The sequence below is a fragment of the Artemia sp. Qi Xiang Cuo genome, chromosome 1 (genome assembly GCF_049724085.1).
Source record: "Artemia sp. Qi Xiang Cuo chromosome 1, ASM4972408v1, whole genome shotgun sequence".
Taxonomy (NCBI): Eukaryota; Metazoa; Arthropoda; class Branchiopoda; order Anostraca; family Artemiidae; genus Artemia; species Artemia sp. Qi Xiang Cuo.
The window spans coordinates 13,386,655-13,526,866 of NC_142794.1; the positions used below are offsets into that span (position 1 = coordinate 13,386,655).

The window sequence follows — 140,212 nt, forward strand, 5'->3', positions numbered from 1 at the left end:
GTTGTTGTTTTTTTTTAGACCAGGGCACTTTCTTATAGAAAGAAATGTCATAGGAACTTCAAAAAGAGCTCATGGAGGGCAACCAGCTCCCCCCTCCCCCATGTCAATCACTTCCCCAAACACACCCGATCAAAATTTTTGCCATTTTGTTCAGCGTAGTTAATAGTCCAGAAATTATAACTTCGAGAATGACAATCCCTCCCCCCCCCACAACCCTCAGAGCAAGGGTTTTAAGTTTTGCCCTGGAGGATATAAGTTATTTACATAAAGGATGGTAATATAAACCTCAGAGGGGGCTCATTTGATTGGTAATTAGAAGTTTTACTGGCCTTTTTAACACTCAAAAGTGATTGGAGTTCAACCAGACCCCCCCCCTCGTACACCAAATATCATTGAAACATTTAAAGAAGCTAACTAGATTCAAAATTAAAAGTTCTAGGGTCCTTTCTAGGAGTAAAAAGAGATTGGAGGGCAATCAGCCCGTCTCTCAAGTCGATTTATTTCCCAAACACATATAGTCACATTTTTGAGACAACTACTTTGTTCAGCATAGTAGAACGGTCCAGCAACTATGTCTTTAGGGATATTACCCATAAGACACTTCAGCAATGTATCGAGAATGACTAGGGATATTAAGTTGAAGCTTTTGGGGCAACTACTATTACTACTTCTGATCTTCATTTTAAGTAAATAAATATACTGTAAGTGTAGGCTATATAGGTTGTCAAAGAGCATAGATAGAATCTTTTGGGAATGATATTAAGTTTAATTTTTTTCAAGTCTACTCGAGGAGGTATAAAATAAAATTAAAATAATACTATCCTATTTGTGTCAGGATTAAAAATTATTGAAAAAGTTTCTCCCAACATACAAATAGCAAGGTAGACTATAGATTCTTATAGAAAAAAAAAAACCGAAAAGATATAAAAAAAATTTTTTTTCATGAAAATGACTGTCAATATCATCCCTATTAATGCTAATTTTTACTCGTTTTGACTTTGACTCGGCCATTCATTATAATTTATGTATGTTTTGAGTTTCATTTAATTGTTGATAGTGATTTGAGGTAGTTTTACGCTTGGAAGATTATTTGACTTTATTTTTGCCTTAATAGAGCTCTTAAGTTTTCTTTGAAAACTTATTCTATGGACGAAGTTTAATTAATACAAATATATGACACTGTCATTCAGCCAGGGGGGCAGGCGCCCCCCCCCGTATGGGCACCCATGGATGTGTTTGGGGAAATGGTGGGTGTGGAAGGGCTGTTAGTTGCTTTCCAATCACTTTCGACAATTAAAAAAGGCACTAGCCATTCCAATCGAATGAGCCCTCTTCGAAGTTTCTACGACAACTCCTTCGATACGAAGTGCCATGGTCTAAAACCAAAAAAAAATTATAATAATAATAATACTTAGCGCCATCATCGTTCTTTATTTAGGTAGCGCGATTGCGCTGCCTATGATATTAAGCGGGTTTTTATTATTTACTGTTCTGGAGTTATGGCTCGATATGTCAGCTTTCTAGCCAAAAATTTGAATCTTTTTGAACTTTGAGCGACGAGCGGCACGGGTTAACATCATTTAATCGGACTCAAATTTCGACTATCTCAATATCTGGAAAGGGGAATCGTTTTGTGGGATTAAGACAAACAAAATTCCGAAATTTTCTTCCCCCTTCTATGAGATCCGGTCACCCTAATGTGCCTTTGACAGGTCAAAGACTTTTAAAAAGTCTTTGACCTATCAAATTTCACTTCAATTTTTTAAAATTATTTTCTGAATATTTCTAATTTCTGATTATGTAAATGAACGAAACTGATTTATTTACAAATAAACAAAAACTTTTTCGCATGCAGACAATAATCTACACAATATAGGTAGCCTAATGATCTCCGAATCGGTATCTAATTCTCCTTTGATCTCCTAAGTCTTCCATCTCCTAATTCTCTGCCTTTAGCCGGAAGTGCTATGCGTGGTTTGGGGCTACTCACCTATTACACCCAACGCTTCCCGTTAATTTATGAGCTACGTATAAAGTAAAAACAACAGGCAACAAACAGCAAGCGAGGCCCTAAGTATCTGATAAAAGAGGGGTTCATCCTTTTCACTGTAAATCAATTATTCCTTAAATTTGAAAAACATTTTGGGATATAACAGCCCCTCTCATATCTTTGATGACTTCTGATATGATATCTAGAATTGACAGAAAATAAATAAAAACAACTAATTATTTATTTTGATTTTAAAAACAATCTTTAGAATAAAAAACTAGCTGAGCCCTAGAGCTCTAAATACCGTTGTTTAAGAAGCCCCCACCCCCCACGGAAAGGGCTTCAAGAAAAGTGTGTTAAACATTCTATCAATTTAAAAATTTACAGTTTTTCTAGTCGGGGTCCTAAATCAAAATCATGAACAGAACCTGAACAGCTTTCGTAAAAGGGGTCCTAAATTTAAACGATGTTAAACAGTTCCAGACCTTAAGCCAATAATATGTATACTTAATCTTTAGTTTTAGTTAACAGTCTTCTGTTGAATTCCTAAAAGCATGAATTCCATATTCCTGAACAGTTTTCTTAGTCAGAATCCTGAACAGCTTTCACAAAACGGAAATAAAAGAAGAACGCTGTTTATTTATAAATTATTTGAAAAAACTACGTTTTCTAAAGAGTTAAAGAGGCTGAGTCAAAAGTTCGAACCTTAAAACATACAGGGATTAGGAGGTACAGTTGGGGAGGGGGGGCTGCCGCCCCCCAAACCCCCCGCTTTTGCAGCCTTTAAATAAAAAATTTTTTTTAACTGAAAGTAAGGAGTGACATTAAAACTTAAAACGAACAGAAATTATTCCGTATATGAAAGGGGCTGTGCCCTCCTCAACGCCTCGCTCTTTACGCTAAAGTTTTTATTGTTAAAAAAAAGAGTTGTAAGAAAGTCAAACTTTAGCGTAAAGAGCGAGGGGTTGAGGAGGGCGCAGCCCCTTTCATATACGGAATAATTTCTGTTCGTTTTAAGTTTTAATGTCGCTCCTTACTTTCAGTTTAAAATTTTCTTTTTTTATTTAAAGGCTGCGAAAGCGGGGGGTTTGGGGGCGGCCGCCCCCCCCAACTGTACCTCCTAATCCCTGTACGTTTTAAGGTTCGAACTTTTGACTCAGCCTCTTTAAATCTTTAGAAGACGTAGTTTTTTTCAAATAATTTTTGCACATTTTTGTACAGTTTATTACTTATTATTGCTAGACTAACTGTTAGCTGATCGTGTCAGGAGTTAAAGTTGGGGGGTGTCGCCCCCAAACCCCCTGCTCTTTAAGATTAACGAGGCACACTTGTGCCTCTTTAAAGAGTTCTTCTGGAGACGCCTGTTGAAACTGAGTTTCTTTTTAAAGCTTTAAATTCAATATGTAAAAAAATCTCTCTGACGGGGAATCGAACCCGGGCCTTCCGCCTGACAGTCAAGAGTAGTGACCAATGTACCAAAGAGACGTTAAATTACTTTTATTCTGTGCGATGTATTTTGGACGCAAGCTAATACCCATAAAACCTGATATTTGGTTTTTTGAAAAAAGGAAAGGAGTAATGGGATTGAGCGGAAATTTCGAGGATAAGTTTTCAGGTCCCAGGGAAACTCATCCTCTAAATTTCAGCCCGATCGGACAACCTTAAAGGGAGGCTGTGGTGGGAAAATTTAACATGGGCTCTTATAGGAAAACGATGTTTTTCGTAAATGTAAATTCGGGGGATAATTTTTTCCGTCTGAAAATATCAAAAGGCCCTAACAGGTCAAATTCCTCTTCGAATGAGTTCTCATTCACCCGGATCCGTTGCCAACTGTGGCCTGTAGGCGTGGCTGATAAAAAAATGAACTTTAAGTGGCTATATCTGGTTTTTGGAAAACAGGGAAGGAGTGATCAGATTGAGCTGAAATTTCGAGGATAAGCTCCCAGGTCCTAGGAAAGCTTAACCTCTAAATTTCAGCCCAATCGGACAACCTTAAAGGGGGGCTTTGGTCGGAGGGTCGAAACTTCCGGCCCACTTTTACCGCTGAAGATAAAGTCGGAGGGGGGGTTGAAATTTTGCACGTTTCTTAGTTGGAGCTTGGGCTACAAAATGCGATCACCGCTGTCTCTCTACGACCGCTAGGAACGAAAATCACTTAACATTGTAGTGGGTCGCCTCTTTATAGAGGCACAAGTGTGCCTCTATGATGTCTGTTCAGCAAAGTCACAAACTGCTTTGACATACTAGAGCATACTGAACCGTTCCAAAGGCAAATATTGAAACTATACGCACTACCTTACATTACACACAGGGGTGTCGTTTGGGGAGGCCGATGCCCCCCAATAATTTGGAGAAAAATTATTACATAGCCCATACTCTTTGAACATCCGGGTATGGACCCGTCTTGCCCCCCTCCAAATAAAAACGCTGGATAATCACCCCTGATTACGCATATACACTTTTGAAAAAATTGGGACTTCGCAAAATGAGAATGAAACTAAAAATTCCATGGGATAATGAATGCTAATGATTAACAAAGCAATGAAATAATACGGGATGATAAGACAAATATAAATGAATGCTGAAATGGGTACATTTATAGCACAGTCCCATTTCCCAGAGGTGTCTTACCTACACGGTTGTTTATTTTTATAGTCTCTACTCATTTCGAGTTAAGACGTTACTCTTCTTGTATTTTGTTGCAAATTTATTCAAATCTTTTGCTTTTTTCTTTTTTTTGCGAATGTCATTGTTATTACTATTTGCAACTGTTGTTTTTTTTTTCTTAATAATTCTACTAATTTCAATTTTAGAAATCACTCTTTGTATTTGGAGGTTGAAATTGTTGAAATTTTGGGTTGGAGGGTAGGGGTTGCAAAGATAGAAACATTAACGACACGCAATCAAGTAGACGAAGTAATATTTTACCTGATTTCAATGAGAAGCAGTGGACAGCTGTATGAGCGTTATACTAGTAAAACGATAAATTTCACAAATAAGCTAACAAAGAAAAATACTTTAATTTATGCAATATACCAGCAGATAGTGCACAAGCCTTATCTATAATAGGACAAAAATTTGGTTTAGCGAAATGAACACGGGGTTAGCGTTTTTGGCAAAAGTTGCAATGGTAGACGTAATATAGAAACAAAATAAGATTTATAAATAATAATTCTTTTTCCCTCGAGCTCAATAGCATAGCAAAGAATATATAGAAGAAAATAACGTATGCAATATGTATTTTATGAGGGGGGGGGGGTCATAAAAATAGAATTTACTTGTTAAATTGAATAAGAAATGCCTAACAATTTTAGGATTTCAGGCAACCTGGGCCCAAGCCAAGCTTTACGTAAGCCCCTTACATGAGGATTAGAGCCCTTGTAGAACCGACAGACGGAAATCCAACTGAACCGACTGACCTGACTCAGATGAATTTTAATTACAGCTACATGAACAAACAGACGGTATGGTGTTTTTATTTGGAGATTGTAACACCCTGGTCGGTAGAAATTTCTGATATTTTTCTGTCGTGATGTATAGCTTTTAATGCACAACAATCAAGAATCCTTGATTGATCAGGATTGATCAGGATTGAAAGCTTGATCAGAATTGAATCAAGATCAGGATTGATCTTGATTGATCAGGATTGAAAGCTCAGGGGTTTCAACCTTCAGCAGTTTCTGATTTTAGTCCACCGACGATTTATGAAAAATATTAAGAAGACTGGGGGGGGGGGGAATGAGTTTTTTTAAATTCAGGACTCCTCTAGATCAAATTTTTCACACCGAGAGCTCTTAACCAGTAGATACAGTGAATCTCATTAAGCAAACAAAGGAGAAAAGCGAAAAGGATTCAATTTTGGTTTAAGTTACGATGTTTGGGAAACTTCTACCAACTTTTAGGTTCGTTTTGCTTATATATTTTGGTGTTTGTTTGTATTTTTAAGATATAAAGGGTTGTATAAATTCCCACTTATCCAGTTCAAACAATCACACCAAACCAAGGGTCTTAGAAGATCCCTAAGAACCTGACAGTCTAATGGGAGAGCTCATTCGACCGAAAATTTAAAGTTGAAGAGCCTTTTTAAGTGATCACTACTAGGACATTACTACCCACTCCTCCCCCCCCCACCGTCCAAGGATCTATAATAAAGGCGTAAACTGAAAGTGTACGTGGAAACTAAGAAGAATTAGACAAGAAGTCCGAAAACTCGTTTAGCTTTCATTTGAGGCATAAGAAATTAGCCCACTGAAAGTTAATCCTTTTGGTATCTTAATCTTCTCCCTACCCAACAATCTACAACCCCCAATTAATAATAGACCACTGCATCGTTAAGTAAATTATTTTAAACCTATAAAGGATTCAAATAAACGCCAAAAACATTTTTCAAACAGTTCGTGGTAACGAACTGTTTGAAGCGACCTGGCTCAATGGTAACCGAAACTCTAGAAAACGGCATTTTGATACAAATAGATACATCAAAAGAATTACATTTTAATGCTGATTTCAAATATATAAGTTTCATCAAGTTTAATCCTTCCCATCAAAAGTTAGGTGCCTGAGAAAATTTGGCTAATTTTCGAAAAAAGGGGGAAAGACCCCCTAAAAGTTATAGAACCTTAATGAAAATCACACCATCATATTCCGCGTATCAGAAAACCCTACTGTAGAGGTTTCAAGCTCCCATCTACAAAAATGTGAAATTTTGCATTTTTTGCCAGAAGAAAGATCACGGGTGCGTGTTTATTTGTTTATTTTTTTTTTCCCAGGGGTGATCGTATCGAACCAGTTGTCCTAGAATATCGTAGGAGGGCTCATTAGAATGGAAATTGAAAGTTCTAGTTCCCTTTTTAAGTGACCAAAAAAATGGGGGGCAACTAGGCCCCCTCCCACGCTCATTTTTTTCCCAAAGTCACCTGATCAAAATTTTGAGATAGCCATTTTGTTAAGCATATTCGAAAATATTATAAGTATGCCTTTTCGGATGACTTAATCCCCCTAGGTTCCCGGGGGGAGGGCTGAAAGTTATGAACTTTGTCCAATGTTAACATATAGTATTGGTTATTTGGAAGTATACAGACGTTTTCAGGGGAGATTTTTCCTGGTAGTGGGGGGGGGGGGTCAGGGGTTATGTGGGACGATCTTTCCATGCAGGAAGTTTTCAAGGGGGAAGGGACATTGCTATGAAGGGGTCGCCGGACTTCCCAGCATTATTTAAAAAAAGATCATAAATTTAATATAAAAAAAACAAGTATTTCAACTGCAACAGCAACAGCATCGAAACTTTAAACGAACAGAAAATATTACATATATAATTGGGTTCACCCCGTAGTCAATGCCTCGCTCTTTAAGCCAAAGATTTTTTAGTACTTTCATAAGAGCTATTTATTCTAATTAACGGCCTTTGTGATTAAGGCCTTTGTCATTTCTAAAGAATTGGAACAAAATTTGAACTTTCACTTAAAGAGCAAGGTATTGACTAGAGGGTGAACCCGCTAATAAACGTATTAAAAATATATGAATATAGAAGTTCGTTACGTAAGTTAATTCGTAAGTTACGTATATTTATTACTAATAAAAACGTTCGTTAATAAAATTACACAACTTTCGAGAAAGCCATTTAACCAAATAAAAGTAAATTAATATGAAAATTTTGTTTTAATTATCCATGTACGGTGAGCCAATATCAAAACCTGCATTTATTCAAAAATGTTCAAAAATTAAATAAAAAAAAACAAGTTTTTTAAACTGAAAGTAAGGAGCGACATTAATACTTAAAATGAAGAGAAATTATTCTGTATATGAAAGAGACTGTCCCCTCCTCAACGCCGCGCTCTTTACGCTAAAGTTTTACTCTGTCTCACAATTTTATTTTTTAAAAAAATAAAAAACTTTAGCGTAAAGAGCGAGGCGTTGAGGAGGGGACAGTCTCTTTCATATACAGAATAATTTCTGTTCGTTTTAAGTTTTAATGTTGCTCCTTACTTTCAGTTTAAAAAACTTGTTTTTTTTATTTAATTTGCAATAAGAACGGAGGTGTTACCTTGCAGTACCCTTGTGGACGTTACCCATATTTTTCCACGGAAAAATCTTGCCGGACAATCACCACAGACAGGAAGTTCTTCCCAAAAACTTTCTCTCCATCGAAAATTCCCCCAGACAATCTCCCCCCCCCCCTGCAGCAAACTCCCCTGCCAAAACTGTAACAAATAATATCAGTAAGCAGTGGACATACTACAAAAATTTAAAAGCCATTTAAATTTCTTCTATGGGTTTTTCTGATTGTTTTATAGCTAAGGAGGGAGTGAGATACCTCAAAGGGCGTATTTTAATGCCGAAAAATCTCAGTTCTCATTGAGCCTTCAGATAAATTAAATTTTCAAAACAAGATTTTTCAACTGAAAGTAAGGAGCAGCATTAAAACTCCAAATGAGCAGAAATTATTCTTTTTATGAAGGGGTTTTTTCCTCTCCGCAATGTCTTGCTCTTTACACTTAAGTTCTTAACATTTTTTAAAAAGGCTTCTTATTCTAATGGAAAGATTAAAGTCTCTTTCAAATGAAATTTTAGGAGACGTTCTTAAAAATGGGAACAAACAGTTAAACTTTAGGGTAAATAACAAGAGTAGAGGAGCAACCCCTTCATATACGGAATAATATGTGTTCGTTTTGAGTTTTAATGTTGCTCCTTACTTTCAGTTGAAAAAAAATCGTTAAAAAATAATTCTGATTGTTTTTCAAATAATGCAGATAAATCTGGCTCACTTTCCATGAAAAATTCCGTCCCTTCACCAGAAACTCCTCTGTGGAAATTTACTCCCATGTAAAATACAGCCCCTTCCCCCTCGTAAAATTTCTTGTGGACAATTCAGCATGAGAAATTCTCCTAACCATACTTTCATTTGAAAGAGACTTTGATTTCTAATCGTTTTTCGGACCGCTCCAGAAATCCCCCTTCCGTGGAAATTTTTCCCTGGAAATCCAAATACGCTGAAAATAGCCCCACAGCCCCCATACCCCCTACCACCATTCATCACCATTTAAATCTTTCAATTGAAGTTATTACTCGAAAAGTGTTATTTTCATATGTATTTAAAACCATCAAAATAGAATCGGCTCTCTTTGCAGATATAGACAAAGTTGTGTGTGAATATATCTCAACAGGGGTGATTCCGTAAACAACCGTCGCGCGTGTCAGGTTAGGAAATTAGTAAAAACAAGGGTAGCTTAATCAACTCAGTAAACATGTTAAAACTTTTAACCTGTCGAATTTCTTCATTAGAAAGATTCAGGTCAAGTCCATATACCACATATTTGTGGAGGGTCTTTTTTATTACAATTTTACTTTCTACTATGGTACCTGCAAAAGATAACATGTTAGACTTTTGAATCAAAATGTTTGCCAGATTTTCATTTTTAAAATAAATTTCAGCCATACCTGATTTAAGAAGACACACATCAAACTTAGCTTTTGCAGCCGAAAATTTTAATTTCCTTAAATTTAGGATCTCTTCTTGTTTAATCGGATCTCCATTGGTTTTCCTTATCAAAACTGAGATAGGATCTGTTTTAATTATGTTTTCTTCAATATTTGGCTGTGTCTTTGGTGAACATCTTGATCTTTTTCTTGGTGGTGTAGGTTGAGATGCTATCTGAAAATTTTCGTTCTTAGTAGCTTGGATTGTTTTTTCTTTTTCAGCTGTTTGGTTTTTACGAATACTAGCATGCTTCACAGAAGTTGATGACTTGGAGGGGCTCTAAGAAGCACTCATCTTGTTTTTCCCTTTCGGACTGCCCGTGAAATCCTTCTCGGATCCGCCCGAAAATAATTTCTTAAATTGTGGTGTGGCAATGCTTATATGGTAATCGGCAAATAATTCAATTCCTTAGAGAATTGAAAAGAATATTCTTTAAACACAGAAACCAGATTTTTAATTTGAGGTAAATCACAATTTAATGAACACTCTAGGTCTATGCAATATGGGAAAAATACCAGAATATAGGATATCTATGTCTCACAAATTTGGTTCAATTTCCAATTTTAACTTTTTCACAGTGCACATGGTTTTGTTTGTAAAAAATCCTACTGATTTTGATCTGCCACCAGTTTGAAGAGATTTGAGCTCTTTCCAGAATTTTTGGAAATTTTTTTCTGCAATGAACTTTTACTGTTTGAGTGAACATGTATAATACTTTACATTCCTTATAACTTTAAACCCAACAAATTCTTATTTAACAGTTAGCCTATTTTAAAGACTACAATTTTGAACTTTTGGCTTTATGAAAAGTAGTTCGCTCTTTACAGATTGCAGCCATTACTGCAACTATGATTTAGCAATTTATAAGGCATGCAAAGCCAGAACATTAAGGGCTCATTTTACGATTATTAGAACAGTCTTAGATGGCTTTCAAAGTGAGAAAATGTTATTATTGCTCTAAGCTAGTTAAACTTGGCCATCCTGTGTAATATCATTTAAATTTTTGACATTTTTATTTTTATGCAGATTAATGTTGATATGTGAATTCAACATTCAAGGATGTCCGGCAATACTGAGATATGAAAGACTGGAAGCCCATACCAGAGCATGCCCTTTCAACCCCAGGAATATAGAAGTTTGTTACGTAAGTTAATTTGTAAGTTACGTATATTTATTACTAATAAAAAGGTTCGGAAATAAAATAAACAACTTTCGAGAAAGCCATTTAACCAAATAAAAGTAAAATTAATATGAAAGTTTGGTTTTGATTATTCTGGTACGGTGAGCCAAAATCAAAACCGGCATTAATTCAAAAACGTTCAAAAATTGAATAAAAAAAACAAGTTTTTCTTAACCGTAAGTAAAGAACGACATTAAAACTTAAAACGAACAGAAATTATTCTGTATGTGAAAGGGCCTGTCCCCTCCTCAACGCCTCGCTCTTTGCGCTAAAGTTGAACTTTCTCACAACTCTATTTTTTTTAAATAAAAAACTTTAGCGTATATGTTTTTGTACGCTAAATGTACAAACTTGTTTGTACATGTATTGGCTGTAATTTTTTTGAAGTCGGTGTGCTATTAAGGGATTTAACCGACTGCGCCTACTTGTGCCATTAATGTTTTAAGCTGTATTATTAAGGATCGCGCCAACTGCGCCGTTATGGAATTGCTCCACTTGTACCGCTTAGGTTTTACCTTGAGCCGCTAAGTTGACATAAACTTGTGCCGCCAAGGGCTGCACCATTTGTAATGGGGGGAAAATGGTAAATGCGTATATAACAGAGGTAGAAAATGACTGCGCCACTCTCTATGATAGAAAATAAAATAGTTTTATAGTAGGTTAGAAGTTCTCCAACCATCAATCCAGGAGTGTAACCACGCTTCCTTGGGTCGTCTCCTTATGGATTACCTCTAGTGTAATCTGATTCCTTAGGGAACGTTTCCAATGGGCACATTTGAACTAGTCATCTACTATGCAGCGAGATACAGGCATATAATAAGAACAAACACAAATAGAAAAGTAATGGATTTATTGAAACTTACATTTCAGGTATGCAACAATGTATGTATATGAGCAAGGCTTCACTTCAAATTGACGACAATAGAGGCAAAGTTAATCATAATAGTAATAATCATAATAATGACAAATTGACACGAAAAACACTTCATCACTATATATTTCCAGTTCTTTTGGTGCCTTAATTATTCTCTTTCCCCCTAGTAATAATCATTAATTTTCCCTTAATTTTGGCTGTGCCATTTTTTCTTTCCTTCTTTAATTGTGTAGTTTATTAAACAAACCACTAGGCTTTAATTGTGCAGTTAGGGATGATTCACCATAGCTAAAAAGCTACTTTCAGAGAAGAGGTTTGGTCCGAATTGTCGGGGGGGGGGTTAAAAGAAGGGGCATAAAGCCGATTCATTTGTCGTCGGGCCGGAATTGGTAAGCATTTGTATTGGCTGGAAAAATCCACTACCACCCACCGCAGGCACGCGGTTGAGCGACCTGGGGGAAAATTAGAAGTGTGATTTTAGTTCCGTTTGAGTTCTGTTATATGCGTGATTGAATACAGTAAAAATTTTTTTATACTATATAATCTTTGACTTTTTAGTCACGGTAACCCAGGTGTTCTTGTAGGAACAAGTACCTGTGTTCTTAAAATAGCCCCTTTGACCGTTTGATCACGTTATCGTACCCTAGGGCAGGGTATATTGTTAATTGTGTACTGACAAACCCGATAGAGACAGAACCGTTGGGGTAAGTGCGGGCTTATTTTACCCAGTAGTGTCCCGGTGTCCCTCAGGGTGAAAAAGTGTCCAAAAGACACTAAAAGTGTCCATTTGGCATCCCAGATGACCATCCCTGTTTTTTCACTTTTTTTTATAAATTACTTGGAGGAATAGGCAACATTTGCCTAGTAGTGACTGGATTTAGTCAGCAACTCAGTGTTTATGATTAAATTTCACAGTAATGGTAATAGGAAAGGAAAATCATAAAAATGTGGATTAAAAGTTTAACAAAATGGATTATGTCAATTGCGGTCAATGTGTGCGTCAGAGTTTTTTCTCTTCGATGTTATGAAAGTGCTTTCTTATTTTTATTTCTTATATTTTGTTACGCTTCTTACGATTGGTTTTCCATATAGATAACTGTCGTATTTTGAAGTAAGTTTGTTTTTATTCAGTGCAAGGAATTTGATTGGGGTTTTCCTAATACATGAGTCATGCATTGTTATTCTTCTACCCCCTCCTCAACCTTTGAAACAGGAAGACAATAAAAATCTAAACAAATAAGAAATACTAAAATTTCATTTTCGGTATAAACACGTTCATTGTAGTACTTGCCATCAGTGGAAAACTTTCTGGTAGCGCTTATGATATTTCTTAGATATGATTAGTTTATGCTAAAAGTATGGTGTATCCAACACTGTTCAAATAACATAATAAGATTTAAACAAGGTCTCTCCGGGAGTCAAATTAAAGGGACAGTTATAATTTATAATAGATGTGTTGGAATCATCTATTCACATAAACCTTTCAAAATTCATTTAGCACAACTCAACTAAAATCCGATACTGCTTGGTCTTTCCCGAGCTAATTTATTTTGATTATCATACTTAAACCTTTGCCACATCTTAAGTAATGGTGTCAATTGGGAGGGGATAGAATCGTCCCCCCTTTTTGTGTTATTAAGGCATAATGTGTCTTATTATGTTTATTTGTTATTGTTGTGTTATTATGTTATGGTATTTTTATTGTCATGTATGTTTTTACTAATGTTTATTTCTGTACTGGCTTAAGAGGCTTTTGTAGCAATAAATCAATCCATTTTGACTATTTTATTTTTACAGTTATTTCCATTTTGGCATCCAGACTTAATGGTGTTTTTATTGTTGCTGTTCCTGTATATGCTCTGTTACTTACCACAATGGGTTGGCGTGCTACCGCTAGGTATTTAACATCACCCAGCAGATGGAGGCTTATATCAGCCCTCGGATCAGTGTTTTTCCTTTTCTCAGACACCGTTTTGGGAGTTAACAAATTTTTAACGTCGATTCCCTATGGAGGGTTCGTATTTTTCTTTTTTGACAAATATAACAAAATACTGACGTTGAATTCAGAAAAAAAGTCAAATTCTGGTTTTGATGTGAATTGGTTTATTTCGGCTTTTCTTAATGAACTATAATGCTTAGAAATTGAAGAAATAGAAGAAATGATTACATGTAAAACTTATAAAGATCTCACTTGATAAAGAACAAACTTGAAAATGATAAAGATTAACCGATCATTTTGGTTCGCTAAAAATTAATAGAATTTTAAAAATTTCTGATGAAATTTTTGATTAGTTGAGATAGAAAAGAACAAAAATGGTTTTATGGTAATATTTTTTAAAATGAGTTAAAATAATGTATGTTCGATTCCGAATTATAAAAAAAGCAAGTCACAGGTGTTAATGGAAATTAATTCGAGAATTTTTTTTTCAATTAATTATATTGCTAACTAGTTGAATGAATTTATAAAAATGATTACAAACAAAACTTGACAAAAAGTAGTTTCAAAATGATCATTTTGACTCGCTGAAAAAAATTGGAATTTTGAAAATTTTTTAACAAAAAAAAACTATTTCAATTGAAAAAAAAATGAGTTAGAATTATATTTATTTGAATTGTATACGTAAAATTTTGCAATATGCTGACACTGAATTAGAACAAAACACATGTTTTAATCCAAATTAACTTTTTTCTCAATTAAGTATATTGCTAACTAATTGAAGGAATTTGTAAGAATGATCAAAGAGTATGGGTCACGAATATGAGATAGTTAATATGTCAGGAACTGAGATCAGATACTTATTATTACCCTAGTTTTACCAATTACACTAATTAAATTAATTATTCTTATATTAATTATGACCAGATTTAGCCAAAAGTGAAATTGAGATCTGTTCTGAAGCTATTAGTTTCTAAAACAAAATAAAAAGCATGAAGTAAAAAAGTATTGCTGATGTCAGTCTTGCATTTGTCTTACTTTTCTTTTTTTTTAAAGAAAAATTTTCCGTTGATTTTGAATTGAAGTTATGAAGTATTTTGCAGTAGGTTGCATCAAGACATGGCTAATTGTAGACAGAGAAAAGCCAAGACAGATAGTCCAAGTAATTGAGAGGCAAATGTTTAAATGGCTGGGGCATGGGTAAATGGGGGGAATATGCATCAATCTCTTATTGGACACATACTTGTTTGTTAGTTTTTGGAAAGGCATGCCTGCCTAGAGTCTCAGACATGTTGACCAAGAATTTTAAATTGACATAAGACCGTTAGATTGCCTGTAATGAGAGGCAAACAAGGCACCCCCGCCTATGGTCTTAAGAAGGTTGACCAAGAATATAGAATTGAAATAGGACCATTAATTTGCTTGAAACAACAGGCAAACTATCGTTTAAGCCATCTTTATCTTTCAAATAGTACCTATTCGTTGCCTAAATTCAGCCCCACATTCTGAGAAAATTTCAATTTTTCACAAATTTTCCCAATTTTTGGGTCACTTGCCAGAGACTCTCGGCGGTTGGTCATCTTTATTTCAACTCTTATATGTTACCAATACTCTTTTAGAATGATTACAAATAGAACTTGACAAACAGTGTTTTTGAAATGATTATTTTAGCTCGCTGAAAAATACCGGAATTTTAAGTAATTTTTTTTTCAAGCAATTTCCTTGAAAGACATGGTCACTTTTAATCAGACATACAAGCCAAGCTTCACATAGTGACCTTGCTTCGCTGTTTTGGCTTCGTAGAATTGCCGTCTTCTATCGTTATAGATTATATATACAGACGTCTTCTATCATTGTCAATCACCAGAAAAATTACCGTCTTCTATCAAAGATTGGCTTCACCATATAATTCCAAAGTATATTATTTATTTCGCATTTAAGGGGTTAGTTATATCTTTACCACGGAAAATTTTTTTTGTTCTGTTTTTTTTTTTTTTTGTCTTTCTTTCTTTTGTCTTTCTGTTCTTTTTCTTTTTTTTCGGGATTCGTTGGCATGTTATTTCAGGTCCAGTAGATCCGAAAAAAGGGGGAAAGCACCTCCGAAAGTGCCATTGAACTCGATGAAAATTGCACCATCAGAGAACCTTTTTTCTGAGTTTTCAAGCCCCTATCTACAAAATCACGAAATTTTGTATTTTATTTTTATTTTTCTTTTGAAGAATGATCATGGAAATGGAAAGGTCTAGTACACTTTTGGAGTAGCAAAAAAATTGTATCATAACAGGGTGGTGTTTTCTGGCATTTAGTGGCACAAAACAACAGTTTTGCCACAACGAGGAAGAAAAAGGTATCGACTAAAAATTCTGACATAGCAAATAGGTTTAAACTTTTTAAAATTATATTCTGGGCTTCCCAACTTCAGAAGCAGTATACGGTTGAGAGGAGGAATGTGCCTGAAGGGTAAAAAAGAATAATCTTATTGCTCAAATTCTTTCTTTCCTTGAACCTTCAAATGAATACAGAAAATTTTCTAGGGGGGGGGGTTGAAATGAATCTAAAGGGTAAAAAAGTGTAACCTTATTCTCAATTTTTTTTCTTTCTTTGAACCTTCAAATAAATAACGAATTTTTTCTGAGGGGGGGGGTCGAAGTGAATCTATAATCTCTCTTCATTCGCTTGAATAGTTTGGGATTAAGCCTGTAATTTGGGGACTAGCTTTCTCTAGTTGCAGATTTTTTTTCTGTTCTTCATGAGACACTATATTCTTATACATAGCTGTACAAATTTTGGAGTGCTGGGGGAGGGGCAATATGAGTGCTGCTAGGAAATTTCTCAGAAGAAGGTTACGAGTACTAGCAGGACCTTTGTTTTAATCGAAATTTAAAGGGGAATATTTCTCTCTTTCTTTATCATAAACACTTTTATAATGCCATCTTAGTTTCAAGGGGGTATTGAAAACTCCCTACCCCCTTCTTATGTCCTTTGGAGACATCCTTATTAAAACATATATCTTAGAAGAATTCATCTTGAAAATTATGGAATTTGCTGTCCTAAACTCATTTTTGATATTTTAGACCCCTCCCCCTCCAAATTCTATAACGAACTTGAGCTATTCCATTTCTTAAGAAGGCTGTCTCCTCCTCATCTCCTAATTTATACGCTAAAGGTTGACCTTATGTCCTTATTGTTTTAAGAACAATTGGTCAAGCAGTATTATACTCATAAAAGATTTTAGCTTAGCACTATAAAACTTTAAACTAAAGAGCGGGACTGTGGTGGAGACAGCCTCCTCATATATGGAATAAATTCTGTTCATTTTAACTTTTAGTGTTGCTCTTTCTTTTTATTTAGAAATAACGGTTTTTTAAATCAATTTGACAATCTCCTAAATTGACCGTTTTTTTCTTGAATCATCGTTACATAAGAGTCAAATTAAAAAAGAACATTAATTATCTTGTAAATGAGAGGGAGCTACTGTCCCCTCAGCTGCCTACTTTTTGGGAAAGTTCCCCCTCCCCTTCTTACTAGCTATGCTTTTTATTCTAAAATGCTGTTAATTAAGCATTTGTTAACTTTAGAATGGTTTTAAAGCTTGGATTTTACTTCTAGATTTTGATTTACAATACCATTTTAAAATTTCAGTTTTGGTTGCACTGCTTGAAATTCTGAAAATAGCTTAATTTCTTCTGTAGTGCTTGAGAAACTGGCACAAATACGTATTTAAGTGACGAAAGACTATTTTTTACTGCATTTGGACTGGTTTAAGAAGTGTGTATTTCGTTTGATCAATCAGTAGCCCTTTTATGTTAGGATGTTCAGTTCAGATGAGACTTTAAATCAGCGGTAAATACGGTTCCAACAATTACCACTGGATCTCCGTGGTTCGATCTCCGGGTTTGATCTGTGGATATCCAAAGTTCGACCTCTGTGTTCGATCTCTGGATTACCAAGCTAAGCTCAAACCCACAGCGTCATGTAAGGACTAGTTTGCATATTATGGGTAATCTAGAGGTCATAACAAAAGTTCAAGTTTTCCTTTTTTGTGTAAAGCCCGTTATAGAAAGAGCTGTGGGAGTTCTCACGAGAGTTGAAGATCAACAAAGTTTTAGCTGCTATTTTGTCAGACTCAAAGTTTATGTCAGAGAAGATTTTCTAAAGTCGTTCCATCAAGCATTTTTTTTTTTTTCAGACTGAGTTTATGCTTTCGAGTGGAAAGATCTGTCCAGGTAATCGCCGAGCGGTTTCAATTAAAGCCCGAAAGTGATTAACATCGGTGGCGGTTCCTTGGCCGGTTTGCAAAATATTTTTCTACAATAATTAATATGAAAATATAGAAAAGCTATAGAAAATATAGAAAATATTCGAAAAGGAGGATTTTCCCATGGATTGGAAAGTGCTACCATCTACCTCTCCAAGCCAATTCAGCTTCTGATTCTGTTCACTTTGCGATTCAATTTTTTTTCTTTTTGTCTTTGGAGATGAAGTAGAGGAGCGGTGTCAGGCAGGCACTAGCCCTTTGAATTTCCAGTCAAATGAGCCTTTTTTTTGAAGTTTCTTCGACAACGCTTTCTATAAAAAAATCTTATATGCTCCCAGGGCATAACTTACAACCCTTGCCCTGAGGGCTGTAGGGGAGTGTCCTCCTCAAAAACATAATTTCTATCTGGAAATCAACTATGCTGAACAAAATGCCTATCTCAAAATTTTGATTGGATGTATTCATGGGTGCCCATAGACTGAATTTTAGGGGGGGGGGGCGTACTGAGTCTAATCGACCCTTCCTGTGCTGTATAAGTTAAATCTCAAGACAAAACATAATAGGCAGCGCGATAGGGCTGCCTATTTAAAGAGCAATGTGGGCACAATATATTGTTTTGTTTATTAGACCAGGGCACTTCTTATAGAAAGAAATGTCATAGGAACTTCAAAAAGAGCTCATAAAGGGGAGCCAGCTCCCCCCCTCCCCCATGGCCATCCCTTCCCCCAACAGACCCGAGCACAATTTTAGTCAGTTTGTTCTGCGTAGTTTGTCGTTCAGAAATTATAACTTCGAGAATGACAATCCCCCCCCCCAACAACCTTCAGAGCAAGGGTTGTAAGTTTTGCCCTGGAGGATATAAGTCATTTACGTAAAGGGTGGTAATATACACCTCAGAGGGGGCTCGTTTGATTGGTCATTAGACGTTTTACTGGCCTTTTTAACACTCAAAAGTGATTAGAGTTCACCCAGACCCCCCCCCCCTCATACACCCAATATCATTGAAACATTTAAAGAAGCTCATTCGATTCAAAATTAAAAGTTCTAGGGTCCTTTCTAAGAGTAAAAAGAGATAGGAGGGCAATCAGCCCGTCTCTCAAGTCGATTTATTTTCCAAACACATCTAGTCACATTTTTAAGACAACTACTTTGTTCAGCATGGTAGAACGGTCCAGCAACTATGTCTTTAGAGATATTACCCATAAGACACTTCAGCAATGTATCGAGAATGACTAGGGATATTAAGTTGAAGCTTTTGGGGCAACTACTATTACTACTTCTGATCTTCATTTTAAGTAAATAAATATACTGTAAGTGTAGGCTATATAGGTTGTCAAAGAGCATAGATAGAATCTTTTGGGAATGATATTAAGTTTAATTTTTTTCAGGTCAACTTGAGGGGGTATAAAATAAAATTATAAAATATTATTTGTGTCAGGATTAAAAATTGTTGAAAAAGTTTCTCCCAACATACAAATATCAAGGTAAACTATGGATTCTTATAAAAGAATAACCGAAAAGATATAAAATATTTTTTTTTTCATGAAAATGACTGTCAATAAAAAAAGAACAGAAATTAATCAAAAAAACTCACAAAAAAAGTTTTTAAAAGAAAAGTAAAGAGTTCAATTAAGCCAAAAATGGGCAGAAATGAAGTCAAGCAATCACCTAAGCGTAAAACTACCATAAATCACTATCAATAAATAAATGCGACTCAAAACGAACAGAAATAAGAATAAATAGCTGAGGCAAACTCAAAACACGCAAAAATTGACATTAGCAGGGCTGATAGCCCCCAAGCTTCTCAAGATCAGAACATAATTTGCGCTTTGCTGAAAACAAAATGTGTATATATGTTTTCACTTTTTTTACTTAAATAAGAAAAAAACTTTTTTACTCACTTTTTTTACCCTTTTTTTTAATTTAAGGAATACATATCAGTATAGGTATATTAAACTGACAATCCACGGTCATTTGTTTTCTTTTTTTAATTAAAGCCTAAGTTATACTATGGTCTTGAGAAGGCCGGGGGGGTATTGGGTATCAACCCAAGTAATGCTAATTTTTAATCGTTTTGACTTTGACTCGGCCATTTATTATAATTTCTGTATGTTTTGAGTTTCATTTAATTGTTGATAGTGATTTGGGGTAGTTTTAAGCTTGGAAGATTATTTGACTTTATTTTTGCCTTAATAGAGCTCTTAAGTTTTCTTTGAAAGCTTATTCTATGGACGAAGTTTTTAATTAATACAAATATATGACACCGTCATTCAGCCAGGGGGGCAGGTGCCCCTCCCCCCTTATGGGTGCCCATGGATGTGTTTGGGGAAATGGTGGGTGTGGAAGGGGTGTTAGTTGCTTTCCAATCACTTTCGACTATTAAAAAAGGCACTAGCCATTCCAATCGAATGAGCCCTCTTCAAAGTTTCTACTACAACTCCTTCGATACGAAGTGCCATGGTCTAAAACCAAAAAAAATAAATAATAATAATACATAGTGCCATCATCGTTCTTTACTTAGGCAGCGCGATTGCGCTGCCTATGATATTAAGCGGGTTTTATTATTTACTGTTCTGGAGTTATGGCTCGATATGTCAGCTTTCTAGCCAAAAATTTGAATCTTTTTAAACTTTGAGCGACGAGCGGCACGGGTTAACATCATTTAATCGGACTCAAATTTCGACTATCTCAATATCTGGGAAGGGGAATCGTTTTGTGGGGTTAAGACAAACAAAATTCCGAAATTTTCTTCCCCCTTCTATGAGATCCGGTCACCCTAATGTGCCTTTGACAGGTCAAAGACTTTTAAAAAGTCTTTGACCTATCAAATTTCCCTTCAATTTTTTTAAATTATTTTCTGAATATTTCTAATTTCTGATTATGTAAATGAACGAAACTGATTTATTTACAAATAAACAAAAACTTTTTCGCATGAAGACAATAATCTACACAATATAGGTAACCTAATGATCTCCGAATCGGTATCTAATTCTCCTTTGATCTCCTAAGTCTTCCATCTCCTAATTCTCTGCCTTTAGCCGGGAGTGCTATGCGTGGTTTGGGGCTACTCACCTATTACACCCAACGCTTCCCGTTAATTTATGAGCTACGTATAAAGTAAAAACAACAGGCAACAAACACCAAGCGAGGCCCTAAGTATCTGATAAAAGAGGGGTTCAACCTTTTGACTGTAAATCAATTATTCCTTAAATTTAAAAAACATTTTGGGATATAACAGCCCCTCTCTTATCTTTGATGACTTCTGATATGATATCTAGAATTGACAGAAAATAAATAAAAAAAACTAATTATTTATTTTGATTTTAAAAACAATCTTTAGAATAAAAAACTAGCTAAGCCCTAGAGTTCTAAGTACCGTTGTTTAAGAAGCCCCCACCTCCCCAAGGAAAGGGGTTCAAGAAAAGTGTGTTAACCATTCTAGCAATTTAAAAAATTAGAGTTTTTGTAGGCGGGGTCCTAAATCAAAATCATGAACAGAACCTGAACAGCTTTCGTAAAAGGGGTCCTAAATTTAAACGATGTTAAACAGTTCCAGACCTTAAGCCAATAATATGTATACTTAATCTTTAGTTTTAGTTAACAGTCTTCTGTTGAATTACTGAAAGCATGAACTCCAGATTCCTGAACAGTTTTCTTAGTCAGAATCCTGAACAGCTTTCACAAAACGGAAATAAAAGAAGAACGCTGTTTATTAATAAATATCTGTTCAGCAAAGTCACAAACTGCTTTGACATACTAGAGCATACTGAACCGTTCTAAAGGCAAATATTGAAACTATACGCACTACCTTACATTACACACAGGGGTGTCGTTTGGGGAGGCCGATGCCCCCCAAAAAATTGGAAAAAAAATTATTATATGTCCCAAAATCTTTTAATATACGGGTATGGACCCGTCTTCCCCCCACCAAATAAAAAAGCTGGATATTAACCCCTGATTACGCATATACACTTTTGAAAAAATTGGGACTTCGCAAAATGAGAATGAAACTAAAAATTCCATGGGATAATGAATGCTAATGATTAACAAAGCAATGAAATAATACGGGATGATAAGACAAATATAAATGAATGCTGAAATGGGTACATTTATAGCTTAGTCCCATTTCCCAGAGGTGTCTTACCTACACGGTTGTTTATTTTTGTAGTCTCTACTCCTTTCGAGTTAAGACGTTACTCTTCTTGTATTTTGTTGCAAATTTCTTCAAATCTTTTGCTTTTTTCTTTTTCTTGCAAATGTCATTGTTATTACTATTTGCAACTGTTATTTTTTTTTTTTTAATAATTCTACTAATTTCAATTTTAGACATCACTCTTTGTATTTGGAGGTTGAAATTGTTGAAGTTTTGGGTTGGAGGGTAGGGGTTGTAAAGATAGAAACATTAACGACACGCACTTAAGTAGACGAAGTAATGTTTTACCTGATTTCAATGAGAAGCAGTGGACAGCTGTATGAGCATTTTACTAGTAAAACGATAAATTTCACAAATAAGCTAACAAACAAAAATACTTTAATTTATGCAATATACCAGCAGATAGTACACAAGCCTTATCTATAATAGGACAAAAATTTGGTTTAGCGAAATGAACACGGGGTTAGCGTTTTTGGCAAAAGTTGCAATGGTAGACGTAATATAGAAACGAAATAAGATTTATAAATAATAATTCTTTTTCCCTCGAGCTCAATAGCATAGCAAAGAAAATATAGAAGAAAATAGCGCATGCAATATGTATTTTATGAGGGGGGGGGGTCATAAAAAGAGAATTTACTTGTTAAATTGAATAAGAAATGCCTAACAATTTTAGGATTTCAGGCCAACCCGGGCCCAAGCCAAGCTTTACGTTAGCCCCTTACATGAGGATTAGAGCCTTTGTAGAACCGACTGACGGGAATCCAACTGAACCGACTGACCTGACTCAGATGAATTTTAATTACAGCTACATGAACAAACAGACGGTATGGTGTTTTTATTTGGAGATTGTAACACCCTGGTCGGTAGAAATTTCTGATATTTTTCTGTCGTGATGTATAGCTTTTAATGCACGAAAATCACGAATCCTTGATTCGTGCTCAGGGGTTTCAACCCCTGATTAAGCTCAGGGGTTTCAACCTTCAGCAGTTTCTGATTTTAGTCCACCGACGATTTATGAAAAATATTAAGAAGACTGGGGGGGGGGGGAAATGAGTTTTTTTAAAGTCATGACTCCTCTAGATCAAATTTTTCACACCGGGAGCTCTTAACCAGTAGATACAGTGAATCTCATTAAGCAAACAAAGGAGAAAAGCGAAAAGGATTCAATTTTGGTTTAAGTTACGATGTTTGGGAAACTTCTACCAACTTTTAGGTTCGTTTTGCTTATATATTTTGGTGTTTGTTTGTATTTTTAAGGTATAAAGGGTTGTATATATTCCCACTTATCCAGTTCAAACAATCACACCCAACCAAGGGTCTTAGAAGATCCCTAAGAACCTGAGAGTCTAATGGGAGGGCTCATTCGACCGAAAATTTAAAGTTGAAGAGCCTTTTTAAATGATCACTACTAGGACATTACTACCCACTCCTCCCCCCCCCCCCCACCGTCCCAGGATCTATAATAAAGGCGTAAACTGAAAGTGTACGTGGAAACTAAGAAGAATTAGACAAGAAGTCCGAAAACTCGTTTAGCTTTCATTTGAGGCATAGGAAATTAGCCCACTGAAAGTTAATCCTTTTGGTATCTTAATCTTCTCCCTACCCAACAATCTACAACCCCCAATTAATAATAGACCACTGCATCGTTAAGTAAATTATTTTAAACCGATAAAGGATTCAAATAAACGCCAAAAACATTTTTTTGCAATAAGAACGGAGGTGTCACCTTCCAGTAGCCTTGTGGACGTTACCCATATTTTTCCACGGACAAATCTTGCCGTAAAATCACCACATATAGTAAATTATTCCCAAAAGTTTTCTCTCCATCGAAAATTCCCCCAGACAATCTCCCCCCCCCCTTGCAGCAAACACCCCTGTCGAAACTGTAACAAATACAATCTGTAAGCAGTGGACATTTTACAAAACTTTAAAAGCCATATAAATTTCTTCTATGGGTTTTTCTGATTGTTTTATAGCTAAGGAGGGAGTGAGATACCTGAAAGGGCGTATTTTAATGCCGAAAAATCTCAGCTCTCATTGAGCCTTCAGATAAATTAAATTTTCAAAACAAGATTTTTCAACTGAAAGTAAGGAGCAGCATTAAAACTCCAAATGAGCAGAAATTATTCTTTTTATGAAGGGGTTTTTCCTCTCCGCAATGTCTTGCTCTTTACACTTAAGTTCTTAGTATTTTTTAAAAAGGCTTCTTATTCTACTGGAAAGATTAAAGTCTCTTTCAAATGAAATTTCAGGAGACGTTCTTAAAAATGGGAACAAACAGTTAAACTTTAGGGTAAATAACAAGAGGAGAGGAGCAACCCCTTCATATACAGAATAATATGTGTTCGTTTTGAGTTTTAATGTTGCTCTTTACTTTCAGTTGAAAAAAACTCGTTAAAAAAATAATTCTGATCGTTTTTCAAATAATGCAGATAAATCTGGCTCACTTTCCATGAAAAATTCTGTCTCTTCACCAGAAACTCCTCTGTGGAAATTTACTCCCATGTAAAATACAGCCCCTTCCCCCTCGTAAAATTTCTTGTGGACAATTCAGCATGAGAAATTCTCCTAACCATACTTTCATTTGAAAGAGACTTTGATTTCTAATCGTTTTTCGGACCGCTCCAGAAATCCCCCTTCCGTGGAAATTTTTCCCTGGAAATCCAAATACGCTGAAAATAGCCCCCGGACACTTCCTTCGGAAAAATTGTCACGTGCGAAATTGAGTTGACAAAGAGAAAGCAAGACAAATAAAAAGAATTCCCTATAGAAAATCGGTCAAATCTCCCCACTGTTAAATTTATCCTTGAAAGCCTCCATAAATTTACCTCCCCATGGAAACTCTCTCCATGGAAATCCGTCCCAAGCACAAAATTCTCCCTCCAAAAAAGTCTGTCGACGTCCCTATAAAAATACTATATGTAAACAAGAGGTAAATTTCATAACTTACAGGCTTCTCCCCACTGGCTGTGAGGAGGGGGAGGTCATTTCACCCCTAAGGGTATAGTTCAACTATGCTGAAAAAAAATGACTATCTCAAAATTTTGATTGGACGACTTTGGGGAAAAACGGGCGTGGTAGTGGTCCCCTCCCATGGCCATTTTTCAAGCAACTATCCCTCTGAGGGGGGCTAGTTGCCCTCCAATCTTTTTGGTCACTTAAGAATGGCACTTTAACTTTTAATTTAATTTTTAATTCACTCTCTACAAATCTTATAATACTATTTTTTCGATACTATTGTCTATGAAAAAAATAAAGAAAAACATGAATATGTTATCTTTTTTCTGGCAAAAAAAAAATAAAAGATTATAAAAAACGCTATATAGGAGCTTGAAATTTCTACAGCCGGGTCCCTTCTATTAATTCCTGCGCCCTTCTATTAATTACATCTTTTTATTCCTTTTTAGCCGTCCAGGGGTGCTAGCCCTGGTAATTTATCACTTTTTCTAGTGATTTTTTATATTGCCTAAATAAAAAATCACTAAATTAGCGCATAAATCAATAGGTTATTGAAGAAAATCACTAAATAAACCAAAAAATCACTAAAATTTAGTGATTTTTCACTCTCGCCGGGTTGCAACCCTGTAGCCGTCAGTAGAAAGCTATCTTATACTCCGAGGGGGGCTCCAAATATGGGCATAGAGTCATTAGGGAGAACACGTGGTTAATCAAAGCGATTGGGAATTTGGAACACCTGTGCTGTCAGTCATTAATCAAATTGTTTCCGGGCAAAGTTTAATAATATCTGACAGATACTGTCAACAATTCTCCAGGAATAGATCCAAGTCATTAATGTTCCTTGCCCTGGAAACAATTCTACTGGTCGAACTCCAAAAGATATTAATAACCAAACGCCAAGGAAACAATTGTCCAAGTAACATCTTATATATATATATTTATATATATTATATATTTATATATATATATATATATATATATATATATATATATATATATATATATATATATATATATATATATATATATATATATATATATATATATATATATATATATATATATATATATATATGTATATATATATATTATATATATATATATATATATATATATATATATATATATATATATGTATATATATATATATATATATATATATATATATATATATATATATATATTATATATGTATATGTATATTTATATATATATATATATATATATATATATATATATATATATATATATATATATATATATATATATATATATATATATATATATATATATGGTGGAAGGTTATATATATATATATGGTGCAAGGTTCAGGCCATGGAAGGCCAGTGGTTAGGTTCCATAAGCTCCTATAAGTTGAAATTGTTAAGAAAAAACTCGGGGGGGGGGGAGGTCTCAGTGCATGGAAAACAAGGGGTCACCTTTCATAATAAAACAATGTTAATAATTTTTTTATGAGGGGAAGAGGAGTCAGACCAAGGAAGGCCAGGGGTTGGCTCCCATAAGTTTTAAAATAAAATATTATTAATTTTTTTTTTGGCGGGGGGGGGAGGGGGCAAGCAGGGCCAGAGGTCAGCCCCCATAAGTTTTAGAAAAAAAATACTAGTACTAGCAACTCACCACAGCACCAAGGGGCCTGAGGCAAATACAGCTATGCACACTCTACCTCCATCCCAATCTATTCAAAAGACCCCTCTTTACACTCTCGCAGGAAGTTCCCATTTTGTTTAAATCTTTTGTATGATATCCTACCATCCCAACTACAGATAACATGATTTCTGTTTAGCCCTATACTATTGGCTAGAAATGACAATGTTTGGCAATTTGCCATCTTTCATCTGCAGAACTTGTCCTAGCCACATCAACCTTTCTCTCATTATGCCTCTTGAAAATGCTCACCCAGCTATCTTGAACAATCCTTTTGCAATTTCTCTGGAAAACATCTAGCAAATCTTCATTCACTTATTGTAATGCCCATACTTCAGAACCAAAGATAATGGGGAAGATGGTTGGAATAATTTTAGAAAAATAATTTGTGAAGTTGCTGAAGTGCCTTAGGGAAGAAAGCTAGGACTGCTGCTAAAAAAATTAGTGAAAAAGCTTTATGTTTAATAGAAAAGAGGAAAGGACTTGTACAAGAATTATCTGAGTGATAGATCATACGAAAACAAAAGGAATGCAAAGAAAGTGGGAAAACATTAAAATATGAACTAAGGAGTTATGAAGTGGAGGCCATGGATAAAATTGCTGATGATCTGGAAGATGAAGCTAGATGGCATAATAGTAAAATAATGTACTGGCATGTTAATAAATTGAGAGGGAGTAGTCAATCTCGACTTGGCCCAGTTAAAGATAGGAATGGGGCCACAATTAGCAATGAGGAATAACCAAGATAGAGTTGCAAGAAAAGATATAGAGGGAAATGAACAAGTTTGTGATACCTTGGATGTGAAGGAAGATTTGTTTTGTGAGGAAGAATTAGCAACAGTACTAAAAGGATTAAAAAATAATAAGGCTCCAGTTACTGATAGGGTGGCAAATGAGTTTCTTAAATATGGTGTATTTGTGGTTAGAAATAAGTTACTGAAGATTATGAATATGATTTTTGAAAAAGGGGAAGTATCTAGAAATTTTAGAAAAACCTTAATTAAGCCACTTAATAAGAAAGGTGATAAAAGTGAGTGTGGTAATTATTGAGGTTTTAGTCTGGTCTCTGTGGGTAGCAAATTACGTAGTAATATGATACTTTTTAGACTGAGAGATGCTGATGAAGAGATGAACAGTGCAGTTTTAGAAAAGGTAGAAGATGTGTTGACCAAATTTTCACTGTTAGGTTCATAATTGAGAAGTCCCTGAGTTTTCAAGTACATTTGGTCCTAAGTTTTATAGATTATGAGCAAGCTGTCAAAAAAGCTTTATTATAGGTTTTATCCTTGTATGGTATACCAGACAAATACATTAAAGTGATTAGTGCTATGTACAAGAGTAATACTGCTTTGGTTAAGGTAGAAAATGAGGTTAGCAGCTGATTTTGTATTAAATCAGGAGTTAAACAGGGTTGTGTTCTATCACCTTACCTTACCTTAATCACCTTAATCCATTTGAGAGCTTTAAGATCCTGTGGACCTGTATTGCTCTTGATGTGATGGTTACCAATTGAACCTCCACTGCTTCTTCTCCCACTCCTTGTCAAGGTGGCATTTAAATGACTGGATGGAAGGAGCGCTGACAGTTGAGTCCTTCAATTGATTCCAATGGTTTATGACTCTTCTTGAGAAGTACATTTGACGGATTCTCGATTGGGATCATCTATCAATGTTAAGAATTTAAGCAGGGTTGGTTGTATTAATGTTAGGAAGACTAAGTCACTAAGGCTAGGAATAAGTGAAGATGAAAAGGTGATATTGGGTAACAAAAAGATTAATCAGGTGGGCAGCTTCACTTACCTTGGTAGTATTATTAGTAAAGATGGTGGGAGCAGTGAATGTGTTAAAAGTAGAATAGGCAAGACTCAGGGTGTTTTTTCACTGTTAAAAAAAGTTTGGAAGAATAGGAAGATAAGTCTGCAAACCAAGATTAGAATATCCTGAGAAAGGATAGATCTTCAGAGAGAAAAGGAGGTGGTGTAGCTTTATTAGTTAATAATAATATAAAATTTTGTGGCATCAATTTTCCAGATTTTGAAAATGATGTTGATGTAATTGGTATAAGTGTTTGGCTGAATAATTTAAAAACCTACATAATAAGCTTTTATAACCCTAATGGCCAAACTTCAGATGCCAAGGATTTCTTTAATTATATAAATAATTCTAATATGATAAAAAAACATCATTATTTGTGGTGATTTCAATGCCCACAGCCTTTTGTGGGGGAATAAACCAGCAAATAAAGCTGGTAAATTTATTGAGCATATGATTTCAAATAATAATGAATTAGCTGTTGCTACCCCTCCAAACCTTAATACATATTTTAACCCCAAAAGTGCCCAATTCTCCACAATTGACCTACAAATTGTGTCTTTAAATTTTTTGAACAAAATTTACATAAATAAAATTGATAGTCTGTGTACAGACCACTTTGCTATAGTTTGCTCCCTAAATGAACCTGCTGAAACTTCTTCTCATACCTCCAAATATATCAACACTAAAGCAAATTGGTCTATTTTCCAAAATAAGCTAAATGATGAAATTACAAGTTTCACCCAAAGTTCATGCATTTCTAACACAACAGTTGACACACATGCTGAAGCCTTGACATCTTTACTAATAAATACAGCTAATCATGCTATCCCCAGGACAACACCTAAGAAAACATTCCCTAAACAAATTCCTAAAGCATGGTGGACAAATGAGTGCCTAAATAAATGGAAGATAAAAAAGGCAGCTAGGACAGAATTCATAAAAAAACCAACACCTACTACATATTTAAAAAAATTACAAGCAGAATCTAATCTAAAAAGGACTATAATAGATGCTAAATATAAATACTGGAATAATTTTGCAAATAATCTCTCCAGAGAAATGCATGAGCCAATTATACATAAAGTCATAAGCCACATATATGGGAAAAAGACTTCTCCCAACCCACTCCTGTATGAGCTTATACATAATAATACCCATTATGATAATGATATTGAAAAGGCTAACCTATTTGCAACTCTTTTTGTTAATAAGCTAACGTCAAACAATCAAAGCAATCTGTCCACAATTCCTATGAACCCTAGTTACCAACCACGCCCAGGATCCGAGTACATAACTAATCCATTTTCAATCCAGGAATTGAATAATGCAATACATCATATTAGGTCCAAAACTAGCAGCAGCTATGACAATATACACCCTACATGGATAAAGAATCTCACACCTTCATACAAACAAGAACTGCTAAATTGTTATAATCACGCTTGGGCATCCTCTAGGTTCCCCAATATATGGAAATGTTCGTCCCTCCTACCAATCCTAAAGAAAAATAAACCAAAAGATAACCCTGAGTCTTATAGGCCCATAATGATTACACCTGTGATGGGGAAAATAATGGAGAAAATGATTTATCACAGACTCCTCTGAATGGTTGAGAAAAATAAAATGATCCCACACACTCAAACTGGATTCAGGAAATACCACTCCTCAACAGATGCTTTCATTTTGCTAACAAATGCAATAAATGAATCTTTCTCAAAAAATAATATCCTAGTGGCAGCTTTCCTTGATTTTGAAGGAGCATATGACAATGTGAACCACCAAATCCTTTTAAATAAACTTGCAAGCCTTGGAGTACCTCCCAAGCTAGTATCCTTTATTAAATCCTTCATAGAAGTGCGAAATTTCATTGTTTGTGTTGGTTCAGCCTCTTCACCCCAAAAGACAATGTCCAAAGGCCTACCTCAGGGAGCAGTCCTCAGTTGCCTCCTATTTGCCCTATATCTCTGGGACATGAACCTACCCCACACGAATCTACAATATGCTGATGATCTGGTGCTATGGTCATCTGGCAACACCTTTCAGATAGCACAGTCAAATCTGCAAAAGTCACTTTTCCAGTTTGAAAAATTCTCTCAACATTCAGATTTACCCATTGCACCCACCAAGTCAAAAATAATCCAATTTCACAGGAAGCGAAACCATGTTAATGCAAAACTAACTCTAAATAAAACAACTATTCCAGAAGATAATAATATTAATTACCTTGGTCTCATGCTTGACCAAAAACTTAATTTCCACCTCCACATTTCAAACACAATAAAAAAATGTTATAGAAAAGCAAATATACTAAAAAGACTTCTTTCCACACCCTGGGGTTGTAAGGAGAAAACCTTACTCCAGTTTTATAAATCACATATAAGACCCCATATTGACTATGGGCTCATTGTCTATGGTGCATGTGCAAAGACCCAGATGCAAAAAATTGAAACAACACAAAATGATATAATACGTCTCATATTTGGTCTTAGGAAACCCACAAGCACCAAGTCTCTGCTTATGGAGAGTGGATTAACAACAATAAGGGAGAGACGTAGCTTTCTCTTGATAAAACATCTTACAAAAATTGAATCAAATAGCTCACACACATTACATAATTGGTTAAGAAATCCAGCCATGTATAGAGGTATTGCAGATGAGTATGCCAATATTCAAAAGAAGTTCCCTGTACCAGCAAAGTCTATTGCACCTACTTTCCCCCAATCCCCTCCATGGAATGGGTCATTTCCCATAATAAATACTGAATTTTCAAAATGGAATAAAGATTTAACCCCCATTGCTTTTGTCCAGAAAAAATTTGCAGAACTTAATACAATTACCTATAAAAATCACTTCCAAATATTTGTTGATGGGTCAAAAATTAATGAGAAGGTTGCAAGTGGTGTTTTCCTTCCTCACCTGAACATTGCAATGGGTGAGAGATTATATAATAATTTATCTATAATGTCTGCTGAGTTAAATGCCATAATCATGGCATTAGAACACCTTAAGCAAAACCAATCTTTGATTGAAAATTCGAATAATATTATCATTTATTCCGACTCTTTATCAAGCCTTGAGTTGCTGGCCTCAGCTCCTCAATATAAGTTGGACATTGACACTTATCATTGTCTCAGTATTATTGATAATCTTGCTTCAAGTGGCATAAAAACTTACTTTCAGTACATTCCTAGCCACTCTGGCATAAGTGGTAATCATCAGGTTGATGAAATAGCAAAAAATGCTATAAATATTGACCAGCCAAGTGGGAGACCAATCCCAATTAGAGATATTTACCGATGGAGGCTATCAGATATTAATTTTAATAAGATTAATCCTATCCTTTCCCCCTTTCCCAATAAGTATCTTTCTAAAATTTATCATAGAATTCGTTCTGGAACAAATGGACTAAATTTCCTTGCATTCTCATATAAGCTTTCTAATTCAAGTGGTTCAATTCCCCTGTCCCCTCTTTGCAGGCATTGTAATATGAATAATGAAACAATTGACCATTGCCTATTTGAATGTAATATGCTGACGTCTGCACAACATACCTTGCTTTCTAAACTGTTAAAATACTTCAAACACCACAAAATCCCACTATCAGCCAAGAGCCTAGCCAACTATACCTGCACACAGAGTATAGAAATCGACATCTATCATCTTATATTTGAACTCCTAGAGTCGAAAGATCTGCTGAATGATATCTGAATATATCTAATAAATCTGAGGCAATCAAGCCAGTAGCTCTGTAGCCCACAGAGTGAAGCAAAAGGAAAAGGGCTAAATAGTGTTACTGAAAAGCCCGCCTGCTGTTAAATAGAAGAAGAAAGAATATTAGAAGCTAGAATGATGACAGTGGTTAAATATGGCTCTGAAGCATGGGTGCTTCAAAAAGCAGAAGAAGATTTGCTAGATGTTTTCCAGAGAAATTGTTTACAGATTGTTCTGGGTACCTGGCTGACTGACGGTATTTCAAACAATAGGCTGTGCAAAAAATGTGGTTCAATACTACTCTCTAGGACTATAATGAAAGAAAGGTTGAGGTGGCTAAGGCACCTTGTGCAGATGAAGGATGACAGATTGCCAAAGATTGTTCTTTTTGGCCAACTGTCTAGGGCTAAATGGAAAGCAGGTCGTCCTTGACTGGGGTAGGAGGCTATCATAAAGAAAGATTTAGAGGAAATGGGAACTTTCTGGGAGTGTGTAAAAAGGGAGGCTTTGAATAGATTGGGATGGAGGAGGAGTATGCATAGCTGTGTTGGCCTCAGGCGGCTTGGTGCTGTGGCGAGTTGTTAGTAGTAATAGTAGTATGTATGTTTACACATACTTAGATTGGAAACTGAAAATAAATTTATGACACCTTAAATGATTGGAAGATTTTTTCTGTAAAAGTAAAACCTTCCTGAATAGATCTAGTGTACTTTATTACCAAGCAAACTCTCACAGCATAAAAACTGCCAAACTTGTTGCTCTCTGTCAGCTAACCTACATTGTATAAATATGTGTATATATAAAAAAGCAAAAAATATAAGTGCAATGTTAAAACATAGCCTACAGCAATTAACCCAACTGGCCTGTCAAATAAAATGAGCACAATGAATAAAATGAATAAAAATGAGTACATAAATACACAAACATAAGTATCTAAGTAAAATAAATGAATGTAAGTAATCTAAATAAATGAATAAAATTAAGGACATAGTAGAAAAAAAACCCAACTGACCTGATACATTAGCATTTTTCATTTATTTATTATTCCAACAAATTCCAGCACGAAGCTCTTTCTATAGCACTCAGTTCTTGCATTAATAGGATTTAAAACTGGAATTTTCTGTGCTTTTGATTAGGGCATATATATATATATATATATATATATATATATATATATATATATATATATATATATATATATATATATATATATATATATATATATATATATATATATATATATATATAAGATAAAGAACCATTCTATAACAAATAGGCTTAAATCATATACTAAATTTAAAATTCTTAATAGCTGATCATTTATAAAGACTAAATTAGTTGAATATATTATTAACCTTTGATGACAGAGTGATTCTACTTGATAATTTGTTTTTTTAGTATTATTTTTGGAATTTACTATGTTGGGGTAGCCTCCTTTGTCCTTCTGCTTCTATATGCTATGGCATTTTTTTTATTTATCTTTTTTATCTTTATTTTTGGTGTATTTGAATTTAATGTTATAACTGATAGCCTTCTTTTGGAGCTTAGCTCCGTGATGGCTTTATTTAATTATTTGTATTTGCTTATATTTGTATGAGATAAAAATCCATATATCTATCTATGTGTATATACAATTTGGACTAATGTTTTTCTATGCTCAAATTATTGTTAATTCTTCATTTTAGATTGAATTGCAAAATTTCTACCACGTCGTAAAAGAAAAACTTGTTGCGATAAATTTAATTCGCAGAGGGGACGAATCCCCTCATGGCCCTTATGAGACGATGTCACGAAAAGGGAGGTACGCTGTTAATATATCTCTTCTCTCCTTTCTGTGTATGTATCTTCCATCCCGTCTGTGTTTTCGTCTATAATTCATTTCAAATTTGAAAAGCTTGTATAAAGTCATAAAGAAAATGGGAGTAAGTGTAATGAGGCAGACACCATTAAAATCTCGCTCGGTAACTTTCTTTTTCGTGGGGAGTTATATATATATATATATATATATATATATATATATATATATATATATATATATATATATATTACAAAATTTTTTTCAGCTTCACAACTTTGCTCAATTCCAGTTTAGGCTATAAGGTTTTAAAGTTATGCAAACATATTTCCTAAATAAAAAAAAAACATTGATATTGCTTAAAATTCTACTTAAAAAAGTGAATTACATTCTCAAAACTAAAGCCAAAGAAAAAGAAACTGTTAACTGAAAATTAAGGTAAAATGTTGATTTGTAAAAATTTTAATAGGTATAGACCTGTCCTGTAGGCAAATTTCAGGAACCGCTAGAGGGAGAAGGAGTGGAGGTAGGCACTGCAAAATACCTTCTGAGGACAGAATTTTGCCTGTAGACTCATCCCTCAAAGCTTCATTTTCCTAACTTAACCTCTTTCCAATTGAAGATGTATGTTTTAATTTTCTAGTGCATGCACTTTACATTGGTATATAGAACTGGATTTGACCAATTAAAACAATGTTTAGTTCATGCTAAACTAAAGTTCCTCCTACTGGCTGGTACATACCTTCAATAATTTCAGCGCCATGTTTTATTAAAACCAAGACCCCGTTTTAAATTTGACACCCCCGCACTCCCGTTACCTGGTTTGAACCCCCCCCCCCCCCGAAATGTGTTAGACTCGTAAAAACGTAACAAAAATGGACAAAAAAAAATTTTGTATGCGTTTTTTGAGGTTTTTTATGTAATGCCCCCCCCCTAAATAAAAAAAAATTAGTAACCCCCTCCCCCAAACAAAAATCCTGGATGTGCTTCTAAACCCAGGTATACACAAATAAATTATGGTGACGTAAAACCATTTCCACATATGCAAGCACCAAAAACGCGAAAGCAAATCGAAAAGAAAAAAAAAACTAAGGGGCATACCTAAGGATGTGTCATAATATCCTGTGGGAAGAGGGAACATTCTTGTTTTACGAAACTTGTACAAATAAACTTTCAAATAGGGATAAATGATTTTATCCCCATTAACCAACGCCAACAAAAACACCTAATTAAAGGTGTTACGTCGAAAATACGAAACCTGTGTTGTCTGATCTGCTCAAATCGATTTTAAATATGAAGAGTACGATGACAACAATCATTGTTGGAGCGGTAGCTGAAACCTCATAGAGGAACGACCACGGCCCATGGTAACCAAAAAAAAAGCGTTTTAAGAAAAAAATGGCTAATTAAAAAAATTGCCGTTCGTAAGTAATTCAGAATTAGTTACTGCTATCTCGATTAGACATAATAGTAAAATGTTATTTTGAAAACAAATTTATGGGAAGTTCGAGAAATGGCCTGAAACCCTTAAAAAATGATGAAACCCCTGAAACCCCTAAAAAATGATGTTATCAAATCCTGTCTTGAACAACAAGGAAAATAATTTTTTTTGGGTGGGTAGCAAAAATGTGTTCTCTTTTTTTCGTAAAAAAAAGCGACAGCTGTTATATTCTTTGTAAACTTTGGACGTAACATCGACCTTGGTAGTTCCAAATATAAACCGAGCAATCATCAGCACCACAGATCAAATAGGGTTTCTCGGCATCGTTGTAATAGCCATCCACATGACTTTCAAATGTGAAGTTTGAAGTAGATGACCCCAGTTTCCAAATTTTGATACTTTGCTCCAACGACGCATATGCAAATATATTATTACTTTTGGATTGAATACGATCTACATAATATACTGTGAATCTCCTTCTAATACTTTCTAACACGTCCAGCTTCTGTTACATTTCCATGTTTTGATAGACATGGGGTAACTTACAAATAGAACAATTGGAAGTGTCCACGGTGCAGGAGATAGCCCTTCCCTGTGAATATTTACATATACTCCTTCTTATACCTAATCATTCGATACTACATATGACCTTCACAAGACCCTCAAATTAACATATTGTTCCTTGTTTTTAATCTAATAGAATTATGATAAAAATATATCATCAAAATTTAAAATTTGAATTTTACTTATAGTTTTTTAATAGCCAACTTTTTAAAATTAATTTATTTTTCACAAATTTCACCTTTTTTTTAATTCAATTCCGTCGTTTGAAAGAAGCATGTAGTTTGTATCATTTGAGCTTGAAAACCCATTTACAACTTTGAATATGGCGGAATTATAAGATTTATAAATTGTTATAACGGAAAAAATCATAGTGAATCTGCAAGGGCAATAGATGACTGCTAGATTTAAAACTAGCATTGGCTCTAGAATTGGATGGTATGCTTTAGTTTTGATTCTACATGCAAAAAATAATGAACAAGGTGCCACTTAAAGGCCCTTTAAGCGCACAAAATTGAATTTGCGAAGGTAATGATTAGTATATTGGGGAGGTACGTTAAAAGGCAAATCGCGTGATATTTGTCTTTCTTTTAGCTGCCAAATTAATCGAGAAGTTGACAATTTACTGTTTGTTTAAATATACTAAATTTAATTAAATTTTTTAGATTATTTATAAAAACCGCCGGTATAAATCAACAGATTATTTACTTTACCGCCGAATGTGTTTACTTTACCGCCGAATATGTCACAATACCATTCTATTCCCCTATACTGGTACGGCGGTGGCCGTACAAATCCAATCGGCAAAAAAGGCCAAGTTTGCTTCGGACCTTAACAGCCATAAAATTTTAAAGTATTATTTTTTCCCCAGGGGCATTTTTTATGGAAGGGGTGGTCGTATGAACTTCGGAGGGGCTCATTCGGCTGGAAATACCAGAGTAAATCCCAGAGTAAACACAAGTACAAGTAAATAATTTTTACTAATTTATAGCGCCATCCGACGGGCATTTTTAGCAGATTTTGGATATGTTGTACAGCAATTTTTTCTGAGTATTTTAGCGTAAAGAAAGCTTCCTAACTGTCAAATATGGAAAAATCTATTTTTTTACTCCCTTCCACCCTCTTTAAGCAGCCTCATAAGGTTTTCTCGGCGGGCGATTTTAGCGGATTTTGTATTTATTATTTTTATTAAAAAATATTTATTATTTACTACTGATATTTAATATTTTTTATATTATTTCGATTTAAAATTTTCTATTTATTAAATTATTAATCTAATTATTTCCTTAGAGTTTTATCATTGACATTGTCGAGTGGATGCCTCGGGTTTTTCGTGACTGGTTTCAATGCGCTACATAAAAGAGTCCGATTTAGTACAGGAGTACCGATTATCATATTTAAAGTAATTTACTAAATCTAAATTATTGTTGTTAGGATTCACCGTTTTCCTTCTTTCTTTCCTGTCTCTCTAATAATTTCCCAGACAGAGCAATGTATGCAGAGCCGTTCCTAGTGCCGGTTGTGCCCGGGGAAAATCAATTGCAGCGCCCCACTCCCGACTCAAATATAAGCAAAAAGCTGATTTAAAATAAAAAATTTGATCCAAGTGGGCAGTCCCCCAGCTTAAACCCCCCCCCCCTTCACCACCACCCAAGGATCCTGGGGCGGAAGCCCTGGTTGCCCCCCGTCCCCGCCCCGTTGAACGGACCAGAACCTATCCCCCATACTACCCCATCTTTCAGGAATCAGAAGATACCTTGTTTGTTCAGTTTCACAGGTCCGTCCACCAGGTGCAACAAGTGTAATAATATCAACCACGCTCTCGTCCGTTTCTTCATAAACTATTTGATGAATGACATCTGCGCCTGATTGGGTTGCCACCAACACCCTTCATATTGAGAAAATTCTTCTTGTATCGCATAGGAAGGAAATCCTGAAGAAAGGGTATCCTGCCTAATATCACCTGTCTGTTGATTTGAGTGGGTTAATCCGTACTCCGGTCCTGAAAATTAAATAAGAATGTTGATCAGCCAAAATCTTTTGTATAACTAGACTCCAGGGCCACCAAATCATGTAAATGTAAACGGGAGAGCATGGACCTGTTTAAGTATTAAAAAAGTTTTTTTTTCAAAATCAAGGTTGAACCTTTTTGCTATGTTCAATTTTTCAATTTAATTGTAAACAAAAAGTTTTTTTTTTCAAAATATGCCCCCCCACTAGCCACCCCGGCACCTATTTTAAAAAGAATTAATTAAATATTATTTATTTAGCATTTAAAAAGTGAAAATTTTTATTCTAAAATTTGATTAAATATTTATCAATTTCATTAAAAAAAAAACTATTTAGATAAATAATAAAACAAATCTCTGTTAGGCATTAAATGACCACTTATATTTAAAATAGTAAAATATTTAATTCAAAATATATTAGGATGGAATTTATCCATCGAAATTTAAAGGGACAAAATAATTTCAGAATAAAATTATAGCACCACAGTCTTTTCCCTCAATTCTCTTCCCTATTTGAACCCACCCCCCCCCCTCCCTCAACGAGGCCAGCTATGTTACCTATAATTTAAATATTTGAACTAGCTGAGAATGATAGCTATCCTCTATTAATTAATTTAGAAAAAAAGGTCTTCTTCATACCTGAAAAATATGATTCTAAAATTAAATAAGTTTGAACAATAGTCATATCAAATAGATAAAAAGGATAGTTCCCCATCCTATATGTAGGCTTAATTTTACAAATTAATCAGTAGCCACTTAGATTTATTTTATACTAAAATATTTTTGACACTAAAACACAAAAAGAAGGGCATTTTTGCATTGCTGAAGCATTGCATTGCATTGAAATATAATGCATTGCATTTTGTAATACATTTCATTATGTGTGTAATATAGAAAATTTTAACACAAAATGCTAACAAAAAATTTTGAAAACATTCAACAAATTTAGCTCTTCAAATGTAAACGTTTAGACAACCTTTTGTACATTTTTGGCAAAAGAGCTGTGATTCTTCTCGTGAGGTCCCCCCCCCCGGCCCTCCGGTACAGGTGAATATTAATTTTGGGTAAAATGGAAATCAAAGGATAAAAATTTAAATAAAAAAATATTTAATTTAAGTGAGACTGTAATTTAAATTTTCGTATGACAAAGCATGTGTGTTTTCTTGGAGAACCATAAAATAATTTTATTTCAGTACACGGTAGATTTTTTGACAAATGTAGTATATTCTATCTAATTTGATGTGTTCTAAAAGATTGGTGTCTAAAAGGAGTGTGCTTTTGAGTCGAATAATATCTTTGAATTTCTTGGAAGAGGAGGATAACTTCAGAAGTTTCCCTTTCCATGACACAATGATATCGAATCTAATAAAGAGTCACACGAAACCAATAGACAAAGTAAATTAAAATTAATTAATAGCAAGTATTTATAGTAAGATCTTAGACCCTGGTCTTATTAGGTGCAATACCTTTTCTTAACCCACAAATAACAGTAATAATAATCCTCCATCTTTGGGCAATAAGGTAAAAAGTATTTATAATGCCAAAGTTGAGCACCACTCTTTTTTCTTTTTTTTGTACTATGGACGCAATACCCAGTTCGAAAAAATGAGGAAGGAGTGGACTCCTCTAATTGTCTTATATCTGCTGACAAGGAGACTAATTGAGGAAAGCAGGGATCGAAAAGAAAGGAGTAAGGAAATGAAGGAAACTAATAGCAGAAAAAAGAACAGAAAGGAGAAAGATCCATAAAAGAAATGGAGGATCTAAATGAAAGGAAAAAAGACAGGAGGGAGACTGATTAAGGAAAAACAGTAATCGAGAAGAAATTAGGAAAATTAGGATCTAAAGGGACGGAGAAGGGGACCCACGGAGTTATTTCATTAGTCCTTAATTTACTGTATTGCTGAATAATAAAGAAAAACAGCAATCGAAAAGTAAGTAGAAAGGAAATGACCGGGCCCCACTGAAGAATCTTCTTTGAATCATAACAGTGAACAGCACTGGGCAGAAAAAATAATATAAAAATAACTAAAAGACTTTTTTTCTAATTGTCGAACATTAGCTAATAAGGAGAACAATACATAAAATCAGTAATCGACAAGAAGGGAGAAAGGAGATGAAAGAGAATAGTAAAATAAAGGAAAAAAGGACAGGATTATGAGTAATTATTTACTTGAATAATCTAACTTATTTATTATTATAAAGTAAATCATTCATCAAAAATAAATTATAAATATTTATAAATTAAATTATTTTTATAAATTGATTTATGAAGTAAAGAAGGGAAACTTAGAGACTAAAGAGGGACTCGAGTTTAACAGAAAGGCAGCCCGCAGCGGCCGACTAAGAAAGAACTGGAAGGCCGTGATGCGTGGAGATGAATATTTTTTTGAGTCAACTATGTTTCTTTGTGGTTATGGCTTGGGCCACCGTAGCAACTTCCAAGCTAAAACAACCTTATTTATTCAATACGGCCATATTTTCCACCAGATTTGTAATGTCTATTTTTAACAATTAACTGCTCACTTGATCCTTGAGTACATTTTCTCGCATAAATTTTAAATTTCTACGCGGATTTGCCTTTTTTGCGAAAATTCTGCTAAAAAAATATCGTCCACTATCGGCAAAATCGTCGCAGTTCTCTGCAAAACAGTATATGGGAAATAAGGGTTTAAATGTATAAACTTACGAATAAGAGGGCTGCTTTCTTACAGGATGGAGCGTTTTGTTGGCAAATTTCTGAAACTTGTAAAATATAGATGTCAAAAGGAGAAAATTTGGACAAGCCATGAAGCGGCGTATTAATTTGGGTTGGATAAGCTCAAATTTCTACAATAAGAATTTTAAGATAAGTGAAAAACTGGAATTGTATATATATATATATATATATATATATATATATATATATATATATATATATATATATATATATATATATATATATATATATATATATATATATATATATATATATATATATATATATATATATATATATATATATATATATATATATATATATATATATATATATATATATATATATATATATTTATATATATATATATATATATATATATATATATATATATATATATATATATATATCATATATCATATCATATATATATATATATATATATCTGTGTATGAAATTATTAGTCAATGACCATCTTTTTTTCAAATTGAAGGTACATACATTTCGAGCATAAATCTATTCATCATATCAAATAATTTGTTATTTATCTGCTAAAATATTAAAATAATGTGATATTCTAAGAGAAAAGTGACATGAATTACTATATTATTCTTGCTATACAGACGAGAATCCAATTAAAAACTCAAATAAGAAAGACCCAATCCAGCATATGTGTAGGGGTGTGCAGATGCAGGTTCATTTAAATTTTAATTTTCAATTTTTTAAAAAACTAATGGCTGAAAAAAATCAAGCCTCAATATACCTAAATAATCTGATTTGGTTTTAAATTAAAATAACGCAATTGAATAGTAAGACAAATTTAATTACAGCAAAAAGAATATATTGCTTTTATCATAAAAAAGGTTACAACACCAAATGCTACTTTGTGTCTCAAAAGTTAACTATAGGCAGGTAATAATGATTTTCTGGTTACAAATTATCAGACTCTAGATTCTTCTTTTACAATCTAATGGAGTTGCTCAACCATGATTACAAAAACCCAAGATTTTTGGTGCTTAGATGACACACAAGGAAAAAAGAGCTTTGTATAAACCCCCATAAAATGTAATCAAACTACAGGATCAAAGAGAATGAGTAAAGAGTGACTCGCACTAGAGTCACCAAAAAACCACCAATACTTTTTAGTCTTTGGCATCTTTTGCAAACTTATATATATCAATATATATATATATATCAATTTCTAATAGCTTTCATGATATTATAAGTGGTATTTTTGGCAACTTCAAGTCAATCAAAATAAACCAGTCCAGCTACAAAAATGGAAAATCATTAAATATTTATATTCAAATTGAAGATTTATTACTGAAATAACTAACAATTAAAATAAAAACATAAACACAATTTTTTAATGGCATTTTTATTTTGGATTTAATCATTTTTGTTTTTCTTTTTTTAAGCTTTCCTTGTTTCCACTTTTTTGTTTTCTTATTCCATCCGCGACAAATTCCATCATACGACAAAAATGCGTCGTAGCGTTAATCTACGATAGGCCGACGAACTGTTAACATCCTTCTACCAACAAGAAAAAGAGAGATTATGAACCTATACTTCCGGTTCCTTGAGAGTATATCTATAATTCCATTGGTATATTATTGTAACGTCATTTCTTTTTTTTGGCAACGTATTTTTGTCCCACGTGCACATAAAGCCACTTTAGTTCATCGACGAGAAGCTAGCGTTAAGGGACAAGTTATGCATACATTTGTACTTGATTTTTCCAAAGATTTCAACGGTGTTGTTCACTCACAAGCACTGTACTTTTATAGGATCGTAAGGTAAATTTTTGTGACGTAATAAAGTACTAATTCGGCATAATGAAAGATAACTCAGGTTATAGCAAAATAAATAAAATATTTTCCTCATAGAGTCGTTCCTCATAGAGGAACGACCACGGCCCCTGGTAACCAAAAAAAAGCGTTTTAAGAAAAAATTGCTAATGTCATTTGTCATTATAACTTTTGTCCATGGCTTCATGCATAACTTTTTGTCAAATGGCTTTTGTCCTATAACTTTTAATAGACCACAGTCCAAGGTCTCCTTTAAGAAACTGGGTATGGGTCATTCTATGCGACCCGTAAAATCTCTTAAAATATATGCTTTAAAAACTTCTATAGGATTTTATGTTTGGCAGATGTGCAACCATCAAGTCTTGATTTTATAGTGATTCTAAAAGCTATGACAAACGAATAGTTCATTTATTATCCAGCTTTTTTGGACTTGATGTAGGTTATGAGTCTCATGAATTTTTTTTTTTAAATGGATAACTGCATTGTTTGGAACCCAAAGAACCGTTGCAAAGCCCAGTAGTTGCAATCAGCTAGACTAAATGAACATTTTTGATATCCTTTTGCCACTTTTGAATCAGTCCTAAGAAAACAAGAATCAAACTTTGCAAAAGAGTCAAGCATTGTTTCCAATGTTGTTGTGCGCTTTGACATTTTTGAAGCCAGTATGACCAAGTCCGGAAAAAACTAATATCGGAGACAAACCATTGCTTGTTTCTATTTTAAGGCATCATTTCTCTGGTTTCCAGTGCAAATGCCGTGTCTTTTAAACACACAAACAGTGTGGTTAAATCACATTTTTTTAGGGCTCTGATGAGAGAATGATCTACTGGTGAGATAGCTAGGGCATGTTCTGCGAATGAAGAATGACAGATTGCCAAAGAGTCTCCTTTTCGGCCAACCGTCAATTACCAAACGGAAAGCAGTTCGTCATTGGTTGGGATGGGATGATTTCGTGGGGGAAGATTACAGGAGAATGGGAACCTCCTGCGATGGTCCTATGACTGAAGCTTTAAATAGATTGGGATGGACGAGGAGTGTGCGTAATTCTGTTGGCCTCAGGCGGCTTGGTGCTGACTTGAGTTGTTATACGTAGTAGTATTAGTAATAGCATTTATTTAGTTTCGTGTTTGACTATTTCCGTGATTATTTCGAGTGCTGTTATTTTTATTTTAAAATTTATTAATTACAAATTGGCTTTAAAAAAATAATTATTATTAGTACTTGATAAAATTTATTAAAGGTTTGCATTAATATTAAATTAATTTAATGTTCAAAAAATGTAACTTATAAAAAGTAACAGGGTCATCTCAGATTTTTAAACATAATTTTAGTCTTTCATATATAATACGTATACAGAACAATACATGGAAAAAAAAAGAATTATAATCAAGAGACCTTTGCGCAAAATTTGAACAAGATAAAGATCTTATATTTAAAATTGTTAAATTTCCTATATATTTAGTATCAGATCCATGGGGAAAAAAACTCCATCGTTTTCAGAAATACAAGTCAAGTTTTCTCCGCTTTGTGTGTTTAATATATTCATTAGCAGAATATAAAAATTGTCGTAATTGAAAGTTTTTCTTGTTATTATTCTTTCATTTCATTTTACAAATGAAAAGTCAGTACCTTCCAAAAAGCTATTTTGTGTTCCGTAGAGTAAGTACGCTCAGTCAGGGCACTGGAAGAGGTCTAGGATGTTTCCTTGTGGGGGTGTCCAAAGTGAAAAAACCCGAATTTTTCGCCACCGATCGTAAGGAAAGCCTTTGGACGTTCTTGGCGGAATTTCAACTCGCTATGTCATGGCCATATGTGCAGACGTGCTGCAGTAAAACTAAAAATAATGACCCAGTATCTCCTATGTATATTTTAAGGGCAGTAAAGTATTTACCACAAGCGAAACTCTAAGCAAAAAAATATTCTATTTTTTGTCCTGTCGTATTGCATTTTATCTTATTTTTTTCTTTAAAGAATAACAATGATAATACTACTGCTACTAAAAGCTCACTGCAGCACCAAGCTGCCTGAGGCCAACATACTACGTACACTCCTACTACAGTCCACTGTATTGAAGGCCCCCCTCTCTAAACATCACAGGAAATTCTCATTTCGGTAGATCTACCCTCTAACCCAGTCTGGTTCGACCTGCTTGCCTTTATCGCCTTGATCTAAGGTTACAATTATAATAACTGTAGCAAAATTAGAAACCCCAAAAAAAATTATAGCTTGAAATAATATCCATTGTGATATCGTATCGAAAATCCTGTAATTTGTAATTTGAAGCAGAGTATGCGTATTTTTTATGTTACCTATACTCTTTGTTTCGGGGTATAATCATGGTTATAGGCTACGGTGGCCAAATGGAGACGTGATGCTTTTGGGGTATAGGTCTCAACTGTTATTCAGCTAAATGACAAGATAACCAATGGATAAGAGCTTTCAAAAAAATATATACATATCCTCCCAGTTTCGGAGTATTAAATGGCGCACGGACGAGCGGGTGGTCTGGTTATTCGCCCCTAAATTTACACTGGATCCAAGGACCCGTAATAGTGTTTTATACAACTTTTATCCAGCAAGACTAGCGATTACTCAGTAGTGCTTAGATACACACCAGGGCTGTTGAAGCACAGATTTGTAAAACTTTTTTGTGTGTGTATTACTTTAAGCCTTAAAATGTATATGTCCTTCAGAACTCGTTCATCAGGGAGATTCATTAGATATATAGGAGGGCGGTTGGCAGTACGCAGTAAAATTGGGCAGTACGTTCTAACTAAGTGTCAGAAAAAAGTAAATTTAGGTATCAGTACAGATCTGACCATTCTTAAGGGCTGGATCTGTGTGTAACTGTGCATTTGAATTCGCCCTTAAAACGATACATGGGTATCAGTCAAACATTTTATTCCTCTTATTTATCTTTTCTGGAGTCGTTGAGTTCTAAAAGGGCTGTCATCAGAAAGGTCAACACAATATTAGAGTGAATTTATATCCATTAATAACGAGGTAGTACCTTGCGATGGCTCTAGTGGCATCAAGTCACGAAAATGTAGGTGTGATGGGGTAAATGTATTTTCCAAACTCTGGAGGGGGGATTTTGCTTTTTCATCAGTTTTTTACCGAAAATACCAAAAAAAAGGTATTTTTTAAGTCTATGCAGAGGCAGATGTCCTGTATTTATATTTTACCCGCAATAATGCTACCTTTCAAACCTTAGCCTTCTAATCGTTTAATAATACTGTTTATGGTGGTTTATATGTTTTTCTTTTTACAAACCCCGTAATTTTCTAGAATATAAATAAAGATCTTTTTTGTATATAAAATTAACCTTTCGGGCCGAAAGATTTGGTTGTGTTTATGAAAGCCAGAGTTAGTAAATCGCATTGACAAAATATCGCATTTTCATTTATTTCTTCCGTTCTAAAATAAAAAGAATTTACATTCACTTTTGAATCACTTGAATTACTGTCTGAATCATCTCGCTTTTGTGATAATCAATTTTTACTTTTGTGATCATCAAAAAAAAAATTTTCAAGTGGTAAATTACAAAAGAAAACAGATAGGCTAAATAAGTGTATACCGAATTTTCCGAAATGGTCAATGTAATTTTTGCCAGGACGAATTTTAGTAAGATAGTGTGTCGGTAGTTTTTTCAGCTGAGGTGTACGGTCAGCTTTCAATGTTAATTAAATTAAAAAAAAGGCTCTTTTTTTACTGAAAGTAAGTAACGACTTTAAAACTTAAAACGAACATAACTCATTCCTTATATGAAAGGGGCTTCCCCCTCCTCAAGGCCTCGCTTTTTACGCTAAAGTTGTTATTGTTTAAAAAAAGAGTTGTGAGAAAGTCAAACTTTCTCACAATTCTATACTTTACTCTATATCTTACTTTCAGTTAAAATAACTTTTTTTTTGTTTATTTAATCTTTGAACGTTTTTTATTACATGAGGTTTTGATTTTGGCTCAACGTACATGAATAATTACAACAAAATTCTCATATTAATTTTACTATTAAAAAGAGAACTATAGTTTCTTATTAAAACAACAATGAGCCGACACAGAATATTAAACCACCACCCTTAAAAAAAAACCCTGAACGGCCTCCCCATTGTAACGTACAACCCTGGCCCGGAGGAGTATGAGGGGGGGGGGTTAGACACAAATACAGAATTTATAGACCTTTCAAATACGCTGAAAAGAATGGCCATCTTAAAAATTCTGATGGGATGTGTTTGGGGAGATGATTGTTGTAGGGAGGGGGGTGATGGGGAGCCTCCAAACAAAATTGAATTTTAAACAGGCAATTATAAATTATTATTGAAAAAAAAATGAGCCTTATGAGTTTATTGCGACCAAGATTTCTATAAAAAAAAAAATTATATACCCCATTTCATAACTTACAACATAATGTCCGGACCTTTAAACTACGTAGAACAAGATGGGTATCTAAAAATTTTTATTGGATGTGTTTGGTAAAATGATTGACGTGGTGGGACGTTCCTGTGACATTTCTACCTCGATGAAGGAACCTGGTGTAAAAAAAAATAATTGTGACCCAATAGCTATTTACTTAGGAAGCACTACCATGCTGCCTATGATATTTTCTTTTTAGATGTCTATTATACAGCATTGTAAGTGCTGATTAGACCAGGTAAGCCCCTCCCTAAAAGTCAGCCTATGGGTGACCCTGGTGTGAGATACTATATAATATGAAACATTGCGGACAAATTTGTTAGATTTCATAACACAGAGCCACTCCCACATGGCCCTCTCCAAAAAAAATGCACATAATATCTTTAAAAATTTTCAATTTTAAAATATAAACGACGTCCTTATTTTTCCCACTGTCTTAAGATTTTTTTTTTTTTTAATATTATTAGTCTAAAATATAACGTTATGTGGAATTTGTTTCTGAATTTAAAACTCAAAAGGATCTTATGATATATTTCTTATACAAATATTAGTATTTGAACACAGAAAGAAAACTTGGTATAGAAATATAGTCAGCAGAGTTATCTAAGAGTAAGAAGTAACCCTGCATTCCAGCTAAATAATTTGTGCCTGTGAATATTTTCTCGGGGGGTTGGGTGCTCAGAAAATTTATCTTCAAAATAGTCTCCACAGAGACGCTGTAATGTCACTTAAGAATTATCTTGGGCGCAACTGTTACAAATCTCTGGAGCACATCGACCGTCAAATGACACATTTTTAGCGTTACCTATACATTGCGACTTGTTGAGTTGCTTTATTTTACATAACTGTTCAAAACGGTAACTCAAATTAAAAGAAAGCTTCAGCCCCTCCTTATAAATTTATTATTAATAACATTATGGCAATTTATCTCCCAACACCACTGCATTAAGGCCTCACCCCCCCCTCCCCCCTCCAAAAAAAATTTTTCACACTGAAAAATGATTTCTTTCCGTTAAAATATTCCTATGGTTAACAGAAATTCAACCTATGTCTAAATAATTTTTTCTTTTGAATAAATCAATTAATCAAGAGTATACTAAACTGAAATCCCTAAGACTGATGGATAAAACCCATAAAAATCACTTATTTGTTAGTTGAATAACAATTAAAAATTTATTAATTTATTAATTTTTTACTCGTAATTTTTTTTATTTATTTTATAGAAACTAATATAATTTTAGTTTTTAAATATTGGAATTAAGTTTAAATTTTGAAGATTTAAAAGCAATGTTGGCTAAATGTAATATTGTCCTTGCTAAATCCGTGAAATGTTGGTCTAGATGATTTTTAGAAAGAAAAATTGCAAGATACTCGAAAACAGTTGGCTGATGGAATAAATCTAGTGATTTTTCTGAGTAGATTGGTTCTATTTTCTAAGGATGTTATGAGAATGAACCATTTTAATAAAGTTTAAAACTAAAACAAAAATATAAGACATTCATGACTAATTATGTTTAAAAAGATAGATAACTAGCAAATTTAAACAAATATATACTTTACTCAACGCCATTGTTAAAATAAGCAAAAAAAATACTATAGTAAAAAAAAAAAAAATAATAGTACACAAAAGCTTATCTGAGTCTGAACCAGCGGAACGGTGTAAATCATTACTCAACAAACTTGAAGACAAGCTAGCATTTATGATTTTGTGTGTTCCCAAATTTCCACTTGTACCGCCAAGGCCTCGTTGGATCTAGGGTCCTGGTAAAATAAGAGAAGATTAGTCAAACTATTCATGGAAATTTAATTCATTTGAAAGCCGTCTACAAAAGCATAAAAAGAACAGAGCATGAATGAAAAAAGAAGGTTGTCAACTGTAATTATTCTACTTTTTATGCTGATTCCAAATATGTACAACTTATCATATTTGGATGGTACCAATGAAAAGGTATTAATACAAGAGCATTTACATAGCTTTGGAAATAAGAAAGAGACGGGGGGGGGCCTATTTGAGATTCGAGAACCGGCGGTTTATGTTATTTTGATGATTGTCACCGAAAAGGGGTGATTTAGAACTATTTTAGGCCACAGGACTTTTTTCATAAAAATAGTACCAGTATAAAAATTAAATATGGCTCAATCAAACAATTATTTTGACTTCGAATGCCCCATTTCAATCCCAAAAGGAATCACTCAACCGTAGCTCCTGCTTACGTTCATTTTGCCGAAAGGTGTCAAAATTCAGAATTGTCAGCAGAAGAAAAAACATCTTTTTTAATACAATTTCATGATTTTTAAAATCTGATTTGTAAAGAATTTATTTCAGAAAATAACTTATTCAACAAACTCTAATAATCAACAAATTAATGCTCATTTATGCAAAAATAAAACCATAAACACAAAACAATGTGCTTCAAATAAGAGCCCTCCCCCCTCTTTATGAGTTACTTAACGCATATTAGAAGACAAATAATATAATAAGCTAAATAAACAGCTACTTTAAAATTTTAAACAAAACAAAGGTATCTTAAATAAGATGTTGAAGCCCCCGCGGCCCCATCCTTCTTACGCTGACAGAGTCTTAAACTGAAAATGAAAGTTCAAACCCAACAACGTGTAGGCAATTCAAGCCAAAAACGGGTTTTTTTATACTTAAAATCACGTTACTTTCTGAAATTTTCTAACCCAGAAAATTGTACTTTTTTTAAAAAATTAAAATACAAATTAGTTTAATTTAAAATAATTTCCCCCCCCCCATATTTTCCAAGATACCTTTCCCCTCTCCCTACTCTTTAAACCTCTTAGTCTAAATAACTATCAATTTTGGGTTAAATTTAAAAATCATCTTTCAATACTGTTTAAACTGCCCATATGACAAGAACCCCCCCCCCCACCGTGTTTTTTTGCTTTGAAGAGGTAATCCGTTACATCGCTTTAATTTGTACTTTTCAATATACCTGAAGAAAAATGTAGATACCAAACTGCTGTAGAAACCCATAGTCCGGGTTCTTTCTTCACATTACACGAAACAAAACTCACCAAGAGAATGTGTGTGGTGACTTTTAGCGGGACTTGTCCGCAGAATTCCAGTTTGACCGGTTGGTGACAAAGCTTCTGGAACTGGTTCAAATTCAAAAATCATATTTATAGACATTCAAATTTATTGGCCTTAAAAGTTTATACAACAGGTCCATGAGTACCATGTTTGACAACACAAGCAGTAACGCATTATTTATCTTCTGGTCTACAAAATTGTTATTTTGTACCCCAACTAGCTGAATTCAGGACATTCGAAGCAAGTAATATACAGAATTCAAATTTATGTATACTCAAAATCAAATTTATTTGGCTGACATACGTATAGAACAAGAGGCACATGTTAGACAACACTGGTAGTACCTCTGTTTAGCTTCTGGTTTATGAAATTGTATAAAAATAGGCTATTTTGTAGCCCAAATAGCTGGTTTGTTGACATCAAACCAACAGATTGATGTAAATTCTGAAAATTCAATTCTTTTAACTTGCTTAGTGACCTTTTTAAAAAATAACAACAACAATTAAGTTTTAAGTTACTTGGTCTAAAAATCTAAAGAACTATATAGCCTACCGTCAATTGAGATGATATACTAAATCTAAATGCTCTAGAGAACGCACACGGTCCGTGAGTCACATGTTTGACGTCACTGATATTAAATTTTTGTTTAGCTTCTGCTGTGCAACTGGTAAAAAAAAAAAATGTACCATTATTTCTCCAAACAGATGCAGAGACTTCACGAATGGTGACGAGGTTAATCGGGTCTGTGTGAATGGTGGCAAACAGAAGCAGCATTAGCATGCTGCACTGAAAAGGAATTTCCCTTGGTCAGACGAAACAATAAAATATATTCATACAAGTATTTGGTTTCGGATAAGAATTAAGAAATTCATTTTAATAGCAAGAAAAACCTTGCATAAAATAAATAAGATCTTTTATTTTATGCACTGGTGGAATAAAAGTGCTTTTATAATTATTTTTAGGATAAACACGTAAAAAAATAATTTTTATAGATTTAGCAGACTCCAGAGTTCTGCTTTCAACCGTACAAGGCCGCCAGACTTCCTGGGGTGATATCGCTTAGTTATTTTTACTGGACAGAATTTACCATCTTTTATCATAATTAAGGTCAGGTTCATAAAGAAGATGGTACATTTTATCAACTAATAATGACCAAGCAATATTGCTCTATGAATGATGGGCCAAAGATCATCTTACTAGAGGGGAAACGGGCACTAGTCTTGACAGAAATTAACACCATCTATAGTATGGCGACACTTGACATTGTTTTCAATTTCTGTAATCATTTTTTTGTAAGGAACTGAGATTAGATACTTATTACTGCCTTAATTTTACCAATTACACTAAGTAGATTAATTATTGGTATTATTACCCTGAAATAAATACTAAGTGTTGCCGAACGCTAGATGACGTTGATAGTTTTTTTTTTGCGCTAGCGCCAGTTTCCACTCTTATGAGTTACCCAATATCTTTGTGATGAACGCTGTTTATGATTTTTTAACATAATTATCTTAAAAAAAACACTAATGGCACTTTAATCTGGAATCAAATTCCGAAAATTAAAATATCCAAAGTCTATCACTATAATTTTCTTAAAACCGAAAATTTAAATACTTATATAGAAAACAAAATGCTATTTATTTTAATAATATTTTTAAAAATATTTTAACCATACATACAAATGTGTTTTTTTTTCAAAAAGTAATATAAAACGATGTTATATAAATAATTTAAAATTAATAAAATAATTAAATTTTATTCATATATTTTAAAATTTTATTATTATTAATTAAATAAAATTAAAAAATATTTAATTTTATAAAATTTCATTATTAGTATTGAACATATGTCATTAATTATCTAATTTAAGACATAATATGTATCTACTTATATTGGGACTCTTGCAACTAGCTAGAAATTAAAAATTTATAAAATTAAAATAATCCTTATGATTTTAAAAAATTATAATAATAATAAATTTATGGTTTAATCTACTTAATGAAAGAGAACAGACAACTTTATCTTTATAAACAAATTTAACTGACTTTTTCTTTTAATTTGACTTTTCTTGAAAACGAGCCTCAACTCGAAATCTTGTGGACTAGTTTCTTGAATATGCACATACATGCATTATTTTTGAACAATGCAACTTTTAAAATAATGCGTCTATGAATATACCAAAGAGTAGGGATAACTACCTAACTTCGTTAGAAGAGTAGTTTCTCCCTGGAATATATCACGCGGTCGTGTTTCATTTAACCTAACTCGCGTTTTTTTTTTTGTATAAATTAATTTAAACAAACGTTTAAAAAAAATTCGGGTTTGGCAATGTTCTAGACAACAGTTAGTGTTAAAAAACATTAAAGGTAAAATGGATTGAGACATTATTTTACTTATTTTTAACTATAATTGTTTAAGTTTAGTGGTTGTTTTACTTGGCTCAATGAAGGCTTTCACTTTTGTTAATTGCAAGATCACAGACCGCCTCTGATTACCTGAAGAAACATAGCCGTAGCCTTGTTAAAGCTATGAAAGAATGTAGGCTACTTGGTGTTAAATGTTTGGAATGTAAAATTCAACGGAAAATTTTTACCGAATCATATTATTGACTTAAGAATTAAGTGAATATATCACTCGATGACTTTTTTATGCTCTCGAAATATAATAATTATATTTGTTGGAAATTAATTTTACCCCACCCCTAGGCCTAGGCTATATACCAATTGAGGGTATATATTTGTACATTAGAGGTGTGGGGATAAAGTTTAAATCTACCTCCCATTTACATCAGAAATAAAATTTGCCCCCACCCCTCCCTCCTGTGCAAATATATGGTAAAATTCTATTTTAGTTACTTTTGGCTATCTTGGAAAGGAGTTGGGTTAGGAAAATGATACTTTATACAGGGATGGATCTACATGCTAAGGTATGTCCTGTGAAGGTACTTTGAAGTACCTACCACCACTCCTCCCCCCTCTATATAATTGTAAATTACTAGTTGTTTTAGCTCACATTTCATCCTCTATTGCTATCATAATTATAAATCACTGCTTACCTTACACAACTTCTAGCTTTTAACCTTGTTCATTAAAATATAGCCTATTCCAAAATCCTATTTTCATTTAACAGTCATTTCTTTAACTTATTTACTATCTAGCTGACATTGCTTATGGAACCCATTTGTGATGTTACAACTTTGCTTATCATAACCCCCTTTAAGAGCAGCATGCAGGTGCCATGGGGTAGGAGTAAACTCTGTGTTGATAAGCCATTTAAACTGTATTAATTAGGGAAAGGATTTGACAAGAGATAGATCAGTAAAAATAATCCAAATTGTTTTTAGAGGACAAATTATGTTATGAGAAGATGTTTTTATTTTTATAGGTCTATATATTATTTTTATAAGTCAATAATATGATTTGGTAAAAAAATTACTAAAGTGTATTGTGTTAAGGTATTTTGAAGTACTTATCCTACCTTTTCTTCTTCTAGTGCATTCTGACCTTTGATAACCAATAAAAATTTGTGTTATAAAAGTTAAGAATAAACTTAGGTTTAAATTTACAACTATGACTAATAATAAGGAGACATGTTACACTGTCTGATTTTTGGGGTTCTACATCGGTATCAGGGTAGATGTAGACAGATTGTCTTTTCATGATTTTGAAATTGTGTATGCCAAGGTTTTGTTTGCCTGCAGTGGAGTGTTCTTTGAATTTTTCAAGGAGTTGCTTATACTTTTCATGGTCCTGCTTCAAGCAGTCATGATGGAACTGAATATCCTCCTATTTAGTAAATGATACTCATAATTTGCTTCTTGATCTGGAAGGAGGACACAGTGAACAACAGCAGCAGAGGAGTATCTGGTGCCATGGTTCTGTCACTCTGCCCATTTGAGCATCAAACATTACTTAAGGGACTGCATTTGATGCTATACTTGCTCAAAAGGAAGTTTCAGACAGTACTTGCATCATCTTTTGTGTTATATATTGGAATTCCATAAGGAAATATGTTGTTCTTACACATGTTGTGATCTTGTTTGGCACATATTATTTCATGTACTTCTGTCTCAAGGGACTGCCGGAGGTTCACACTCAGAGCCTGGGCCCAAACAAATCTGTTTGGTTTTGGCAGTGTTACACTTGGATGGTAAAGCTGCCTCAACTCTGTTCACTTTGTCCCAGATAGCACTGAGTTTTGGGCTAAGTGAGGTCTCAGATTGCACAATCATGTTTGAGAGACTTGCCTAGATGCTTGACATAGCTTGTGAGATCACCTGTGTAATGTTTTCAATAGTAGCTGTAGAAGGCATAGGAGTTGTGATTGCAGAAGCAACCACCTTGCACTGTGGACATTTCCATTTAAAACCACTTATATCTTCCATTTTATTGAACAGAGCATACTCATTGTCAGATATGTTCAGACAAACACAACACATTGATTTATCAAAATTGTCACTATTCAGTGCAGTTGTTTTCATCAAGGTCCTGTTTACAGAGAACACATTTGTCCACATTCTTTTTGGGGCTTTCTCTTGGGCACTTTGCAATGTGTGGTGGCATCATTTTTGTGTTTTTTGGCTAGATTTTAAAATTTGACCAAAAGAAAATTGTATTGGCAACACCAACAGGAAAAATTCAAGATATGTTGACATTGAAATCTCCAGGGAATTAAACTTGTATATTATTAGTTGGAAAACACAAAATGAATAAAATACCAATGTGAGTAACTATAATTTAACACTTTAGGGTCTAATGATTATGAAAATAACACTAGAATTGGAAAAATATCTTACACTCAGTTTGAGTCAATGGTTCACAGTTTAAATTTCACAACACCACATAGGTTTGTTGACCAACATTGACTTGGTTTGTTTGACTATTATATTTGTAGGTCATTATCATATCATATCTGCAATGTTTGAAGACCAGCATTTGTAGTTTTAGGTTTGTCAGTCTCACAGCATATGTTGCAGACCTGTGATGTATTTGGTGGCACATCTTTGAACTCCTTCAGTTATTCTGGCATCATGTCTGTAGGATTGGGATGTCAGACAGGTTCCAAAATCAAAGAATGTCCTAACAATAACCATGTAAAGTCTCTGGAAGACAGTACAGGAGCAGCTGGTGATGGTGTATTTCAGCAGGCCTAGACTTGAGTTAGCTTTTGACACTGCTTGTTGTCAATGCCCATGCAACTTCAGTTGCTCATCAACAAGTACTCTCAAGTCTTGTTCTTCATGACTGGTTTGTAGCTGAATGTCAGACTGCAACTTCTGGTCACACTTGGTATACTGGTGGTGAGGATTGTCATTCCCAAAATGGAGGACACTGCATTTATTAATGTTGAACTCAAGCAACCATTTACTGCTCCACTTCTGGATTTATTAATAAACAATTTCACATACATTTTTGAACATTTTATTTGTAGGGCACTAAAATCAATATTAAATATGCTTGTAAGTATATTTTCCACTAGAAAGTCGTTCAATTGAGGTAAGTCAACGTAGATGTCAAGAAACTGCTTGTAGGTATAGCCACGACATCTGAGCATGAAAAAGAGTAGTGCATGAAAGCCACATGTCTTAGTTGTTAAATCCTGTACTCTTTGTTGATTTTGACTAATAGTTTTCCCACTGCTTTCAATAAAGTTGCTGATGTATGGTGTGTAGAATTTATACGATAGGCCAAAAGGATCAAAAAATTCAATATTCTTCGCTGTTTGAAAGATGCATAGCCAATGCCCTGTCTTCGAAGTCGATGGACTATTATTAAAAACGATTAAGGTATTGTTAACACTTGGAATTTTTTCAATGAAGTCTGATGGTATGCAATAGGACTTGTACTGGGACATGTATGGATCCATACTAAATATGTTGTTTGTTTGGTTTGTGTTCATGGGTCTATTAGGTCTATTAGAACACTGCTGTCAGGTGTGATATCCCAATAGGTTTCAAATTGACTCAGTGATATTAGCGTGATACTCTCAGTCAAAGCATTGGCAAATATACACTCTATACGTACATTCCCTGTTTGTACTATGCTCATATCCTGAGTCCCCGACAAGTCCAAAACAATAACCCCATGATTTTTTGAAAACATTGAATTAGTTATTCCATTTTCAAATAGTTGAGTAATGATCCAGGAATTGCATGGTCAACTCGTACAGAATTCAATAGGATTTTTGTCAAATGATAGAGTACACCGTGGAATGTCATTCACTTTACACACAAGGATAGATAGACCAAAAAAATTAAAATCATGGGGGATGCAGTCCAGGATCGAACGGCACTGGCACTCTTCACAAAGGCCAAAGCCAATTTTGATGGGATTTCTCCATTGATAAATGATGAATCGCTATAGCTACGAGAGCCGGTGGCAATGTGACGTTGATTGGTGATCGTATGGTGGACAAGAAGTTTAATGTTGTTGCCATTGGCTCTTAGCTTTTCCACTGCCAATGCAACAGAGGTCATAACCTGTTGTTTTCGAACGTGGAGAATCGCCGATGTGATAATGACATTGGCATCAGGTGCTGCAGGAAGTGTTTTTCTCAAAATGAAATTCGATGGGGCCAGTTGTAACTTTATGTCAATCTTGACATTGGGGGATAGCCATTGGGATATATTGAATATCTCATGATTTGATTTTCCAACCAGATGATACTCCTGGCTCACTGCAGTAGTCAACTTGCCGTCAGTATCAACACCTGATCAATATTCATAGCCCAATAATTGCCCTCTCAACTCCTTGTATTCCTTTGGTTTCGTCATCATAAAGTGTATGGGGCTGGCACTGTTTGACAAAGTATTGATAGTTTTCACCAATGATTCATTAATAAAAATATCTATTTGCTTAAACAGGTTTTGTAGAGTACAGGACTTATGGAAGAGACGGTCAGGAGCAGTTGGAGATTTATTTTATGACTTTCTATTCATCTCAACATTTAAATAAATAAATTTTAATGACAAATCAATGAAATAGTCTTCATTGGAAAATATTTGAAAGTGTATATTTTCCGAGAGGGGATGTTGGGGGTGAAATTGTTCATAGTAGCCATACTTGAGTCTGACATCAACATTTTCAGCATTGAATAGATTCAATGAGAAACTGTTTGATGGATATGATTCCTTGTGGGGGAGATAAGTCATCTTAAGAGAAGAAATCCTTCTTCGATCTAACAGTCTTTTTCTTTTTCTTCTTCTGCTTATTGGTCTTCCTTGTTTTATTCTTCAAAGTCCTTGTTGATGTCCTTTGCTTCCCACCTGGGTGGAGACTGATGAGCGAATGACGTACATGCATCCTTTTCAATCCCTCCCCATTTTGTCACGATTTTAATTACTCACCAACGGCTTTTGCTGAAGATCTAATAATTTCCTTAACACTCTCCTTGAAATTCTTGCCCGACCCCCAGTCCTGTAGTGTTGAGAGAGCAAAATTTGATGCAGCAGGTACAAGATATTTTCTGGCAAGGGGTAGTGCAGAACAAAATAGCCTAGCAAACCAGCTACCAAGACCATAGCCAGACATTTTAGTACGCCCCTTGTAGTAGTCCAATCCATTGCCTATTTGACGTGGACTCAGAGCACCAACATAGCAATCGATATCGGGACAGATAAATGGAATTCTCCTATTATTCATTTTAGATGATTGTGTCGCCGACAATGGGTCGAAAATGACATGTAATCACTGCTAAGCCTTTTGTTATCTCAGCCTTTTGTTAATCAGCAAAAATAACTTGATCCATCCCATAAACGGTGCCAGCATTTTTCCCATTGATCATATTCTGTTTAAAGCCAAGAACATCTCTCAGATTATCATTGAGAATAATTATTTCAGTGTCAACAGGTGAGGTAATGTAAATCCTATCGTGTTCCAATGAATAATTAAAATGGAATGTACCATTCCTACAATATGAGATTTTTCTATTGATTGTACGCCATAAATCTGTCATATTATTGTATTCAATATATTTCAATTTAACATGTGGATATTCGCTAGATTTAGTGCTTCAACCCATTCATAGTCAACAAAGAGTGACCAATTGAATGGTATAACTTTTATATCATACACACGATCCTTTCTTAGGATGTCATTGGTATTTTTAAGAATACAATCGACAAGAGTCACTTCATATGCGCCGTTAAATTTGATGACGGGGGAGAGTTTCGTCCAAAAATCACTTGTCTTATTCAAGTCGTTGTAGAGAGGATCGGAAACGTTGGACATAAATGTTTCATAGAAATCATTGGGCATTGTCAATATCTTCAACACCGACCCAAGAATCAAAATCAGAGTTGTATCCTAGCCACCGAACAAGTAACTGTTTCCTACCCCTGCAAGTACGAGTCTTTAATATCTTTTCAATTTGATAGATTTCACTATTATTTTTAACTTTTTGTAGTTCATAGTCATAAGAGCCGCCGAGAATCTCTTCATCTTTGGTATCGCGCAAACAATAAGTTATGGGTTTAGTGTCTAGGATTTTTGCCACTTTGAAAAGTTCTGTGGACCACAAGTAATTCCCCTTTTCAAAAACATTAGTTGTTCTATTAATTCGAACAATATCACCAACATTGAACTTATTTTTCTTCTTCTCGACAATCGTTTCATTGTAATATAGTTTAAGAAAGGTGTCAATTGTATCATGATAAAAATGATGAACTTCCGTTGGGGTTGAGTTGGACAATGATCTATGAGGTCTTTGATTATAGATCAACATGATTTTATCTAAATCGTGAATAAAAGCTGGTGTATTTTTCAATGTACAATATCTTGAAATTAAAAGTCAAATAGTTCTTATCAATTTTTTGGCCAATGCAGCCTTTATAGGACCATGACTATGATAGAGCAGTGTACTATATTTCACTAGTACTTTTGCAACATGGTGATTAACAAATTCACTACAGCAATCCGTTTGAATTTTTTTTGTACGAATCATGTTCAAGAATACTTTCTATAGCCTGAGCAACTTCAACGCCTCTCTTTGATCGCAATGGAATTTTATATGCATAACGACTATAAACACTGATTGCAAGTAGAATGTACTTTTCCGGTGTATTGTGACGACGTTGAATCTCATCTAGAGTCAGGAGATCTGCTTGCATTATATGTAATGGGAAAAAGGCTTTAGTTTTTCAATAATGATTAGCACAAAGTCTATGATTTCTATGCAGAGTGTAACTTGATTCATTTTGTAGATAGTCTTGAACACTTTTATTGTGAACACCAGTTACTTTGGAAAGAGTGGTGGGGGAACTTAAACTCCCCGCTTCGCCAATATTTTCATAAACGCCTTTCAGAGCTTAAACGCTTCTGAACCTAAACACGTAGTGTAACGTCTGCTACCTATTTGTATACTAGTTGTGGTTGGTGATGGGGGTGATGGTGACATGATACATTTTTGCTTTTGTCTAGCTATCAATGGTGTGCTCCTCCTCGCTATCATTGTCAAGTTTCCACTAGGTGTGCTAGTATTTTCCAAGATAGATTTAAAATCTTCTTCTTCTTCCTCTTCATATTTTAATGGTGTTGTTGTTGTTGTTGATGCATGCTCATTTAATTATTTTAGAATTTGTCTATTGCTAATAAGACCTTTGGGGAAGTTTAAAGCATTTAGAACGTTGTATAGATGAGTGTCAAATTATAAAAGTACTTTAAGATTTGAAAAAATATCATTTATTCAATCAAGTAGATTAGAGCTGTCACCATAAATTATAATCCCTTTTCTACCCTAGTCAACTTTAGTATGATCTTGAACACTTTCCATGAGACAAGATAAGAATCGTGAAATTTTTGCAAGCTATTATTTGGGTCGTATATCTAAAAATTCAAAAAAAATTGAGAACAAATACACCGTCTTTAATTGTGTTCCAGCAGCAGCAGAATCCTGAGATGATTCTTTTTTGTGATCAACACCACTGGCCTTCGCACGATAGGGCTTATGTTTGTTCACTCGGCGAAGTGCATCTTGAAGTAAAAACAGTTTTTTATCATCCTCAATGTTCTCGTTGTCAATGAATTTTCTCAGATTTTTCTAAAAGTGTTCCACGGGTTAGAGAGCGAGTTCTATTGGAGTCAATTTATAGGGTTTTGCCATTCTCTCTCTAGAGAAAACTGTTTACAAGTCCTGCAATTATTGGCAGTAAAAGTGTGAAAAAGTTACCGCCCACCTGAAGAAGTCGTTTCTTTTTAAAATTCTTTCCTTTCTTTTTAGAGGCCAATGTACGTACAATGGAACGATGTTGCTTTGCCTGTTGCTTAACTACTTCTGGCAATTGAACATTGCCCTCGGTCAAATTTAAACAAAGTTCAGATATTAGATAAATGAAATCATTGTCAATACCATGTTTGAGTATGGCTTTCCTAAGCGAGGGTTTTGAAGTGCTTAGAACTGAAAATAAAAATCTATTTTCATGTAGTTTCTTCAGTGTCATGATAGCAACTACTAGCATTTTCTAGTGTTCACGGAGAGAGATACTGTAATTTAACCGTCAAAAATATATGTGACCGCATTCAGATTTTCAGGTGTATTTTGGTTAAGATCCATCAGAACACAGACGTAGGGTTTATTAGTTGCCTGATTGTATGCTGAGAGGAGAAATTTAGGGGCGCTGGGGTATATCTGTTTATTGAGAGTTATTAGCGAGCTAGAATCTCGGAACAACTCTGTAGATGATATAGTAGGTGCAGTTCAATGCAAGTGTTCGCATACATTTGCTCTGATGAAAGAGATTGTGTAGAACCAGAGTAACGGAAATCTGTTCATGATGAGAGCAAACAGTGAACAGTTGTAGTATTTCCTGGGACCATTGTTCAATAGATTCAGCCAGATCGTCAATAATCACCCAAGAGTTTGGTTCAATAATGCTGAAAACATCAAGTCCCTGTATGAATTGTATCTGCACCAAACCCGTCGTACCAATTGCTTTTATTTTATTGTATGACTCCTGCCAAATAATGTAACAATAGTAGATTTTTTTCGGCTTTTCCACAAACATTTTATCGCAATTTTTAATTACTTTAGTTAAGAATCTTGTTTTGCCTTACATTAACGGGCCGCACAAAAACAATCTGAATAGTGTTTTAAATTGTTATATGTTCCCTTCAACAGTTCACCTAGACACCTAACTGTAGACTATAGCTGTCTAATGACTAAATAATTTCCCTACTACTACTACTCCGTTAAAGAATAATAATGAGAAGAAGATGAATAAAGAATCATATTTTCTTTTATTATACGCTTAAAAAAGTAACAACACTTAAAGAATACTACATTGAAAAAAGCACATTAAACATGAAAAAATACTTTTTTAAAATTTATTTATAATAAAAAATACAACATTTTCATAGGCACTAGAAAAAACACTTCAATAAATACACTTTTTTTATTCATCTATAAAAACTACAACATTTATTAGAATATGCACTTAAAATAATAATATCACTTTTATTTACAGCATTTTAAATGGGGTCCTCCCCAGGGGGCTTCCGCCGTGGCTGGCCAGGAAGCGCCGCGGGCCGGGCCGGGGCCGGAGGGGGGCATTAAATAATGGAAATTGATCTGCCATGCACACACACACACATTGAAAATGGTTTGTGATAAAAACAAAATTAAAAACACCCATTACCCAAAAAACCCTCCCTTCCAATTTTTACTTTTTTTTAAATGAATTTAAGGTAATTTTTCTAGACCGAGTTGTTTTCTGTACTCTATACATTCAACTCGGTCTGATATTAATTAATGACCGTGTGGTAGTACCTTCACACCATCCTCAAGTACATAGACTTTGTCCGATATGGCCGACATGGCCTTTTTCTCAACTCTAACTGTTTAGTTTTTAAATTGTAAAGAGCAAATCGCCATGACTTTCGCTCTTGGTACTAAACTACGTTCCACAAAATTTTTATACCCACTAATATCAAAATTATTTTGTACAAAGTGTGTAGGTACCACCTTGCAAACTCGTTCGATACCCTTCTTTTGCGTTTCTATAAGGTTTACCTTCAGACCCGCAAACACACCACTGGATATCAGATTACTACCCGTTTCAGATTTTATCATTAACAATTGATTTGGGGCCTGGCGTTTCACTAGCTCTGGGTAGAGGGATTCATCCTAATTAGTGTAGTCCATTCGTGAGGTAATGTACTCGCCATTTTCCAAATCACTAAATAGATTTTCAGTTTTGACTTTTAAAAGGAGTGAATCAGTGTCCTCGTAATACACTTGAACTTGTCCCTTAATCGGCCACTGTACCTTGCATACATTATAATAAAATGACAACATGAGTTTCTTAGATATTTCAGTTATTGCACTCCCGCGTGCAATATTTTTTTTAAAACAATGTTTCTTTTCTTGCGGTGTAGGAGGACCATATCAGAGTCTATGATTGTGAACGATGTGAAGTTTGGATCCGCAATGATTCGAGCACAATCTTTGGGATTGGTTACAAAGTCAAATCCACTTCTGTTTCGTACGCTTTCGCACATTTTTACCGAAAGCTGAGTTCAAAATGAGTTTATAGACTTCTTTTTCAACTTTCGTTTTCGATTGTGAACGTTACTGACAAAGGTGTCAATAAGCATTTTCATGTAAGGCTTTTGATCAAATTGGAGGGCTCTATGAATCTTTGTGACCTTGAAACCATTGGACACCATCCATTTCAATAGCACGTGATGAACAACGATATTCTGTTTTGGGTTGAGGTCGGCAATTAGTTTTTGTTTTGAAGGTGCCCAGTCCATACTCCCATCCTCTACTAAAGATAAATTGTAGGGGCTCAGAGAGTCCCTACCCACCGGTCTATTTATGCACGGAAAAACAAAGTCTTTTACCGAGTCATGGATTTCAATGGGTATTTCACCGTCAATTTCAAAAAACCATCCCTGTGCCCCATTCTCCTCAACACTAGCAATGTTGGGGAAATTCGAAGCACAGGGATTGTCAAGCCATTCATAATTGCCACACGGCAAATAGTAGTGAGACATTGCCGATGGGTAAAGAGAATTCATATCCAAAAAAACTGTGTCCAACTTTTCATCGGTGTGATGTCCGGTCGGATCAGTTTTCATGACACGGTCCCCATGAAAAACAGACCCACCCCTCATTGATCTCTCTACAAAAAGATGCTGATCCACATCGGCGTTCAGACCTATTTCTTCCTTGCTGATTTTAAGTCTCAAGTCCATCACCAGATGAGGAGTGGAAAAATAATACCCTAAATCCTACCCAAATTCCCTGTAGATTTTATCCGTATTTTTGCACACAATGTCCAGAAGAGTGAGTACGTCACTGGCCAAGTATAGTTTACAATAATCCCACCCATTTTTACATCCGCCCTTTGCCCAAACCCTCTTAGCAAATTCGTAGTTGCTAGTGGTGCACTCACTCAGTAAGAGAATTGTAAAAAGCTTAAATGGGCGGTAATGACACCTCATCTAGACTGGAGCCAGAGTTGTAATAATCATATGGATATATACCCTTACACGTTAATAAATCATACATTTCATCATCGGGGATGCGCTGTTTGAGGAGGGGGAAGCTATCAAAATTGTCACTTTTCTGTACCTGAATCAATTGACTTAAAGATTTGGGGAAGAAGCTGAAAAAGTCTAAAAGCAGATTTTATTCAGGCACGTGTTACCCTTGTCAACTGTTTTCCACATGAATTCTAGCAGCAGTAGCTTTTCCGATGATATGGGTATGATTTTATATGAAAAAGAACCATCTATCCATGCGTCATCTACAACTCCACCCTTGGCAATGCGGGCCAACGCCGGTAGAAGAAACTTTAAGTCATAATTGGAATTGTGTATAAAAACAGGTACGAAATATTGTTGTCTAACATTTAAATTGCACGACTGATGTGCTCCCCCGCTCAAGTTACTCCCCCCCCCCGATGTAATTTCCTGCCACAAATGATCATGGTTGATCACCTTCCTCCTCCCCCCATTCCCAACACCATCATCAAATTCTCCCTTGCAAACCCAACACATTTTACGATTTTTAATGGCCAATATGTCATCTGGTGATAGGAGCATAGGATAGTTTGTGTAACGAAGGCGCGAAATTGCACCATTCGCTCTTTTGATTAGACTGACCAATGCCGAGCGCATGCAGTCTTCACCGTCACCCAACATCTCAACTACATCCATCACTTGCATGGTATTATTGGAATCTCGTTGCGCGTGAGCGTAAGAGACCCCTTTGGCTTCATGTGATTAAAAACGATTTGGTTTTGACGAATCGTACACTTTTGTGAGTTTCGCTTCACAGTCTAAAGCGATCTTATTGCTCTAGGAGCGTGTTTTGGAAATTTTTAAAACCTAAGATCGCTCTATCTCCGCTTATCGTCTCCACAGCCTGGTATCCATGACGTTTACAGTGTTTCGTGTGATGCTTTAACTTTAAATGTAAGCGAAATCTTGAAGAGGCATGTTGAACAGTAATAACACACATTCCCCTTTTTACCCTCCCCCAAAACCCTACTATATTTGGTAATTGGATTAAAATGTCTAATTGAATCGGGGTCTGTGGGTGGCATGCTTAGAAGCCACACCCAATGTTCCACTGATTCAATTGAAGGAGCCCTCACTGGAAATAATACCCCCTTCTTATCGGAACAGTGGCCATCCTCAAATTCTGTTTTATACTATAACACCGTGACAGCAATCTTAAAATGTGCATTAGCCCGGTCGAAAATGTCTATTTCTTTTAGTGTCATGGGACATTGACCATTTAAACAAATAAAATCTACTATGGGGAACTTTGAACCCTCCCTGCCATTAACTGCCATTTTATCCAACTTTTTCTTAGATACATCTATTTGAAGTGGTCTGTAGGTGCCAATTAAAAATGCATTCTTGAAACACTGTAGCCTCGTATCAAAACAGATTCGTTGTATCCCCCTACATTCCTCTAAATCTGAATGATATTTTCATTCAATACCCCTTGGCCCAGCCCCACCACCTCTTAAAATAAAAACCTTTTTAAATCTACAAATATTAACGTTTAAACTTTCAATAAATAAAACCACCGACCCACTACCCCCCTCACTATAATTTTCCCACTTACTTTGAATGCTATTGACCTAATTTAGAAAACCTCCCCTTAATTTGATAAATGTGGTCGAATTACCAACATCTCTCTGTGCAAGTATTTCGAATACAGCTCGCTCGCAGTTTCATTAAAAAAAAATTTAGTGCTATTGATGCTTTTAAACTGACCCCCAACCCCCACACCACAATCTATTGTTCAAGAATGGCTCGAATCTTATTAGCATATAAATGTGTAATGGCCTGGGGATCTGTTATCCCCCGACACTAGAGAGTTAAAGTGGTCACCGAATTTGGCGCTGTAGACCTTTGTGTGGTGCAAGGCAGAGTTGAAAAGAAACAAATCTGGAAGAGGGGGTACTTGTGATGTTGCTGTATCGTTATTACTACTTCTACTACTAGATGTAACATTAAGCGGAATGGTGGGGGTGACATAGAATTGTCAATAGCACCACCCCCAGTCTGTTCAATTGCAATGGATGGAGATGGCATGAAGTCCTATGAGCCTGTTAGTATGTATTCCAAGGTGTTAGGGGATAGCTGATCAAGCCTGTCTGTATTGTCCTGTGACGTAATTTCTTTATGAGGACCCGGTTCAGATGCACTAATAACATCGCCTAAATGCTATCGCATAAATCTATCTGTCCATTCCGGGTCCTCCACAATGTCAATGTCACAAGTTAAATCGTCTAGGCTGGCCATGTCCCCAAAACAATCATTTAGAAAACCCCTATGCCATTCCATATTGTCTAGAACTAATGTAGATTCATCTCTAAACTCCATTGGTGGTGCTAGAATTGGTTTGGCTCCACTAAAAGCTGATGTTTCATGACCCAATGAAGATGGTGTTGCTATTTCATTAATCTATAGAAAAAAGGTTTATTTTCTATGTGAAATAACCACTTTATAAAGTTTAAAAAAAATGTTCATTTTTCACCCCACCCACAAAACTCAATTCCTCCTAGCTTTATTTAAACTAAATACTTGCCTCCATCCCCTCCCCAAAAAGTTCAGAAAGACGCAAAACCCTATTTATGCTGAAGCATTTCTAGTCGTATATTTACCAGGATGTTGAATAAGTACCATTTTTCTCACCACCCACAAAACTCAATTCCTCATAGCATTATTTAAACTAAATACTTGCCTCCATCCCACCCCCCCAGAAAGTTCAGAAAGACGCAATAGCCTATTTATGCTGAAGCATTTCTAGTCGTATGTTTACCAGGAAATTGAATAAGTACCATTTTTACCCCATCCACAAAACTCAATTCCTTCTAGCATTATTTAAGTAAATACTTGCCTCCATCCCCCTCCCCGGAAAGTTCAGAAAGACGCAATACCCCTATTTATGCTGATGCATTTCTAGTCGTATGTTTACCAGGATATTGAATAAGTACCATTTTTCACCCCATCCACAAAACTCAATTCCTCCTAGCATTATTTAAGTAAATACTTGCCTCCCTTCCCCGCCTCCGAAATTACAGAAAGTCGCCATACCCCCGTTTATTCGGAAGTATTTATAGTCGTATGTTTACCAGGATATTGAATAAGTTCCACTTTTCACACCACCCACAAAACTCAATTCCTCCTAGCATTATTTACTTAAATACTTGCCCCCACCCCCTCCCCAGAAAGTTCAGAAAAACGCAATACCCAAATGCTGAAGCATTTCTACTCATATGTTTACCAGGCTATTGAATAAGTACTATTTTTCACACCACCCAAAAAACTCAATTCCTCCTAGCATTATTTTAACTAAATACTTGTCTCCATCCCCCTCCCCCAGAAAGTTCAGAAAGAAGCAAAAGAGTGCTTTCTTTGACAATAAAAAAACAATACATTATATTCAGTTATATCTGAGGGGAGCAGAGAAATTTAAAATAATGGTTGGGAGCGAGGGATTAATATTTTAATTTCTCTGACATACACTCTTAGAGTGTTTAAAAAAAATGACGAAAAGAAAAGACTAAAAAAAATGATGGAAAGAAATAGGTAGATATTTCTATAATAAGATAGACGGTAGAGTTGAAATACCTACATTTCCAAATTCAGACTTCACTTGTATGCCTGAAGCCCCTGGCCAAGCATGAAGGGGGGTGGCCTCACGATCTTCAGTATACAAGGCTGATGCATTATGAGAAGCCATCCATTCCTTCTTGAGTTTTCTGCCAGGTTGCATAGAGGTTTGCGCAGAGCTGACACTGGCATGAGAGGCTTCTGGCATTAAAAGTTTTGTGGTCATTGGCTGGTCCAGAGAACATGTAATGGAACTAGCATATCTGATGATGGAAGGTCTTGCAGCTTGCATCGATGTGGTATCGTTCCATCTTGCTCTCTTTTCAGGGGGAGAGTAATTGTATGAATCTTCCTCCTTAAAAAAGAAGAAAATTTTAGTATGGAAAAACGATCTCCCTTTTTACAAAAGAAAAAATGAAGATATTTATGCGCACATTCAACTAACTACGACTAAGTTCGTTAAAGGCGAGCTATTTTCTTGCAAAAGCACAAAAAAATGCGAATTTTTCCTTTAGTAGCCACGCTATTAGACTAAAAATTAAGATATTAATGCACACTTTCAACTAACTACGACTAAGTTTGTTAAATGCGAGCTAAAATCCAAATTAATACAAAACTTAAATTTCTTCCCAAGAAAATATTTTGAATACGATTTGGCTGTATATCAATTCTGAGTTTAATCTACCATTCTTTAATTAGCAACTTCCTTAATGATATAACTCTATGAATATCCATAGATATCCAAAATTAATATAAAACTTATAATTTCTTTCCTAGAAAATATTTTGAATACGATGAAAAATGCTCATTGTTCCTTTAGTAGCCACGCAATTAGACTAAAAATTAAGATATTTATGCACACTTTCAACTAACTACGACTAAGTTTGTTAAATGCGAGCTAAAATCCAAATTAATACACAACTTAAATTTCTTCCCAAGAAAATATTTTGAATACGATTTGGCTGTATATCAATTCTGAGTTTAATCTACTATTATTTCATTAGCAACTTCCTTAATGATATAACTCAATGAATATCCATAGACATCCAAAATTAATATAAAACTTAGTTTCTTTCCTAGAAAATATTTGAATACGATTTGACTGTATATCAATTCTGAGTTTCTGGCTAGAATTACACAAAGCCCGTCTTCATAATTCATAATTGAAGACACATTTGAAGTCTGGTTCCAAAAACGACCCTTTTTTGGTAATTATAAACACAGGTGGTTTTAGACCGGAAAAAGATTTTTGACAATGGGAAAAAAGGACATTTCGAACGAAAAGAACTAAATCTAATTAATTAAACTCTTAAACAGAGGAGGGGAGGGGGAATTGGTGGGTTTACACTATGGAAAAAATTGCGTATTTTACGTTTTATAGCGACGATAATCATATTTTACAATTTTTATTGTTGGGGGATGGCTATGCCCCCTGAAATTCGAATTTACTGGAGGGATGGTAAAATGATTTTATTTGGGAATAAATTAAGAAATTTACTAGACTGTACTCACATTATAAATCGAAGTAGGCATAACTTCAACGTCAATAATATTTAATGTATTATCCATGATATGTTAAATCATTATGAAAATTTAATCGTAAGGTATGAGCATTTTATACAAAATCTCAAGGACGAATGTAAATCACTCTTTTTTATTTGTAACCAATCACCAATCAAGTTATCGTATATTGAGCAGCATCCGCTGTCTATGATTGGCCGCCTAAAATACGGATGTTGCCTCAAAAACCACTCTGGTTGAGTTATATAATCTCGACTATACTCTCAAATCATGTTGGACCACTTTATAGGCTGCCAGCTTTTTTAAAATGTGCACGTTAAGCTACGCTGCACAGTCTTGTAGAGTTGATATCAATAACAAAAAGCCAGTCTGGTTGTCTTATACAGCCTTGACTAGTTTCAAAACATGCTTGGCCACTTTATAAGTAAAGGATTGGTCGCTTTTTGCAGTGTCCACGTGAAACCACACTGTATATTCTTGTAGGCGTGAATGTACGCTTGAATGTATGGTTCATTTCAATAGCAAAAAAAAAACAGTATGATTGTCTTATACAACCTTGAGTATTGTTTCAAACATGATTGGGCACTTTATAGGTAAAGGTTTGCCAGCTTTTTTGCAATGTCCACGTGATACCACACTGTATATTCCTGTAGGCGTGACTACGCTTTCAATCTTATACTAGCTCACTACTACTAACTCATGCTCATCTTTTCCCCAAACACATCCAATCAAAATTTTTAGATGGCCATTTTTCAACGTAGTTTAAAGTTCTGAAAATTAGGTCTTTAAGGATGACAACCCCACAGCCCCCAGGGCAAGGGTCATAAGTTTGCCCTAGGCGTATGTAAGGTTTTTATAGAAAGCGATGTTTTAGAAACTTCAAAAAGGGCTCATTCGATTGGAAATTGAAAGGGCTAGTGCCCTTTTAATAGTCAGAAGGGATTGAAGGGGAACTGACCCCTCTCACGCCCACCATCTCCCCAAACACATCTAGTGCCTAGTAAAGGGCTAGTGCCTAGAAAGGGCTAGTGCCTTTTTTTTATAGTTGAAAGTAATTGGTTAGCGACTAACGCCCCTCTCACGCCCACCATTTCCCCAAACACATCCTATCAAAATTTTGAATTATCCAGTTTGTTCAACTTAGTCAAAAGTTCTGGAAATTAGGTCTTTAGGATGATAACCCCATCAGAGCCCTCAGTGCAACGGTTTTAACTTATGCCCTGGGGGCATATAAGGTTTATATAGAAAGTTGTTGTAGAAATTTCAAAAGGGGTTGATTTGATTGGAAATTGAAATTGCCCTTTTTAATAGTCAAAAGTAAGTAGAGAGTAATTAACCCCCCTCACACCCACCATTTCCCCAAACACATTCAATCAAAGTTTAGAGATAGCCACTTTGTTCAACATAGTTGAAAGTTCTGGAAATTATGTATTTAAGGATGACAAACCCCCCAGGGCAAAGGTTGTAAGTTATGCCCTGGGGGCATATAAAGTATTTATAGTTGTGGTAAAAACTTCAAAAGGGGCTCATTCAATTGGAAATTGAGAGGGCTAGTACCCTTTATAATAGTTGAAAGTGATAGGTGGTTAACTAACCCCCCTCTCACGCCCACCATTCCCCCAAACACATCCAATCTAAATTTTCAGATAGTAATTTTGTTGGCTTAGGGTAGGGGTTGTAATTTGTGCCCTGGGGGCATATATGGTGTTTATAGAAAGTATTGTTGTAGAAACTCAAAAAGGGCTCATTCAATTGGAAATTGAAAGGTCTACTGCCCTTTTTCATAGTCGAAATTGATTGGAGGGCTTGACGTTTTTATAGTAAAGATCAATGTGGGTATAATTATAATTTTGTTGTTGTTGTTGTTATTTAGACCAGGGCCCTTTGTCAGGCGAAATATCCGCGTTGTTTTGTTTCTGTTGTTTTGTTTTCTCTCCACTGGCCACAGTCTCGTTTGTTTTTTTTTAGATTTTTCTCTTTTTTGGTTTTTTGTCATGGCTGGCCAGTTCGGCTTAAGATCTTTCATTTGTCAATATAAAACAAACAGAAACTAATTTAAAGAACTTTTCCCACAAAATTAGTTTTTCTAAGGGAAGTAAAGAACTCGATTAAACAAAAAATGAGCAAAAATAAAATCAAATAATCTACCAAGCGTGAAACTACCACAAGTCAGCATCGATAAATAAATGAAACCCAAAACGAACAGAAATTACAATAAATAAGGGAGTCAAACTAAAAACGAGCAGAAATTATTATAAGTTGGGCTCATAACCCCTATGCCTTCCCAAGGCCAGAACATAATTTGCAATTTCCTGAAAAAAAATACAAATGAATGTGCATTGTCAGTTTATCATACATATATGGTACTGATATTTAGTAATCAAAATGTTAATGTTATTTGATTTATTAAAATTATAAAAGTAAAAACATTTATATTTCTTTTGTCATTTCTTTTTGTTGCTTGTCGTTTTGGGTTTCATTTATTTATCGATGCTGATTTGTGGTAGTTTCACGCTTGGTATTTTATTGTACTTTATTTTTGCTCTTTTTTTGTTGAATGGAGTTCTTTACTTTCCTTTGAAAAACTTTTTTTGTGGAAAAAGCTTTTTTTAATTAATATTTCAAAAGAAATAACGCCCGAAGAAGTTGAGAAAACAACTTCAATCTCACTGATGGCTCTGCCTCAATTTTTCACCTTTTTTCCCTTATGTTTCAACTTATGTTTCAACTTATGTTTCAACTTTTTTCAACTTATGTTTGAGTTTGTAGTTTATTCTTTTTTCAAAAAGTATAGTCTACATTTTTTTTTTTACCTAGCTAAGGTCTAACCTGAAAAGGTTTTAGATCTTTTTTTCACATTTGCAAAGTTTGTCTTTTTCTAGATTTGAATCAAATGATTTTAAGATGATTATGTTTTATTTGGAAAACCTAAAAAGAAGTTCTACATAAGAAACACAGAAACTTTTATCAAAACCACCCATTATCTTTCATAATTTGTATAAAGCATCACATGAAATTCTACTCTCCCCATTGATATATTTTTGAATAATATCTTTGTTTTCTTGTTTTTTTTCTCTCTGAGCTTGCAGTTTATTCTTATTTCTAAAAGTATAGTTTTAATAGATTTTATTATAGCTAATTCCAAAAAGTATAGTAATTAGTAAACATGTTTTTTTTAGCATATGTTAATTATTGTCTATTGAGTGATTTTTGAACCTAATAATTACTTTGAGCTTATAATTACTGAAACTTAAAAAATCTATAGTTACATTGATCCATAAAAATCATTCTCCCCATTGAAAATTCACTCCCCAGAAATATGTATATTTCTCAATAACAAATACTAAAAGTTAAAAATTGGAAAATTGTATAATTTACAGCCCTTTCTTCAGGGAATCTTCACCATCCCCAAAGATGCAGCTATTGGACTTTCTAACTATGCAGAATCAAATTGGTTGTCTCGAAATTTAGATTGGACACCTTTGGGGGGGAAAAGTGCTGAAGTGGTTGCCCTCTAATGTTTTTGGCCACATACAACAGGCACTGAAACTTTAAGTTATCATTAAAAAAAAACATTTCTCAATCATCTAGGTCCATTGGCCTTGTACAATCACCACAAATAATAAGCAACAACAACAATTAAATCTAGATGTTTGATCTTTCTTCTTAAAAAGATCTTCTTTTTTTTTGGAAATATGTGTTGGAAACCTTAAAAGTAGAGTACGCTGATATGATGGATCTAATGGTGCAATTGTCTTTGCACTGAAACTTTAAGTTATCATTAAAGAAAACATGTCTCAACCATCTAGGTCCATTGGCTTTGTACAATTGCCCCAAAGAAAAGCAAAAACAACAAGTAAATCTATGTCTGTGATCTTTCTTCTTTAAAAAAATCAGTTTTTTTGCTAATAGGTGTTGGAAACCTCAATAGTAGAGTTCTCTGATATGCTGGATCTAATGATGCAATTTTCATTAAGATTGCTTGTCTTTTGGGGGTTGTTTCCCACCCTTTTTCAAGAATATCCTGAAGAAAGTACTACCATATCCAACATTGGACCTTGTTTTGCTCCAAAGTGCAAATTAAGGTAATAGACAGAACAGTTTCATTCCATTCCCCAATTGAAGCTGTCTCAAAAATAGTATTTGCTTCTCTAAAAATATCCCCCGCCATCAGGGAGGGGGTTCTTTGGCAGAGACAAGAATATTATATTTTGAAAGGGTATTGATATTGAAGTGCTGTGTCCTCATCAACAGTACACCATGTCTAAATCTCAATTCACTGTCAAACTCAGTACTTACAACAAATCCTACATAAAGAGATCTAAGAGTACCAATTGATTAAACAACCAAAGTTCTATGGCCACTAGAAACAGTCAAATTTTAAGAGCAAATTTAAGCTCTGGTCTCCTCAAATGGACCATAACTTGCATTGCTCATCTAAAGTCTTTCTAAGGCTAATTGTTAGGTCTCTTTAGATTTTGGAATATGACTTACAGCCACCTTCTTTTGAGAAGGATTCTAGTGTAATCAAAGGAGTTTAGAGGCATTTTGATGAAGTCTATAGCTGGCCTACATGATCTTTCATGTAACTGGAGACTAGAATGCTTGAAGCTGCCAACACTTGTCTTTAAATGCTACTATTGGAGAATTTTACTCCTTGCTGAACAGGAAATTTTGGCTGAAATGAGTTTCTGTTTCTTTCTTCAATCATGGCTAATAACTGTGTATTCAGCCTTCTATGTTCTTACAGATAGAGGATTTTCAAACAAGCTCACCATGCTGATTAAATTCTAATATCTCAATAGTACAAGCAGCAATTTCAAAGGGTGCATATGGAATTAAGGCTAAATAACTCAATTTGGTAAACGAGAAGAATAGATTATTAATTTTACCAGAGGACCAGAATATGGTTAAATGATGATGTTTGAAAATACTTGATAAAACTTGCAAATTATAATGCCATCCCTAAACATCATTTCACTTCTAATAAATCATTGTAACATCAGACTTCCCTAGCCCAACATAGCTTTGCAGGCTTGTCCTCCATGATGACCTAATTATTTTCTGAGCCTAGATGAATGGCCAAAAAGGAAGAATTTTAGCTATTAGTCATCCTTTATTCAGAAAAAATGTCCTAGTCTCATCCTTTCGCTTTGTGTAGCCCTAGGAAGTAGGATAGAATATATCTTACTTACAGCTTGTTGTTTGGAATATGGCTGAACAAACAGGGCAGGGAAACCCTCCTGCCTTCTGAAGTGCTTACATTTTAGTTTCTCTATTAAAAAGTTTTTGTCGATTGAATCAAATGCCTGTTTATAACAAAAGAATAGACAGGGGTTAGAATTGGGAGAGGAGCAAATTGACCTTTTGCTCCCCCATGATTTTCAGAAAAATATCCAGAATCAGGAAAATCTTTAGCATTTTCTGATCCCTAAGTTGAATATTCTTCATAGAAATTTACAGTTTACCTGCCAAAAATTAAGTGCACAAGGGTCAACCCTTAGGGTTTGAAGCTTGTCTACTATGGAAGATAAAAATTGACAAATTTTTTACACCAGCTTTTTGCTTGAATGTGGGCTGGATTCTTTTGATAAGTACTACTTTCTTGGCAAGTATTGAAACTTTTTATGAGAAATGTACAATCGCTGGAAATGAAACTCTTAGCCTCCTACAAATGAAACAGGTCAATCTGATCCCTTCACTGCAAAATCTCCTTAAAAATTTGATAATCAATTTGCCTGTTTTTTGTTTTTTTTTTACTTTATTGTTTAAAAAAACAAATTGGAGTTTCACCAGACAAATGTACCACACTGCGTTTCAGTGTGTACTTGAATATAGTTTTGTTTTGTTATTGGAAGATTCCATTAAATTTACTTCAATTCTTAATGTTTCTTCACAGGTCTCTGTATAATTAATATCTTTATATTCAAGTTTAAGACATGTCGCCACATTTTCTGCGGCAGGTGCATCGCAGACTGGCTACTCAGAAACAGAACATGTCCTGTAGATTTGCAACCAGTACAGATGGGCTCATTGGTAGCACCTGCCAGTATATATGTTGAATTTATGAATAGTTATTTATTTTTTTTAATATACTTAAACGACTGTACATACTGACTTTTAAAAGACCTCAAACAGGATGGGTTTTGTGAAGTTTATTTTTTACCTTTATTTTGTTTATTAAAGTTTATTTTTTCATCCTTCCTACCATGCTTTAAAAAGTATAAATAAATATAATTTCCCATCAGTATTTCATGCTGATGTGTAGATTAACTTCTTTTCCAAAATCTGGACTGGATTCCCGTGAAAATAGGCTTTTTCTCTATATACACTATTTCTAAAATGTAATTAGGAAGTTTTGTGCAGATACACTGTTTTACACCATAAGCATGTACAGTGAGCCAAATTCGACCCTTCATTAGTTGAAAAACATTCAGAAATTAAATTTAAAAAGAACGATTTTTTTCTACTGAAAGTAAGGAGCGACATTAGAACTTAAAACGAACAGAAATTATTTCAGATATGAAAGGGACTGTCCCCTCCTCAACGCCTTGCTCCTTACGCTTAAGTTTTTAATGTTTTAAAAAGTAGAGTTGCTAAACAGAGTTGAAATTTAGCGTAAAGAGAGGTGTTGAGGAGGGGACAGCCCCTTTCATATACGGAATAATTTCTGTTCGTTTTAAGTTATAATGTCACTCCTTACTTTCAGTTAAAAAAACTTAAAAAAAAATTGATTCTATATATTAAAACTTAACTTAATCATTTGGGTTAGGAGGAAAGTAGTAAAATTTGTCCATGTTATTCTTGTGCGTGTTATTCCATGTTATTACACTGGCTTTTTGGCGCAAAAGTACCGTAATTCTGTATTTAGCTCATTAGAAGAAAATTCTTTTTTGTGTACAATTGTTGGTTTCTTTGAAACACTGTCGTATTTTATAAATCACAACAAAAACGGATACACACTTAATCTTGTTTCTGTAATGACAGGTTGTAACTTACCTTCAGTATTTATTTACCTTCTTACTTTCTATTATTTACCCAACTTTTATTTATTTACACAAACTTACCTTCAATATTTGCATTGCCACTAACCCATATTTTTGTTTTTATTTCCAATTAGCTTTAAGTTATTTGTACAAATTTTCTTTCTGGACGTCTTTCACCAAAAAGGCGGGACGTTGTTACTATACTTGCATTGCGTCATGCAATAGTAAAATAGGGGCGGTCCGAAAACCCGTCTCTGTTTTCCCGGAAAGCCGAAGAAAAGTGGTTCTTTCCGAACAGAGGTCTTTTACTTAGCAAATTAGGGGATTTTGCACCGCACCCCACCAATACATTTGAACAGACTGGTGGTGGTGCTATTGAAGATTTTATGCCATCCCCCACTGTTGAGGTTGATCAGAGTAGTGATAGTGAAACATTAGCTCCATCAGTATATACACTGCCAGATTTTTTATTATCTATCTCTGCCTTGCATCATATTAATGTCTACACCGCTAAATTCGGTAACCCCTTTAATTCTTTAATGTCAATGGGTATAGTAACATACCCCCTGGCTATTACTCATTCCTATGTTAACAAGATTCGAGGCCTTCTTGAACAACAGAGGGGGGTGTGGGGAGGGAGGGGCAGTTTAAAAGCGGTAATAGCACTAAAAATATATTTTTAAATGAAAATGCGAGCGAACTTTACTCAAAATACTTCAAACAGAAATGCTACCAATTCGCCCGCATTTGGCAAATTATGACGAGTTTTTTTTTGGATTGGGTCAACAGTATCATAACTAAACTGGAAAATTATAATGAGGGGGGTAGTGGGTCGGTTGTTTTATTTATTGAGAATTTAAGCTTTAATATTTGTAGATTTAAAAAGGATCTTATTTTAAGTGGTGGTGGGAAGAAAGAGGGTTCTATAGTTTTAAAATATCATTCTGATTTAGACGGTTGGAGAGGTATACAACGAATATATTATCGATGCAATATTTATAATAAAAATATTGCAGGCGGGAGTTCAATAATGGAAATATAAAAAAAACTCATGTTGTCGTTTTATTATTATTAATTTTTAAAAAAACTTTTCACAAAATAAGTTTGTTCAAATAAAGGAAAGAACTTCATTAAACAAAAAATGAGCAAAAATATAATCAAATAATCTACCAAGTGTGAAACTACCACAAATCAGCATCAATAAATAAATGTAACCCAAAACGAACAGAAATTACAATAAATAACCGAGTCAAACATAAAACGAGCAGAAATTAACATAAATTGGGTGTGAATCCCCTATGCCTTCCATAGGCCAGCAATGTTTTTTCACTTTACTGAAAAAATACAAATGAATGTGCATTGTCAGTTTAATATATATATATATATATATATATATATATATATATATATATATATATATATATATATTAAACTGACAAAGCACATTCATTGGTATTTTTCAGTAAAGTGAAAAAAGATTTCTGGCCTTGGGAAGGTATAGGGGTTTTACGCCCAACTTATCAACTTATGTTAATTTCTGTCTAAGTCTAATGGATCCAGACGGGAGTTTACGTCATGGTCAGATAAGAGCGTGTCTAACGGGACAGGATCAGTGACACCTCTATCTAGGTCAATCAGAGAGTCGGAAAGGTTTCTCTTACATCCCAATTCAACCTTGAGATTTTGCTTATAATGAACGTATTGTGGTTAAAGTAACATATTGTTTCACGACACAATGGAACAAACATCGAATATTGTAGACTTAGAAGTTTTAGCTGCACAGATTTATAATATGAGTCCTGTTTAGTAAATTTTATTTAGTTTTTCCCAAATAAAATCATTTTTTTGTAGTCCCCCTCCAATATATTTTTAATTCAAGGTATACCCCCCCCCCACCCAAAAGAAATCTATACTATGTTTCAAGTATACTCTTTTTTCCACTATCTAAACCCCTCCTACCCCCTCCCACCATTCATCGCCATTTAATTCGTTCAATTGAAGTTATTACTCAAAAGCGCCATTTTCATATGTATTTAAAACCATCAAAATAGAATCGGCTCTCTTTGCGATATAGACAAAGCTGTGTGTGAATATATCTCAAAAGGGGAGATTCCGTAAACAACCTTCGCGCGTGTTAGGTTAGGATATTAGTAAAAACAAGGGTAGCTTAATCAACTCAGTAAACATGTTAAAACTTTTAACTAGGTCAAGTCCATATACCACATATTTGTGGAGGGTCTTTTTTATTACAATTTTACTTTCTACTATGGTACCTGCAAAAGATAACATGTTAGACTTTTGAATCAAAATGTTTGCCAGATTTTCATTTTGAAAATAAATTTCAGCCATACCTGATCTAAGAAGACACACATCAAACTTAGCTTTTGCAGCCGAAAATTTTAATTTCCTTAAATTTAGGATCTCTTCTTGCTGAAACGGATCTCCATTGGTTTTCCTTATCAAAACTGAGATAGGATCTGTTTTAATTATGTTTTCTTCAATATTTGGCTGTGTCTTTGGTGAACATCTTGATCTTTTTCTTGGTGGTGTAGGTTGAGATGCTATCTGAAAATTTTCGTTCTTAGTAGCTTGGATTGTTTTTTCTTTTCCAGCTGTTTGGTTTTTACGAATACTAGCATGCTTCACAGAAGTTAATGACTTGGAGGGGCTCTAAGAAGCACTCATCTTGTTTTTCCCTTTCGGACTGCCCGTGAAATCCTTCTCGGATCCGCCCGAAAATAATTTCTTAAATTGTGGTGTGGCAATGCTTATATGGTAATCGGCAAATAATTCAATTCCTTAGAGAATTGAAAAGAATATTCTTTAAACACAGAAACCAGATTTTTAATTTGAGGTAAATCACAATTTAATGAACTCTAGGTCTATGCAATATGGGAAAAATCACAGAATATAGGATATCTATGTCTCACAAATTTGGTTCAATTTCCAATTTTAACTTTTTCACAGTGCACATGGTTTTGTTAGTAAAAAATCCTACTGATTTTGATCTGCCACCAGTTTGAAGAGATTTGAGCTCTTTCCAGAATTTTTGGAAATTTGTTTCTGAAATGAACTTTTACTGTTTGAGTGAACATGTATAATACTTTGCATTCCTTTATAACTTTAAACAAAACAAATTCTTATTTAACAGTTATTTTAAAGACTACGATTTTGAACTTTTGCCTTTATGGAAAGTAGTTCACTCTTTACAGATTGCAGCCATTACTGCAACCATGATTTAGCAATTTATAAGGCATGCAAAGCCAGAACATTAAGGGTTCATTTTACGATTATTAGAACAGTCTTAGATGGCTTTCAAGGTGAGAAAATGTTATTATTGCTCTAAGCTAGTTAAACTTGTCCATCCTGTGTAATATTAAATAAAAAAAACAAGTTTTTTTAACTGAAAGTAAGGAACGACGTTAAAACTTAAAACGAACAGAAATTATTCCGTATATGAAGGGGGCTGTCCCCTCCTCAACGCCTCGCTCTTTGCGCCAAAGTTTTTTTATTGTTTAAAAAAATAGAGTTGTGAGAAAGTCAAACTTTAGCGTAAAGAGTGAGGCGTTGAGGAGGGGACAGCCCCCTTCATATACGGAATAATTTCTGTTCGTTTTAAGTTTTAACGTCGTTCCTTAATTTCAGTTAAAAAAACTTGTTTTTTTATTTAATTTTTGAACGGTTTTGAATTAATGCAGTTTTTGATTTTGTCTCACCGTACATGAATAATTAAAACAAAATTTGCATATTATATTTGGTTAAATGGCTTTCTCGAAACTTGTTTAATTTTATTTACGAACGTTTTTATTAGTAATAAATATACGTAAATTAGAATTAAATTACGTAACGAACTTCTATATTCATAAATTTTTAACACGTATATTAGGGTGTTCGCCCCCTATTCAATACCCTGCTATTTAAACTGTAGTTCTAATTATTTTTCCAGTTATTTAAAAATGACCTCTTAATCACACTAAGTTGTTCATTTGAAAAAATTGTTTTCTTATATTTAATTCCTGACCTTTTTCTTTAATAATGCTGGGAAATCCGGCGCCCCCAGCATAGCAAGATCCTTCCATAGTGCCCCCGCCACACTCCGACCCCCCCCTACCAGACAAAATCTCCTCAGAAAAATTCTGTATAATTACCAAAAACCAAAAATAAAATTTAAAATTTGGTAAATTTAATAAATATAATCACAACCACAGGGGACATTTGGGGATCAAGTCATCCTAAAAGACATTTTTATCATATTTTCGACCATGCTGAACAAAATGGCTATCTCAAAATTTTGATCGGGTGACTTTGGGAAAAAAATGAGCGTGGGAGGGGGCCTAGTTGCCCTCCATTTTTTTTGGTCACTTAAAAAGGGCACTAGAACTTTTAATTTCCGTTCCAATGAACCCTCCCATGATATTCTAGGACCACTGGGTCGGTACGATCACCCCTGGGGAAAAAAAAAAAACAACAAAACAAACAAACAAATAAACACGCATCCGTGATTTTTATTCTGGCGAAAAATGGAAAATTCCACATTTTTGTAGATAGGAGCTTGAAACCTCTACAGTAGGGTTCTCTGATACGCTGAATATGATGGTGTGATTTTCATTAAGGTTTTATGAATTTTAGGGGGTCTTTCCCCCTTTTTTCGAAAATCAGACAAATTTTCTCAGGCACTTAACTCTTGATGTGTAATATTAAACTTAATGAAACTTATATATTTGAAATCAGAATTAAAATCTGATTCTTTTGATGTATCTATTGGTATCAAAATCCTGTTTTTTAGAGTTTCGGTTACCATTGAGCCGGGTCGCTCCTTACTTACAGTTCGTTACCACGAACTGTTTGATCATTTAAATTTTTGACATTTTATTTTTATGCAGATTATCGGTGATTTGTGAGTTTCATAGTCAAGGATGTAGAGCTATTATTTTATATGAAATACTGGAAGCCCATACAAGGGCATGCCCTTTTAACCCGAGGAATGCAGAAGTTCATTACGTAAGTTAATTCGTAAGTTCCGTATATTTATTACTAATAAAAAGGTTCGGAAATAAATTAAACAACTTTCGAGAAAGCCATTTAACCAAACAAAAGTAAAATTAATATGAAAATTTTGTTTTAATTATTCATGAACGGTGAGCCAAAATCAAAACCGGCATTAATTCAAAAATTTTCAAAAATTAAAAAAAAACAAGTTTTTTTTAAATGAAAGTAAGGAACGACGTTAAAACTTAAAACGAGCAGAAATTATTCTGTATATGAAAGGGGCTGTCCCCTCCTCAACGCCTCGCTCTTTGCGCTAAAGTTGAACTTTCTCACAACTCTATTTTTTTTTAAATAAAAAACTTTAGCGTATATGTTTTTGTACGCTAAATGTACAAACTTTTTTGTACTTGTTTTGGCTGTCTTTTTTTTGAAGTCGGTTTTCTATTAAGGGATTTAACCGACCGCGCCTACTTGTGCCATTAATGTTTTAAGCTGTATTATTAAGGATCAAGCCAACTGCGCCGTTATGGAATTGCTCCACTTGTACCGCTTAGGTTTTACCTTGAGCCGCTAAGTTGACATAAACTTGTGCCGCCAAGGGCTGCACCATTTGTAATGGGGGGAAAATGGTAAATGCGTATATAACAGAGGTAATAAATGACTGCGCCAATTTATGATAGAAAATAAAATAGCTTTATAGTAGGTTAGAAGTTCTCCAACCATCAATCCAGGAGTGTAACCACGCTTCCTTTGGTCATCTCCTTATGGATTACACCTCTAGTGTAATCTGATTCCTTAGGGAACGTTTCCAATGGGCACATTTGAACTAGTCATCTACTATGCGGCGAGATACAGGCATATAATAAGAACAAACACAAACAGAAAAGTAATGGATTTATTGAAACTTACATTTCAGGTATGCAACAATGTATGTATATGAGCAAAGCTTCACTTCAATTGACGACACTAGAGGCAAAGTTAATCATAATAGTAATAATCATAATAATGACAATTTACGCGAAAAACACTTTTCATCACTGTATATTTCCAGTCCTGATTCTGCGCTCTAAGAACTGCTTCACGATTAGCCTAACTCCTCTGGAGGGCCCGCTACTTTGTCATTATGTTTAAAAACTAAAATCATTATGCCAATCGACCGTCCAATAATTTTATTTTCAATATTTTGATGATTAGACATTCACGTTCCTATGATTACTTGGAACTTCCTGTGAAACTTCTTGCGTAAGACATTCCCTCATGATTTTTTTTGCCAAGTGTTTTCGCGAAATTCAAAACCGTCTTCCTTGATTTAATAGTCGGTCTGTAAAACAAAACGTCTGGAATGCTGCGAGGTCTTTATATCAGAAGTATCATTAAAAGGAAAGAATTTTATTTTTTTATATTTTAAATATATCACATCTTACTCACGGTACATATTACCCTTCCCATTATTTAATGACGTCCCGTCATTAGGACTTGCTTGTTCTTGGGTTTTTGAATTATTCGCGATTTATTTATTATTTGTCCTACGTAATTTAAATTGAAATTTTATTATTTTATGCTTTTATTTAAGCTTAATCAAGAGTGCTTAAAATTCTCTCCATTACTTTTCTTATTTTATTATATATCCTTTTCTAATGTTCCTCAACCGGACTAAGATTATCTATGGTTACAGCCTAGCTACTATGCTAAGGATTTTTTTTCTTGTTTTTTCTACATCTAACACTGATGACTCCTACATTTCCAGTAAAACCTTATATGCCCCCAGGGCATAACTTAAAACCCTTGCCCTGAGGGTTGTGGGGGAGTGTCCTCCTCAAAAATATATTTTCTATCTGGAAATCAACTATGCTGAACAAATGGGCTATCTCAAAATTTTGTTGGTTTTTGTTTGGGGGATTTGTGGGCGTGGGCGGGGGGGCTAGTTGCCATCCAATCATTTTCGACTATTAAAAAGGGCACTAGAACTCTCGATTTCCAATCCACTGATCCCCCTTTGAAGTTTCTACGACAACCCCTTCCATATGAAGTGCCTCTGGGAAAAAAAATAATAAATAAATAATAAAACATTGGAGCCGTATGGCCTTTACTATAGGCAACGCTACAGCGTTGCCTCTGATCAGAATTAAAATCTAATTCTATTGATGTATCTACTGGTATCAAAATTGCGTTTTTTAGAGTTTTGGTTACCATTGAGCCGGGAGCCGGGTCAATAATCAACCACGAACTGTTTGATTATCGTTTAGGTTTTTCGCCCAGTTATCATTTTCAGATTTTATATCGGATTTTCTACTTCTCTTTAAAATTTATATGGAATGCCACATAACTTTTATGGAAACACTTTTGAGATACCACAGATTCGGGGCTATGTTGCCACAAATTAAATTTCGTATTTCCAACGTTAGGAGCTTGATAATTGTTTTCAGACCTGAGAACACTTACTTTTTCCGTTTTTAACAAGTGAGTCGGAAAGTACCTTCCTAACACCGAACAACACTATGACGGAAGAGCTTTCCAATCCCCTTTCCCAGGTAACATGCTCCTCCTTCACGTTCCGTTGTAAAGTAAGTTTGTTGTTGTTTTAAAGTAAGCTTATAGTTGGCCTCCAGCTTTCACCAGCTGTTATAACGTAGATTTTGGTTCGTACCTTATTTCGCCCCTTGTAGGGGGTATTATTACGGTTCTAAGGTGAGTAAAATCTGGGGTAGCGGGCCCTTATGTATTTACCTTACTAATTATCTGAAGCTTACTTGCTTGGATTAACTGAGGTGCATAATTTAGTTTGCAGAGAGGTTAGTTATAATATAATACTTCTCTTGGTTTTCAAGACATCTCTTGGTTTTCAAGAAATAATGGTAAACTGTTTAAAAAATACTATTGAAACAAAAAGAGAATGATTTGAGACCATAGTACACTTCGACCATCTATTCAGTTTGAGGTTTGTTTTCTGTAGGCTATAATAAAGTTTTCTAGTTAAGATGATGGAAAATAATACAGCGCAGCTCTGTTGTGAGCCCTGACATTGTCGAAACTGTGTCTAAGGTGCTTTTTAAATTTTTAGTTTATTGTTGCTGTACCATGCAATCACTGGTATTATTATACACACATTGGGGTAAGAGGTCTAGTTAAACGAGAGACTCATGACAATGTTTATTGATAGTTTTTCGTTTAACAATTAGAGAAGTAGGGCCTAATAAACTGCTTTTTTTGTGGGGGGGGGGGGTTAAAAGGTCTCGCACATCAAATGTGACCGTGAAAGTTACTGTTTAATGACATTTAATGACTGTGTAATGACATTGTAATTACACAATGTCTATGAGACATTACACAATGACTGTGTAATGACATTTGTAATGTAGTGGGTGTATAAAAGTGGAACACTCGAATTGCAACACAATTAGAGAAAGTCTACTTTTCTCTCAGTATATATATATATATATATATATATATATATATATATATATATATATATATATATATATATATATATATATATATATATATATATTTATACCCTCGGACTTCGGTAATCAGATGCTGTATTGAAGTTTGCCATCCTTAGAGCTGGCGATCTCGGAGTATAATAAAGATCCGAGGAGATACTGAAAGTTACTGTTTATTTGTAATGACAGTAACCGAAATTTAATTTCGGGGTAAGCGTGAAAAATTTTGAACAATAAAATTTCAATATCACGGGGGGATCAGGATATTAGAAATGCCTAAGTGCATGACCATAGGGGGTTTGACCCCCCCCCCCCCGAAATGTTTGTTTCATTCGTAAAAACGTAACGAAAATGGATGTAACTGATCTTGCATGCGTTTTTAGGTTTTTGTGTGTAACCCCCCCCCCCTGAAAAAAATATCCAGGGGAGGGGCTCGGGGGTCTGAATCCCCCCCCTCCCGAAATGTTTGTCTGACTCTAAAAAAATGAACATAAACAAATTTTTGATGCGTTTTTTAACGTTTTTACCCCCCCCCCCTCCGGAATTTTTTTTGTAACTCCCCATCAAAAAAAAAAAAAAATCATAGGTATGGCCCGGATAGGTTTTTTTTTTTACCACGTTGTGAATTTCAAGAAGTAATTCTATGTTATTACTAACTACTCAATAGAAAGTCACTCACATAGTTCTAAATATCAAACAGTTCGTGGTAACGAACTGTAAGTAAGGAGTGACCCGGCTCAGTAGTAACCAATACTCTATAAAACGGAATTTTGATACCAATAGATACATTAGAAGAATTAGATTTGTATGCTGGTTTCAAATATATAAGTTTCATCAAGGTTAGACTTACCTATCAAAAGTTACGCGCCTGAGAAAATTTGCCTTATTTTCGAAAAAAGGGGTAAACAACCCCTAAAAGTCATAGAAATTTATTGAAAATCGAACCATCAGATTCAGCGTATCAGAGAACCTTACTGTAGAGTTTTCAAGCTCCTATCTGCAGAAATGTGGAAATCTGTATTTTTTGCCAGAAGAAAGATCACAAATGCGTGTTTATTTGTTAGTTGTTTTTTTTCCAGGGGTGCCGCATCGATCCAGTAGTCCTAGAATATCGTAAAAGCGCTCATTCGAACGGAAATTAAAAGTTCTAGTGCCCTTTTTAAGTGATCAAAAAATTGGAGGGCAACTTGGCCCCTTCTTTCGCTCATTTTTTTTCCCGAAGTCACCCAATCAAAATTTTGAGATAGCTATTTTGTTCAGCATGGTCGAAAGCCTAATTAATATGTCTTTGAGGATGACTCCCACATCTCCCACAGTTCCCCGGGGGAAGGGATGCAAGTTATAAACTTTGCCCATTGTTTACATATAGGCTAGTATTGGTTATTGGGAAGTATACATGTGTTTTCAGGAGGAATTTTGTACTAGTTTTTTACTCTGTTTATTTTTTACTTCGGGGTCGGAGTTAGGGTTACGGGGGAGGATCTTTCCGTGGAGGATATTTCCTTGGGAAAGGAACATTTCTATGAAGGGGGTGCCAGATTTCCCAGCATTATTTAAGAAACGATCAGAAATTAAATAAAAAAAAAATAAGGAGCAACATTAAAACTTAAAACAAACAGAAATTTTTACGTATATGAGAGGGTTCTCCCCCTAGTCAATAATGCGCTTTTCACGCTAAAGTTTTTTAATAATTTAAAAATACCTATCTATTATATATAAACGGTCTTTGTGATTCAGGGGCTTGTGATTCGAAAAAAATTCGAACTTTAGCGTAAAGAGCGAGGTATTGACTAGGGAACAAACTCCCTAATATACGTAATAAAAACATACGAATATAGAAATTCGTTACGTAAGTTAATTCGTAAGTTAAGTCAGAAAAAAATTTCGAGAAAGCAAATTAGCCAAAAAAAGGAATATTAATATGCGAATTTCGATTTAAATATTCATGTACGGTGAGACAAAATCAAAGCTGCATTAATTCAAAAACTTTCAGAAATTAACTAAAAAAACAAGTTATTTTAACAGAAAGTAAGGAGCGACATTAAAACTTAAAACGAACAGAAATTAGTCCGTATATGAAAGGGGCTGTCCCCTCCTCAATGCCTCGCTCCTTACGCTAAAGTTTGACTCTGTCTCACAAATTTATTTTTTTAAACAATAAAAAACTTTTACTTAAAGAGCGAGGCGTTGAGGAGGGGACAGCCCCTTTCATATACGGAATAATTTCTGTTCGTTTTAAGTTTTAATGTCGCTCCTTACTTTCAGTTAAAAAAAACTTGTTTTTTTTAGTTAATTTCACCTAAATACAAGAATAGAGATGTAAGAGATAAAAATAAAAAAATCACTAGAAATGCATAGCTGAAACAACTAAAATTGTATGAAGTAGAAAGTATTGAAATAAAATATTGGAAGGGGAAGTACAATAAAAAAATGACCACAAGGTAAATGGATATAAATATCCTTCACGAATCTTTCTGGGAAAATTTCTGTATTTAACCTTTGCCATCCCCTCCCTCTCCACCACTTGAATTTGATATGAATGTTTGTTCGTTCTTCCTCCGTATCCCCGCTTACAACAATACTGGGACCTATGATGGGTAACCTAAAAAAATTCCAGCAGTGGGTGTGTAAAAGTGGAACACTCGAATTGAAACACAATTAGAGAAAGTCTACTTTTCTCTCAGTATATACATATATATATATATATATATATATATATATATATATATATATATATATATATATATATATATATATATATTTCTAAACTGGAGAAAAATTACTAAACTGGAGAGGAAAAGATATCACTAAAAAACAGAGGCATCACATGGTATTTTTGAAAGAAACGGAAAATCCCGAGAAAGAAAGAAAAAAAGCAGAACATTTTATCTTTTCCTATCCCTCTTAATGGCAGCTACCATCTGCTCTTATATAATCTTATGGCTTTTCCTAATATATATATATATATATATATATATATATATATATATATAGTAATTTTCTTTAACCTAGTTGCAACCCTGTTTAGGATTTTTATAGGCTGAATGTTACTCATTTATAACCATGCAATTTGCCTGTTGCTCTAGTTTTACATTTCTAAGTGTTCTATCGTACTTAATTTGGTTTTATTTTATAGTCTGGGCCCGCCCCGATGGAAGGACCATCGATTCATTCTCCAAGCTCCACCTCATATTTATTTAGAGAACGACCTGTAAGGATGGCACGTACCTTAGCATCAGATTACCGAAGTCATAGGTAATGGGAAAGAGAATCAACTTTTATAAGCACACCAACCTTTCGGTATTGCAAGTCTGAAATATAAGAAAAATATCATTTTAGGCCCAAATTTTACTACTGGGATTCTCCAAACTAATCTTAAGCAACTTTAGATCTATTCAGATAAAATAACAATGATTAGCTCAAAAGAGAGAAAAAATCAAAAATTTCGCTCATAAATGTTAAATGAGTCTTTGAGATGCAAAGACCATGATAAAATGTGCATAACAAACGGGGTGAGTATATAGCTTACATCTTTGTTTATAATAAAATACAAAACAAATACCATGCTCAAACATACTAGCAAATACCAGAAGTCGAGCTGGATAAGATATTCCTAACCTGAAATTTTCTATTCTGAGGAACTCGCGCGCCATCTATATTAATTTAATCAAAACTTCTTTTATGCTGTTCATGATGTGGTTACAAATAAAGTCGTTATTCACGAGGTAGAAAGCGAAGTCAGTTTAGCTTTCCATTGTTTATATTCATAATTCGCAACTAGCAGAAAGTTGCAAGACTCTTATTTGCGACAAGACAAGATTTGGCTTGACTTGGAAAGCAAATCCACCCTGCAGTGCCAGTGGAAAATGTTTCTGGCTAGTGGTTTTTGGCGATAGATTCAAATTATCACGTTCATAGCTGAAATAAAACTTCCAGTTTTGACATTTTTCTTCATGTTATCGTCAATCACTTCCAAAATGAATAGTATTTTGAAAAGTTTGCATGATAAGGACTGGGACCAATTATTAACGCTGGTTTATATGTAAATATTGTTCATGATAATGGAAGCGATGTAAATGTTTAAATAATTTGTCTTTTCGCTTGTTATTCGCGACTAGCTGGTGAAATTTCCTTTAGCCGGTCTTTCAAGCTCAGGTATACTTGTAAAACGGTCTGTTGAACTGTAAAAACGTTCATAGAAAACCGTGTAGTCTTCACATTATAATCCTGGAATATGAAATCATTTTTGGTGAAATGTTTGAAATCATGCCCCCCAGCAGATTTTTTGCCCCTACCCCCCCCCCCCACCCTCCTCCCCTTGGTTTTGAAAACAACCTTGTTGGAAGTATTTTCATTGAAAAATATCTTTTTTGTTATTATCTTTGAAAAATATATTTTTTGGTATTATCATTTAAAAATTTGTAATTAAAAAAAGGTGAAATAAAAAAAGCTTTATTTTTCTCTTTGTCAAAGAATTCTTGTTTACATTCTTTTCGTGGTCACAATATAATACTTTAAAAGCATTATTTATTATATTTTGCTGAATATCAAGGATTGGAGTTTTCAATCCATTATATCCAAAAATACCGAGATTTCCGCATTTTCAAAACGGTTCATGGTAATGAACGGTTTTACTATGAACGGAACAATCGAAACTCTAAAAAACAGAATTTTGATAACAATATACATATTAAAAGTTCTGCATTTTATAGTGATTCCAAATTTGTAAAATTCTTTTAGTTTAAAGCTGTTCAAAAGCTATTAGGATATTTGATTTTCTCGCTATCGTCGTAAATGCAACGCTAATCGCCTTCAAAAACGGGAGCTCTCGTTTTGAAGCAGACTTGTCTTGAAGCAGACTTGAATCCAAGAGTGAATGTTTTAACCCTCTATCAATAAACATACAAAAGTTTGTATTTTTTTTTGGAAGGGTGGACATGGATGTCTATTTATTTATTTCATTTTTTTACACATGCACGAAAATAAGAGACAAAGAACAGTCTAGTGTTCATTGTATACTGGTGGAATGATTGAAATGGTTAAGTTCCACCATTTTTGTTGTTACTTTCTCTTCGTTTGAGAAATGGTTTATAAATGCAGATACACCACGGAAACTTGGCCTGATAAACTTTTCTCCACTTGGGCAATTTGAAGAAGAAAAAAACGTTCCAAAGTGATGTTTTTCCTGGCAAAGCAACTGTTTTTACAGGCTGGGAGACCGTTTTTCAATCTGTTTGAACTTGCCGTTGAGTAAAAAAAAAGAATAAAAAATCATGAACTTGGCGACTACGCGAAATCAAAAGACATTAATTCCAATTTCTATTGTACTTCCCTCGGGCTCGTTTAAAGTTATAATTCTGTTAATTTTTTTTTAGAGTGAAAAATAATTAGAGACACTTGAAACAGGCAAGTTATTTTCAATAAGAATTTTGTAATAATTATAATGATATTCCTAATATTTTGGCTTCGCATCCGGAAGCCTATATCAATGAAAAAAAATAGCCTAAGCAAAACATAAAGAAAAAGCTATAGAAAAAAAAGAAACACGAAAGGTTAGCTCACATTTAAATAAAATCAAATCGGCAAAGCGCCAACAATAAAGCGTCAAAGTAAGATGTCTACTTTACCTATACTATTGCACGTCCGATTTATTTTTCTGATATGGGATTCTAGCAAAATGAACCAAGTCTTTTTATTCAAAAATCTTGCGTGTACCCTAAGTTGAAATTTAGTACAGATAAAGGAACAACCTAATAGCAGTTCCTTAAGTAATTAACAGTCTCTCCAATAATAATTAGCTCCACATATTTTATCAATGACTTTAACTTTCTTTTAAATTTCATACTTTCTAGTTAGGTTGCCAAAAGCTGCTCTTTCATTGGCACTACCGTTTTCTAATCCCTTGTTAATTCGTCGAAGATCCAAGTATTATTCTGTTGTGTTTTTATTTTTATTTTATATTCCTTTGATCAGGGACTTATCCAGGTGGGGGGTGGGGGCATCCAGCTTGAACACCCACCTCTCACCAACATTTTTCTCTGGTTTAAAAATTAAAAAATACATTTGTTGCGTTTTGTAAAGCTTTTTGGGTACCCCCACCCCTCCCAACGGAAACAAATTTTTGATTCGGCCTTGCCTGTGAGGTATCCTTTTTGTATCCCAGTGAATTAAAATTTCCTTCTGTATTTTTTTTTTTTTTTTTTTTTTTTTTTTTTCATCCCTGCAGTTTTAATGTTTAAAAGTAAGATGGAAATTCTATCATTTGATAGCTGAGATTCAGCTGTATCTATATGCCGAATTTGTATTTCCAAATTCGCTCCGCTTTTTTTTAGATTTAAATTGCGTTGAAAATACTTCGGAAATCGAAAGTAGAATTTGCTTCTGTAGGGTTTCCGCAAAATCGCATGTTTCACAGAGAATATAAGCCTTAAGTGTGATAAGTTAATTGTTGGTAAGTATATTATTTTTCATATATAGAATAAATCACGTTTAATTTTACAGTTCTGGAAGATCTGCAATTGAATATGTAGATAGTTCCAGTTTATATGCACTTCGGACTCAGTCTAGGTACGTGTCAAGACCCAGACCTTACGTCGTGAGACAGCGTGCTCGTCCGTTAATGCAGGTCAGCTTTTTCTTTTTTTTTGGCTGTAAGACACAATCTGCTTCCTTAATTAAACTGCTTCAAATAAGCTGGCTGCGTTAGCTTGAAAGGTGTTATCATAAGCACGGTTGCCATATGTAGCACGAAAGTTCTATTTTAGCTCTCTTTCATAATGTGTAGCACTGTAAGACGTGATGGATTTTAGAGAAAATCTTTAAATCTGGGAATTCCGTGTTTGGGTTTTAGGGTTGTTATTTGTCATCATTTTCTTCTACAAGGTAGGCTTCTGAGCTCCAGAGTAAGGCTAAAACCAAGACAAACAAGTAGTATAAGCTCCAACTTTTGACTAATAAATTTATAACTTGTTTTGTAAAAACGACGTAATAAGATATAAAGGTGATGATTTCAATCTAAAGAAAACACACACAAAAAAGAATAAAAAGGCCCACTAATTATCTTTTTGTAATATTCATAAATTAATCTGTTAATACTACCTTTTAAATATTTCTCTGAATACTACAGATTTGCCGTGCGACCTATGCAAATTCAAGGTTTAAAAATTAGTGCAGTGATAAAAGTCTGATAACGGAATTTAGTTTCCTGAAGAAATTGTTTTGCTCTGTTTAGACACGACAACAAAAAATGAATAAAATCGTATTACTTTTCTTAGGATTTGTTGACCATGTCTGTAAAAAAGGGGACAAAGGAATGCTGGTAGCGAGTCGTAGGGCATGTCACTGGGTTGAGCTTGTTGTCTCTGGGTACAGGACGTAACGGGGGCTAGCGGGGGCAGGAGCGTCCTGTGTTTGCTGCTACGGAGCAGTAAAGGGCCGAACTGGAAAATAAGTAGCTGCGGGGGGTTAAAAAGCGACTCCAGGCCAAGAACCTTAAGCGCATTGTCATAAGTAGTGAAGCAAGGCTAGGTCGCAAATAGTTCTTTTTTTAGAGGGGTAATATATTTCACCTTAATATCTTGTTACGTATAATCTTTTGTTTCTAAACATATTAAGAACTGACTTAACCCTATTGTGACAAGTGCAGCCCCATTTTTTAGGGAGTGTTTTTTTTCGGTCCTGAAGAGCGGAAATAATATAATAATAATAGAAAATAGTTCCTCCTGCGCTATTTGTGGCATAGGAAATCAATAGATTTTTTATGGGTATTATATTTATTTAACCGACGGGTCCCCTTCTTCGTTGGCTCTGCTGCAGCTGAGATCAAAACCACAGCCCCGCAAAGGGTAGAAATAATGCAAGATAAATAGATATTTAGCTTCAGAGTTCATGTTGGATTGTTAAAAAAAAATTCCGTCTCTCGATTCAGACCAGATTAAGGTCCTAGAAGATTATTAACCTTGCATTGCTTAATGCTTTTAGAAAGAAGAAAACTTCAATTGATGAAAGTGAGTTTAAGATCTTCTTTGTCCTTGCTTTGGCCTTTGTTGCTTGACTGTACTGTAGCATAAATCTTTATCATTGGAATATCTAAAAGAAAACATTTTTTTTTGTCTTGTACTTCTAATTTTTTCTACTTCAAAAGTGGAATAGGAGACCTTCTTATGGATTTATTCATAAGAAAACCTTCTTATGGATTTTTATTACAGTATAATGTTTTAGTACATAATTGTGTACTTGCTCCAATAAAATTTGTGGCATTCATGATTTCCCTAGCAAAAAAAATATTTTCTTATCTTTCATTTTTAATTATTTTTTACTTTCAATTTTAGTAAGGGAAGACGATTTTTGGGATTTTATTTTGATATAATGTGAATTTGAATTTTTGAAATAATTTGAATTTTCTGACAATATAATCTGTAGCATTCAGGATTTGCTTCCCTTCTCTCGGTAGGCTAGTGTTGAAAGGTGAAGATACTGAAAAGGGAGTGGGATCGTTAGATCAAGCATGCTGAGTTTAAGTGGTAGGTTTTTAATCTCACTGAAAAAGAAGAGACATAACGCCTTTTGCGCTACAGCAGGTGAGGTGACGTGTATTTTTTCTAAGCTTTTTTTATTTTTGCTATTTTCTTCCTTTTATTTGAAAAGGTGAAGGAGACCCGATGGAGCTTAACTCATGTAACTGTAGCTTAACTCTACGCTATAAATGTAGCTTAACTCTACGCTATAAATAGAGTAGAGTGAACAATATACATAGAATTCAAGGCCGTATCCATAGTACACTTCGACCATCTATTCAGTTTGAGGTTTGTTTTCTGTAGGCTATAATAAATTTTTCTAGTTAAGATGATGGAAAATAATATAGCGCAGCTCTGTTGTGAGCCCTGACATTGTCGAAACTGTGTCTAAGGTGCTTTTTAAATTTTTTGTTTCTTGTCGCTGTACCATGCAATCACTGGTATTATTATACACACATTGGGGTAAGAGGTCTAGTTAAACGAGAGACTCATGACAATGTTTATTGATAGTTTTTTGTTTAACAGAGAAGTAGGGCCTAATAAACTGCATTTTTTTTTGGGGGGGGGGGGGGGTAAAAAGGTCTCGCACATCAAATGTGACCGTGAAAGTTACTGTTTATTTGTAATGACAGTAACCGAAATTTAATTTCGGGGTAAGCGCGAAAAATTTTGAACAATAAAATTTGAATATCACGGGGGGATCAGGATATTAGAAAAAACTAAGTGCATGACCATAGGGGGGTTTGAACCCCCCCCCCCCCCGAAATGTTTTTTTAATTCGTAAAAACGTAACGAAAATGGATGTAACTGATCTTGCATGCGTTTTTAGGTTTTTGTGTGTAACCCCCCCCCCCCTGAAAAAAATATCCAGGGGAGGGGCTAGGGGGTCTGAATCCCCCCCTCCCGAAATGTTTGTCCGACTGGAAAAAAATGAACATAAACAAATTTTTGATGTGTATTTTAACGTTTTTTACCCCCCCCCCCTCCCTCGGAATTTTTTCGTAACTCCCCATCAAAAAAAAAAAAATCATAGGTATGGCCCTGATAGGTTTTTTTTTACCACGCTGTGAATTTCAAGAAGTAATTCTATGTTATTCCTAACTACTCAATAGAAAGTCACTCACATAGTTCGAAATATCAAACAGTTCGTGGTAACGAACTGTAAGTAAGGAGCGACCCGGCTCAGTAGTAAACGAAACTATAAAACGGAATTTTGATACCAATAGATACATCAGAAGAATTAGATTTTATGCTGATTTCAAATATATAAGTTTAATCAAGTTTAGTCTTATCCATCAAAAGTTACGCACCTTAGAAAATATTCTTTATGTTTGGAAAATGGGCAAAACACCCCATTAAAGTCACAGAACTTTAATGAAAATCAAACCATCAGATTAAGCATATCACAGAACCCTATTATCGAAGTTTCAAGCTCCTATCTGCAAAAATGTGGAATTTTGCATTTTTTGCCAGAAGAAAGATCACGAATGCGTGTTTATTTGTTAGTTTTTTTTTTTTCAGGGGTGCCGCATCGATCCAGTAGTCCTAGAATATCTTGAAAGCGCTCATTCGAACGGAAATTAAAAGTTCTAGTGCCCTTTTTAAGTGATCAAAAAATCGGAGGGCAACTTGGCCCCTTCCCACGCTCATTTTTTTCCCGAAGTCACCCAATCAAAATTTTGAGATAGCTATTTTGTTCAGCATAGTCGAAAGCCTAATTAATATGTCTTTGAGGATGACTTAATCTCCCACAGTTCCCGGGGGAAGGGATGCAAGTTATAAACTTTGCCCATTGTTTACATATAGGCTATTATTGGTTATTGGGAAGTATACATGTGTTTTCAGGAGGAATTTTTTACTAGTGTTTTACTCTGTTTATTTTTTACTTCGGGGTCGGAGTTAGGGTTACGGGGGAGGATCTTTCCATGGAGGATATTTCCTTGGGAAAGGAACATTTCTATGAAGGGGGTGCCAGATTTCCCAGCATTATTTAAAAAACGATCAGAAATTAAATAAAAAAAAAATAAATAAGGAGCAACATTAAAACTTAAAACAAACAGAAATTTTTACGTATATGAGAGGGTTCTCCCCCTATTCAATACTTCGCTCTTCAATATAAATTTTTTTAGTAATTTAAAAATGCCTATATATTATAATTACAAAGTCTTTGTGATTCTGGGGCGTGTTATTCTAAAAAAATTCTAACTTTAGCGTAAAGAGCGAGGTATTGACTAGGGAACAAACTCCCTAATATACGTAATAAAAACATACGAATATAGAAATTCGTTACCTAAGTTAATTCGTAAGTTACGTCAGAAAAAAATTTCGAGAAAGCCAATTAGCCAAAAAAAAGGAATAATAATATGCAAATTTCGATTTAAATATTCATGTACGGTGAGACAAAATAAAAGCTGCATTAATTCAAAAACGTTCAGAAATTAACTAAAAAAACAAGTTTTTTTTAACTGAAAGTAAGGAGTGACATTAAAACTTAAAACGAACAGAAATTATTCCGTATATGAAAGGGGCTGTCCCCTCCTCAATGCCTCGCTCCTTACGCTAAAGTTTATTTTTTTAAACAATAAAAAACTTTGGCTTAAAGAGCGAGGCGTTGAGGAGGGGACAGCCCCTTTCATATACGGAATTATTTCTGTTCATTTTAAGTTTTAATGTGGCTCCTTACTTTCAGTTAAAAAAAACTTGTTTTTTTTTAGTTAATTTCACCTAAATACAAGAATAGAGATGTAAGAGATAAAAATAAAAAAAATCACTAGAAATGCATAGCTGAAACAACTAAAATTTTATGAATTAGAAAGTATTGAAATAAAATATTGGAAGAGGAAGTACAATAAAAAAATGACCACAAGGTAAATGGATATAAATATCCTTCACGAATCTTTCTGGGAAAATTTCTGTATTTAACCTTTGCCATCCCCTCCCTCTCCACCACTTGAATTTGATATGAATGTTTGTTCCTTCTTCCTCCGTATCCCCGCTTACAACAATACTGGGACCTATGATGGGTAACCTAAAAAAAATTCCAGCAGTGGGTGTGTAAAAGTGGAACACTCGAATTGAAACACAATTAGAGAAAGTCTACTTTTCTCTCAGTATATACATATATATATATATATATATATATATATATATATATATATATATATATATATATATATATACTGGAAAAATTACTAAACTGGAGAGGAAAAGATATCACTAAAAAACAGAGGCATCACATGGTATTTTTGAAAGAAACGGAAAATCCCGAGAAAGAAAGAAAAAAAGCAGAACATTTTATCTTTTCCTATCCCTCTTAATGGCAGCTACCATCTGCTCTTATATAATCTTATGGCTTTTCCTAATATATATATATATATATATATATATATATATATATATATATATATATATATATATATATATATATATATAACTTTTATAAGCACACTAACCTTTCGGTATTGGAAGTCTGAAATATAAGAAAAATATCATTTTAGGCCCAAATTTTACTACTGGGATTCTCCAAACTAATCTTAAGCAACTTTAGATCTATTAGAACAAAACTTATGTTTTAATCCAAATTAACTTTTTTCTCAGTTAAGTATATTGCTAACTAATTGAAGGAATTTGTAAGAATGATCAAAGAGTATGGGTCATGAATATGAGATAGTTAATATGTCAGGAACTGAGATCAGATACTTATTATTACCCTAGTTTTACCAATTACACTAATTAAATTAATTATTCTTATATTAATTATGACCACATTTAGCCAGAAGTGAAAATGAGATCTGTTCTGAAGCTATTAGTTTCTAAAACAAAATAAAAAGCATGAAGTAAAAAAGTATTGCTGATGTCAGTCTTACATTTGTCTTACTTTTCTTTTCTTTTTTAAAGAAAAATTTTCCGTTGATTTTGAATTGAAGTTATGAAGTATTTTGCAGTAGGTTGCATCAAGACATGGCTAATTGTAGACAGAGAAAAGCCAAGACAGATAGTCCAAGTAATTGAGAGGCAAATGTTTAAATGGCTGGGGCACGGGTAAATGGCGGGAGTAGGCATCACTCTCTTATTGGACACATACTTGTTTGTTAGTTTTTGGAAAGGCATGCCTGCCTAGAGTCTCAGACATGTTGACCAAGAATTTTAAATTGACATAAGACCGTTAGATTGCCTGTAATGAGAGGCAAACAAGGCACCCCCGCCTATGGTCTTAAGAAGGTTGACCAAGAATATAGAATTGACATAGGACCATTAATTTGCTTGAAACAACAGGCAAACTATCGTTTAAGCCATCTTTATCTTTCAAATAGTACCTAGTCGTTGCCTAAATTCAGCCCCACATTCTGAGAAAATTTCAATTTTTCACAAATTTTCCCAATTTTTGGGTCACTTGCCAGATACTCTCGGCGGTTGGTCGTCTTTATTTCAACTCTTATATGTTACCAATACTCTTTGAGAATGATTACAAACAGAACTTGACAAACAGTGTTTTTGAAATGATTATTTTAGCTCGCTTAAAAATACAGGAATTTTAATCAATTTTTTTTTCAAGCAATTTCTTTGAAAGACATTGTCACTTTTAATCAGACATACAAGCCAAGCTTTACATAGTGACCTTGCTTCGCTTTTTTGGCTTCGTAGAATTTACGTATTCTATCGTTATATATTATATATACCGACGTCTTCTATCATTGTCAATCACCAGAAAAATTACAGTCTTCTATCAAAGATTGGCTTCACCATATAATTCCAAAGTATATTATTTCTTACGCATTTAAGGCGTTAGTTATATCTGTACCACGGAAACTTTTATTCGTTCTGTTTTTTTTTTTTTTTTGTCTTTCTTTCTTTTGTCTTTCTGTTCTTTTTCTCTTTTTTTTCGGGATGCGTTGGCATGTTGTTTCAGGTCCAGTAGATCCGAAAAAAGGGGGAAAACACCTCCGAAAGTGCCATTGAACTCGATGAAAATTGCACCATCAGAGAACCTTTTTTCTGAGTTTTCAAGCCCCTATCTACAAAATCACGAAATTTTGTATTTTATTTTGATTTTTCTTTTGAAGAATGATCATGGAAATGGAAAGGTCTAGTACACTTTTGGAGTAGCAAAAAAATTGTATCATAACAGGGTGGTGTTTTCTGGCATTTAGTGTCACAAAACAACAGTTTTACCACAACGAGGAAGAAAAAGGTATCGACTAAAAATTCTGACATAGCAAATAGGTTTAAACTTTTTAAAATTATATTCTGGGCTTCCCAACTTCAGAGGCAGTATACGGTTGAGAGGAGGAATGTGCCTGAAGGGTAAAAAAGAATAATCTTATTGCTCAAATTCTTTCTTTCCTTGAACCTTCAAATGAATAAAGAAAATTTTCTGGGGGGGGGGGGTTGAAATGAATCTATAATCTGCATTCATTCACGGGAATAGTTTAGGATTGAGCCTGATTAAGCCAGGTCCAAAAAGGGGAAAACTCCTCAAAAGGGACATTGATCTCGATGAAAATTGCACCATCAAGTTCGGCAAATTAGAGAACCTTTTTTCAAGAGTTTTTAAGCCCCTATCTACAACATCACGAAATTTTGTATTTTTCCCGCTTGAAGAATGATCATGGAAATTAAAAGGTCTAGTATACTTTTGGAGCAGCAAAATAGATTGTGCCACAACAGGGTGGTGTTTTCTGGGATTTGGTTACTAAAAACAACAATTTTGCCACAATGAGGAAAAAAAAAATATCGATTAAAAATTCTCATATAGCCAATCGGTTTAAAATCATAAAAAATAATGATATTTGAGCATCTCAGTTTCAGAGGCAATATACGATGGATAGGAGGAATGGGCATGAAGGGTAAAAAAGTGTAACCTTATTCTCAATTTTTTTTTTCCTTTCTTTGAACCTTCAAATAAATAAAGAATTTTTTTCTGAGGGGGGGGGGGGTCGAAGTGAATCTATAATCTCTCTTCATTCGCTTGAATAGTTTGGGATTAAGCCTGTAATTTGGGGACTAGCTTTCTCTAGTTGCAGATTTTTTTTTCTGTTCTTCATGAGACACTATATTCTTATACGCAGCTGTACAAATTTTGGAGTGCTGGGGGAGGGGCAATATGAGTGCTGCTAGGAAATTTCTCAGAAGAAGGTTACGAGTACTAGCAGGACCTTTGTTTTAATCGAAATTTGAATGGGAATATTTCTCTCTTTCTTTATCATAAACACTTTTATAATGCCATCTTAGTTTCAAGGGGGTATTGAAAACTCCCTACCCCCTTCTTATGTCCTTTAGAGACATCCTTATGAAAACATATATCTTAGAAGAATTCATCTTGAAAATTATGGAATTTGCTGTCCTATACTCATTTTTGATATTTTAGACCCCTCCCCCTCCAAATTCTATAACGAACTTGAGCTATTCCATTTCTTAAGAAGGCTGTCTTCTCCTCATCTCCTAATTTATACGCTAAAGGTTGACCTTATGTCCTTATTGTTTTAAGAACAATTGGTCAAGCAGTATTATACTCATAAAAGATTTTAGCTTAGCACTATAAAACTTTAAACTAAAGAATGGGACTGTGGTGGAGACAGCCTCCTCATATATGGAATAAATTCTGTTCATTTTAACTTTTAGTGTTGCTCTTTCTTTTTATTTAAAAATAACCGTTTTTTAAATCAATTTGACAATCTCCTAAATTGACCGTTTTTTTCTTGAATCATCGTTACATAAGAGTCAAACTAAAAACGAACATTAATTATCTTGTAAATGAGAGGGGGCAACTGTCCCCTTAGCTGCCTACTTTTTGGGAAAGTTCCCCCTCCCCTTCTTACTAGCTATGCTTTTTATTTTAAAATGCTGTTAATTAAGCATTTGTTAACTTTAGAATGGTTTTAAAGCTTGGATTTTACTCCTAGATTTTGATTTACAATACAATTTTCAAATTTCAGTTTTGGTTGCACTGCTTGAAATTCTGAAAATAGCTTAATCTCTTCTGTAGTGCTTGAGAAACTGGCACAAATACGTATTTAAGTGACGAAAGACTTTTTTTTACTGCATTTTGACTGGTTTAAGAAGTGTGTATTTCGTTTGATCAGTCAGTAGCCCATTTATGTTAGGATGTTCAGTTCAGATGAGACTTTAAATCAGCAAATACGGTTCCAACAATTACCCAAGACTTCTCTCCCTCTCCAACATTTACGCTTTGTCCGAGCTAAGCCAATGGATAATTTGTTTACTCCCTTTTTTAGTTCATGGTAATGACGACTTATTATGGAGCTCAGTTATGCATATCACTTGGCACCTTTGAAGCAGTGCTGAAGAAGCAGAAGTAGTAGTGCTTACTATATTTTTGAGAAGCAGCCTCATTCTAGAAGAAGTTTAATTTTTTTTTTCTCATTGACGTTTGATCATTTTGCTGGTTTTTATCATTAAATTTTATGGGTAGTCTATGTGAAATTATGGGTTGTCTGTATGGTTGGTATTATGGCATTATGTTGATAGTTTAAATGGTAGTAGTAGTAGTAAGTAATCGGATTAACGACGCTTCTTAACTACTAAGGTCCCTGTGCCAGCCCTGCAGTATGCTGCTACCTCCAGGTTCGATATCTGGATCTCCATGGTTCGATCTCCGGGTTTGATCTGTGGATATCCAAAGTTCGACCTCTGTGTTCGATCTCTGGATTACCAAGCTAAGCTCAAACCCACAGCGTCATGTCAGGACTAGTTTGCATATTATGGGTTATCTAGAGGTCATAACAAAAGTTCAAGTTTTCCTTTTCTGTGTAAAGCGCGTTTTAGAAAAAGAGCTGTGGGAGTTCTCACGAGAGTTGAAGATCAACAAAGTTTTAGCTACTGTTTTGTCAGACTCAGAGTTTATGTCAGAGAAGATTTTCTAAAGTGGCTCCATCAAGCATTTTTTTTTTTCAGAATTAGTTATTGCTTTCGAGTAGAAAGATATGTCCAAGCAATCGCCGAGCGGTTTCAATTAAAGCCCGAAAGTGATTAACATCGGTGGCGGTTCCTTGGCCGGTTTGCAAAATATTTTACTACAATAATTAATATGAAAATATAGAAATTCGAAAAGGAGGATTTTCCCATGGATTGGAAAGTGCTACCACATACCTCTCCAAGCCAATTCAGCTTCTGATTCTGTTCACTTTGCGATTCAATTTTTTTTCGTTTTGTCTTTGGAGATGAAGTAGAGGAGTGGTGTCAGGCAGGCACTAGCACTTTGAATTTCCTGTCAAATGAGCCTTTTTTGAAGTTTCTACGACAATGCTATCTATAAAAAAAATCTTATATGCTCCCAGGGCATAAATTAAAACCCTTGCCCGGAGGACTGTGGGGGAGTGTCCTCCTCAAAAACATAATTTCCATCTGGAAATCAACTACGCTGAACAAAATGACTATCTCAAAACTTTGATTGGATATATTCATGGGCGCCCATAGGCTGAATTTTAGGGGGGGGGGCTTACCTGGTCTAATCGGCACTTACTGTGCTGTATAATTTAAATCTCAAGACAAGATATCATAGGCAGCGCGATAGGGCTGCCTAAGTAAAGAGCAATGTGAGCACAATATAGTGTTTTGTTTATTAGACCAGGGCACTTCTTATAGAAAGAAATGTCATAGGAACTTCAAAAAGAGCTCATGGAGGGGAGCCAGCTCCCCCCTCCCCCATGTCCATCACTTCCCCAAACAGACCCGAGCACCATTTTTGCCGCCATTTTGTTCAGCGTAGTTAGTAGTTCAGACATTATAACTTCGAGAATGACAATCCCTTCCCCCCCCACAACCCTCAGAGCAAGGGTTTTAAGTTTTGCCCTGGGGGATATAAGCCGTTTACATAAAGGATGGTAATATAAACCTCAGAGGGGGCTCATTTGATTGGTAATTAGAAGTTTTACTGGCCTTTTTAACACTCAAAAGTGATTGGAGTTCAACCAGACCCCCCCCCCTCGTACACCAAATATCATTGAAACATTTAAAGAAGCTAATTCGATTCAAAATTAAAAGTTCTAGGGTCCTTTCTAGGAGTAAAAAGAGATTGGAGGGCAATCAGCCCGTCTCTCAAGTCGATTTATTTCCCAAACACATATAGTCACATTTTTGAGACAACTACTTTGTTCAGCATAGTAGAACGGTCCAGCAACTATGTCTTTAGGGATATTACCCATAAGACACTTCAGCAATATATCGAGAATGACTAGGGATATTAAGTTGAAGCTTTTGGGGCAACTACTATTACTACTTCTGATCTTCATTTTAAGTAAATAAATATACTGTAAGTGTAGGCTATATAGGTTGTCAAAGAGCATAAAATCTTTTGGGAATGATATTAAGTTTAATTTTTTTCAAGTCTACTTGAGGAGGTATAAAATAAAATTAAAAAAATACTAGCATATTTGTGTAATTATTAAAAATTGTTTAAAAAGTTTCTCCCAACATACAAATATCAAGGTAGACTATGGATTCTTGTAGAAAAAAAAACCGAAAAGATATAAAAAAAAATTTTTTTTCATGAAAATGACTTTGTCAATATCATCCCTATTAATGCTAATTTTTACTCGTTTTGACTTTGACTCGGCCATTCATTATAATTTATGTATGTTTTGAGTTTCATTTAATTGTTGATAGTGATTTGAGGTAGTTTTACGCTTGGAAGATTATTTGACTTTATTTTTGCCTTAATAGAGCTCTTAAGTTTTCTTTGAAAACTTATTCTATGGACGAAGTTTAATTAATACAAATATATGACACTGTCATTCAGCCAGGGGGGCAGGCGCCCCCCCCTTATGGGCACCCATGGATGTGTTTGGGGAAATGGTGGGTGTGGAAGGGCTGTTAGTTGCTTTCCAATCACTTTCGACTATTAAAAAAGGCACTAGCCATTCCAATCGAATGAGCCCTCTTCAAAGTTTCTACGACAACTCCTTCGATACGAAGTGCCATGGTCTAAAACCAAAAAAAAATTATAATAATAATAATACATAGCGCCATCATCGTTCTTTACTTAGGCAGCGCGATTGCGCTGCCTATGATATTAAGCGGGTTTTTATTGTTTACTGTTCTGGAGTTATGGCTCGATATGTCAGCTTTCTAGCCAAAAATTTGAATCTTTTTAAACTTTGAGCGACGAGCGGCACGGGTTAACATCATTTAATCGGACTCAAATTTCGACTCTCAATATCTGGGAAGGGGAATCGTTTTGTGGGGTTAAGACAAACAAAATTCCGAAATTTTCTTCCCCCCTCTATGAGATCCGGTCACCTTAATGTGCCTTTGACAGGTCAAAGACTTTTGAAAAGTCTTTGACCTATCAAATTTCCCTTCAATTTTTTTAAATTATTTTCTGAATATTTCTAATTTCTGATTATGTAAATGAACGAAACTGATTTATTTACAAATAAACAAAAACTTTTTCGCATGCAGACAATAATCTACACAATATAGGTAGCCTAATGATCTCCGAATCGGTATCTAATTCTCCTTTGATCTCCTAAGTCTTCCATCTCCTAATTCTCTGCCTTTAGCCGGAAGTGCTATGCGTGGTTTGGGGCTACTCACCTATTACACCCAACGCTTCCCGTTAATTTATGAGCTACGTATAAAGTAAAAACAACAGGCAACAAACACCAAGCGAGGCCCTAAGTATCTGATAAAAGAGGGGTTCAACCTTTTGACTGTAAATCAATTATTCCTTAAATTTGAAAAGCATTTTGGGATATAACAGCCCCTCTCATATCTTTGATGACTTATGATATGATATCTAGAATTGACAAAAAATAAATAAAAACAACTAATTATTTATTTTGATTTTAAAAACAATCTTTAGAAGAAAAAACTAGCTGAGTCCTAGAGCTCTAAATACCGTTGTTTAAGAAGCCCCCACCCCCCACGGAAAGGGCTTCAAGAAAAGTGTGTTAAACATTCTATCAATTTAAAAATTTACAGTTTTTCTAGTCGGGGTCCTAAATCAAAATCATGAACAGAACCTGAACAGCTTTCGTAAAAGGGGTCCTAAATTTAAACGATGTTAAACAGTTCCAGACCTTAAGCCAATAATATGTATACTTAATCTTTAGTTTTAGTTAACAGTCTTCTGTTGAATTCCTAAAAGCATGAATTCCATATTCCTGAACAGTTTTCTTAGTCAGAATCCTGAACAGCTTTCACAAAACGGAAATAAAAGAAGAACGCTGTTTATTTATAAATTATTTGAAAAAACTACGTTTTCTAAAGAGTTAAAGAGGCTGAGTCAAAAGTTCGAACCTTAAAACATACAGGGATTAGGAGGTACAGTTGGGGGAGGGGGCTGCCGCCCCCAAACCCCCCGCTTTTGCAGCCTTTAAATAAAAAATTTTTTTTAACTGAAAGTAAGGAGTGACATTAAAACTTAAAACGAACAGAAATTATTCCGTATATGAAAGGGGCTGTGCCCTCCTCAACGCCTCGCTCTTTACGCTAAAGTTTTTATTGTTAAAAAACAAGAGTTGTAAGAAAGTCAAACTTTAGCGTAAAGAGCGAGGGGTTGAGGAGGGCGCAGCCCCTTTCATATACGGAATAATTTCTGTTCGTTTTAAGTTTTAATGTCGCTCCTTACTTTCAGTTTAAAATTTTCTTTTTTTATTTAAAGGCTGCGAAAGCGGGGGGTTTGGGGGCGGCAGCCCCCCCAACTGTACCTCCTAATCCCTGTACGTTTTAAGGTTCGAACTTGTGACTCAGCCTCTTTAACTCTTTAGAAGACGTATTTTTTTCAAATAATTTCTGCACAATTTTGTACAGTTTATTACTTATTATTGCTTGACTAACTGTTAGCTGATCGTGTCAGGAGTTAAAGTTGGGGGGCTGCCGCCCCCCAAACCCCCTGCTCTTTAAGATTAAGGAGGCACACTTGTGCCTCTTTAAAGAGATCTTCTGGAGACGCCTGTTGAAACTGAGTTTCTTTTTAAAGCTTTAAATTCAATATGTAAAAAAATCTCTCTGACGGGGAATCGAACCCGGGCCTTCCGCCTGACAGTCAAGAGTAGTGACCAATGTACCAAAGAGACGTTAAATTACTTTTATTCTGTGCGATGTATTTTTGACGCAAGCAAATCCCCACAAAACTTGATATTTGGTTTTTTGAAAAAAGGAAATGAGTGATCGGATTGAGCGGAAATTTGAGGATAAGTTTTCAGGTTCCAGGGAAGCTTATCCTCTAAATTTCAGCCCGATCGGACAGCGTTAAAGGGGGGTTGTGGTGGGAAAAATTAACATGGGCTCTTATAGGAAAATGAGGTTTTTCGTAAGTGTAAATTCGGGGGATAATTTTTTTGGTCTAAAAATATCTAAAGACCCTAACAGGTCGAATTCTATTTTGAATGATACCCCATTCACCCTGGTTTGTTGACAACTGTGGCCTTTAGGTGTGGCTAATGAAAAAAAATTAACTTTAAGTGGCTACATCAGGTTTATGGAAAACAGGGAAGAAGTAATCGGATTGAGCTGAAATTTCGAGGATAAGCTCCCGGGTCCTAAGAAAGCTCAGTCTCTAAATTTCAGCCCAATCGGACAACATTAAAGGGGGGATTTGGTCGGAGGGTCGAAACTTCCGGCCCACTTTTACCGCTGAAGATAAAGTCGGAGGGGGGGTTGAAATTTTGCACGTTTCTTAGTTGGAGCTTGGGCTACAAAATGCGATCACCGCTGTCTCTCTACGACCGCTAGGAACGAAAATCACTTAACATTGTAGTGGGTCGCCTCTTTATAGAGGCACAAGTGTGCCTCTATGATGTCTGTTCAGCAAAGTCACAAACTGCTTTGACATACTAGAGCATACTGAACCGTTTTAAAGGCAAATATTGGAACTATACGCACTACCTTATACTACACACAGGGGTGTCGTTTGGGGAGGCTCATGCCCCCCCAAAAAATTGGAGAAAAAATTATTACATGTCCCAAAATCTTTTAACATACGGGTATGGACCCGTCTTGCCCCCCTCCAAATAAAAAAGCTGGATAATCACCCCTGATTACGCATATACACTTTTGAAAAAATTGGGACTTCGCAAAATGAGAATGAAACTAAAAATTCCATGGGATAATGAATGCTAATGATTAACAAAGCAATGAAATAATACGGGATGATAAGACAAATATAAATGAATGCTGAAATGGGTACATTTATAGCACATTCCCATTTCCCAGAGGTGTCTTACCTACACGGTTGTTTATTTTTATAGTCTCTACTCATTTCGAGTTAAGACGTTACTCTTCTTGTATTTTGTTGCAAATTTCTTCAAATCTTTTGCTTTTTTCTTTTTTTTTTGCGAATGTCATTGTTATTACTATTTGCAACTGTTGTTTTTTTTTCTTAATAATTCTACTAATTTCAATTTTAGACATCACTCTTTGTATTTGGAGGTTGAAATTGTTGAAGTTTTGGGTTGGAGGGGAGGGGTTGCAAAGATATAAACATTAACGACACGCAATCAAGTAGACGAAGTAATATTTTACCTGATTTCAATGAGAAGCAGTGGACAGCTGTATGAGCGTTATACTAGTAAAACGATAAATTTCACAAATAAGCTAACAAAGAAAAATACTTTAATTTATGCAATATACCAGCAGATAGTACACAAGCCTTATCTATAATAGGACAAAAATTTGGTTTAGTGAAATGAACACGGGGTTAGCGTTTTTGGCAAAAGTTGCAATGGTAGACGTAATATAGAAACGAAATAAGATTTATAAATAATGATTCTTTTTCCCTCGAGCTCAATAGCATAGCAAAGAATATATAGAAGAAAATAACGTATGCAATATGTATTTTATGAGGGGGGGGGGTCATAAAAAGAGAATTTACTTGATAAATTGAATAAGAAATGCCTAACAATTTTAGGATTTCAGGCAACCTGGGCCCAAGCCAAGCTTTACGTAAGCCCCTTACATGAGGATTAGAGCCCTTGTAGAACCGACAGACGGAAATCCAACTGAACCGACTGACCTGACTCAGATGAATTTTAATTACAGCTACATGAACAAACAGACGGTATGGTGTTTTTATTTGGAGATTGTAACACCCTGGTCGGTAGAAATTTCTGATATTTTTCTGTCGTGATGTATAGCTTTTAATGCACAACAATCAAGAATCCTTGATTGATCAGGATTGATCAGGATTGAAAGCTTGATCAGAATTGAATCAAGATCAGGATTGATCTTGATTGATCAGGATTGAAAGCTCAGGGGTTTCAACCTTCAGCAGTTTCTGATTTTGGTCCACCGACGATTTATGAAAAATATTAAGAAGACTGGGGGGGGGGGAATGAGTTTTTTTAAAGTCATGACTCCTCTAGATCAAATTTTTAACACCGGGAGCTCTTAACCAGTAGATACAGTGAATCTCATTAAGCAAACAAAGGAGAAAAGCGAAAAGGATTCAATTTTGGTTTAAGTTACGATGTTTGGGAAACTTCTACCAACTTTTAGGTTCGTTTTGCTTATATATTTTGGTGTTTGTTTGTATTTTTAAGATATAAAGGGTTGTATAAATTCCCACTTATCCAGTTCAAACAATCACACCAAACCAAGGGTCTTAGAAGATCCCTAAGAACCTGACAGTCTAATGGGAGAGCTCATTCGACCGAAAATTTAAAGTTGAAGAGCCTTTTTAAATGATCACTACTAGGACATTACTACCCACTCCTCCCCCCCCCACCGTCCCAGGATCTATAATAAAGGCGTAAACTGAAAGTGTACGTGGAAACTAAGAAGAATTAGACAAGAAGTCCCAAAACTCGTTTAACTTTCATTTGAGGCATAAGAAATTAGCCCACTGAAAGTTAATCCTTTTGGTATCTTAATCTTCTCCCTACTCAACAATCTACAACCCCCAATTAATAATAGACCACTGCATCGTTAAGTAAATTATTTTAAACCGATAAAGGATTCAAATAAACGCCAAAAACATTTTTCAAACAGTTCGTGGTAACGAACTGTTTGAAGCGACCTGGCTCAATGGTAACCGAAACTCTAGAAAACGGCATTTTGATACAAATAGATACATCAAAAGAATTACATTTTAATGCTGATTTCAAATATATAAGTTTCAACAAGTTTAATCCTTCCCATCAAAAGTTAGGTGCCTGAGAAAATTTGGCTAATTTTCGAAAAAAGGGGGAAAGACCCCCTAAAAGTTATAGAACCTTAATGAAAATCACACCATCATATTCAACGTATCAGAAAACCCTATTGTAGAGGTTTCAAGCTTCTATCTACAAAAATGTGGAATTTTGCATTTTTTGCCAGAAGAAAGATCACGGATGCGTGTTTATTTATTTATTTATTTTTTCCCATGGGTGATCGTATCGAACCAGTTGTCCTAGAATATCGTAGGAGGGCTCATTAGAATGGAAATTGAAAGTTCTAGTTCCCTTTTTAAGTGACCAAAAAAATGGGGGGCAACTAGGCCCCCTCCCACGCTCATTTTTTTCCCAAAGTCACCTGATCAAAATTTTGAGATAGCCATTTTGTTAAGCATATTCGAAAATATTATAAGTATGCCTTTTCGGATGACTTAATCCCCCTAGGTTCCCGGGGGGAGGGCTGAAAGTTATGAACTTTGTCCAATGTTAACATATAGTATTGGTTATTTGGAAGTATACAGACGTTTTCAGGGGAGATTTTTCCTAGTAGTGGGGGGGGGGTCTGGGGTTATGTGGGACGATCTTTCCATGCAGGAAGTTTTCAAGGGGGAAGGGACATTGCTATGAAGGGGTTGCCGGACTTCCCAGCATTATTTAAAAAAAGATCATAAATTTAATATAAAAAAAACAAGTATTTCAACTGCAACAGCAACAGCATCGAAACTTTAAACGAACAGAAAATATTACATATATAATTGGGTTCACCCCGTAGTCAATGCCTCGCTCTTTAAGCCAAAGATTTTTTAGTACTTTCATAAGAGCTATTTATTCTAATTAACGGCCTTTGTGATTAAGGCCTTTGTCATTTCTAAAGAATTGGAACAAAATTTGAACTTTCACTTAAAGAGCAAGGTATTGACTAGAGGGTGAACCCGCTAATATACGTAATAAAAATATACAAATATATAAGTTCGTTACGTAAGTTAATTCGTAAGTTACGTACATTTATTACTAATAAAAACGTTCGTTAATAAAATTAAACAACTTTCGAGAAAGCCATTTAACCAAATAAAAGTAAACTTAATATGAAAATTTTGTTTTTATTATTCATGTACTGTGAGCCAATATCAAAACCTGCATTTATTCAAAAATGTTCAAAAATTAAATAAAAAAAAAAACAAGTTTTTTAAACTGAAAGTAAGGAGCTACATTAAAACTTAAAACGAACAGAAATTATTCTGTATATGAAAGAGACTGTCCCCTCCTCAACGCCTCGCTCTTTACGCTAAAGTTTTACTCTGTCTCACAAATTTATTTTTTAAAATAATAAAAAACTTTAGCGTAAAGAGCGAGGCGTTGAGGAGGGGACAGTCTCTTTCATATAAAGAATAATTTCTGTTCGTTTTAAGTTTTAATTTCGCTCCTTACTTTCAGTTTAAAAAACTTTTTTTTTTTATTTAATTTGCAATAAGAACTGAGGTGTCACCTTCCAGTAGCCTTGTGGACGTTACCCATATTTTTCCACGTAAAAATCTTGCCGGACAATCACCACAGATAGTACGTTATTCCCAAAAGCTTTCTCTCCATCGAAAATTCCCCCCGACAATCTCCCCCCCCCCCTTGCAGCAAAATCCCCTGCCAAAACTGTAACAAATAATATCAGTAAGCAGTGGACATATTACAAAAATTTAAAAGCCATTTAAATTTCTTCTATGGGTTTTTCTGATTGTTTTATAGCTAAGGAGGGAGTGAGATACCTGAAAGGGCGTATTTTAATGCCGAAAAATCTCAGCTCTCATTGAGCCTTCAGATAAATTTAATTTTCAAAACAAGATTTTTCAACTGAAAGTAAGGAGCAGCATTAAAACTCCAAATGAGCAGAAATTATTCTTTTTATGAAGGGTTTTTTCCTCTCCGCAATGTCTTGCTCTTTACACTTAAGTTCTTAACATTTTTTAAAAAGGCTTCTTATTCTAATGGAAAGATTAAAGTCTCTTTCAAATGAAATTTCAGGAGACGTTCTTAAAAATGGGAACAAACAGTTAAACTTTAGGGTAAATAACAAGAGGAGAGGAGCAACCCCTTCATATACGGAATAATATGTGTTCGTTTTGAGTTTTAATGTTGCTCCTTACTTTCAGTTGAAAAAAAATCGTTAAAAAATAATTCTGATTGTTTTTCAAATAATGCAGATAAATCTGGCTCACTTTCCATGAAAAATTCCGTCCCTTCACCAGAAACTCCTCTGTGGAAATTTACTCCCATGTAATATACAGCCCCTTCCCCCTCGTAAAATTTCTTGTGGACAATTCAGCATGAGAAATTCTCCCAACCATACTTTCATTTGAAAGAGACTTTGATTTCTAATCGTTTTTCGGACCGCTCCAGAAATCCCCCTTCCGTCGAAATTTTTCCCTGGAAATCCAAATACGCTGAAAATAGCCCCACAGCCCCCAAACCCCCGACCACCCTTCATCACTAATTAATTCGTTCAATTGAAGTTATTACTCAAAAGCGCCATTTTCACATTCATTTAAAACCATCAAAATAGAATCGGCTCTCTTTGCGATATAGACAAAGCTGTGTGTGAATATATCTCAAAAGGGGAGATTCCGTAAACAACCTTCGCGCGTGTTAGGTTAGGATATTAGTAAAAACAAGGGTAGCTTAATCAACTCAGTAAACATGTTAAAACTTTTAACCTGTCGAATTTCTTCATTAGAAAGATTCAGGTCAAGTCCATATACCACATATTTGTGGAGGGTCTTTTTTATTACAATTTTACATTCGACTGTGGTACCTGCAAAAGATAACGTGTTAGACTTTTGAATCAAAATGTTTGCCAAATTTTTATTTTTAAAATAAATTTCAGCCATACCTGATTTAAGAAGACACACATCAAACTTAGCTTTTGCAGCCGAAAATTTTAATTTCCTTAAATTTAGGATCTCTTCTTGTTTAAACGGATCTCCATTGGTTTTCCTTATCAAAACTGAGATAGGATCTGTTTTAATTATGTTTTCTTCAATATTTGGCTGTGTCTTTGGTGAACATCTTGATCTTTTTCTTGGTGGTGTAGGTTGAGATGCTATCTGAAAATTTTCGTTCTTAGTAGCTTTGATTGTTTTTTCTTTTCCAGCTGTTTGGTTTTTACGAATACTAGCATTCTTCACAGAAGTTGATGACTTGAAGGGGCTCTAAGAAGCACTCGTTTTTCACTTTCGGACTGCCCGTGAAATCCTTCTCGGATCCGCCCAAAAATAATTTCTTAAATTGTGGTGTGGCAATGATTATGTGGTACTCGGCAAATAATTCAATTCCTTAGGGAATTGAAAAGAATATTCTTTAAACACAGAAACCAGATTTTTAATTTGAGGTAAATCACAATTTAATGAACACTAGGTCTATGCAATATGGGAAAAATACCAGAATATAGGATATCTATGTCTCACAAATTTGGTTCAATTTCCAATCTTAACTTTTTCACAGTGCACATGGTTTTGTTTGTAAAAAATCCTACTGATTTTGATCTGCCACCAGTTTGAAGAGATTTGAGCTCTTTCCAGAATTTTTGGAAATTTTTTTCTGCAATGAACTTTTACGTTTGAGTGAACATGTATAATACTTTACATTCCTTTATAGCTTCAAACCCAACAAATTCTTATTTAACAGTTAGCCTATTTTAAAGACTACAATTTTGAACTTTTGGCTTTATGAAAAGTAGTTCGCTCTTTACAGATTGCAGCCATTACTGCAACCATGATTTAGCAATTTATAAGGCATGCAAAGCCAGAACATTAAGGGCTCATTTTACGATTATTAGAACAGTCTTAGATGGCTTTCAAAGTGAGAAAATGTTATTATTGCTCTAAGCTAGTTAAACTTGGCCATCCTGTGTAATATCATTTAAATTTTTGACATTTTATTTTTATGCAGATTAATGTTGATATGTGAATTCAAAATTCAAGGATGTCCGGCAATACTGAGATATGAAAGACTGGAAGCCCATACCAGAGCATGCCCTTTTAACCCGAGGAATACAGAAGTTTATTACATAAGTTAATTTGTAAGTTCCGTATATTTATTACTAATAAAAAGGTTCGGAAATAAAATAAACAACTTTCGAGAAAGCCATTTAACCAAACAAAAGTAAAATTAATATGAAAATTTTGTTTTAATTATTCATGTACGGTGAGCCAAAATCAAAACCGGCATTAATTCAAAAACGTTCAAAAATTGAATAAAAAAAACAAGTTTTTTTTAACTGAAAGTAAGGAACGACATTAAAACTTAAAACGAGCAGAAATTATTCTGTATATGAAAGGGGCTGTCCCCTCCTCAACGCCTCGCTCTTTGCGCTAAAGTTGAACTTTCTCACAACTCTATTTTTTTTAAATAAAAAACTTTAGCGTATATGTTTTTGTACGCTAAATGTACAAACTTTTTTGTACATGTAGTGGCTGTCATTTTTTTGAAGGCGGTGTGCTATTAAGGGATTTAACCGACTGCGCCTACTTGTGCCATTAATGTTTTAAGCTGTATTATTAAGGATCGAGCCAACTGTGCCGTTATGGAATTGCTCCACTTGTACCGCTTAGGTTTTACCTTGAGCCGCTAAGTTGACATAAACTTGTGCTGCCAAGGGCTGCACCATTTGTAATGGGGGGAAAATGGTAAATGCGCATATAACAGAGGTAGAAAATGACTGCGCCACTCTCTATGATAGAAAATAAAATAGTTTTATAGTAGGTTAGAAGTTCTCCAACCATCAATCCAGGAGTGTAACCACGCTTCCTTTGGTCATCTCCTTATGGATTACCTCTAGTGTTAATTAGAAATCAGATTACTTAGGGAACGTTTCCAATGGGGACATCTGTACTAGTCATCTACTATGCGGCGAGATACAGGCATATAATAAGAACAAACACAAACAGAAAAGTAATGGATTTATTGAAACTTACATTTCAGGTATGCAACAATGTATGTATATGAGCAAGGCTTCACTTCAAATTGACGACACTAGAGGCAAAGTTAATCATAATAGTAATAATCATAATAATGACAATTTACGCGAAAAACACTTCATCACTATATATTTCCAGTTCTTTTGGTGCCTTAATTATTCTCTTTCCCCCTAGTAATAATCATTAATTTTCCCTTAATTTTGGCTGTGCCATTTTTTCTTTCCTTCTTTAATTGTGTAGTTTATTAAACAAACCACTAGGCTTTAATTGCGCAGTTAGGGATGATTCACCATAGCTAAAAAGCTACTTTCAGAGAAGAGGTTTGGTCCGAATTGTCGGGGGGGGGGGTGAAAGAAGGGGCATAAAGCCGATTCATTTGAAGTAGGGCAGTAATTGGTAAGCATTTGTATTGGCTGGAAAAATCCACTACCACCCCCCGCAGGCACGTGGTTGAGCGACCTGGGGGAAAATTAGAAGTGTGATTTTAGTTCCGTTTGAGTTCTGTTATATGCGTGATTGAATACAGTAAGATTTTTTTTATACTATATAATCTTTGACTTTTTAGTCGCGGTAACCCAGATGTTCTTGTAGGAACAAGTACCTGTGTTCTTAAAATAGCCCCTTTGACCGTTTGATCACGTTATCGTACCCTAGGGCAGGGTATATTGTTAATTGTGTACTGACAAACCCAATAGAGACAGAACCGTTGGGGTAAGTGCGGGCATCCCACTAATATTTGATGTCGTCAGGGGTTTCCCCCACTATTAACTGGTATAGCACCATTCTTGCACCAATAAGTGGTGACACCTTACCACACCAATATCCCGTTTTAGATAGAGGGATTTTAAATTTTGGCAATCAGATTTCTTCTGAATCTTGGGCTGATGTAATCCATAATACATTTAGTCATACAAGATAAGCTCCATAGTAAATATCAAGAATGCTTTCCTGAGAAGACATTCAAACGTTGTACGCAAGAAATGAAAGATTTAGTTAGGCATAAGATTCAGCTTCCCTCTAATGATTTAGCATAATAATAAAACGGATTGGATTTGGTCAGTCAAGTGGACCGGGTTCGGATTCATCCTCTATTTGCTTGCTCATGTCTTCCCCCTTTACCACCTCGAAAAGTTGTTCAATAATATAGGCGGAATTTGCCGCCGACTTACCGATGCAGATTTTTCTCGTTCACAGACTCGATAGAACCTTCGCCAAATCGTAAGCATCCTAGTTTACCCTGCGCTAGACAGGCTATTCGAAACTTCCGGCGGGCACTCTGGGTCACGGTGATCGGGAAGGTGGAGGCCCAGGTGGAGGCCCTTGATCGGTAACCCTCTAAGTACCTGAGACAACAAGCCCGGGGCAAGTTGGAGAGAAAGAATAGTCCCGAGCTAAGGTTCGGTGAGCGGGTTAGCCCTTAAAAACCGGTAGTTTTATCTGAGTGAGAATTTGGATTCAGGATGCAATTATGGATTTATATTTGGACATTAAAGGGGTGGGGGTATGTACTCCGTTAATATGTAGGTTAGCAAAAGAAACATCATCCGCCTGCATCTTTTATTTAGGCTACTAAGTAGCCTAGTTTTCCTTCAGAAGAGGCTTATAAATATACATATATATATATATGTATATATATATATATATATATATATATATATATATATATATATATATATATATATATATATATATATATATATAATTGAGCTATATCACCTAACATTAAATTTTTACTTACTTAAATTTCTCTCAGATCCTTTCCCGTGATGAAAATTTTCAAACTGAAGGAATTTACCCCGGGTGTTTGACAACTTGGCTCTTGTTTTGATTTCATACCATCAACAATCGAAAGGTTTCATTTTGTTAACTTTTCATTGATGTTTTTGTATGACTTTCGGAAGCCGGAAGTAAGTTTATGTGAAAAACGCAACAGCTTGTCTGTTATCTTGACCGTGGCGAGTAAAAATCAGGGTTAATAATACCATTTATAGGTGAAAGAATTTTGAAGGCATTTTCAGAAAGTTTGCTTCAGGGAAGAGCAAGCAACCCAGGAAAATACAATACAGAACTTAAAAAATAAGTAAATATAAGTCTTAGCACTCATTTGGTGATCAGTGACATTTTTTCATGAAAGTAATTTGTTTTACGTCATTAATTTGGAAAAATGTCCAACTAGTGTCCTTTTTTTCAAAAAGCTGCCTTTTTTTATCCAATAGCGTCCCGGTGTCCCTCAGGATGAAAAAGTGTCCATTTGGCATACCAGATGACCATCCCTGTTTTTTCACTTTTTTTTATAAATTACTTGGAGGAATAGGCAACATTTGCCTAGTAGTGACTGGATTTAGTCAGCAACTCACTGTTTATGATTAAATTTCACAGTAATGGTAATAGGAAAGGAAAATCATAAAAATGTGGATTAAAAGTTTAACGAAATGAATTATGTCAGTTGCGGTCAATTTGTGCGTCAGTGTTTTTTCTCTTCGATGGTATGAGAAAATGCTTTCTTATTTTTATTTGTTATATTTTGTTACGCTTCTTACGATTGGTTTTCCATGTAGATAACTGTCATATTTTGAAGTAAGTTTGTTTTTATTCAGTGTAAGGAATTTGATTGGGTTTTCCTAATACATGAGTCATGCACTGCTATTCTTCTACCCCCTCCTCAACCTTAGAAACAGGAAGACAATAAAAATGTAAAAAAAATAAGAAAATAAGAAATACTAAAATTTCATTTTCGGTATAAACACGTTCATTGTAGCACTTGCCATCAGTGAAAAACTTTCTCGTAGCGCTTATGATATTTCTTAGATATGATTATTTTATGCTAAAAGTATGGTGTATCCAACACTGTTCAAATAACATAATAAGATTTAAACAAGGTCTCTCCGGGAGTCAAATTAAAGGGACAGTTATAATTTATAATAGATGTGTTGGAATCATCTATTCACATAAACCTTTAAAAATTCATTTAGCACACGTCAACTAAAATCCGATACTGCTTGGTCTGTCCCGAGCTAATTTATTTTGATTATCATAATTAAACCTTTGCCACATCTTAAGTAATGGCGTCAATTGAGAGGGATAGAATCGTCCCCCTTTTTGTGTTATTAAGGCATAATGTGTCTTATTATGTTTATTTGTTATTGTTGTGTTATTATGTTATGGTATTTTTATTGTCATGTATGTTTTTACTAATGTTTATTTCTGTACTGGCTTAAGAGGCTTTTGTAGCAATAAATCAATCTATCTATTGCAGGCTTTGTACAAGATGCTCCGCCATCCATTTTGACTATTTTCTTTTTTCAGTTATTTCCATTTTGGCAACCAGACTTAAGGGTGTTTTTATTGCTGCTGTTCCTGTATATGCTCTGTTACTTACCACAATGGGTTGGCGTGCTACCGCTAGGTATTTAACATCACCCAGCAGATGGAGGCTTATATCAGCCCTCGGATCAGTGTTTTTCCTTTTATCAGACACCGTTTTGGGAGTTAACAAATTTTTAACGTCGATTCCCTATGGAGGGTTCGTATTTTTCTTTTTTGAAAAATATTACAAAATACTGACATTGAATTCAGAAAAAAAGTCAAATTCTGGTTTTGATGTGAATTGGTTTATTTCGGCTTTTATTAATGAACTATAATGCTTAGAAATTGAAGAAATAGAAGAAATGATTGCATGTAAAACTTATAAAGATCTCACTTGATAAAGAACAAACTTGAAAATGATAAAAGATTAACCGATCATTTTGGTTTGCTAAAAATTAATAGAATTTTTAAAACTTCTGACGAAATTTTTGATTAGTTGAGATAGAATAGAACAAAAATGGTTTTATGGTAATATTTTTTAAAATGAGTTAAAATAATGTATGTTCGATTCCGAATTAAAAAAAAAGCAAGTCACAGGTGTTAATAGAAATTAATTCGAGAATTTTTTTTTCAATTAATTATATTGCTAACTAGTTGAATGAATTCATAAAAATGATTACAAGCAAAACTTGACAAAAAGTAGTTTCAAAATGATCATTTTGACTCGCTGAAAAAAAATTGGAATTTTGAAAATTTTTTAACAAAAAAAAAACTATTTAAATTGAAAAAAAATGAGTTATAATTATATTTATTTGAATTGCATACGTAAAATTTTGCCATATGCTGACACTGGATTAGAACAAAACACATGTTTTAATCCAAATTAACTTTTTTCTCAATTAAGTATATTGCTAACTAATTGAAGGAATTTGTAAGAATGATCAAAGAGTATGGGTCACGAATATGAGATAGTTAATATGTCAGGAACTGAGATCAGATACTTATTATTACCCTAGTTTTACCAATTACACTAATTAAATTAATTATTCTTATATTAATTATGACCAGATTTAGCCAAAAGTGAAATGGAGATCTGTTCTGAAGCTATTAGTTTCTAAAACAAAATAAAAAGCATGAAGTAAAAAAGTATTGCTGATGTCAGTCTTGCATTTGTCTTACTTTTCTTTTTTTTGAAAGAAAAATTTTCCGTTGATTTTAAATTGAAGTTATCAAGTATTTGCAGTAGGTTGCATCAAGACATTGCTAATTGTAAACAGAGAAAAGCCAAGACAGATAGTCCAAGTAATTGAGAGGCAAATGTTTAAATGGCTGGGGCACGGGTAAATGGCGGGAGTAGGCATCACTCTCTTATTGGACACATACTTGTTTGTTAGTTTTTGGAAAGGCATGCCTGCCTAGAGTCTCAAGCGTGTTGACCAAGAATTTTAAGTTGACATAAGACCGTTAGATTACCTGTAATGAGAGGCAAACAAGGCACCCCCGCCTATTGTCTTAAGACGGTTGACAAAGAATATAGAATTGACATAGGACCATTAATTTGCTTGAAACAACAGGCAAACTATCGTTTATGCCATCTTTACCTTTCAAATAGTACCTATTCGCTGTCTAAATTCAGCCCACATTCTGAGAAAATTTCAATTTTTCACAAATTTTCCCAATTTTTGGGTCACTTGCCCGAGACTCTCGGCGGTTGGTCGTCTTTATTTCAACTCTTATATGTTACCAATACTCTTTGATATTTATTGCAAACAGAACTTGACAAACATTATTTTTTAAATTATTATTTTAGCTCTATGAAAAATACCGGAATGTTAATCAATTTTTTTTTAAAGCAATTTACTTTAAATACATTGTCATTATTAATAAGACATAAAATCTAAGCTTCAAATGACCTTTATTCTCTGTTTTTGATTCGTATTATTTCAGTATTCTATCTTTATATATTATATATACAGACGTCTTCTATCATTGTCAATCACCAGAAAAATTACCGTTTTCTATCTAATCTTGGCTTCACCATATAATTCCAAAGTATATTATTTCTTATGTATTTAAGGAGTTAGTTATATCTGTACCACGGAAAATTTTTTTTGTTCTGTTTTTTTTTTTTTTGTCTTTCTTTCTTTTGTCTTTCTGTTCTTTTTCTCTTTTTTTCAGGATGCGTTGGCATGTTATTTCAGGTCCAGTAGATCCGAAAAAAGGGGGAAAACACCTCCGAAAGTGCCATTGAACTCGATGAAAATTGTACAATCAGAGAACCTTTTTTCTGAGTTTTCAAGCCCCTATCTACAAAATCGCGAAATTTTGTATTTTTTTTTTATTTTTATTTTGAAGAATGATCATGGAAATGGAAAGGTCTAGTACACTTTTGGAGTAGCAAAAAAATTGTATCATAACAGGGTGGTGTTTTCTGGCATTTAGTGGCACAAAACAACAGTTTTACCACAATGAGGAAGAAAAAGGTCTCGACTAAAAATTCTGACATAGCAAATAGGTTTAAAATTTTTAAAATTATATTCTGGGCTTCCCAACTTCAGAGGCAGTATACGGTTGAGAGGAGGAATGTGCCTGAAGGGTAAAAAAGAATAATCTTATTGCTCAAATTTTTCTTTCCTTGAACCTTCAAATGAATACAGAAAATTTTCTAGGGGGGGGGGTTGAAATGAATCTAAAGGGTAAAAAAGTGTAACCTTATTCTCAATTTTTTTTCTTTCTTTGAACCTTCAAATAAATAAAGAATTTTTTCTGAGGGGGGGGGTCGAAGGGAATCGATAATCTCTCCTCATTCACTTGAATAGTTTGGGATTAAGCCTGTAGTTTGGGGACTAGCTTTCTCTACTTGCAGATTTTTTTTCTGTTCTTCATGAGACACTATCTTATTATACACAGCTGTACAACTTTTGGAGGGCTGGGGGAGGGGCAATATGAGTGCTGCTAGGAAATTTCTCAGAAGAATGTTACGAGTACTAGCAGGACCTTTGTTTTAATCGACATTTAAAGGGGAATATTTATCTCTTTTTTTATCATAAACACTTTTATAATGCCATCTTATTTTCAAGGGGGTATTGACAACCCCCTACCCCCTTCTTATGTCCTTGAGAGACATTCTTATGAAAACATATATCTTAGAAGAATTCATCTTGAAAATTATGGAATTTGCTGTCCTAAACTCATTTTTGATATTTTAGACCCCTCCCCCTCCAAATTCTATAACGAACTTGAGCTATTCCATTTCTTAAGAAGGCTGTCTCCTCCTCATCTCCTAATTTATACGCTAAAGGTTGATCTTATGTCCTTATTGTTTTAAGAACAATTGGTCAAGCAGTATTATACTCATAAAAGATTTTAGCTTAGCACTATAAAACTTTAAACTAAAGAACGGGACTGTGGTGGAGACAGCCTCCTCATATATGGAATAAATTCTGTTCATTTTAACTTTTAGTGTTGCTCTTTCTTTTTATTTAGAAATAACCGTTTTTTAAATCAATTTGACAATCTCCTAAATTGACCGTTTTTTTCTTGAATCATCGTTACATAATAGTCAAACTAAAAACGAACATTAATTATCTTGTAAATGAGAGGGGGCTACTGTCCCCTTAACTGCCTACTTTTTGGGAAAGTTCCCCCTCCCCTTCTTACTAGCTATGCTTTTTATTCTAAAATGCTGTTAATTAAGCATTTGTTAACTTTAGAATGGTTTTAAAGCTTGGATTTTACTTCTAGATTTTGATTTACAATAACATTTTAAAATTTCAGTTTTGGTTGCACTGCTTGAAATTCTGAAAATAGCTTTATTTCTTCTGTAGTGCTTGAGAAACTGGCACAAACACGTATTTAAGTGACGAAAGACTTTTTTTTACTGCATTTGGACTGGTTTAAGAAGTGTGTATTTCGTTTGATCAATCAGTAGCCCTTTTATGTTAGGATGTTCAGTTCAGATGAGACTTTAAATCAGCAAATACGGTTCCAACAATTACCACTGGATCTCCGTGGTTCGATCTCCGGGTTTGATCTGTGGATATCCAAAGTTCGACCTCTGTGTTCGATCTCTGGATTACCAGGCTAAGCTCAAACCCACAGCGTCATGTAAGGACTAGTTTGCATATTATGGGTAATCTAGAGGTCATAACAAAAGTTCAAGTTTTCCTTTTTTGTGTAAAGCCCGTTATAGAAAGATCTGTGGGAGTTCTCACGAGAGTTGAAGATCAACAAAGTTTTAGCTGCTATTTTGTCAGACTCAGAGTTTATGTCAGAGAAGATTTTCTAAAGTGGCTCCATCAAGCATTTTTTTTTTTTCAGAATTAGTTATTGCTTTCGAGTAGAAAGATATGTCCAAGCAATCGCCGAGCGGTTTCAATTAAAGCCCGAAAGTGATTAAAATCGGTGGCGGTTCCTTGGCCGGTTTGCAAAATATTTTTCTACAATAATTAATATGAAAATATAGAAAAGCTATAGAAAATATAGAAAATATTCGAAAAGGAGGATTTTCCCATGGATTGGAAAGTGCTACCATCTACCTCTCCAAGCCAATTCAGCTTCTGATTCTGTTCACTTTGCGATTCAATTTTTTTTCTTTTTGTCTTTGGAGATGAAGTAGAGGAGTGGTGTCAGGCAGGCACTAGCCCTTTGAATTTCCTATCAAATGAGCCTTTTTTGAAGTTTCTACAACAACGCTATCTATAAAAAAAATCTTATATACTCCCAGGGCATAAATTACAGCCCTTACCCGGAGGACTGTGGGGGAGTGTCTTCCTCAAAAACATACTTTCCATCTGGAAATCAACTACGCTGAACAAAAGGCTATCTCAAAATTTTGATTGGATGTATTCATGGGTGCCCATAGGCTGAATTTTAGGGGGGGCTTACCTGGTCTAATTGGCCCTTCCTGTGCTGTATTATTGAAACCTCGAGACAAAATGTAATAAGAAGCGCGAAAGGGTTGCTTAATTACAGAGCAATGTCAGCACAATATATTTTTTTGTTTTTTAGACCAGGGCACGTCTTATAAAAAGAAATGTCATAGGAACTTCAAAAAGAGCTCAGAAAGGGGAGCCAGCTCCCCCCTCCCCCATGGCCAACCCTGCCCCCAACAGACCCGAGCACCATTTTTGCCAGTTTGTTCTGCGGAGTTTGTCGTTCAGACATTATAACTTCGAGAATAACAATCCCTCCCCCCCCACACAACCTTCACAGCAAGGGGTTTAAGTCTTGCCCTGGAGGATATAAGTTATTTACGTAAAGGGTGGTAATATACACCTCAGAGGGGGCTCATTTGTTTGGTCATTAGACGTTTTACTGGCCTTTTTACCACTCACACCTGATTAGCGTTCCACCAGACCCCCCCCCCTCGTACACCAAATATCATTGAAACATTTAAAGAAGCTAATTCGATTCAAAATTAAAAGTTCTAGGGTCCTTTCTAGGAGTAAAAAGAGATTGGAGGGCAATCAGCCCGTCTCTCAAGTCGATTTATTTTCCAAACACATATAGTCACATTTTTAAGACAACTACTTTGTTCAGCATACTAGAACGGTCCAGCAACTATGTCTTTAGGGATATTACCCATAAGACACTTCAGCAATGTATTGAGAATGACTAGGGATATTAAGTTGAAGCTTTTGGGGCAACTACTATTACTACTTCTGATCTTCATTTTAAGTAAATAAATATACTGTAAGTGTAGGCTATATAGGTTGTCAAAGAGCATAGATAGAATCTTTTGGGAATGATATTAAGTTTAATTTTTTTCAGGTCTACTTGAGGAGTTATAAAATAAAATTAAAAAAATACTAGCCTATTTGTGTCAGGATTAAAAATTATTGAAAAAGTTTCTCCCAACATACAAATAGCAAGGTAAACTATGGATTCTTATAGAAAAAAAAACCGAAAAGATATAAAATATTTTTTTTCATGAAAATGACTTTGTCAATAAAAAAAGAACAGAAATTAATCTAAAAAATTCACAAAACAAGTTTTTAAAAGAAAAGTAAAGAGTTCAATTAAGCCAAAAATGGGCAGAAATGAAGTCAAGCAATCACCTAAGCGTAAAACTACCATAAATCACTATCAATAAATAAATGAGACTCAAAATGAACAGAAATTAGAATAAATAGCCGAGTCAAACTCAAAACAAGCAAAAATTGACATTAGCAGGGCTGATAGCCCCCATGCTTCTCAAGATCAGAACATAATTTGCGCTTTGCTGAAAACAAAATGTGTTTATGTTTTCACTTTTTTTACTTAAATAAGAAAAAAACGTTTTTTACTCACTTGTTTTACCCTTTTTTTTATTGTAAGGAACACATATTAGCATAGGTATATTAAACTGACAATCCACGGTCATTTTTTTTTTTTTTTTCAGTAAATCCGAAGTTATAATCTGGTGTTGTGAAGGCCGGGGGGGTATTGGGTATCATACCTAGTAATGCTAATTTTTACTCGTTTTGACTTTGACTCGGCCATTTATTATAATTTCTGTATGTTTTGAGTTTCATTTAATTGTTGATAGTGATTTGGGGTAGTTTTACGCTTGGAAGATTATTTGACTTTATTTTTGCCTTAATAGAGCTCTTAAGTTTTCTTTGAAAGCTTATTCTATGGACGAAGTTTTTAATTAATACAAATATATGACACCGTCATTCAGCCAGGGGGGCAGGTGCCCCTCCCCCCTTATGGGTGCCCATGGATGTGTTTGGGGAAATGGTGGGTGTGGAAGGGGTGTTAGTTGCTTTCCAATCACTTTCGACTATTAAAAAAGGCACTAGCCATTCCAATCGAATGAGCCCTCTTCAAAGTTTCTACTACAACTCCTTCGATACGAAGTGCCATGGTCTAAAACCAAAAAAAATAAATAATAATAATACATAGTGCCATCATCGTTCTTTACTTAGGCAGCGCGATTGCGCTGCCTATGATATTAAGCGGGTTTTTTTGTTTACTGTTCTGGAGTTATGGCTCGATATGTCAGCTTTCTAGCCAAAAATTTGAATCTTTTTAAACTTTGAGCGACGAGCGGCACGGGTTAACATCATTTAATCGGACTCAAATTTCGACTATCTCAATATCTGGGAAGGGGAATCGTTTTGTGGGGTTAAGACAAACAAAATTCCGAAATTTTCTTCCCCCCTCTATGAGATCCGGTCACCCTAATGTGCCTTTGACAGGTCAAAGACTTTTAAAAAGTCTTTGACCTGTCAAATTTCCCTTCAATTTTGTTTAAGTCATTTGCTGAAGATTTCTAATTTCTGATTATGTAAATGAGCGAAACTGATCTATTTACAACTAAAATAACTTTTTCGCCTGCCGACAGTAATCTACACAATATAGGTAACCTAATGATCTCCGAATCGGTATCTAATTCTCCTTTGATCTCCTAAGTCTTCCATCTCCTAATTCTCTGCCTTTAGCCGGAAGTGTTATGCGTGGTTTGGGGCTACTCACCTATTACACCCAACGCTTCCCGTTAATTTATGAGCTACGTATAAAGTAAAAACAACAGGCAACAAACACCAAGCGAGGCCCTAAGTATCTGATAAAAGAGGGGTTCATCCTTTTCACTGTAAATCAATTATTCCTTAAATTTGAAAAACATTTTGGGATATAACAGCCCCTCTCATATCTTTGATGACTTCTGATATGATATCTAGAATTGACAGAAAATAAATAAAAAAAACTAATTATTTATTTTGATTTTAAAAACAATCTTTAGAATAAAAAACTAGCTAAGCCCTAGAGTTCTAAGTACCGTTGTTTAAGAAGCCCCCACCTCCCCAAGGAAAGGGGTTCAAGAAAAGTGTGTTAACCATTCTAGCAATTTAAAAAATTAGAGTTTTTGTAGGCGGGGTCCTAAATCAAAATCATGAACAGAACCTGAACAGCTTTCGTAAAAGGGGTCCTAAATTTAAACGATGTTAAACAGTTCCAGACCTTAAGCCAATAATATGTATACTTAATCTTTAGTTTTAGTTAACAGTCTTCTGTTGAATTACTGAAAGCATGAACTCCAGATTCCTGAACAGTTTTCTTAGTCAGAATCCTGAACAGCTTTCACAAAACGGAAATAAAAGAAGAACGCTGTTTATTAATAAATATCTGTTCAGCAAAGTCACAAACTGCTTTGACATACTAGAGCATACTGAACCGTTCTAAAGGCAAATATTGGAACTATACGCACTACCTTACATTACACACAGGGGTGTCGTTTGGGGAGGCCGATGCCTCCCAAAAAATTGGAAAAAAAATTATTACATGTCCCAAAATCTTTTAATATACGGGTATGGACCCGTCTTCCCCCCACCAAATAAAAAAGCTGGAGATTAAACCCTGATTACGCATATACACTTTTGAAAAAATTGGGACTTCGCAAAATGAGAATGAAACTAAAAATTCCATGGGATAATGAATGCTAATGATTAACAAAGCAATGAAATAATACGGGATGATAAGACAAATATAAATGAATGCTGAAATGGGTACATTTATAGCTTAGTCCCATTTCCCAGAGGTGTCTTACCTACACGGTTGTTTATTTTTGTAGTCTCTACTCCTTTCGAGTTAAGACGTTACTCTTCTTGTATTTTGTTGCAAATTTCTTCAAATCTTTTGCTTTTTTCTTTTTTTTGCTAATGTCATTGTTATTACTATTTGCAACTGTTATTTTTTTTTTCTTAATAATTATAATAATTTAAATTTTATAAATAACTCTTTGTATTTGGAGGTTGAAATTGTTGAAGTTTTGGGTTGGAGGGTAGGGGTTGTAAAGATAGAAACATTAACGACACACACTTAAGTAGACGAAGTAATGTTTTACCTGATTTCAATGAGAAGCAGTGGACAGCTGTATGAGCATTTTACTAGTAAAACGATAAATTTCACAAATAAGCTAACAAACAAAAATACTTTAATTTATGCAATATACCAGCAGATAGTACACAAGCCTTATCTATAATATGACAAAAATTTGGTTTAGCGAAATGAACACGGGGTTAGCGTTTTTGGCAAAAGTTGCAATGGTAGACGTAATATAGAAACGAAATAAGATTTATAAATAATGATTCTTTTTCCCTCGAGCTCAAGAGCATAGCAAAGAAAATATAGAAGAAAATAACGTATGCAATATGTATTTTATGAGGGGGGGGGGTCATAAAAAGAGACATGACTTGGTAAATTGAATAAGAAATGCCTAACAATTTTAGGATTTAAGGCCAACCCGGGCCCAAGCCTAGCTTTAAGTTAGCCCCTTACATGAGGATTAGAGCCTTGGTAGAACCGACTGACGGGAATCCAACTGAACCGACTGACCTGACTCAGATGAATTTTAATTACAGCTACATGAACAAACAGACGGTATGGTGTTTTTATTTGGAGATTGTAACACCCTGGTCGGTAGAAATTTCTGATATTTTTCTGTCGTGATGTATAGCTTTTAATGCACGAAAATCACGAATCCTTGATTCGTGCTCAGGGGTTTCAACCCCTGATTAAGCTCAGGGGTTTCAACCTTCAGCAGTTTCTGATTTTAGTCCACCGACGATTTATGAAAAATATTAAGAAGACTGGGGGGGGGGGGAAATGAGTTTTTTTAAAGTCATGACTCCTCTAGATCAAATTTTTCACACCGGGAGCTCTTAACCAGTAGATACAGTGAATCTCATTAAGCAAACAAAGGAGAAAAGCGAAAAGGATTCAATTTTGGTTTAAGTTACGATGTTTGGGAAACTTCTACCAACTTTTAGGTTCGTTTTGCTTATATATTTTGGTGTTTGTTTGTATTTTTAAGGTATAAAGGGTTGTATATATTCCCACTTATCCAGTTCAAACAATCACACCCAACCAAGGGTCTTAGAAGATCCCTAAGAACCTGAGAGTCTAATGGGAGGGCTCATTCGACCGAAAATTTAAAGTTGAAGAGCCTTTTTAAGTGATCACTACTAGGACATTACTACCCACTCCTCCCCCCCCCCACCGGCCCAGGATCTATAATAAAGGCGTAAACTGAAAGTGTACGTGGAAACTAAGAAGAATTAGACAAGAAGTCCCAAAACTCGTTTAGCTTTCATTTGAGGCATAGGAAATTAGCCCACTGAAAGTTAATCCTTTTGGTATCTTAATCTTCTCCCTACCCAACAATCTACAACCCCCAATTAATAATAGACCACTGCATCGTTAAGTAAATTATTTTAAACCGATAAAGGATTCAAATAAACGCCAAAAACATTTTTTTGCAATAAGAACGGAGGTGTCACCTTCCAGTAGCCTTGTGGACGTTACCCATATTTTTCCACGGACAAATCTTGCCGTAAAATCACCACATATAGTAAATTATTCCCAAAAGTTTTCTCTCCATCGAAAATTCCCCCAGACAATCTCCCCCCCCCCTTGCAGCAAACACCCCTGTCGAAACTGTAACAAATACAATCTGTAAGCAGTGGACATTTTACAAAACTTTAAAAGCCATATAAATTTCTTCTATGGGTTTTTCTGATTGTTTTATAGCTAAGGAGGGAGTGAGATACCTGAAAGGGCGTATTTTAATGCCGAAAAATCTCAGCTCTCATTGAGCCTTCAGATAAATTAAATTTTCAAAACAAGATTTTTCAACTGAAAGTAAGGAGCAGCATTAAAACTCCAAATGAGCAGAAATTATTCTTTTTATGAAGGGGTTTTTCCTCTCCGCAATGTCTTGCTCTTTACACTTAAGTTCTTAGTATTTTTTAAAAAGGCTTCTTATTCTACTGGAAAGATTAAAGTCTCTTTCAAATGAAATTTCAGGAGACGTTCTTAAAAATGGGAACAAACAGTTAAACTTTAGGGTAAATAACAAGAGGAGAGGAGCAACCCCTTCATATACGGAATAATATGTGTTCGTTTCGAGTTTTAATGTTGCTCCTTACTTTCAGTTGAAAAAAACTCGTTAAAAAAATAATTCTGATCGTTTTTCAAATAATGCAGATAAATCTGGCTCACTTTCCATGAAAAATTCCGTCCCTTCACCAGAAACTCCTCTGTGGAAATTTACTCCCATGTAAAATACAGCCCCTCCCCCTCGTAAAATTTCTTGTGGACAATTCAGCATGAGAAATTCTCCTAACCATACTTTCATTTGAAAGAGACTTTGATTTCTAATCGTTTTTCGGACCGCTCCAGAAATCCCCCTTCCGTGGAAATTTTTGCCTGGAAATCCAAATACGCTGAAAATAGCCCCCGGACACTTCCTTCGGAAAAATTGTCACGTGCGAAATTGAGTTGACAAAGAGAAAGCAAGACAAATAAAAAGAATTCCCTATAGAAAATCGGTCAAATCTCCCCACTGTTAAATTTATCCTTGAAAGCCTCCATAAATTTACCTCCCCATGGAAACTCTCTCCATGGAAATCCGTCCCAAGCACAAAATTCTCCCTCCAAAAAAGTCTGTCGACGTCCCTATAAAAATACTATATGTAAACAAGAGGTAAATTTCATAACTTACAGGCTTCTCCCCACTGGCTGTGAGGAGGGGGAGGTCATTTCACCCCTAAGGGTATAGTTCAACTATGCTGAAAAAAAATGACTATCTCAAAATTTTGATTGGACGACTTTGGGGAAAAACGGGCGTGGTAGTGGTCCCCTCCCATGGCCGTTTTTCAAGCAACTATCCCTCTGAGGGGGGCTAGTTGCCCTCTAATCTTTTTGGTCACTTAAGAATGGCACTTTAACTTTTAATTTCAGTTTGAATGCACTCTCTACAAATCTTATAATACTATTATTTCGATACGATTGTCTATGAAAAAAATAAAGAAAAACATTCATATGTTATATTTTTTCTGGCAAAAAAAAAATACAAGATTCTACATCACGCTATATAGGAGCTTGAAATTTCTACAGCAGGGTCCCTTCTATTAATTCCTGCGCCCTTCTATTAATTACATCTTTTTATTCCTTTTTAGCCGTCCAGGGGTGCTACCCCTGGTAATTTATCACTTTTTCTAGTGATTTTTTATATTGCCTAAATAAAAAATCACTAAATTAGCGCATAAATCAATAGGTTATTGAAGAAAATCACTAAATAAACCAAAAAATCACTAAAATTTAGTGATTTTTCACTCTCGCCGGGTTGCAACCCTGTAGCCGTCAGTAGAAAGCTATCTTATACTCCGAGGGGGGCTCCAAATATGGGCATAGAGTCATTAGGGAGAACACGTGGTTAATCAAAGCGATTGGGAATTTGGAACACCTGTGCTGTCAGTCATTAATCAAATTGTTTCCGGGCAAAGTTTAATAATATCTGACAGATACTGTCAACAATTCTCCAGGAATAGATCCAAGTCATTAATGTTCCTTGCCCTGGAAACAATTCTACTGGTCGAACTCCAAAAGATATTAATAACCAAACGCCAAGGAAACAATTGTCCAAGTAACATCTTATATATATATATTTATATATATATTTATATATATTATATATTTATATATATATATATATATATATATATATATATATATATATATATATATATATATATATATATATATATATATATATATATATATATATATATATGTATATATATATATATATATATATATATATATATATATATATATATATATATATATATATATGTATATATATATATATATATATATATATATATATATATATATATATATATATATATGTATATATATATATATATATATATATATATATATATATATATATATATATATATATATATATATATATATATATATATATATATATATATATATATATATGGTGGAAGGTTATATATATATATATGGTGCAAGGTTCAGGCCATGGAAGGCCAGTGGTTAGGTTCCATAAGCTCCTATAAGTTGAAATTGTTAAAAAAAAACTCGGGGGGGGGGGGAGGTCTCAGTGCATGGAAAACAAGGGGTCACCTTTCATAATAAAACAATGTTAATAATTTTTTTATGAGGGGAAGAGGAGTCAGACCAAGGAAGGCCAGGGGTTGGCTCCCATAAGTTTTAAAATAAAATATTGTTAAATTTTTTTTGGCAGGGGGGGGGGAGGGGGGCAAGCAGGGCCAGAGGTCAGCCCCCATCAGTTTTAGAAAAAAAATACTAGTACTAGCAACTCACCACAGCACCAAGGGGCCTGAGGCAAATACAGCTATGCACACTCTACCTCCATCCCAATCTATTCAAAAGACCCCTCTTTACACTCTCGCAGGAAGTTCCCATTTTGTTTAAATCTTTTTTATGATATCCTACCATCCCAACTACAGATAACATGATTTCTGTTTAGCCCTATACTATTGGCTAGAAATGACAATGTTTGGCAATTTGCCATCTTTCATCTGCAGAACTTGTCCTAGCCACATCAACCTTTCTCTCATTATGCCTCTTGAAAATGCTCACCCAGCTATCTTGAACAATCCTTTTGCAATTTCTCTGGAAAACATCTAGCAAATCTTCATTCACTTATTGTAATGCCCATACTTCAGAACCAAAGATAATGGGGAAGATGGTTGGAATAATTTTAGAAAAATAATTTGTGAAGTTGCTGAAGTGCCTTAGGGAAGAAAGCTAGGACTGCTGCTAAAAAAATTAGTGAAAAAGCTTTATGTTTAATAGAAAAGAGGAAAGGACTTGTACAAGAATTATCTGAGTGATAGATCATACGAAAACAAAAGGAATGCAAAGAAAGTGGGAAAACATTAAAATATGAACTAAGGAGGTGTGAAGTGGAGGCCATGGATAAAATTGCTGAGGATCTGGAAGATGAAGCTAGATGGCATAATATTAAAATTCTGTACTGGCATGTTAATAAATTGAGAGGGAGTAGTCAATCTCGACTTGGCCCAGTTAAAGATAGGAATGGGGCCACAATTAGCAATGAGGAATAACCAAGATAGAGTTGCAAGAAAAGATATAGAGGGAAATGAACAAGTTTGTGATACCTTGGATGTGAAGGAAGATTTGTTTTGTGAGGAAGAATTAGCAACAGTACTAAAAGGATTAAAAAATAATAAGGCTCCAGTTACTGATAGGGTGGCAAATGAGTTTCTTAAATATGGTGTATTTGTGGTTAGAAATAAGTTACTGAAGATTATGATTTTTGAAAAAGGGGAAGTATCTAGAAATTTTAGAAAAACCTTAATTAAGCCACTTAATAAGAAAGGTGATAAAAGTGAGTGTGGTAATTATTGAGGTTTTAGTCTGGTCTCTGTGGGTAGCAAATTACGTAGTAATATGATACTTTTTAGACTGAGAGATGCTGATGAAGAGATGAACAGTGCAGTTTTAGAAAAGGTAGAAGATGTGTTGACCAAATTTTCACTGTTAGGTTCATAATTGAGAAGTCCCTGAGTTTTCAAGTACATTTGGTCCTAAGTTTTATAGATTATGAGCAAGCTGTCAAAAAAGCTTTATTATAGGTTTTATCCTTGTATGGTATACCAGACAAATACATTAAAGTGATTAGTGCTATGTACAAGAGTAATACTGCTTTGGTTAAGGTAGAAAATGAGGTTAGCAGCTGATTTTGTATTAAATCAGGAGTTAAACAGGGTTGTGTTCTATCACCTTACCTTACCTTAATCACCTTAATCCATTTGAGAGCTTTAAGGTCCTCTGGACCTGTAGTGCTCTTGAGTTGATGACTACCAATTGAACCTCCACTGCTTCTTCTCCCACTCCTTGTCAAGGTGGCATTTAAATGACTGAATGGAAGGAGCGCTGATAGTTGAGTCCTTCAATTGATTCCAATGGTTTATGACTCTTCTTGAGAAGCACATTTGACGGATTCTCGATTGGGATCATCTATCAATGTTAAGAAGTTAAGCAGGGTTGGTTGTATTAATGTTAAGACTAAGTCACTAAGGATAGGAACAAGTGAAGATGAAAAGGTGACATTGGGTAACAAAAAGATTGATCAGATGGGTAGATTCACTTACCATGGTAGTATTATTAGTAAAGATGGTGAGAGCAGTGAATGTGTTAAAAGTAGAATAGGCAAGACTCAAGGTGTTTTTTCACTGTTAAAAAAAGTTTGGAAGAATAGGAAGATAAGTCTGCAAACCAAGATTAGAATATTAGAAGCTAGAATGATGACAGTGGTTAAATATGGCTCTGAAGCATGGGTGCTTCAAAAAGCAGAAGAAGATTTGCTAGATGTTTTCCAGAGAAATTGCTTACAGATTGTTCTGGGTACCTGGCTGACTGACGGTATTTCAAACAATAGGCTGTGCAAAAAATGTGGTTCAATACTACTCTCTAGGGCTATAATGAAAGAAAGGTTGAGGTGGCTAAGGCACGTTGTGCAGATGAAGGATGACAGACTGCCAAAGATTGTTCTTTTTGGCCAACTGTCTAGGGCTAAATGGAAAGCAGGTCGTCCTTGACTGGGGTAGGAGGCTATCATAAAGAAAGATTTAGGAGAAATGGGAACTTCCTGGGAGGGTGTAAAAAGGGAGGCTTTGAATAGATTGGGATGGAGGAGGAGCATGCATAGCTGTGTTGGCCTCAGGCGGCTTGGTGCTGTGGCGAGTTGTTAGTAGTAATAGTAGTATGTATGTTTACACATACTTAGATTGGAAACTGAAAATAAATTTATGACACCTTAAATGATTGGAAGACTTTTTCTGTAAAAGTAAAACCTTCCTGAATAGATCTAGTGTACTTTATTACCAAGTAAACTGCCACAGCATAAAAACTGCCAAACTTGTTGCTCTCTGTCAGCTAGCCTACATTGTATAAATATGTGTATATATAAAAAAGCAAAAAATATAAGTGCAATGTTAAAACATAGCCTACAGCAATTAACCCAACTGGCCTGTCAAATAAAATGAGCACAATGAATAAAATGAATAAAAATGAGTACATAAATACACAAACATAAGTATCTAAGTAAAATAAGTGAAAGTAAGTAATCTAAATAAATGAATAAAATTAAGGACATAGTAGAAAAAAAACCCAACTGACATGAGACATTAGCATTTTTCATTTATTTATTATTTCAACAAATGCTAGCACGAAGCTCTTTCTATAGCACTCAGTTCTTGCATTAATAGGATTTAGAACTGGAATTTTCTGTGCTTTTGATTAGGGCATATATATATATATATATATATATATATATATATATATATATATATATATATATATATATATATATATATATATATATATATATATATATATATATATATATAAGATAAAGAACCATTCTATAACAAATAGGCTTAAATCATATACTAAATTTAAAATTCTTAACAGCTGATCATTTATAATGACTAAATTAGTTGAATAGTATTATTAACCTTTGATGACAGAGTGATCCTACTTGATAATTTGTTTTTTTAGTATTATTTTTGGAATTTGCCATGTTGGGGTAGCCTCCTTTGTCCTTCTGCTTCTATATGCTATGGCATTTTTTTTATTTATCTTTTTTATCTTTATTTTTGATGTATTTGAATTTAATGTTATAACTGATAGCCTTCTTTTGGAGCTTAGCTCCGTGATGGCTTTATTTAATTATTTGTATTTGCTTATATTTGTATGAGATAAAAATCCATATATCTATCTATGTGTATATACAATTTGGACTAATGTTTTTCTATGCTCAAATTATTGTTAATGCTTCATTTTAGATTGAATTGCAAAATTTCTACCACGTCGTAAAAGAAAAACTTGTTGCGATAAATTTAATTCGCAGAGGGGACGAATCCCCTCATGGCCCTTATGAGACGATGTCACGAAAAGGGAGGTACGCTGTTAATATATCTCTTCTCTCCTTTCTGTGTATGTATCTTCCATCTCGTCTGTGTTTTCGTCTATAATTCATTTCAAATTTGAAAAGCTTGTATAAAGTCATAAAGAAAATGGGAGTAAGTGTAATGAGGCAGACATCATTAAAATCTCGCTCGGTAACTTTCTTTTTCGTGGGGAGTATATATATATATATATATATATATATATATATATATATATATATATATATATATATATTACAAAATTTTTTTCAGCTTCACAACTTTGCTCAATTCCAGTTTAGGCTATAAGGTTTTAAAGTTATGCAAACATATTTCCTAAATAAAAAAAAAACATTGATATTGCTTAAAATTCTACTTAAAAAAAGGAATTGCATTTTCAAAACTAAAGCCAGAGAAAAAGAAACTGATAACTGAAAATTAAGGTAAAATTTTGATTTGTAAAATTTTTAATAGGTAATAGACCTGTCATGTAGGCAAATTTCAGGACCCGCTAGAGGGAGAAGGAGCGGAGGTAGGCACTGCAAAATACCTTCCCAGGACACACTTTTGCCTGTAGACTCATCTCTGAAAGTTTCATTTTCCTAACTTAACCTCTTTTCAATTGAAGATGTATGTTTTAATTTTCTAGTGAATGCACTTTACATTGATATTTAGAACTGCATTTCACCAATTAAAATAATGTTTAGTTCATGCTAAACTGAAGTTCCTTCTAATGGCTGGTACATACCTTCAATAATTTCAGGGCCATGTATTTTTCAAACCCAGACCCAGGTATCACTTTGTCACCCCCGCAATACCGTTACCGGTTTTGAACCCCCCCCCCCCCCCGAAATGTGTTTGATTCGTAAAAACATAACAAAAATGGACACAAAGAAATTTTGTATGCGGTTTTTGAGGTTTTTTATGTAATCCCCCCCCCTAAATAAAAAAAATTAGTAACCCCCCCCCCATAAAAAATCCTGGAAGCGCTTCTAAACCCAGGTATACACAAATGGATTATGGTGACGTAAAACCATTTCCACATATGCAAGCACCAAAAACGCGAAACCAAATCGAAAAGAAAAAAAAAACTAAGGGGTATACCTAAGGATGTGTCATAATATCCTGTGGAAAGAGGGAACATTCTTGTTTTACGAAACTTGTACAAATAAACTTTCAAATAGGGATAAATCCATTTATCCCCATTAACCAACGCCAACAAAAACACCTAATTAAAGGTGTTACGTCGAAAATCCGAAACCTGTGTTGTCTGATCTGCTAAAATCGATTTTAAATATGAAGAGTACGATGACAACAATCATTGTTGGAGCGGTAGCTAAAACTTCATAGAGGAACCACCACGGCTCATAGTAACCAAAAAAAAGTGTTTTAAGAAAAAAATGGCTAATTAGAAAAATTGCCGTTCGTAAGTAATTCAGAAATAGTTGCTGTTATCTCGATTAGACATAATAGTAAAATGTTATTTTGAAAACAAATTTATGGGAAGTTCGAGAAATGGCCTGAAACCCCTAAAAAATGAGTTTATCAAATCCTGTCTTGAACAACAAGGAAAATATTTTTTTTGGGTGGGTAGCAAAAATGTGTTCTCTTTTTTTCGGAATCAAAAGCGACAGGTATTATATTCTTTGTAAACTTTGGACGTAACATCGACCTTGGTAGTTCCAAATCTAAACCGAGCAATCATCAGCACCACAGATCAAATAGGGTTTCTCGCCATCGTTGTAATAGCCATCCACATGACCTTCAAATGTGAAGTTTGAAGTAGTTGACCCCAGTTTCCAAATTTTGATACTTTGCTCCAACGACGCATATGCAAATATATTATTACTTTGGGGTTGAATACGATCTACATAATATACTGTGAATCTCCTTCTAATACTTTCTGACACGTCCAGCTTCTGTTCCATTTCCATATTTTGATAGAAATGGGGTAACTTACAAATAGAACAATTGGAAGTGTCCATGGTGCAGGAGATAGCCCTTCCCTGTGTATATTTACGTATAGTCATTCTTAGAGCTAATCATTCCATACTACATATGACCCTCACAGGACCCTCAAATTAGCATATTGTTCCTTGTTTTTAATCTAATAGAATTATGGTAAAAATATACCATCAAAATTTAAAATCTGAATTTGATTTATAGTTTTTTAATAGCCAACTTTTTAAAATTTATTTATTTTTCACAAATTTCACCTTTTTTTTAATTCAAATTCGTCATTTGAAAGAAACTTGTAGATTGAATCATTTGCGCTGGAAAACCCACTTACAACTTTGAAAATGGCGGAATTATGAGATTTATAAATTGTTATAACGGAAAAAATCATAGTGAATCTGCAAGGGAAATATATGACTGCTAGATTTAAAACTAGCATTGGCTCTTGAATTGGATGGTATGCTTTAGTTTTAATTCTACATGCAAAAAATAATGAACAAGGTGCCACTTAAAGGCCCTTTAAGTGCACAAAATTGAATTTGCGAAGGTAATGATTAGTATATTGGGGAGGTACGTTAAAAGGCAAATCGCGTGATATTTGTTTTTCTTTTAGCTGCCAAATTAATCGAGAAGTTGACAATTTACTGTTTGTTGTTTAAATATACTAAATTTAATTAAATTTGTTAAATTATTCATCAAAACCGCCGGTATAAATCAACAGATTATTTACTTTACCACCGAATGTGTATGTCACAATACCATTCTATTCCCCTATACTGGTACGGCGGTGGCCGTACAAATCCAATCGGCAAAAAAGGCCAAGTTTGCTTCGGACCTTCACAGCCATAAAATTTTAAAGTATTATTTTTTCCCCAAGGGCATTTCATATGGAAGGGGTGGTTGTATGAACTTCGGAGGGGCTCATTCGGCTGGAAATCCCAGAGTAAACACAAGTACAAGTAATTAATTTTTTCAAATTTATAGCGCCATCCGACGGGCAATTTTAGCAAATTTTGGATATGTTGTTCAGCAATTTTTTCTGAGTATTTTAGTGTAAAAAAAGCTTCCTAGCTGTTAAAAATGGAAAAATCTATTTTTTTGCTCCCTTTCACCCTCTTTAAGCAGCCTCATAAGGTTTTCTCGGCGGGCGATTTTAGCGGATTTTTATTTATTATTTGTATTAAAAAATTTTATTATTTACTACTGATATTTAATATTATTTATATTATTTCGATTTAAAATTTTCTATTTATTAAATTATTAATCGAATTATTTCCTTAGACTTTTATCATTGCCATTGTCGAGTGGATGCCTCGGGTTTTTCGTGACTGGTTTCAATGCGCTACATAAAAGAGTCCGATTTAGTACAGGAGTACCGATTATCATATTTAAAGTAATTTACTAAATCTAAATTATTGTTGTTAGGATTCACCGTTTTCCTTCTTTCTTTCCTGTCTCTCTAATAATTTCCCAGACAGAGCAATGTATACAGAGCCGTTCCTAGTGCCGGGTTTGTTCGGGGAAAAATCAATTGCAGCGCCCCACTCCCGTCTCAAATATAAGCAAAAAGCTGATTCAAAATAAAGAATTTGATCCAAATGGGCAGTCCCCCAGCTTAACCCCCCCCCCCTCACCACCACCCAAGGATCCTGGGGTGGAAGCCCTGGTTGCCCCCCGTCCCCGCCCCTTTGAACGGACCAGAACCTATCCCCCATACTACCCCATCTTTCAGGAATCAGAAGATACCTTGTTTGTTCAGTTTCACAGTTCCGTCCGCCAGGTGCAACAAGTGTAATAATATCAACCACGCTCTCGTCCGTTTCTTCATAAACTATTTGATGAATGACATCTGCGCCTGTTTGGGTTGCCACCAAAACCCTTCATATCGAGAAAATTCTTCTTGTATCACATAGGAAGGAAATCCTGAAGAAAGGGTATCCTGCCTAATATCACCTGTCTGTTGGTTTGAGTGCGTTAATCCGTACTCCGATCCTGAAAATTAAATAAGAATGTTGATCAGCCAAAATCTTTTGTATAACTAGACTCCAGGGCAACCAAATCATGTAAATGTAAAAGGGAGAGCATGGACCTTTGTAAGGATTAAAAGAGTTTTTTTTTTCAAAATCAAGGTTGGACCATTTTGCTCTGTTCAATTTTTCAATTTAATTGAAAACAAGAAGTTTTTTTTTCCAAATCTGCCCCCAGATTTAAAGTTTCGTATGACAAAGCATGTGTGTTTTCTTGGAGAACCATAAAATAATTTTATTTCAGTATACGGTAGATTTTTTGACAAATGTAGTATATTCTATCTAATTTGACGTGTTCTAAAAGATTTGTGTCTAAAAGGAGTGTGCTTTTGAGTCAAATATCTTTGAATTTCTTAGAGGAGGAGGATAACTTGAGAAGTTTCCCTTTCCATGACACAATGATATCGAATCTAATAAAGAGTCACACGAAACCAATAGACAAAGTAAATTAAAATTAATTAATAGCAAGTATTTATAGTAAGATCTTATACCCTTGTCTTATTAGGTGCAATACCTTTTCTTAACCCACAAATAACAGTAATAATAATCCTCCATCTTTGGGCAATAAGGTAAAAAGTATTTATAATGCCAAAGTTGAGCACCACTCTTTTTTCTTTTTTTTGTAATATGGACGCAATACCCAGTTCGAAAAAATGAGGAAGGAGTGGACTCCTCTAATTGTCTTATATCTGCTGACAAGGAGACTAATTGAGGAAAGCAGGGATCGAAAAGAAAGGAGTAAGGAAATGAAGGAAACTAATAGCAGAAAAAAGAACAGAAAGGAGAAAGATCCATAAAAGAAATGGAGGATCTAAATGAAAGGAAAACAGAAAGGAGGGAGACTGATTAAGGAAAAACAGTAATCGAGAAGAAATTAGGAAAATTAGGATCTAAAGGGATGGAGAAGGGAAAGGAGCGAGTTATTTCATTAGTCCGTAATTTCCTGTATTGCGGACTAATAAAGAAAAACAGCAATCGAAAAGTAAGGAGAAAGGAAATGAAAGTGAACGAAGGAAGTCTCTTCTTTGAATCATGACAGTGAACAGCACTGGGCAGCAAAAATAAAAGAAAAAGAACGAAGAGACTTTTTTCTAATTGTCTAACATCAGCTCATAAGGAGACTAATAAAGAAAATCAGTAATCGAAAAGAAGGGAGAAAGGAAATGAAAGAGACTAGTAAAATAAAGGAGAAAGGAAAGGAGGATGATTAATAATTTAAATGAAGAATCTAAAGGAGGGAGACTTATAAAGGAAAGCAGTAATCAAAAAGAAAGGAGAAAGATTTATAAAGGAAATGAAGGATCTAAAGGGATTGAGAAAGGAAAGAAGGGACACTAATATAGGAAAGAGGGAATATATAGGAAAAGAAAGGAAGAAAGAGGAGGGAGACTAATAAAGTAATGGAAGGAAGAGAGGAGTTAATATGAATGTTTTTTTGAGTCAACTCTGTTTCTTTGTGGTTAAGGCTTGGGCCACCGTAGCAACTTCCAAGCTAAAACAGCCTTATTTATCCAATGCGGCCATATTTCCCACCATATTTGTAATTTCTTTTTTTAACAATTAACTACTCACTTGATCCTTGAGTACATTTTCTCGCATGAATTTTAAATTTCTATGCGGATTCGCCTTTTTCGCGAAAATTCTGCAAAAAAAAATATCGTTCACTACCGGCAAAATCGTCGCAGTTCTCTGCAAAATAGTCTATGGGAAATAAGGGTTTAAATGTATAAACTTACGAATAAGAGGGCTGCTTTCTTACAGGATGGAGCGTTTTGTTGGCAAATTTCTGAAACTTGTAAAATATAGATGTCAAAAGGAGAAAATTTGGACAAGCCATAAAGCGGCGTATTAATTTGGGTTGGATAAGCTCAAATTTCTATAATAAGAATTTTAAGATAAGTGAAAAACTGGAATTGTATATATATATATATATATATATATATATATATATATATATATATATATATATATATATATATATATATATATATATATATATATATATATATATATATATATATATATATATATATATATATATATATATATATATATATATATATATATATATATATATATATATATATATATATATATATATATATATATATATATATATATATATATATATATATATATATATATATATATATATATATATATATATACATATATATATATATATATATATATACATATATATATATGTATATATATATATATATGTCAATGACCATCTTTTTTTCAAATTGAAGGTACATACATTTCGAGCATAAATCTATTCATCATATCAAATAATTTGTTATTTATCAGCTAAAATATTAAAATAATATGATATTCTAAGAGAAAAGTGACATGAATTACTATATTATTCTTGCTATACAGACGAGAATCCAATTAAAAACTTAAATAAGAAAGACCCAATCCAGCATATGTGTAGGGGTATGCAGATGCAGGTTCATTTAAATTTTAATTTTCAATTTTTTAAAAAACTAATGGCTGAAAAAAATCAAGCCTCAATATACCTAAATAATCTGATTTGGTTTTAAATTAAAATAACGCAATTGAATAGTAAGACGAATTTAATTACAGCAAAAAGAATATATTGCTTTTATCATAAAAAAGGTTAAAACACCAAATGCTACTTTGTGTCTCAAACGTTAACTAGAGGCAGGTAATATTGATTTTCTGGTTACAAATTATCAGACTCTAGATTCTTATTTTACAATCTAATGGAGTTTCTCAACCAAGAATACAAAAAACCCAAGATTTTTGGTGCTTAGGTGACACACAAGGAAAAAAGAGCTTTGTATAAACTCCCATAAAATGTAATCAAACTACAGGATCAAAGAGAATGAGTAAAGAGTGACTCGCACTAGAGTCACCGAAAAACCACCAATACTTTTTAGCCTTTGGCATCTTTTGCAAACTTATATATATCAATATATATATACATATATCAATTTCTAATAGCTTTCATGATATTATAAGTGGTATTTTTGGCAACTTCAAGTCAATCAAAATAAACCAGTCCAGCTACAAAAATGGAAAATCATTAAATATTTATATTCAAATTGAAGATTTATTACTGAAATAACTAACAATTAAAATAAAAACATAAACACCATTTTTTAATGGCATTTTTATTTTGGATTTAATAATTTTTGTTTTTCTTTTTTTAAGCTTTTCTTTTTTCCACTTTTTTGTTTTCTTAGTGCATCTGCGACAAATTCCATCATAAGACAAAAAATGCGTAGTAGCGTTAATCTAAGAATGTCCAACAACCAGTTAACAACCTTTTACTAACAAGACAAAGAGAGATAATGAACCTATACTTCAGGGTCATTGAGCATATATCTGTAATTCCAGTGGTGTAGTATTGTAACGTAATTTCTTTTTTTTGGCAACGTATTTTTTTCCAACGTGCGCATCGAGCCCCTTCAGTTCATTGAAGAGATGCTAGCGTTAAGGGACAAGTTCTGCATATATGTGTACTTGATGTTTCCAAAGCGTTCGACAGTGTTGTTCATTCACAGGCCTTTTACTCTATATGAGCGTAAGGTAAATTTTTGTGACGTAATAAAGTACTAATTCGGCATAATGAAAGATAACTCAGGTTATAGCAAAATAAATAAAATATTTTCCTCATAGAGTCGTTCCTCATAGAGGAACGACCACGGCCCATGGTAACCAAAAAAAAGCGTTTTAAGAAAAAATTGCTAATGTCATTTGTCATTATAACTTTTGTCCATGGCTTCATGTATAACTTTTTGTTAAATGGCTTTTG

At 34.5% G+C, this 140,212-nt stretch overlaps 2 protein-coding genes across 2 annotated transcripts; both read left to right on the plus strand.

The window, feature by feature from the left end:
* Window positions 1-22,524: 22,524 nt before the first annotated feature.
* LOC148956023 (uncharacterized) lies at window positions 22,525-74,456 on the plus strand. Its single transcript, XM_089093623.1, has 3 exons — window positions 22,525-22,692; window positions 33,702-33,817; window positions 74,318-74,456. Exons 1-3 carry the CDS (start codon window positions 22,525-22,527, stop codon window positions 74,391-74,393), a joined length of 360 nt encoding a protein of 119 aa, XP_088949749.1. The 3' UTR covers window positions 74,394-74,456.
* Window positions 74,457-80,132: 5,676 nt separating this feature from the next.
* On the plus strand, window positions 80,133-99,758 carry LOC148956024 (uncharacterized). Its single transcript, XM_089093613.1, has 4 exons — window positions 80,133-80,373; window positions 86,941-87,059; window positions 90,306-90,429; window positions 99,556-99,758. Exons 2-4 carry the CDS (start codon window positions 86,956-86,958, stop codon window positions 99,637-99,639), a joined length of 312 nt encoding a protein of 103 aa, XP_088949739.1. The 5' UTR covers window positions 80,133-80,373; window positions 86,941-86,955; the 3' UTR covers window positions 99,640-99,758.
* The last annotated feature ends 40,454 nt before the right edge of the window (window positions 99,759-140,212 follow it).

What these genes read in the sequence shown, in the direction of transcription:
- LOC148956023 (XM_089093623.1), top strand. Translation starts at nt 22,525, where the DNA reads ATGCCTAACAATTTTAGGATTTCAGGCCAACCCGGGCCCAAGCCAAGC. An exon ending in GCTACATGAACAAACAGACG is followed by an intron (nt 22,693 to 33,701) that starts GTATGGTGTTTT and finishes TCTTCATTTTAG; the next exon opens with ATTGAATTGCAAAATTTCTA. An exon ending in ACGATGTCACGAAAAGGGAG is followed by an intron (nt 33,818 to 74,317) that starts GTACGCTGTTAA and finishes TTTATATTCAAG; the next exon opens with TTTAAGACATGTCGCCACAT.
- LOC148956024 (XM_089093613.1), top strand. Translation starts at nt 86,956, where the DNA reads ATGGAAGGACCATCGATTCATTCTCCAAGCTCCACCTCATATTTATTT. An exon ending in TCAGATTACCGAAGTCATAG is followed by an intron (nt 87,060 to 90,305) that starts GTAATGGGAAAG and finishes TTAATTTTACAG; the next exon opens with TTCTGGAAGATCTGCAATTG. An exon ending in GTGCTCGTCCGTTAATGCAG is followed by an intron (nt 90,430 to 99,555) that starts GTCAGCTTTTTC and finishes TCCCTTTTTTAG; the next exon opens with TTCATGGTAATGACGACTTA.